This window comes from Ictidomys tridecemlineatus, chromosome 9 (assembly GCF_052094955.1).
Source record: "Ictidomys tridecemlineatus isolate mIctTri1 chromosome 9, mIctTri1.hap1, whole genome shotgun sequence".
Taxonomy (NCBI): Eukaryota; Metazoa; Chordata; class Mammalia; order Rodentia; family Sciuridae; genus Ictidomys; species Ictidomys tridecemlineatus.
Window position 1 is genome coordinate 90,397,838 of NC_135485.1, and position 121,896 is coordinate 90,519,733.

General features: G+C 35.3%; 1 protein-coding gene and 1 pseudogene across 1 annotated transcript; both read left to right on the forward strand.

Annotated features, from left to right (window-relative positions):
- The first annotated feature begins 37,392 nt into the window (after positions 1–37,392).
- On the forward strand, positions 37,393–114,858 carry Arsj (arylsulfatase family member J). The gene is made up of 2 exons (XM_005330111.5): positions 37,393–39,046; positions 111,658–114,858. The coding sequence occupies exons 1-2, from the start codon at positions 38,616–38,618 to the stop codon at positions 113,054–113,056; spliced, it is 1,830 nt and encodes a 609-aa protein (XP_005330168.2). The 5' UTR covers positions 37,393–38,615; the 3' UTR covers positions 113,057–114,858.
- LOC101969124 (ATP synthase F(1) complex catalytic subunit beta, mitochondrial pseudogene) lies at positions 90,580–92,144 on the forward strand (annotated as a pseudogene).
- Positions 114,859–121,896: the final 7,038 nt, after the last annotated feature.

A 121,896-nucleotide genomic window follows, 5' to 3' on the forward strand; every position in this document is an offset into this window, starting at 1 on the left:
ATGTTCCCAGTGTCTCTCAATGGTATCTAGTAAATGAGAGAAAGTTGTTAAGGTTTGAATAACTGAATGAATGAATGAATGAATGAATTATCTATAAACACTATTTCAAACTATGTGAACTTAATCTTCAAAATATCCAGGACTACCTTTCTTCCCTACACAATCCTGCAGTTATTTCCCATTAAATTTTCAGAAAAAAGGGCTTCTTAAGTATCAGAAATTTATGTTTATTTTTAAACAAGAACAAGCAGAAATATCATTTTTAAAATTTTAAGATGCCATTTAACATAGCACCAAAAATAATGAATACTTAGGAATACATTTACAAAATATGTGAAAGATCTTCAACAAAAATTTTAAATCTAATGGATAATTTTGATTGTAGTTTAAAAGGCTTACATAAATTAAATGCTATGATCATATATTAGAGAAATCAATATTATAAAGAAGTTAATTTTCCTCAAATTTATTTATAAAGTTAATGCAATCCCAATAAAAATTGAAAGAAGATTTTTTTTTTTGGTAAAGATACATTTTTTACTTTTTTTGTGGGACTAGACAAAAATTTTCTAAAATTTGTATGTAAACAAAAAGTGCAAGTGTGGCTATATGATCTGGAAGAAAGATCAATTGAATTTGTTTTATCTTATCATAAAGCTTCAATAATGAAATCAGTATTGTATTAGTGCAAGGACAGAAGAATAAACTAATGTAACAAAATAAAGAGATCATAAGTGTATATATATATTTATTTATTTAAAGTCAAACCAGTCCTACAACACAATGGGGAAAGGATGAACTTTTCCATGAAAGTTGATGGTTTAATTGGCCCATATGAAAAAAAAATTCAACCTTGATTCCTATCTCATAACTCACAGAAAACACAATACTAATCAGAGTGCGATACAAATGCTACGAAGAGCAATTTACAACTTTTTGAAAATACCAGATCGTATATTCACAATTTAGAGTTTAATATTTCTTAAATATGAAGTAAAAAATCCTACCAATATGGGGGAAATGAAAAATTACCACACTTTAATGTGTAGAAGCTCTATCCAACAAAATGATGGCATGGATTAAGCTAAAAACCAAGTCATGAATGAGAAATAAGCCAACATGTTTGTTATACAAATAATTGAGAGTGAGTTTATGTGCAGGCTAAATAAAACACTCATAGAAGAAAGCAATAAATAAAAGAAAAACCAAAAAGAAAAATGAGCATAAGATGGAAATCTGAATGCCCAAAACAAATAAAAAATGTTCAACAGTACTAGTCATCAGGAAAATTAAATTCCAACCACAATGACATTCTACCACATACCCACAAGTATAACTAAAATCAAAGGACTTTTAGTACCAAGAGATGGCAAGAATGTGAATCAACTGGAATTCTCATACAGCACTGGTTAATGTTTAAATTGCTATGAAGAATTTTAAAACATTGCAATTCCACAGCTAGGATTATCTCCAACAGAACTGCTTGCACATGTATCTCAAGAGACACACAGAAAAATTTTTTATAGAAGCATTATCCCTAAATCAAACACTGGAAATAATCCCAATTTCCATCAACAATGAATTGGATAGATAAATTGTGGAATCTCTAGTGTAACAATAAATAGCAGTGACAGAGAATAAAATACTGCTACTCATAACAATATAGATGAATCTTACAGGCATAATGCAGTAGGAAAGAAGTCAGTCACATAAAAAACATATTTTATGATTCAGTTTATGTGAATTTCAAATTAGGCCAAACTAAACTACAGTGGAGAAGGAAAAAGATAGGAATTGAGAGTGCATAAGATAAGATTTTTTTTCATAGTGCTGGAAATCCTCTATTTCTTGATCTAGAAAGTGGACAATTCACTGATCTCTATCTTCAAATTTTGTATACTTTTTGATAATTTTTTTAATTTAAAAATCATGCCAATTAATAACTTTCAAGAAAAGTTTGATAATTATAAAACATCATTTGGACATTTTTTCGGATTTATTACTTTAAATTTTAGGCATGTCTCTGTATAATAAGAATTGTAATGCATCCCACTGTCATGTATTTTTAAAATAAAATCAATAAAAAAATTAAAAAGAGGCCATACTCAGCTATAAATAAATAAATAAATAAATAAATAAATCTACACGTGTGTTAAAAATAGAATTAATAAGCATATAAATAAAACTATTACTATGGAGAAAAGTATTCGTGGTTTAACAGAGAAAAAAACCTTAAGTCTGACAGTTGAAACTATTTTAATGTTCAAAAACCACTGAAAAGTTCCCACATCAAAGACAAAAAAAATTCTACCAACATGGCTATGAGTTGGGGGAACATTTGTCAAGGATAAGAATTGGCTCAGAACAGGGGAAAAAAATAAAGGAAATGAATAAATTGTACTCTCTGGTTTAAAATACCTAAGAATAAAAGTTAATATAAGAACCTGTGCAATCTGGCATTTTTATAAATAATTTTAATGGGGTAAACAACAGACTCTTTATATTTACTTTGGTTAAGCTTTGATAAAGGGCAAAAGACTGCCTTAATCTTCCCTCATCTTTCCCTTAGAAATATCTCTCTGTATTGCTCTTTTTGTTCATTGTTATGGTTTGGGTATGAGATGTCCCCCCAAAGCTCATGTGTGAGACAATACAAGAATGTTCAGAAGTGAAATGATTATATTATGAGAGGTGTAACATATTCAGTGAATTAATAGAGTAATAACTTGAAGGGACTAATTTTCTGGGTAGTAACTATAGGCAGGTAGGTTTTATTGGAGAAATTAGGTCACTGGGAATGTGGCTTTGGAGTTTGTATTGTCCTTAGTATCTATCTATCTATCTATCCATCTATCTATCTATCTATCTATCTACCTATCTATCTATCTATCTGTTTCTGGGCTGCTCCGAGCACAGGAGCTTTCCTTTGTCACCTCTTGCCATAATGCTCTACTTCATCTCAGGCTCAGAGCAATGGAGTCACAATCACAGACCGAACCTTTGAAACCATGAGCCCCAATACACTTTTCATCCTCTAAGGTTTTCTTGTCAGTTTTCTCGGTCACAGTAATGAAAAGCTGATAAACACATTTATTTACTCATTTGTTCATTTTTTTCCACAAACACAGTAATTGTTGTGTATGGAGATTATGTTGTGTATTGGAATTTCAGTGGTAAGCAAGAAAGAAGATGAGTTTACTGAATTTGGATTTTAAAAGAGAATATAGACAATAACCAAGCAAATAAATAAATAAGATTAATACACACTGTAAAGGCTGAAATTAAGGAAATTAAAATAATGTGGGATATATTAAAATGGTATGGGATAGAGTGTGATGTCATCTGGTATGGAGGTTACTTTAAAAACAGTGGTTAGGAAAGGCCCACATTAGGAGGAGAAGTATCAAATAAAACTTAGGGGCAAAATTTATTCATTTACTTAATTTGGCAAACACATATTGAGTTTCTCCTCTATGACAGATACCATTCTGGATGCTAAAAAATCAACAATGAATAAGAAAAAACAGAGATACAGTCCTATAGCATTGATATTGATGTTTGCAAAACGATGCTTTCATGTTGATGCTACAATGACTGCATTTAACCTGGTTGGGAAAAATCTTGGTGGGGTTGTTAAACATCTGTAAGGATGGGTGCCACAGTGAACAATTGGGAAAAGGGCCTGCAATAGATTTAAAGTGGACAGAGATCCAATTAGGCATGATTCTGTAGGTTATGAAAAGAAATCTGGGGTTTTTTTTCACTATAATTAGAAGCCAATGATGTATTTTAAGCAGAGGAATGTTATAAATAGAAGCCAATAATGTGTTTTAAGCAGAGGAATGGTATAAATAGATTTAATTTTGAGATCAAAATCACACTTGCTGCTTTGTGAAGAATGATTTGAAGAAAAAAGTAGTAGACATAAAGAAACAAGTTAGTAAACTGCATTCCAGGCAAGAAAGTATAGTGATCTGAATGAATTTAGATAGGAAAGTGGAAGTAGAATTGGATTAGGAGAATAAATTGGGGACACAAATAAACAGAACTGACCGATGGATGGGTATGGTAGGTTAAAGGGGAAAAAAAAACATTACCCTTTTACTTCCCAAAGAAACAAGTAAGTGGATGTTAATCCTATATATTAAAGTGGCAAAGATAAAGAGGAGTTCAAAGAGGAATTTAAAACAAAGAATCATGAGTTCATGCTTTCTGGTAGATTATATTAAGAGGTATACAAAGCATACAACTGTGGTGTAAATAGTTTGAAATGCAAGGGCTGGGGATGCAGCACAGTGATAGAGTGCTTGCCTAGTGTGCACAAGGCTCCAGGTTCGAACTCCAGTCCTCAAATACAAACAAACAACAACAACAAAAAAAAAGTTTGAAATGCAAGTCAAGAACTCAGTGGTAAATCTAAACATTTAAGATCAATCAGGATAAATATTGATTGCCTATAAATGAAATCACCTAGAAAAAGTATGTTGATGAAGCAAAGTGGATCTAAGATTGAGAATTCGCCAGTCTAGACATTCCATATCTAATTAAAGAACGCTTATCAGCCAAGTAAATGAAGACACACCATTGGGTTAGAGAAAATCAACAAAGCAAAAGGAGAGTACAGTAGACTAATTACAACAATTTATGATATATTTTAATAACTAGAAGACTCCGAAGGTCCTCAACACATAAACAGGAATAAGGAGGTAGAACTACTATTTACTCAAACTTCTTCATTGCACATTGTATGCATGGGTAGAATTGTCATACTATCCCCCACCAATACTCACAAACATTAAAAATATAATTTTTTTAAAAGTGATGGGGGGAGAATTACCTACTATTTCTTATAATGGTGAGAAGCAGAATGGGCTAGAGTCGTAGCATGTGAATGATGAGCTAGCTAAGAGGATTTTCAGTGGAATGCTGGGTACAGAGGGCTGGGCTCAGAAGACTGGCCTTAGTGTGCTGAGGAGCAAGTGGTAGGGGGAAAAGTGAGAGCACAATGATGAGTCATAATGAGGATAAAGGAGAAGTTATGGATGATTTGAAGAGAGTAGAGAAAGTATGAAACTGTCATCTTGAAAGTGGCAACATGACCCCATTAGAAGAAAACAGCAAGATCGGGCTGGGAATGTGGCTCAGGTGGTAGCGCGCTGTCTGGCATGCGTGGGGCCCAGGTTCGATCCTCAGCACCACATACCAACAAAGATGTTGTGTCTGCGGAGAACTAAAAAATAAATATTAAAAATTCTCTCTCTCTCTTTAAAAAAAAAAGGAAAAGAAAACAGCAAGATCAATGAGTAGTATTGAATACAAGTTTGAGATTTGAGATCAGAGTCCATGAAATGATGATAATTTTAGTAATAATAGAAAAATCCATGAAGGCAATTATTCCAAATTTATAGTAATACTAGAATATTCCATGAAAGACAATTATTCCAAATATTATACAATTTTGAGATTACATGTTTAAAAAAAAATAACCATAGGAAAAAGCATGAAAAAACTAACAAAAACTAAAATAAGCAAGTCAAAAATGTGCTTTACTCAATTACAATTTAGATGTACACATTCTGTAAGTTGAAGCTGTCCCTAGGCATTACTGACTTGCATAACCAAATCTTACAGAGTCGATTTTTGTTAAGGACTCTAGTATTATCACAGTTTGAAGTCAATGGTAAATGAATCTTCTCCATTTGTGCTCTTTTCTCCCAATTAGGTAAGTGAGCCAAGATGTTAGTCAAACAACTGCCTACAAATTAACACCTAACTGGTAATTAAATTTGATCTTTAAAGGAAAAGAGCAACACAGAAAACAACATGTAGCTTGGTCCTTATTTTCTTAGGTATATATAATCCCATCAAATGAATTCCCATTTTAGTGATTTGCTAAGGGTTGATTATTAGATCTTCACCTATGTCCCAAGTTAAAGGGTTTATGATAGAAGATGATGATAGATGATAATTAGATAACAAAAAGCATAGCTTATCTATTTCGTAGTTGACAATGCACACATGCATGCTTATATAACTACACACATACAGAAATCATAACCAACAGAAATTTTGATGGCATTCTTAGAGCATCAAAACACTACTGCTCATTTAATAGTAAATCCTCCATTTTTGCCAGACTACTTTACATTCCAAATTATGATTCAGACTTCCTTTTTGCAAAGAAAGAATAGACTTTTTCAACTTTCTGGAATAGAGAAATTTATGTTAAAATGTGAGAAAGTAAAACTGACTAAAGTTGTTCAGAGGGGAAAAGATGTTAGAGCTTCCAAGTTGGGCTAATACAGAAAATGCCTTAAAAAACACTCAGGAAATTATATCTTCTGTGGAGGGATTTTTATGTCTATTTACTTCATGCTCAAAATATCACAATATTTATAAGAAATTTTTTCATACAGAGAAGGATAAATAAAAATTTAATAAAATATCCAGATTTAATTTGATAAGTAAATTCCATCCAGAACTAAGTCATATAACAAAGATAAACTGTGAAGGAATCTTTCAGTTACTATTGCAGATGGTCTCTCTTTGTTCATATAATAAAAACAGAAATAATAAATTACTAATCCTTTGAGATGTTGAAGGCAAAGGTGTGAGAATCCTCCATTCAGCATCCTCATCCACCCTCTAAATTAAATCAGCAACTGTCTCTAGGAATAATACCAGTTATAAAAATTATAGGATGCTCTCAACCTCTATTAGTCATTGCTTTAATTTTCTAAGGCTGCTATCACAAAATAGCAAAGATGGGCTGCTTAGAATAGGACCCACCCTGACATCTTCAGTGCAATTTTGCACCCCCTAAAGGTTCTATATTCAAAACAGTGGGCTAGAGTTTCAATATATGAATTTTGAAAGTGTGCAACTTAGCTCATAATAGTTATTATTAATATTTTAATCCTGTTTATTAGATTAATTCATTTAAAAATATCATTTTATTTACCTGGGCATGGTGGTAAGCCACCTGTAACCCTAGGGGATCAGGAGGCTGAGGCAGGGCTCAGGCACAAGTTCAAAGACAACCTCAGAAACTCAGTGAACCCCTAAGCAACTTAGCAAGACTCTGTATCAAAATAAAAAGAGTTGGGGATGCGGCTCAGTGGCAAGCACCCCTGTGTTCCCTGGTGTGTATGTGTGTGTGTGTGTGTGTGTGTGTAAAATATATTGTTTGACTTAATCTTTTTAGTTACACTGAAAGGTAGTGTAGGTCGGTGGTGGCTACTTGGTGGCGACTTAGAACAAAGAGGCCCGCACAGGAAAGGAACATCAATCAGGTGCAGCAGAAACACCTGCCAAACAGGGAGATCTCCTGACTAACACCTGTCAATCAGCAGGACCTCTTGGCCAATCCTGGAGTTCAGCCAACTCCTCTGATCAACTCCAAAGGGACAAGGGAACCTAAAAACACCTTTTCCTGTCCTGAGCCCTTCCCTTCCTGCTGTAAGCCCCATAAAAGTCCAGTCTGGTGGAGCTTCTATGCGGTTTCTCCTCAGACCATTCTCCTGTCCACTCTGTGGGTCTGATTGAATTCCGCCCGGAAGTGATATCTCAATAAAGCCCCTTTGGCAGCCCTTTTTAAATCTGCCTCCTTTGGTCACTGCCACCTCGCCTGATCTGACAGGGAGCTACTATTAATCTCCATTTAATAAAAGTTTCTAAGACCTTTAGTGTCTTGATCAAGTTTTAAACAAGAGTTGGAGAAACCAGACTACCTTCCTTGAAATTAAACTTCCTTTGGAAAGTCTGTACCAAGACACATTTTGATGTGGACACACTGTTTCTGTATCTCTACTCTTCCCCATCCTGCTGCTGGGACAGTCCAGCTTGCAGCAAGATAGCATGCTCCCTGCAGGCCGTCACCCACACACAGATCACCACCTTAAATTGTTCATCCAGCAAAATTCCTTCCATTTATAATTGCAAACCATTTTCCCTTTGCTCAAAAGAATTCAAAGCTTCAGTCCTGAGGAGTGGATGAGGACTGTTTTCTATCACAGGACTTCTTCCTTCAGAGTCTGAGCTTTAATGTTTGGGAAAGAAAAGCCACCATCTTGAAAATCACCCAAAGAGCTTCTTTAAGCCCACGGGACTGAAAGAATCATACTTGCTTGGAGTGGAGAGATTTCCGTGGCAACAGCTTTGGAGAAGAACAGCAATGGCTACAGATTTTTAGCTGTTCTGTTTCTCCCCCTGTCCTGCCTCCCTTCTCTCTCTCCAACAGGAGCCAGATCTTCCAAGATATCATAAGCTATTCGATTAAGTTCAACAAATATATTCTGGGACCCACCACTGTGGTCCCTCCATTTGAGAAGGTCTTTATTTTTATTTTGACTAAGCTCTTTTCAAGAGTAATAATACTTTCCCAAATCCATAGGGAGCTCTCTGCAGGTCTGCATATCACATGACTCTGTTAGACCACATAGATGTTTTTATCCCTGCATCTCTTTACGCTCCTTATTTCATTCCTTTCTTTTTTCTCTAAGGAATAAGGCAACTGGAAACAAAATGCTTTTCTGCGCACACTTAGGCAAAAATCTAATGAGTTTTTGTGCTTCAATTTGGAAGAATTTAAATGTAACAAAAACATTGTGAAGGAAATGTATTGAAAGCGATGACTAATATTGTATATATGCCTTCTATAATTTTCATTTGTTGGAGGTTTGATGGTTAGGAATAAAAATATGCTGTAACAATCTCTAATGGTTTAAGATGGATGGATATGTTTGCTTGTTCTTGCAAGTTTAAAAACTGTTAAACGATTTTATTCTTTTATTTTATTCTTTCTTGAAATGCTTTCTTATAGAATAATATTTTTAATTAATCCCTCTCACTGTCTATGTAGATGCCAACTGTTGCATATTTTCTCTATTTTTCCAAATAGGTAACATTTTAGGAGATTTGATCATTTCCTTTTATAACAATGTGACAACACAAAGTGATTACAGAAACAGAAGTACCATTTCAAATAGAAAAAAAAATAAAAATCAGTTCCACTGTATAATAGTAATTTAAGATATTTTTGCCCTTTTGTACTCTCCTCATTATTCTACCATTTTTTAAATTATATCTTTTTATTCAACTATAAAAAGAGAAAAATATTTTAGCCTTTGGCGACTTTCTGATTGCCCTGCGTCACTGGTATGAATGGTACCCACGGCCTTTCATAATAGATTTCCTGTGGACTGTTTTGGTTTTGCACCTCCACCCAAGTAACTTGCAGTTCTCAGGCTCCAAAGTGGTTCAAGGCTTTTCAACACCAACTGACTTTAAACAGTTGATTTGCCAGTTGAAAAGGAAAAGCAGATGAGCTATATGTGGGTTGGGTTTTACTGAGTTCATAAGATATTTTCTTTATACTAGAAAATGCTCAGCAAAGGAAACAGTTAATTCGTAACACTTCTATTGGCAAATCCATGAAATGGCAGATGTTCTTTTCCTACTTAAATTTTGAGTTCAGGGGTGGAATTAAACTCAACGTGCAAAGATATGAACTTTGAGAGTTTTTTTTTTTTTAATACAAAAACCTAAATGCTGACCTTTAATTTTTTTCTTTTGGTCAGAACACAGAAATATCAGCAGTAAATTCTTAAATATTGTGCAATCAATCTATTAGTAATACATTCTCATGATTTCTGCCAACTGGCACTGGCAAAAGAACTTATAATATTAAGCAAAAGTTTGGTAAAATACTTAAGAAAACAACAATAATAATTAATGATGAGGTGTTTGGAATTCAAAGGACAATTCATCTATAAACTACTAAGTAGAAATCACTTGATTGAGTCTAAGGTACAAGGAGATCTAAAAATAGTTAGTTACAAGAGGTCTTCAAGAGTTTTCAGAATATTTCAGGAAAGAAGGTGAATACAAACTATACCATCTCAAGAGACTAACTGGTAAACCCTATTACTTTGAGATACTTAATGAGTCAACAGACATCCTCTCAAATTTTTTGATAATGAGTCTGTAGACATGATTTTTCTGTTAGATTACATGTATAAAACAATCTCCCAAACTATTTTTATAAAAAAAACAAATTTAAAACAATGATAAAGGGAGATGCTAATTATCCTGATTGAATCATATGTATAGGTTATATGCGTGTGTTAAAAAATCACAATGCACTTAATTAATATGTGCAACTAACACATGTTGATAATTAATATGTGCAACTAATACATGTTGTTTAAAAAAAAAGCATTGCATCCTGGGTTTGCCAAAAATTTATGTCTCCAAAAATATTATTGGTGGGCTGGGGTTGTAGCTCAGTGGTAGAGCACTTGCCTCACATGTGTGAGGCACTGGGTTCAATCCTCAGCACTACATAAAAATAAATAAATAAAGATATTGGGTCCATCTACAACTAAAATAAATATTTTTAAAAATATTGGCTCAAAAAATATGAAAAGAAAATTATAAACTGAAATTATAATTAACTGGTCACTAAAAAATACACAGTATACATTATGTCAACTATTCCTCCATAATGAAACTCAGTTTATTTAACTAGATATAAACAATGTTTAATGTGGGATGTGAAAGCATCTTAACATACTTAATATAAGAGAGACCCAGATTCTATGAAGGCTTTTCAATGGTCACATCCCAGCCAAAGTATTCAGAATGATAAAACTTTTGAGTAAGCAACATTAAAATAAGTAGTCCTTGCTTCTATTAAATGACATTGTTATACAACATTCAAACAAATTTATCTTTATGTCTAGTATTTAGACTTAGATGGATTAAAACCATAAGAACAATTTTAATGAAACTCAAGGAAATAGAATGTCAGGCAAAATATCAAAAGAAAAAAGAATTAAAGAGTGTTTTGTTTTAATCCACAATAGTCTTATGATCTGGACTAGATACTAAGATTTCAATAAATGCCACACCTAAATCACTATAGCAACATTTTAATTGTTCTACTTTCAGTCATTAACTCTCCTTCCAATCTACAGGCAACTCAATAGAATAATTTTCTAGCTGAAATGATACTGTCATTCTTGCCTCCAATTCTCAGTTCACTCTTAATTTTTCATTAATTTCACTCTTAATTTTTCATTAATTTCCTCACAGGGAAAGTCTTTGCTTTTTCTCTCAACAGATCTAATACTCTTATCTTTTTAACTTTTGTACTGAGAGAAAAAATCTTCTATGTGAATTAAAACAAAATGTGATGTCATATTTCTGTCATGAAAGATACATCTTTTCTTCAGATTCTTTGCAAATTTGATAAGAATTTCTCGATTGCCTTAGTCTTTTGATTAGTTTCTTCATATCTATAGAATGTGAAAAAATGGAGAGAAATGAGTATCATTTTAGACTCCATGGTCCAGAACTGCCTGTGCTCACCCTGATCTATAATCACATGTTCTAGTTACCGTTACTGTCCCCTATATCTAGGAGGGCTGTTCCAACAATAATTTAGTCCTAGACTGTACACTTGCTGGTGGTGGATCCTCCTTCTCTGAGCTAAGGATCAAGATCAAGATGGTGTCCAGGTTTCCTGTCTTGGTTCTCAATGTAGGGTTCAGGAAATTTCTTCCCTGAGTTCTGGATTTGTGTTCTCTCTGATGTGTTCCCCAACACTACTGGATGACTTGATTCTCTCATGCTTGCCCACTTTAACGTGCACGCATGCCAGGCGAGCATGCTACCGCTTGAGCCACATCCCCACCCCCCATTTTCTTTTCTTAATTTTTATTTTTTTTTTAATTTTTAGTTGTAGATAGACACAATGCTTTATTTTATTTATTTTTATATAATTCTGAGGATCAAACCCAGTGCCTCACACATGCTAGGCAAGCACTCTACCACTGAGCTATAATCCTAGCCCTCTTATTTTTTCTTAACCTTTAACACTCTTCTGAACTCTTCTCTAGACCTACTTGACAAATCCTTTTCTCCTTGTCAAAGTTATTCATCTTACATTTTAACATTCATTATTGATTTCTTAAATGTTATTTTTCTCCAATTTTCTTAAGGTATATTTGACAAATAAAATTATATTTATTACAGTGTACAACTTGAGCTTTATGTATGTGTAAACACATGTAAGATGATTAAAGCAACTTGATTTTTTAAGTAGTGGTTATTCTCTGAGTAAAATTTTTAAGAATTTTTTTTAGTTGTCAATGGACCTTTATTTTATTTATTTATTTATTTATATGGGGTGCTGAGAATCCAACCAAGCATCTCACACATGCTAGGCAAGTGCTACACCACTGAGTCAACACCCAGCCTTGAATAAAAATTTTGATAGGTATTTTTATGTGATTTAGACTAGTCTGGAGGCACTCTTTAAAGCAGGTATTGTTTCACCCTGTTTAATGATAAGAAAAACATGACTTAAAAAATTTAGATCTTGTCCTCTGTGACTTCAGGACTACTCTGGCCATTACAAATGTAGCTTCCATACTAGGAGATTTCCAAAATAGGATTCTCAGGACATATATTAGAAAGTCTGATTCTAAGGATTATAAGGACTATCTGAGGGATTCAAACAGTGAACCAGCTTTGGGACCCATTGTGCTGCACATGTTGCCACTTACCCTATTGTATCCTCTCTTACAAAGGCATCGATCACACTCTTGACATGAAACCAGAATCACTTTACAACTGAAAGGTAGTCTTACAGTTTTGTGATGTACATTTTACTTAGAGGTGTTCCATAAATTAGTTTATTTACATAACTAATATATTAACCATTCTAGATTATGTGTTATCCTCATTCTTTCTCCTGCTCATTCTACCCCAATCTCAATTTGAAAAGCAGTTGTTTAATTAATACCAGTAGCTCAATTTAAATCTCATAATAGGATTTTTTTTCCTTGGGCCTAGCACACTTTCATAAGAATTAAAACCATGACAATGAGACCACAATTATAAGGATGCCTTCAAATTGCCATTGCACATGGGGAAGATATAGTGAGGTGCCAACTCACTCTTTTACAATAACTGACAAAGAAAGAAAGAAAGAAAGAAAGAAAGAAAGAAAGAAAGAAAGAAAGAAAGAAAGAGACAAAGAGAGAAACAGGAGGAAGGGAGGGAGGGAGGGAGAGAAAGAGGAAGGAAAGAGAAAGGGGAAATATATGAAATATATGTAATTGTATTATTCATATAAAGAGATCAAATTTTAACCTAAGCATTCTAAATAAATCTTTCTACCAGAAAATAACCATGAATATTTTTTTTATAACACAAGGAAATACTTTACTGTATCAGTATATTCCAATTAAAACCAAGGTTCAAAAATCATTCATTCTTTCTTCGGAGATTTTGAAGTCCAGTATTAATTTTCTCAATGTAAACTGGGATACAAAGAATGATTATATTTTCTTCTCTTGCTACTTGTACTATTCATATCAGATGTACCATCAAAACATCCAGAAGAAAAAAAAAAAGTCCAGAAGTTTTACAGTAGTGAGAAAATCTTCAGCCTGATGGATTAAAAAGGTAAGAATAGAGCATCTACGATGTTATTTTACCAAACATGTTTGAAACCATGATTTTTCCCACATTTACATAAGGGATGGAATTGAGATATGGAGATAGCTAATGATCCTCTGAGTCAGTGAACAGTTTACTGGAAGATTCAGGGAGAAACCCAGGATGTATATCTGAAAACCCTTCACTGGACATAATAAAGCCTTGTGATTCTGACATCACTGTTCCTACAACACTTTCCCATTGCTATAGAATCTTCTTAATCAACACTTTTTTTTCCTATAAGGCAATAAAATTATTTAGAATTTGACCTTTAATGTTCAAAGTAAAGAAGACCAAAGGAATTAGGTTGCTTCTGCCTGTATTTTCATCTGTGTAGAGCAAAGTAAATGGATTTAAGTAATGATTGGTCAAGATTTCACATAGAAGGTCTGAGTTGAATGTAGTTGATTTTGGAATAAGTCCAAAGAAGGAAGAGAGTACTTCTGAGATGGCAGCCCAAGAAGGCATTATGCCAGGAAAGAGTTGTAAAAGCCAGGAAATGAATTGGGATGGTTGTGAATGGAGAGAGTCAAACACATCACTAAATCAGGAGGGCCAGAAAGATGGGAAACCAGAAAAATGCATCCTGCTTGGGAAATGCTCATTAGAGATGAGATTGAGACTGGATAAATCTATGTGTTACTGATTTATTCATCTGCCTTGTTCTTTTCATCCATAAAACTCGGCGCTGGGGAAATTTCCATAAAGAAAGACATATCTATTGTCTATGAGTTCTTGCATTCTTTTAGTAGAAAAAGTTGTGTTCTCAACTCTGACCTGTTATTTGGTATTATGCCTTTTGTGAACTCCAAAAAAATAGGCTAACAGAAAGATTTTAAGATTTAATGTAAATGGCATCAATTTTCAAGGAAAGATATTTGGCATGTAAGCTATGTTGAATTTCTTACAATTATTCACTCAAATTCAGCTAACTTATCTTTTACTTCAGATAAAGTAGGATGGTGCTAGGAGATAAAGAGAGCATATTACCAAATGGCATCATCCTACCTTATATCTTTCCTTGAAAAGTGTGAATTTAAAAGGAACAAGAAGTTCTCCAGTTTGTCACTTATATTAATATTTCTCAGAGCAAGTTATTAGATATGAATCTAATAGGTAAAAGAAAGACCAATTAGATAGTTTATTTATGCCTTGGAGAGCTAAGAAAAATGAGAATGTATCTAATTTGTTATGTTTGGATGAATTCCCTGAGCTTTATACTTTGTCAAAAGATGGCCCTCTTTGCATAACAACTTAGTAAATGGTTCTATAAATCTTACATCTATAATTTGAAAAGTTGACAAGGCATTTCTAAAAAGTATCTCAAGATTATTGTCAATTAGCTAACAGATCATTAAGTTATACTTAGTGTCTTGCTTAAGATTTCTCTGAAAATCAGTAGTTAGAATCAAATACTTGTTTTACTTAAGCAATACTATTTCCCAACACCATAAAAAATGCCAGTTACAAAAAACACATTGGCTATTTCATCTGTTGTGTTTTCCCAACCACATTTTTATTGGTACTGAGAGAGTGGGGACAGAGGGTGTCCAAGATCTGTTTCATAAAGCATTAGAGAAAGGGGTCTACAGATAGGAAAACATCTATTAAGAAAATTATGAAACCCACATCAAATTATACCCTGGCTCTGGATGGTTTATCACTGTTTCTTTTTGCTTATTGTAAAGTTATACCTTCAAAATAAACTCTGAAGCCACCATTATGTTTACTTTTGTTTCAACATAAAGGCAGAGAAAACTAGAGAGTGATTTTCTTTGTGGGTTTATATGTGTATTTTGAGTGTGTTTAATTTCCTGCTTCTTTAGCCTTCCTTTATAGTTTTATTTCCTTTATAGCTTATTATAATACCATGTAATAAGTTGTTCAGGATAAGAATGTAAACATATTCTTGAAATAGTATATAAATCCTCACAATAACCCTAAGAGGTAATGAATCATGGTCTTTATTTTGTAGATTAAGAAACTGAAACACAAAAATGTGTAAGTAACTTACAATTAGTATTATTACCTTATATTTCTATAATGTCACTGACATTCACTGTCCAAATATCACAAATATTTCTTGAATGATTTTCATGTAATATAATAACAAGAGGAATTTCTCTTCCCAATTATTGATTTTTAAGTTAAAATATTATTTCTATTTTAATCTATTCTGCATCTTTGAGGTTAAACAACTAGATACAATGTTCATATGAGTTTAAGTTCAAACCCAAGATAGTTGCATTCATTAAAACTTAACAGACACAAATGCAAGTTATTATTTGAAATGTTTTCTTCCACCATATATAAATGCAAAAAATTTCTCATGAAGAGAAAAAAAGATACAGGTATCTTTCTTTTTTCTTCTTTTCTCTTTAAACACATAGGATTATTTTTCCAAATGCAAGTGTTTTTTAAACTATTTTCATTGACATTACTTCTATATTAAATCCAAAATGTATCCAATTGGCACCTGTGATACTTATAGAACAGCAATTTCTTGTTGTTTAAAGTGATCATCCTTAATAAGCATTTTATAATAGGGTATGGTCTAAGCAGTACTTTCATTTGTCAGGGTTAAAAGATCACAGTCCTTCTCAAGATGTTAGTAAAACACACACTTCAGCCAAGTGTGAGACAGTGCAATCGTTCCCTCAGAGAGCTTGGTGCCTATTCATTCCAAATGCTTCATTATTTTTTGGAAGTCTTTTCTATTTGCTCCTTCTACAGAGAATTCTATACATCCATAACTTTCAAGGTAGGTCTTTTCACTATTTGCAAGGAAAGAAAGAAAAGAAATCGTGATTTTAAAAAAACTACTGCCAAGAGGTTTAGAATATTTACTCCAAACTGAATGTGAATCACAGGAAACTGTTTTGCAGCCAAACGCTGCTGTCTCTAATGATCTAACTAGGTTAGTAGGTCACTGAATTCCTTACCCTTACTTTAAGCTCATCTTTGTTGAGGGAAAAAAAAATGACATAACCAAGTGTCAGCAAGATCTGCTTTCCATAGTTTTTAAGAACAAGTTGGAAAAAAATTGACAAGTCTGTGAGTTACACTGTAGAGCCTAAAAAGAAGCCACTGTTTTGCTCACCTCTCTTCAGGAGTGCTGCCAATGGTGACTTTATGTGTTCTTTTCATATCCCCTGTGTCCTCCTAACTTGTGTTTTTAACCGAATCAACTTACAACATAAGTCTCCACTTTCATTTTCTCAAATTCCTTAATTTTCTTTTTTGGTGCTTCCATGTCTTCCTGTAGGTTTTCTCTGAAATTTGTATGTGATTAATTTTTCTACTTAAACAATTCCATTTTGGATGGTCTATCTTTTTTTAGACTTCAATTATTCTTCAATTATTACTCACCTCCCATTTTAAAAATGTGTGGTAAAAAACTGTATATTCCTTTCATTTCAATTAAAATTTAAATTTCTTTTATTTAACAAGAGAAATGGCAGCAAAATGTGATAAAACATGCAGTGGACCAAAGTGTAATGTATCTGAGCCTACATCCCAGCTCCTTCTTTCAGACATTCTGCCACAAGTGCTTCCATATCTCAAATTTTGTGCCAGATACTGATATAATATAGTGCACGATATGTTCATTGTTCCTGCTTTCATGACACTGGTGGGAAAAGCAAGTGGTAATCAATTATGCAATAAAAATATAATGACCAAATATGGTGAGTGCATAAGAATGTGGGGGAATTTGACTGTATTAGAATGGTTCAAGAATGTTCCCTGTAGGAGGTGATAACTAACCCAATAGGACCTACAGGTTGGATAAAAGGCACAGGAAAATTTGTTCCAGCAGAAGAGGAAAGATCTTTTAAGGGAAGAGCCAAAGGCAATAGAATAAGCCCCATGGTAAGAGAAAGAGTTCCATATATGACGGGGGGAAGCAAGGGTGCAGATCCTGCTGGATCTAGTAGGACAAATTTGTGATCTTGTTCTCAGTGCCAACAGAAATTGGAAAGAATTAAATTGATGTGATTAGATTTTAATTTCAAAGGAGCAACTGTGCCCAACCTGTTGAGAAAAAACTACACCAAGGCAAGAGCCAAAGAAGGATGGTACCTTTAGAATGTAGACTATGGTCATTTGGACCAAAGAGGTGGTATTAGGAAGAGACAAAAGTACATTGATCTAAGATATCCTCTATTTAAGAAGTACAACTGATAGGACTTCATGAAGGACTGAACAGTGAATGATCTTGTCAACAAGTACTTACACATTGCCATTGACTAGAAAGCAGAATAGGTTTGCAAGAAAAGATCTAGTTTGTTAGACTACATGATGAGTGTGTCTATCTGAAAGAGAGATTGTTTCAGATTTCAGATTTTGCAATTATTGTACATACATAACGAGATATCTCAGAAATAGGACCCAAGTCCAAACATGAAATTAATTTCTTTCATATATGCCTTCTATTCATACCTTGAAGGGAATTTCATACATTATTTTAATTATCATGTTCGTGGAACAAATTTGCCTACATTGAGCCATCAGACTTGTAGTATCATGTCACCACCCAAAATGTCTCAGGTTTTGCATCTTCAAATTAGGGATGCTCAACCTGTGTTAAAGTTTATAATTTCTTTCAAACTAAACTTTGAAACTGGAGCTTTTAGAGATTCACTTTCTGTAATTATAAAGTAAGAGCATGAGTAAATCATCTCTAAGATATTCCTTTCAGTTATCTACTTCGATTTTATTGCCAACTTTAAATCTCATCCATAGGAAAAACTGAGAAATTGAATATCTTTGCTCTAATGAGTTGCCTGTTTATAATCACAGTAGGAAAGGAGAGAATTTACCCTAAATTTGACCAAGTGTATTTTCAAAGTTAGACAAAAAAGATATTTGGGGTTCAAGCTAGTGTTATTGCTCATGACCTTAAACTGAACACAGAAATAAAATCCCTATCCAATTTATTTGCCACTGGTTCTCCAACATTTTTTAGAGGTCTCTTTTCCAAGGGAAGTGGAAAAGGACTCCTACCAATAAGAATGAAATGTTAAAATTAAAATGCCATTAAAATAGCAAAAAGGCAGTGAATTTATAACAATAAGAGGTAAATAAATACACTGTAAGGTTAAATACACTAATGAATATTAAATCCACAAATGTACCTATTTCAGCAAATATATGTCAAAATGAGCTGAAGGCATCCCTACATTTTCAGTGATAACACAGGAACTTTTCTGAAAGTGATAGGAATTTCAGCTACTTACACAAGTAGTTAGAAGGAGAAATTCAGTTGATATGGCTGACAGCCTCTGAGATGGCCCTTTCTGATCCACATCTCCCATCACTTACACCCTTGAAAGAGGGCTGCACCTATGGACTCTCTTCCAATGTAGAGAATATGGGAGAAGTGATGCACTATCATTTTCAGTATTATGTCCTGCAAAGATGGCAACTTCTGTCTTGCAGTCTCTCTCTCTCTCTCTCTCTCTCTCTCTCTCTCTCTCTCTCTCTCTCTCTCTCTCTCTCTCTCTCCCCCTCTCTCTCAGATCATTCCTCCAGAGAAGATGCCATGTCATAATTTGGCCAAGGTATGCCAACAACCTGAGCTTAGAAGCTTAGAAGCAGATCACTCCCAATCTCTACCTCAGATGAGCCTTGGGATAAGACTATAACCTAAAACGACTGTAATTGCTTGAGGCAAGAAGTCAAAGTGTGCCTGAATTTCTTAGAATCATTGTAAGTGAATAAGTAAGTGTTCATTGCTTCAAAACACCAGTTTTGCAGTAATATTTTATATAAGATGGCAACATTAATTAATCACCAGATATCATTAAAAAACACTAAATTAAATTCTTCAGCTGGGGACCATGCCTTAAACACATGAGCCTTTGGGGGATATTGCAGATTCCAATTATAACAAATCCATAGCATGGACAGAACAAGAGAAAGAGGTGACAGTCTCCAAAGTAAAACTCACAGGAAGTCTAACAAATTATTGAGGGTTGAGGATTAGTTATGATGACTGTTTGGAATCTCTGAGTCCCCATAAGAGGCTTGTGAAGCCTCTTCCAGATGCCCAGAAGGAAGATCTGGGAAGGATAGGGAACCTGGGGTAACCCAAGTTCAAAGTACAGACAGCCTTCCCTCAAGTTCCACATCTGCAAATTCTGAAAGTGCTGGCTCCAACAACAATGAAATCGATTTTTTTAAAAAGTTGCATCAGTACTGAACATGTACAGACTCCTTTTGTTGTTGTTTTTCTTGTTCCCTAAAAAATTCCATTTAAAAAAAGTTTATATAGCATTTACAATGTATTAGATATTATAAGTGATCTAAAGATGATTTAAAGTATATGGGGGGACTGAATATGTAGCTAAGAGGTAGAGGATTTGCCTAGCATGTGTGACTCCCTGAGTTTGATGTTCAACACCACAATAAAAAATAAACATGGGAAGATATTTTTAAACTAGATAACTAGATACAAATAAATTTACTTTTATATAAGGAATGTGAGGATGCACAGATTTTGATATCTGCAGGGCCCTGGAGCCAATCAATCCCTTATGGATACCAAGGGGTGATTACATCTACTAAAGACTGAGGAGAAAAACAGGAATACCTAGAGAAACACATACAAATTTCTGGTCCTGCTGCTGGGAGACAGGAACAAACCCACATATGTGCCAGACCTTTCTCAGATGTGAATGAAAAATCCTGGGGGAAGAGCAAGAAACCCATTTATGCCCTGGACCTGACCCTGCTTTAACAAGAGGCCAATGCTCTCTGCTGCAGTTGTATGGTCCTCTCTCTTCCTCAAAATTCCCTTTGAAGGTCTCTTGTAGTCCAGACCAGGTCTTTTCTGGACTGCACCCTAGACCTAACTCTAAGCTAAGCCGGTACCTTGATCTTCCAGGCTTCAGAACTACGAGAAACATATTTCTATTCTTTAGAAATTACCCAGTCTCAGTAATAGCAGTCCAAATTGACTAAGAGACATTTAGACAAGTTAAGCACTGTCTTAGCTCAGGTAGCCATAGCACAATACCACATACTGAGCGGTTTAAACAGCAGAAAAATACTACTCCCAGTTGTGAAGGGTAGAAACGCCAACATCATGATGCCAGTGGACTTACATCTCTGGTAGAGGCTCTCTCTCCCTGGGCTTGCACAGAGAAAGAGAAAGAGGAGGAGAGAGGGAGGGAGAGAGAGAGAGAGGCTGTGACTGCTGGCATCATTCTGGCCTTTCTTCTTCTTATAAGGTCATTAATACCATCATGGAGGCCCCACTCTCATGACATCATCCAACTTACTTATTTCCCAAAAGTCCAACCTCTAAATACGATCAGGGCTACAACAAATGACTTTTGGGAGACAAAGTATTCAAGGTCTTATCTAGCAATTGATAGAGCAAGGCTTGTATATATCTGATTTTGAACTGGACTGTTTCCATCACTATTTCTGCCTCTCAAAGATATGCTTAAAGAAGGCAGTACACAATTGTTCAGGAGGACCCTAGGAGACATACCATTATCAGTTACCTTTAGTCCCTTTTCTTCATGGGGCCACTAGACGATTTACTTGTATCTTCCATTATTAGAGACATTTTCTTCTCTCTTGCTGCTATTGCCAGATTTTTATTTCTTTCACATTATGGAAGTTTTCACATTCTTGTTTTTTTTGTTTGGTTGTTTGGTTGGTTGGATTTTTGTTTTATTTCCCCCCAGAAACTCTTTAGTCTCTAGAGCTATAGGGAATGTGAAGTAATCCTTAAGCCCCTTCTCGAATATGCTCTCTGGTCTGTTTATGATTCTAGTGACTGCCTTCAGCAGGAAGGAGAAGGCTCCCATCCAAACAACTTTCCAGCTTCTCTCCCCATTGTTAGAGTTGACATTCCTAATAGAAAAGTAGTCTCTTGGGGCACAGCAAAGTGTATAAGAGGAAATAAATACATGCACTGGTTTCCATTAAAGCTTATTTGAGCATGGCTTCATTTTAAGTAGGGATGGAGGGGTTGGAGTAATGGGTTTGTTTTGGTTTGTTTTCAATTTGGGTCACATATTCCTACAGAAGAAAGAATATTTTGACCATGTAAAACTGCTCATTAATTTTTCAACCCACATTTCTAGTAAGGTAACACAGTCCTTTTGAGTTGGGGGATCCTTCAAGCAGTGGAAGTGGCCGGTGAGTCAATATGCCTTAGCAGTCTGCTGCAATATTGCCAGTGGTGAAAGGGGACTTGACTAAAGGGTCAAAGTTTTAACTCCCTCTACTCCAATGGTTAGTGGAACATATTTCTTACATATCTGTTGAATACAAAGAGTAATGAATTTAGGAGTTATCTCAGTGTGCCTGCCAAAGGAAACCACAATCATTCTTCAGCCAGATATTTAATGGGGTTTAATAGTAATAACATGAAGGGTTTTCCAATTAAACTTTGGTTTTCAAAGATGGGAGAGGAAAGTATTCAATGAAGTATTTTGAGAAGTCAAGGACACAATATTAAACATCCCAGTACTTTTACATTCCCTGTCAACAGAAGATAATTAGACACAATGTATAAAGGATTCTGTCCCACCCAACATCAGTCTCCATGGTCCTTCATCATTTAGCTACTGATTATTAAGCACTTGCTATGGACAGGTGCTGTAGTAGGCCCTGAGAACAGAATGGCAAACCCAACCTGACCTATTTCCTTCTCTGTTATATGTTGTGAGAAGGCAGGAGCGAATGAATTGCCCACATCACTTTTATACACTGAAATAAACGTTCTAAAGTAAACAGACATGGGGTGCACAGAGGACATAAGAGATAAATGACTGAAGGTGTGAGTTTTTAAAAAATATAATTGCTGAGTATAGAAAATCAATTGGAAAAAAGCCAAAGAATTACTCAATAGGAAATAAAATATTCTGATGTCACTTTGAAAAAGAATCAATTTTTTATATTAGATTAATAAAAATGTATACAGAAAAAATTCATTTTATGTGTACTTGTCTGGAGCTTTATAAAAGAAACTGTATTTTCTACGGGAAACTTGTAAACTGAATAATGTTGGGGTAGTTTCTCTGTGTTCATCGTGCTTTTGATGTTTTGTTGTATATTCTTTTCATGCATGTTTTAACTAGAGTACGGTCTGAGTGGGTGGTAAGCAAATACCCTTTGTTTAAACTTGCTCTAATTATTTGCTTCAAAATACGTTACCAGTGAGAACAGATTCAACTGGTTGTTTACTATTTCTGAGTCAAAGGATTTGGTCAATATGAATTCTTATAAGAAACTGCAATACAAAATTGACTCCTCATATTAGATTTACCTACTAATTTCCAGAAAATAATCTTGGCTGAAGAAATTCAGCTAATAGATAGGACATAGAAATGGTAATATTATAATGGGGAAGGGCTGGGGTAATGCACTCGCCTGACATGCGCAGGGTGCTAGGTTCAATCCTCAGCACCACATAAAAATAAAATAAAGATGTTGTGTTCACCAAAAACTAAAAAATAAATATTAAAAAATTCTCTCTCTCTCTTTAAAAAAAATATTATAATGGGGAAAACATTATAATTTTATTGAAAGCCATTTAAATAAAATTTATTTCATAATCAATAATGATACAAATCTCCCATTTTTGCTTTTACATCTATTTGTATATATTGTCCTTAAATATTCCATTATTATTCCAATACTCCTTTTTTGCTATTTAAACTGGAGTTATCTGAAGCACCACTATATGCTTGCCACTTCTATCCAATCTTAAATTTAGAAGATTTCTAACATTATAAAGACTTTGGGGGGGGAACGGGTAACTGGAAATTGAACTCGGGGTGCTCTACCACTATGATATATCCTTCATTCATTTTGTTTTATTTTATTTCTTTTAGACAGGGTCTCGTTAAATTGCCCAGCTAGCCTGGAATTCACAAATCTCCTGTCTCAGCCTCCAAAGTTCATGGGAATTCACAAATCTCCTGTCTCAGCCTCCAAAGTTCATCTACCACTTCCCCTGCCTAGGATTTTACTTTTCTTTGCATTATGACCTCTTACTACTACTAGTTGTTTTCTCCTTCTCTTTCTCCTTCTCTTTCTCCTTCTCTTTCTCCTTCTCCTTCTTCTTCTTCTTTAAATATTTTTAGTTGTACATGGACAAAGTGTCTTTACTTTATTTATATATGGTATTGAGGATTGAACCCAGCACCTTATATGTGCTAGGCAAGTGCTCTACCACTGAGCTACAACCCCAGCCCCGACCTCTTACTTCTTTACAAGTTGGATGCCTTTATTTTTGGTTGTCAATAGCACAGTAATACAAACTTGGTTGAGTTATTTTAAAAGGGGGGGGGGTTATTTCAGCTCAAAGTTCTAGTGATGCAAGATCAAGGGGCTGCATCTTGTGAGGCCCTTCTGGATGGCAGTGTTCAAAGATGGCACAGGGCATCCCATGACAAGAGAAGGAATCTTGTGTGTCTGGGCTGGTCTCTCTCCCTCTTCTTATAAATACACCAAGATTCAATCATAGGAGCTCTACCCTACTGCCTTTAATCCAAATTACTTCCCAAAGACCCCACTTCTAAACACCATACAGAGGAAAAAGTTTCCACCATTTCAGTCTCACTGTGGGGACCAAATGTCAACACATGACACCTTGGGGAACACACTCAAACCATAACCACACTATAGAAGTGACTACAAGCAAAACATTCTTTGATTTCAAACCTCATCAAAGTTTACAGAAGTGTTGGAAAGCATAATTAACCAAAACCAGAATTATCTTACACTTAATAATTTATGAATTTGAAAAGTTCTCATCACACTAACTTTACATATATAATTGTTGGTCATTTAATGTTGAATTCAAATGCCTGTGAGTTAATTGAATGAGTCCACAAGGACTATGTAAATATATATTTACATTTACTATTTTGGTCAAAATTAATAAAATATCATTATAAAGGAAGCACAGGTTTCTTATATCAATTTATACAAGAAGAAATTTATGAATGTTACAAAACAGTTTTCATATGGCATCAAACTGAAATACAATGCATAAGTACAATTTATTTACAAAAATATTCAATTTATTTCCAGGAGTTTTTAAGGATGCAATCTTTTAATTAAACTTAAGTCAGACTTTATGTCTCAGACTACTCATATACTAAGAGAAACATCTGCAGAAAATCTGTCTTTCTATTTAATGTGGTAATGTGGTAAGAAAACAAAATAATCATGAGGAGAACTATTTCTTATAAAATCTTATTTTTATGAGCCATATCTTTGATTTCAAAAAGAAATTACGCCAACCTCAGTAATATTTAAACTATTGAAGTGTTCAACATATTTTGCATAAGAATATTTCAACATCTGACAAATAATGTTTTAAAATCTGCAGTTTTGTTCTAAAATAATTTTTTAAAAATCTTGTCAAAATTAGCATTTCTCATGTTGTATAAGAAATATGATAAAGTATTTGTATTTTGTGTTGTTTAGTGTTGCCTCATGACAGTTTTATTGCTTCAGCTGACCCAGGAACTTAAAAATCAAATGCTTCTACAAGGCTTGTGGAGGCCAGGGGGAATTTTATTCATCAGGGTCTCCAGTGGAACAGAACCTATAGAGCATATGTGTAATTGTGAGCAGGGATTTGTTAGGTTGGCTTACATGATCCAACATTGGATTTCCCACAGTGGCCATCTGCAGGCTGGAGAACCAAGCAAAGTAGTAACTGCTGAGTTCAAGAAGCCTCCGAAATAGAAGGACCAATGATGGTTCACCAATACAAGGCAGAAGGCTTAGAAGCCCCCTGAAGAGTTGCTGGTGCAAGTAAGTCCACATTCAAGGGCTGAAGAATCTGAAGTCTGATAAACATGGATGATGACAGTAGCAAAAATGCACCTGTTCAAAAAATCATGTTTGCAAAATGGTGCATTTCCTTCCTTCTGCTTCCTGTCCCATTTGGAACCACAGCCTCTTTGTTGGTACTGCCCACATTCAGCGAGGGTCTCCCTCCCCTCATTTCTCTGATTCACATGTCAATCACTTCTGGAAACACCCTCACAGAAACACCCTGAAGTATGCTTTATCAATTTTCTGGGCATCTCTTAATCTAGTCAAGGTTACAACCAAGATTAACCATCAGAAGAGCTGAACAGGGATTCTCCCTAAGATTCCATCATAACACAAAAGCATCAACATTGCCAATTCAATTTATTTCTGAACTAAGTATAAGACCTAACCTCATTAATAATTTACTTATAGAGGACTGTATTTATCAAGAGGAAATAAGACATACACTTTTAAAAAGAGAATAAAAAGGCATGAGGTAATGACAAAAGAAAGCACAGAAGCACAGACCAGAGGCCAGAGGTTGCTTTTATTGCCACTTAAAATGCTGATTTGCTATGTGACCTTGAGAAGGTCAAGTAACAACTCAAGACCTGCCTTTATTTATCTGTAAAGCATCTGCTGATACACAGTAATATTTACCATCTGTTTTCAGGTTTAATGAGCCTGGGTGGGGTCTTCCCAAGATGCATAAATACACTCCAGCTTGGCCTAGCTGAGCCTGTATACTGCCAAAGTACAGCTTCCATCAGAAAAGCCTCAGGCCCACGCCAGACCCCACCCAGATGGTGCCAGGCAGCTCAGGTGAGAGTGCTCAGGGAGTGAGGTTGGCACAAGAGAGAGGTAGGTCCTCTTTTGGTCCCTGCAGAACCAAGAGCAGGGAGGGTAAAAGGGAAAGTTACCAAAAGAAAAATGAGAGGGGGGACCCCAAAATCGCACACTTTAAGCAATTGCTATAAAATGCAGATAGTAATAGTACCTGAGAGAGAAATTAGGGAATTACTTGACTTTTATATGTAAAAACCTAAGCAAAATTTCTGAAATAAAAAGTGCTGAAAAAAAAAGGTGGGGGATAGTTTTCAAAGGTTGAATGTTCTCTCTGATATGTGGATACTAATACACAACAAGGTGGGGGCAGGGGGTGGGATAGAAATTCAGTGGATTCGACAAAGGGGAATGAGGAGAAGGGAGGGGGAAGAATAGAAAAGATGGAATTATTCTGAATTATTCTGACACAAGTTTTCTATGTACACGTATGAATATACCACAGTGAATCTCTATAACATGTACATCCACAAGACCAGGATCCTAATTAGAGTAAGATATACTCCATGTTTGTATAAATATGTCAAAATATATTCTATTGTATGTGTATCAAAAAAGAACAAATAATTTTTTTTAAAAATTGGAAAAATCAGGAAAAAAAACAATGATAATGGTTTTGAGAGAAGCCAGTCTGACTCTGTTCAAATCCCCAGCCCAATATATTAGTTGTGTTACTAATTACTTGGCTTCCCTGTGGTGGCTCAGATTCCTTAATTATAAAGTAGAAGTAAAGAGACTACCTACTCCTAAAGCTGATGTAAGGATTAAATATGTTAATACACACAGTACAAAGAACAATGCCTGGCACCAATGAGCCACTCAATAAGTGTTAAAGCACTTCATATTCAGCCAGGTCTGGTGCATGATGCCTTCTCAGCATCTTTTCTTTCTCCATGACCAACTAATGCGGAGGGGGGGGGATATATTGTAAGTAGAGCTCTCTTGGAGCCGGATATCATGAAGATGATATAAAGTTTATAACCCTAATAAATTTAATATAAAATAATTTCTTTAAAAATGGACAGTTTAGGACAATATGCTATAATAACCTTGAAATATCCTAATGGAAAAACCTTCATTGAATTCATTTCTTTTCCAGGATTAGGAAGCCTAAAGTAAAACCAAACCCAACAGTGCATAAAGTGGAGCCAAGTAGGAGGTTGGGCAATTAAAGAGCTTACTAAGAAGCCCATGTCCTACCCTGTAGAAGCACTCTGTGTTCACCATTCAGCTCTGTCACTTATCCAGTCCTGTTTCTCCCCAAAGGGCAAAACGCCCAGATAATACTTTTTTTTCTAGTTTACACTTTTCAATATCTAGGACCCCCAAGATGACTCTAAAATGATCTTTTACTACATGCAGGTTAGCATTGACAGGTTAACTAGACTATTCCACAAGCACTGGCCTTTGACTTTTCTCAGGAGTCTTCATGCATGAGGAGTTTTTTGAAGCAAGAGAAATGGGCATGCTTCTTCAGGTCTGTCCTCCTGAGGGTGGACCCCACAGCAACTGCATGCTCCCTGAATCACAGAGACAAGCAGAGGAGACTGAGGAAGGTCTGGACAATTTGGACATGTGGTCTAGGGTATCTTACACCCTGTAACCAAGGGCCTTAGTGTGAGGGAGCAGGAATAGAAAGAAAAGAGAAACCACCAACTAATGACATGGAACTCTGGCAAGTCCAGGAATTACCATATTGAGCCAGGCTTCCAGACCATTTTGAAAGTTAAAAAGATCTTCCATATCTCCCAGCTCTTCCATTATGTCTTAGGTTCCATGTGTACTCCTTCTTCTCCCTTGACTCCAAGAGAATGCAAGATTTCCAGGGTAGAAACCACTTACATATTAGTTCAACTGATGAAGTCTGAGAGATTTCACACAGAAACCAACTAGAGGAATTCATTGTAGAAAATAAGGGGAGAAAGCCTAAATTATTGAACAATTTATTCAAATGATTTATAGCTAAATTTTTATTGATAATATAGTCCTCTGTTTCTTAAAATTGGTACCAACCCTGCAATGTTAGGGGCTTAGCCAGGATGTCTACTTTGTAGATTTTTCACTAGAGGTTAGCCTAGGCTGCTTAATTTGACTATTCCACAGCCACTCGCACTTTAGATGAAAACTGTTGCTCATTTTCTGAGTAATCCAATAGAAAAGGAGTTTTCTAAAGTGAGAAAATTGGGGAAAGAATTTATAGGATGCCTTATGGTTACAAAACATTGTAATATATATTACCTCAACTTTATTCTTGGAAAAACCTTATAAAGTAATAGGGAAGATATTATTTTTTGTGTGGGGGCGGGTACTGGGGATTGAACTCAGGGGCACTAAACCACTGAGCCACATCCTCAGCCCTCTTTTGTATTTTATTTAGAGACAGGGTCTCACTGAGTTGCTTAGCACCTTGCTGTTGCTGAGGCTGATTTTGAACTCATGATCCTCCTGCTTCAGCCTCCCTAGCCACTGGGATTGCAGGCTTGCACCACTGCACCTGGCTAGGAAGCTATTCTTTACCCTTTTTACAGTTGAGAAAATTGAAATTCAAAAGAGTTTGAACCTTGATTAATTGTATAAATAGAACTTGAATTTAGTCCTCAACAATCCTTTGATTTTTTTTAATAAGTCATATATTTAGAAATTTTTTTTTAATTTTAAATAAAAGATATGTATAGAGTGAATATAATATATATATGCAAATATATATATATATATGTAATTTAATCATGAGAAGATGGTGTAGTAGCCTTTGAAAAGACATAGCCTCTCTAGTTGCTTTCCTTTTGAATTTTCCCAATTTCATCATTGTAGCTGGGGTCCAACTGACTTTTGCCCTAGAAATCCTGTACTTTCTTTTATTAAAGAGAAAGAAAAAAGAATATAAAAAAGAAACAAAACACATAACTATAGGGCTGGAATTCATCTATCTCTTTATATTTATTTGAGGTCACTGAAGCTCAGAAATGTTAAGTGCATTGTCCTAAATCACAGATGGAAGGAAGAACCAGATGTAGAAATCAGCTTCCTTTTCCTTGTGTCCTGAAAACAGTCTTCTCTCTCTCCAGTTAATTTTTTTCTTTCTTCCTTATTTTCTTAACTTCTCTTCAGTTTAACGTCACCTCTGCCCAATTATTTAAACTCACTCATTTTAAACTATGATACAGTGATATATATGTGCCTATTTCATACAACTATCATATACATATTACAGTTATACAATATATACTTTATATATTATATATTTTTATATATTGCTACAGGTCTAGTATATAAAATATTTCTCATTTTTTCTATATTACATTTTAATATATTCAAATGACCACTTCTAATCATAGCATCACATCATATTGATGATCCATAATGTTTTTATCATTTCCTATTATTTAATATTGTTATTTCCCATTTATTATGTTATTATAGCTGGTATTATCAATGACCACTTTGTAAGTATAGCTCATTTTTATTCTGCTGAATTATTTTCTTATTGTAAATGTCACACAGGGGTCTTACTGAGCTTATGTAGAAGTGTTTGTATTATTTGAAATTATTATTCTATTATTCTTAAGAGAAATATATTAACAAAGCATCTCAGAAAATTACCATTTCACTCCAATCTTACTAATATTACCACTATTTTTGATGTAATAGTTATAAATATCTACCATTTGCTTATTTTATATTCTTTCACTGCTAATAAAATATTGTTATTTTATTTTATCCATTTCTATTTTCATCAATTGTTGCCCAAATTTATAAATTTGTCATTGGTGGATATTTTTCTTATAAATTTGAATAAATTCTCTTTATAAGCACATAGTAACTCTTCGCTGTATTTCTAAAAAAATAATACTTTCCTGGTTATTTTCATTTTTGATTTGACTTTGTAGTTAATTTTCATACAACTAAAAATGTTATGCACAATTAAAACTTTTATATCTGTTATACTGAAGAAGTACAACAAGAACATTAGGCAATTTTTTTTCTTTTTCTTTTTTTTTCCTCAGTGACCCTTTATATTCTGCCTTAACCTGTTGTCTCTGAGACTTCTGAAGTCATTCAACTAACAAATAGTCTTGTGGTTGCTATACATCACAAAACCTGATCTCAATTTAGAAATAGTGTGCCCAATAATGAATAACTATGAAAACTTAAGGTCTGGGGTTCAGTTAAAGCAAACCTTTATCCTTTCTCCAGATCAACACTTGCTCAGTTGGGAAATTTAGAGTATTTCTCTGTTTCCCTGCCTAGTATTTCTACTTCTCCTTCATCAGCTTGTTATTCTCAATTTCTCCAGGATTAGTGGGCAGAGAGGAATAAAAGATAAGGGAGGCAAAGAACTTATTAAATGAACAGTGTTATGCACTCTAGGCCTGACACTTGTTCAAAGATGGCTTTATTTTACATGGGCTCCACCATCAACCTTTGGGGATCCCTTATCTTCTCTTGAAATGGGATCAGGCATCTCCAAACATATTCCTAAGAATCACCTCTGAGTGAAGAGCACAAATACCTTCAATGCTCCTTATAGAGGTCTCTTTGAGTCCATAAGAAGCCCTCGAGAATAGAATCAAAGATAATGGAGAACAGGTTTCTTTCACACATGGCCCACACATGATTACCAGGTAACACTCAAGCATTCTTTGCCCTAACAAAGAGAACTGACCAGTTTCTGTGATCTCTTTTCCTCTGGCTCACCAGTTGTTAATCCTGAGACTTTCTCAGTCAGAAGCCAGGCACCAGACCATCTGATTTTCAGAAAGTCAGCAACTCTCACCTCAAGCAGGGCACATCAAGGGCTTTTAAAAAGATGTCTCTTAACAAATCCTCTCCCATTTCCGCACACTGTGACTCACCCATCCATTACCTTGGTGTAGGTAAGAATTTTAAGAGTTGTCCAACTGGTTTTAAATAATCTTCCTTGAAAACTGGCATCTTTTGACATAGCTCTTTGGAAAAAACCTCAGCTTTGAATCTTGATGCCTCAGTTAAAACTTCTGATCTAATCACCTGATGAATTTATTTCATAATTAATCTTTTGCCATTGAAAATTTCATATCATTTAGTGGTGAAAATAGAGTCATTTCTCCACAATATCTGACAATTAAATCTTCTGCTTGGATTTATTTAATATAAATTATTTTTCCCATTTAGCTCTCCAATTTTAACTAAACATGTTTTTCTTTTGGCCTGTTCTATAAGATACACATCAATTTTTTTTTAGTGTAGAAACATAACTATTTACTGGAAATGTTTATTTAATTATGTTTATCACTGGAAATGCTTGTCCTTTCTTTCATTTTGAAATTATTTCCACATATTGTATTTTTATAGCGACAGATCCATTTTTGGTCTCTTCTTTCTTTCTTAATCAACATTTATTAATGTCTTACTATTATTTTCTATTACATTCTACTATGTAGTAAGTTGGGATATTCTACTTTTCTTTTTGAAACAACTGTACAATGAGTTCTGGATTTTCATTGAATTGAAGTTGTGATTAGAAGGACATTAAAATATAAATTGAGTTGGGAAGAATTATAATGGGAATGACAAATTAAAACAAACATTAGTAGCTCCACAGTACAGCACTTGCCTAGCATGCACAAAGAACTGGGTTCAATCCCCAGTGCCACATTAACAAAATAACAACAACAACAACAACAAAAACCCCAGCAACAACAATAAAACTCATTAATAGTGTCTACAATGGGCCCAGCACTGTTCCACGTGCTTTTCAAATATTAACTCATTTACTTCTCAAAACAACTATGGTGGATTTAATTATCAGCTCCAATTCTTCACCACTTCCTGCATCCACAGATTTGATATGGACACATCCTAGTAGAAATTTATTCTCTACCCTTGGTTTTGGGCTTAGTCATATAATTTGCTTTGCTTAATGGAATGTAAGCAGATGAACTGAGTCTTGCCATAAACTTCCTCAGTTAGGATTTTTTTCTTTTGGGCTCCAACCATTGCAAAGAACAATGTGTCTATCTCGCTGTTTCCAGGAGGACATGGGAAACACTTGGAGCAGAGCTGACCCAATGCTCAGATTTATAAGAACAAAACTGTCATTGCTTTAAAGCACTGAGTTTTGGGATAGTTTTTTAAATAGCATTAATTGGCAATAGCTAACTAATGTGCCACACCATAAACTAGGTATTATTATTACCCCTATTTTGCAGAGGAAAAAAATGAGGCAAATAGTCATTAAGTGATTTATTAGCTAGCAAGTAGACAGCATGGTTCTCACTACTTCTAACAATCTTTATAATATTTAGCCCTGGATTTTGAAAAAATAGTTTAATCAAACACATTTTGATTCCATTTTCTTTATCTCCCACTATCAATGCATGCATTTCTTTATAAAGTCTCTACATATAGCTTATTTAGGTTTTCTAACATTTATATTTGACAATTATTAGTTCTATTTTTATAGATTATGGGATAATAACCCTACTTTTCAACCTTGCCTCATTTGTCCAATGTTCAACAGTTTAGAGCTCTAATTTTTTTTAAAAGAGAGAATGAGAGAATTTTTTTAATATTTATTTTTTAGTTTTCAGTGGACACAACATCTTTGTTGGTATGTGGTGCTGAGGATCGAACCCGGGCCACACGCATGCCAGGCGAGTGCGCTACCGCTTGAGCCACATCCCCAGCCCCATAGAGATCTATTTTTATCAATGTTTGTAACTCACAGATAATAACTGCCCATGGGAAGTATTAGTTTATTAGGAAAAACTAATGATTGTGTCAGTTAACTAAGGGATTATAATGGGTAATCAAATTCAAAAATTGATAGTCTAAACAGAAAATTGCTATATAAATAATAATATAGAATTTAATTTACAATTTAAGCAATAGGAACCGATTTTTTAAATTATAGAAATTATCGGCTTTCCTCATTATAAAAATATTCTTTAAAATTTAACTTTCAGATAAAGATTTTTGTTGAATATAAGAAAGGGCTCTTCGACAGTTCAAATTTTCTGAGTTTCTAATATCAAAAAACTTGCTATTTTGGTTGCTATAGATAGACATGATAGAAACTTTAGTTTCTCCCACATTATCCTTTTCTTTATAAATTACTTGTTTGTATCCAACAGAAACTTCCTCCCAATATGAAAGCAACCAAAATCTAACAATTACTAAATCATTCTACTTGGTCTGATTAAAAAAACTTGTGTTGCCTGTGATTATTTAATAGCTCAAAGCAGCTTGAGTGCCATAACTCCTTAAAGAGTTTAGTAACAGGGAGTCTGTCAGGATGATCTCATTAGGACCAATATCCATTTGAGACTATTTGTGAATTAAGCTAAACGTGGTGACACTCCTTCACTTTTAAATATTTAATGTACTTATAAACCTAATCAAGAAGTAGCTGGATTTTAAATATTTTAATAGTTATAAATCTTTGAGTGATTTCTCTCTTTTTAAAAAAACCTATATTTAAAAATCTACTGTATCTCCTAAGTGTCTGTGACCTGTTAGTTGAAAATAAATACCTCCAGAAGAAAGGGAATTAGTGTAGCAGGCATGATGTCATATAGTAGGCCTCCCTTCAAAAAAGTTTTTTAGGTATATACAATTTGTAAGCAAAAGCAATTCTGCCCATTTATACTGGAGGATTGCGGGAAATGTAATTTTTATGGTGAGATTTAATATGGATGTTTCAAAGAACGATTATTGAATTATGCATTTTACTGCCAGTTTCTACCTTTCTTAGCTTCTCATTCTCCTTACACTCATCTTCCAACCCTGGGCACCAAGTATCCTTGGTCTGTCCCTGGGGGTGCCCCAGGCTACCACATGGTGCCTTTATTCAGATTGTGTCTTTCTGGTGTTGACCATCTCGAAATTTACCCTTCTCTTTTGCTTTTATATTACCTAATCAAACAAGGTCCCGGTTTTGGGTCCCTTACTCTTTCAGGCCCTTAATTGATTCATTCTTTTAAAATTTAATGAATTCTACTCTGTAGTCATATAACACGATCAAAGTATAGTTCTTTAACCCAGGGAATATATTGCTATGCAAATTTTATATATTATGGTCATTCTGTGATTTTTAGCCTTTATTCCTTCAAATCTCTCCTTTAAGTGCCCTGCAATTTCCTCTCTTATCATTATGTCTTGTGGCAATAACATTTTTAAAAAGTCAATAGATTCAGTTCTCTTAGAGTAAAATTACAACTCTTCAAACTCTGATGGATTGAAGCAGTCCATTTCTTACTTACTTATCAGAAACAGGCAGTAAAATGCATAAGTGAATAATATTTCTTTGAAACATCCATGTTAAATCTCACCATAAAAATGACATTTCCTGCAACACTCCAGTATGCCTAACAGAATTGCTTTAGCTTACAAATTACAAATATATACTGGAAAAAAAATTTTTTTTGAAGGGAGACCCCGTAAGACATCATGCCATTTCCCTGTAGGTTCATCCTAGATATATCACTAAAATATTTTATCATGTTATATCCTATGTCCATAAGACATCATTACTTCTAACATCCCTAGAATCAAGTTCCAGCTCTTTATACCTTTACACAGCCCCTCCATATCTGGTATTACTTGAACTTCCTAACATCATTTTCCATACTCCTCCAATCCAATCATGTCTTCAGTCAGCTGTTCTCTTCATTTATTTTACCAAAAATGCACTTTTTTTTAACTTCACCTCCTTCCCAAATGTCAATCCATACATTAGGGGTGTGTTTTGCAATGTGTACATATTCACGCTGAAATAAACCCAAGATAGAATTCTGTGAGAGAAGCTGATGCTAGAACACCAAAATACTTATTCTAAAATCAGAAAAAAATTATCAAGTTGTAAAGGTACTTGAATTTGAGAGACCAGTATGGTAAAACCAGTGTGTAGAGTGCATGAAACTCAGTTCTATAAAGAGAAATGAAAATTTAGGTCCTTAAAATACATATACACACACATACAATAAAGCACAGGGCATTCAACAGCCTCCAATTTCATTCTCTGTTTTCTCAAGGGATGTTAAAATAAGCCTGACCTACAGTAAGTAGGGCCTGCAGTTGACCTCGATTTTCCTCTGAGTCACATTTTATTTGTTCTACCATGGCATGACCCTTCTTGTTTCTTGGCTCTTTTACTTGATAAATAGTTCTTAAGTCTCATTTAGTATTAGTCTTGTTTACTCCAGAAATGGCTTCTTCTATCTCAAGTTTTGCTCTTACATCCTGAGTGAGGATGGAGGGTCTGCACGCCTCATGTGAGGATAGAGTCCCCCATTAGTAGGAAAAGTATCTTTTAAAAAGTAGGGGCTTCAAAGTCAGGAAGATTTCTGTCCAAATTTTCTGCAAAAAGTAGATAACAAAGTAACATTCCCTCTGTGGAAAGGTCACTTCCCTGAACTACCTCACCCACTAACCACACCCAGCCTAAGTCAGCTTTCTTTGTTTTAAAATTTCTTTGAATTTTGTTCTATTTCTCTAGAACACTTATCTCATGCGTAACTATTGGTGTTTTGGGGGTGATAAGTTGATCAGTATATTTCTTCCCTACCATGATGTAGTTTCCATCAAGAGCTGAGTTGTGTCTGGTTTAGTTCACTGTTGTTTCCAGTCTCTAGCATTGGCCCAGCTCCTCAAATACTGTTGAATGGAAGAATAGTCCCTAAGGTTGATGGAGAAGAAAAAGATATATATATCTGTATATAGAGTGCTATGGTTAGCACCTGGTAAATATTCAGTAAATAGTAACTTTATTTTTTGTTCTTGCTGGAAATCTAAACTGGAAATATATTTCTTGCACAGAAGAAATGGATCTTTCTTGCACTATGTCACTTGTTAATGTGTTAGTGAACTCTTCATTGCTGTGACCAAAATACCTAACATAAACAAAGAGGTAAAGATTTTTTTTTGGCTAGTGGTTTCAATCCATGCTGGCTCCATTAGAATGGACCTGAGGCAAGGCAGAACATCATGGTGGAAGAGTATGACAGGGGAAAGATACTTTATCTCCTAGAAATAGGGGAGAGAGAGAAAGACAGACACAGGGGCCTAGGACATGATACAGTCCCCAAGGACCAACTCCCTCCAGTTAGGTTCTACCTCCTACCATCTCTACCACCTCCTAATTGTCCATTCAGATCATAAATTCATCATCAGATTAATTCTTTGAACATTGTTGCTTTGGGTACCAATCACCTGCAAACACTTGAGTCCTACTCCTCAGTACTTTTCAATCCCCTAATACTTATCACTCTCATTACATATTTGGGAATTTAAACTCAGAATTACTAAACATTTCCAAACATGTCTTCTAAAACTAGCATCTCTTCCCAGACCTTGGAATGGCTTCCGAAAAAAAAGCCAAGACTAGCAGAAGGCCTAGAGAATGTTAGCAAAATTAACTTCATGGAGCATCATTGTGTCTTCCAAAGGTAAGTTTCCATTTTATGAAGTTTTGCTATTATAAAGGTCTCAGGAAGAACTTTAATAGAAAAGAATTTAAACTAAATGGCTAAATGAAACCTAGATTTATGCTTTAGTCAATTGAAAGAATCTAACATGAGGCAGGCCCATGGTAGGTGTTCAATAAATAACCATTGAAAAAATTGTGTGTGTGTGGGGGGCATATCTTGGTAACGGTCGGCATTGATTACCTCTTCTATAAAAGAGATACCATAAATCAGTTTCCTGACTTTAATCTTAAAAACTCTATGACTCTAGTAAAAGCAGGACTATCTTCTCAAGGAAGGCAAGCTTTGGTGTTGAGAGAGAGAGAGAGAGAGAGAGAGAGAGAGAGAGAGAGAGAGAGAAAGTAAGAAAGGAAAAAAGAAAACATTTGAAGATCCCCAAATTTCTGCACAGAAAGCTCTGACTTCTTGACTGCAGGAGTGCAGACTGGCCTCGTGGTTCTTGAGGGTGAAACGTTAACTCCTCTTACTCTCCAGGGTTCTTGGCTGGAGATACCCTGCGGGTTAAGTTTGGAGCAAGGAAAAGAGGAGCGGGCAGTTTTAATATTTCACTTAGGAAGAAACTAATGAGTAAGTCAGGCTGTAAAGACCAGCTATTGGAGGAGAAATTCAACTTCAAAAGTTGCAGTTTGTGAGTGTTAAAAAGGGGGCGGGGCGGGGGGAGGTGGGGAGAACAGGAAAAGAAATAATGGAGGGGGGGTGGGGAGAGGTTGCAGGGGTGACAGGGGAGAAAGGGACTGGTCAAAGAAACCCTGAAGTGAAAATAGGAAAAGAATATGCTTTGCAATTTGCTGATTCTCCTGCTCTTCCTCTCTCACTCCCTCCAGAAGTCAGAAAAGTTTTGAAGGCGAGAAAGCTCTTCATTCAACAGACTCCCTAAGAGAAGCGCCTGCTTCATCCTTCCCGACTCCCGCCGAGTCCTTCCCCTTTTCCGGGAGATGGAGCGCAGCAGGCGACCCTCTTGAGAAGCAGCAGCCCTGGCTACCCTCGGAGTCCCTTAAGACTCGGGCAGCACGCAGGTCTCCCGCTAGTAAAGCCTTCCTTCTTTCGTCCATTCTCCTGGAAAAGAAAAAGGAAAGACTGAGCCTCTAAACCGGCCCTTCCCCTTCCCCCTCTTCCTGAGGGACCTAAGGCAGAAAGCACTATTCTGTGATTCACTGGCGAGAAAAGAGGGAGGAGGCAAAAGAACTTCCGAGAGTCCAAACTAAGTAAGTTAGCCCAGAAAACGCCAGCAGGGTGTAGCGCCTCCGCTGGATGCACCAGCCCGCGGAGAACTGGTGGGCCCGGTGGAGAGGGGCGGCAGGGCCGGACCCTGCCTCGCTCCGCACGCGCTCCTGCACCGGGGAGACGGAATCGGCCCCCAAGATCCTGCAAAGAAGTGGGCGGTTAGCGGCAGAGGGTAATCAGGGAACGGCTTTTTTTTCTCACTTCGCCGCCTGGTGAGTGTTGGGAAGATTGGCAAACGCCTAGGAGAATCGGGAAAGATACAGAGCCCTGGGAAAGGAGCCGGTTCGCTCCGGGCAGTTCCTCTTTGCAAGACGCAGCTGCTCCACTCTGCAGTGCTTTCCAGGTGTTGGGACCCCTGGACGTACCGCCAACCTCATCACCCTCTGTGCGTGTGCAGCCTAGGACAGCCTGGTCCCCCAACGTGGCCCTGTTCAGTGTGATTATCAATTCCTTATTTGTTTACTTTTGGCTTCTGAGAACTTTTGAGCGGAAATAGTAACTTTTCTTGTGGAAGCTACTCTAGGGAGAGAGGAAAAGGAAAAAGTGAAATCTGATGGAGAAGAGTGTCCCCCCCGCCCCCCAAAGATTCTGGATGTCCTGATAAACCAGCCCTAATAGAAGATTAAAGTTGTGGGAAGGAGTGACAGCCGAGAAGAGCAGAGGATTACTTGCCAGGTGGAGACCCTTCGCCGTCTATTGGGTCTCCCCTTCTGCGTGCATGTGTGCGCCAGCGGCGGCGCGCGGTGCGGGGTTTTGCGCGTGGAGTCTCAGCTTGGAGCCGACTGAATGGCCCCCAGGGGCCGCGCGGAGCTGCCGCCTCCGCCGCCTCCGCCGCCTCCACCGCCTCCACCGCCTGCGCCTCAACAGGTCTGGCTCTGGCCTGGAAAGATGCTAGCTATGGGTGCTCTGGCAGGCTTCTGGGTCCTCAGCCTCCTCACCTATGGTTACCTGTCCTGGGGCCAGGGTTTAGAGGATGAGGAAGAAGGGTCCCTGCGAGTTCAAGCTGGAGAAAGACCCGAGCCCAGCACAACTGCCACCTCTCAGCCCCATCTCATTTTCATCCTGGCGGATGATCAGGGATTTAGAGATGTGGGTTACCATGGATCTGAGATAAAGACACCCACTCTTGACAAGCTCGCAGCTGAAGGAGTTAAACTGGAGAATTATTACGTCCAGCCCATTTGCACGCCATCCAGGAGTCAGTTCATTACTGGAAAGTAAGTATTATTCTTATATGTACTTCTTGGAGAAATCTTAAGCATTTAATTAAGATCCAGCTCTTAATTTAAGAAAGTAACAGAGTATGGGGAACAACTGAATGGATGAATGAATGAATGAATGATGTATGGTGTTGGGCTATGGCATTAAAATTGATGCCCTGTTAATGAATCTTGGTCATCTAGTCAGTAGTCATCTCGTTTTCCTTAGGACAGAGCCAGCTGGGAGCTTTTGAATGAGGTCAGGACTGTAACACTCCTCCACCAACCAGAGAACTCCAGAAACATTACCAATTCCGAACCTATTCTGACTTTAAAGCATGCTCAGTTTTGCTTTCAGGTGTCACAATAGAATTCACACTGGTTTTCAGTGATAAGAAGGACCGACCAAAATTTTTCTGTAATTCTTGCTTTGTTCTTAAATCTAGAATTGAATGATGAAAGCCGCAGGTCACTTCAAAGACAAAAGAGGTCACAAAAAAATAGATGAAGGTAATGTAAAATCTGATCATTGTGTGTAGGACTCTGGTTGGGTCTTTGATGGTTATTTTTTTTTCTCTTGTGGCGTCATTATGAGGCCATATTTAATGCCAAGGCAGTTTTCAAAATGCAAAGAAGTTCAATGGTCTGCTCAACAGGAGTGGGACTTCTGAAGTTTTCTGCTGCTCCTCACAGGACTGAAAATTTTCTGAGTAATGGCACTTAGATTATTTGGATGTTTAAGTGTTCTTAATATTGCCATCATTTTCCTATTCAAATCTTCCACTTAGGGTTTTCACACATTTTTATTTTTTACTCTATCCTATCAGAATATGGGTTACTGTAACCTATTTCATTGCACCAATTCAGCTTGGAATGAAGAGAAAGCAGGAGAGCTAGCAATCAAACTACTCCTGGATAGAGGTAGAAAAGAAGGCTTAAGAGTTCACTCTATGGGCCTTGTGATTTCCGTTGCAAGACAGGGAACCCTTGCTTCAGTGAAGTTGTTCTTGGAATTGGATCCTATAGGAGTAGCCAGTATCCATTGGAAAAATAAAGACTACAGTATTTTGTAGGAATCTCTGTCTTGCAAAGACTTTTGCTTACAGCATAATTTCCACTACTTAGCAAACTGTCAAAACTTAGCATTACTGCCAGAAAAACAACAAAAAAAGACACCCTTAGGAGTCTCATTGTATGTACTTCAGAATCAACTTAAAGGTTAATTACACAGCATAAAGTCAAGGGCATTTGATATTTACAATGGAAAAGATTGTTGGCTAGAAAACAACAAGTCCATCTGGTGGCCTGGAGGTCAAGTTCTTCACATATAATATCAACCACACTTATATATGGCTCATGAAATAATGTGTCATATAGCCTCACTAGAGCTCTTCTAATTTGTAAAACCAAAATTTGTGCAGATAGCCAATAATACTTGAAAAATATGTAATTGAATTATATGAGTATATTTTTCACAACAAAGTACATGTTCAGAGCTTTTCACCAAACAAGAAAATTTAGTTCTTAAATTTCTTGCACTGATAACATATTGAGGTTTTATCTTTTGATCTTCATATTTACTTAAGATGAAACAGAAATTAAGCTGGAAATAATTCCTAATTTTTCTCTTTGGTCAAAGGTTGACTCTTCTATACTTTCAATGCAATCAAACATTTAATGAGAAGATTTCTTTCCATATTAAAACTGTCTATTGAGTGCAACAAGTTATATTACTGTTCTCTAGACAGAAAGTTCAGATATCTTGAGTTACTTGATTTAAATTTCTATTTGAATTAACAGTTGAAGACATTTCACTTCTAGTTTTCCTTTTAAACAAATTGCTGGAACTTTCCTTTAAATGAACACAGATGTAAAAAAGAAAGTGGTTATAGAAACCTAGCTCCAGGCTTAATAGTAATACTACAGGGCCCAGAGAATACGGTCATTTAACCTCTCTATGAGCACATGTCTAGCCTTTCTGGATCCTCTAAAGTAAAAAAGGAAGCAATAAAATCCCAAATGGATTGAATTATTTTAAAGGGAAAAATAGGTTATGTGAAATGTGAGAGTATTCAGATATCTTCACATGATAAAAGAAGAGTTGAAATGATGGAAGCTGAATTTACTTTTAACACAATTTAACAAAACAGCCCTCCCTTAATATTTTGCTAAGTTCAAAATGTAAAAAAAAAACAAAACCTTTTTTCTGCTGTACAAACCCGTAACAAATTCCAGATTCTTTTAAAAATTTGCCATACCAGTCTGGCAATATTGACTATCAGTAAGCATCAACTGTGTTCAGACCCCTGTATTAGAGCTGTGAGGAGCAAATAAGGAGCAAGCCCTGATCTCTAGATGGTAATCCTCAAATTTGAGTGAGTAAAAAAATCATCAAAATGCTAGTTAAAATACAGATCTCTGCACTTGATCAGTGATTCAGCTTCAATAGGTCTAGGACTGAATCCAGAAATCAGCAGTAATTTAATGAGCACGTCAAGTTATCTTAATGATAATACTCTGATAATAAATTTAAGAGTCTTGGTATTACATGGTGGCATCTACTGATCACTCACTGTGTTCTGGGATAATGTATTTTAAGTACATTATCTCATTTAATCTTATGATAACTCTGTGGTGGTGGTTTTGACTATCACTCCCATTTTATATAGATGTGACAACAGATCCAAGAGGGGTAGTGATGTAGAGGTTCTGGTAACTGGACTTTGAGAAACAGAACTCTAGGTGTTGAAAGTTGGCCTGGTGAGACAAAAGGTTGAATGGGAAAGTGGCTGTGTGTGGGGGGTTTATTTCAAAGTAATTTTCTTCTTTTAAAGTGTTACAAATAACAACATGGAGAAATGGCAGCATTTCTTCTTAAAAGAGAACACAATGAAAGCTTCAGAGTTAAAAATTTTGCAAAATTTAGACATGTGTTTATTGAAGAATACAGAATAGGAGATAGGCAATATGAACTACATTCATATCTTTAACAACAAGTTTGTGATTTTTCTATTCTGTTATTTACTTATTGCGATTGAAATGCCCTGATGATTATTTTAAAAAATTCAAAGGTAACTCAAACAGTATGCTTTTGTAACAGGATAACTTGATAAATTCATTTCACTTAAAATATACCCACCCCCATCCAACTGCTGCCATTTGCCAAGGTTAATCACTCTCTTGACTTCTAACACCTTAGATTAATTTTGTCTATTTTTGAACTTCATATGAATGGAATTACAGTGATAAATATATGGCTTCTTATGTCTGGCTTCTTTTAATATAATATTTATAAAAGTTTTCCACAGTTGTTGTCAATGGATACAATTTGTTCATTTTCAGCATTAGATAGTGTGCCTTTGTATAAGTATACTAAAGTTTATCCATTCTACTGTTTATAGATAAATTTGAGTATTTTCCAGTGTTGGGCTATTATGAATAGTACTGCCATAAACATACTTCTGTGTGGTTTCTGGTAAATATATGTATGCATTTCTCTTGAATACCTATCCAGAAGTGGCATTGCTGTACATCACTGAATGTACATGTTCAGTTTTTGTAGATATTACCTAATAGTTTCCAAAGTGATGCTCCAATTTACATGTCTCTAGCAATTGTATGGGGAGTTCCATTTGCTTTACATCTTTGCCATTACTTGGTATTGTCTTTTTTCATTTTAGTCTTTCTGGATCATTTTGTATTGGTAGTCCATACTGGTTTAAATTTCCCCTTTTCTGATAACTAAAGAAATTGTGTGTCTTCATATATTTTTATGGGCCATTAGGATATCCCTTTTAAGAAGTATTCATTTAAGTCTTTAGCCTGTTTTCCCTTTATGTGATTGTTTTCTCCTTACAGATTTGTGGTAATTCTATTCTATTCTATTCCTTTGTTAGATATTTATATTGCAAATATATTGGGATAATGTGTTTTAAGTACATTATCTCATTTAATCTTATGATAACTCTGTGGTGGTGGTTTTAACTATTACTCCCATTTTATATAGATGTGACAACAGATCCAAGAGGGGTATTGATGTAGAGGTTCTGGTGACTGGACTTTGAAAGTACAGAATAGGAGATTGACACTCTGGCCTGCTTATTCACTCTCAATGTTTTTTTGTTTGCTTTTGTGAATAAGTTTAAATTTTATCATAACACATTTACATTCTTTTTTTTTTTACATCCTTCTTGAGATATTCTTGCCTAACTCATGATCACAATGGGTTTTTTCTCTGAAAAGCCTTATTGCTTTATTTTTATATCTACATCTTCAATTCATTTGTAATTAATTTCAGTATAGTGTAAATCAGAGTTCAAGATGATTTTTTCCACACGTATAGTCTAGCCCGCAGTTAATTAAAATCTAGTCTGTACTGCACTGCCACCTTCTTCATAAAACAGATGTGCACATTTGGTCTGTTTTTGAACCTTATTTTGTCCATGGTCTGTCTTTGTGCCCATATGCCATTCTCTTAACTACTGTAGCTTTATTTTATATGTATATAATCTATGTCTTTCTGTGTCTTCCTGTTCATTCTTCAAAATTGCCCTTGTTATTCTTTACCAATTCATTTATTTTAATAGGAAAGAAGGAGAATGGATGTACAGATACAAATAGGTCAGAAAAATTCAGTTTTGGAAATATGTAGTCTTTATGGATTATTTTGCTAAGTAATATAACAAGTGATGTCATCAGCTGAGAAAATCTAGAGATTTACATAGAGAATTATAAAGTATTCTTCTAGGAGAGTAAGCAAATTGAGTAGGGCAATGTATGAAAAATGCTGGGCACTAATGAAAGATCACTTGAGATCTGGGGTCATAAATTTTTGCAGAGCCCAGCCATCATTTGTTTGCTTTTCTACCATCATGCTTAGTTGCTTTAGTGCAGAGGCAGTGAAGGTGAAGGGGAGGATTGAACTCTATTTGGGGATCTCCCAAATGAATAGAGGGGTGGATCATGGACTCTGAATGTAGCAAGGAGGAGAGGAAATCTCTGGGGAATTTATGTTCTCTAAAAAAGTGCTGGGGTAAATGGATTGCCTGTTCTGAAGCAGGTGAAGTCAGACACTGCAGTAAATTTTGAAAGCTGGAAAGATAGGTTATAGTGTTTGGGAAATTGTATACTCGGGACCAAAATTTTGTAAGCAGTGCAGTTTGTTTTATTTTTTAATGATGTGGGAATGAGTGCTAAAGTGACATGGAGGAAAACATCTTTGGAAGTGAAAAATGAAAGATATTATAAATTGGATGGATAATTCCCATGAATATCTAAGTCATTGATAATTAGCGGTAAAGTCATGGTGCAAAGTACAGTAAGCCCATTTGGGGGATCAGGAAAGAGACCTGAGATTAGTTAAAGAATTCTAACAGGAACAAGAGTGAGTCTATCTATAGTCCCTTGCCTTGTTTTTCAAAGGAGTTGAGCTTATAAAGGGAATCAGAAGCCCAAATTGTCTAGAAGCATCAGTGAGAGAATTATAAGAACTCCTACCCCTTCTCCAGGTTCTGTGATAGTTGGATGCATGTAAAAGCTCAGTCCCAAGTTGAGGGTATAGCCAGCAATCAATCAGAGCAAAAAGGTAGAAAATGTCCACAAAAGAGATAAGGGCAAAGGATACTTTCTAAATAACAGACTTTCAATAACAGGGCTTGTTGGAGAGGGCTAGGAGTTCATATAGAGAGGGGTTGAATCAGAGTAGAGGACGAAGAGACATATAGAGTTCAGGCTCTGAGTGAAAGCTGATATGTTGGGAAGATTAGAGTTATGGTAAAGACTTAAGTAAATGGGGCTGAAAGGTACAGTGAGATGTTTTTCTAGCTCTCTTAAGAAATAGTAAGGGTCTGGTTTTAATTATAGCTTTTCTCTGGAGCTTGAGCTGGGCCTCCTAACTGTCCATCACCAACTATTGCCGCCACAAAACTACAGTCAGGCATGTAACCAGAAGAGCCAGGGGCCTACTTTGGCCCTGGGCGATCTGTAGACCTGTGTACACCTGTCTAGACTGCAGGGGGCTTCAATGACAGAAGTATGAGTCTTCCAGGGGTTTACCAAGGACTGCCTTAAGATGCTAAATTTTCAGTTTACCATTGTGCTGGTGTTAGAAACTCTGAAAAAGTAACTGAATTCTTTTAGTCATTCTTACAGGAGAGAGTCGAGAGGCAGCTTAGGGGAATAGGGTTCAGGTAGTTCATTTTATGGGTTTCCTGTCAGCTTGTATTGTCAATGCCAAGGTCATGGATGCTTCCTTATCCATACAGTTTACTGAAGACCTTGTTTTAAGTAGTATTCTAAAACAGAGAGTAATCAATGAATGCCTACTAAGAAATCACTCATTACCTTTATAAACAGCTGATACTGAAACTTTTTTAAAAATTAAATACTTATGGTTAGGACTTCAGAAGAAATACAGATTTCCTTCAAGTCTTACTTTGACTTTTGAAAATGAATATAGCAGGTGGAGAGAGTGCCTCTCGTGCATTTCATAAAGAGTAGCTCAACGATCAGGGCCATGCTACAGGAGCTGCCAATTCCTATCTGACCCTGTAGTTGTTCTGATAGAATCATGGTCAAGTAAGGTATTGGCTCACCCTGATGATCAAAGCCCCCAGTTTTAAGAGAATCTTTTCTAAAAAGACACCCTTTGAAGTGAATCCCTGTTCAGGTAATACTGTTGAGTTTCCTGATTAGATATTCTGAAAGGTGGAGATTTATCCAGGTGCAGAGGGCTCAGAATATCTAGTTTCATCCATTGACCTTTCTCAGAGATCAAAGATGGGAGCTCTGAAGGACTGGGAGCTCCCGTTTTTAATGTGGGCTCAGTATGAAAGCTGCTTTTATTTTAAAGTTCAGTTTCATTCCATTTTTTTTTCCTGTAGTAATATTCTAGAATTAATTTTGAATTAGTCTTTCTCTGTACTTCATTCTGATCTAATTAGACATGTACTTTTTATCATTCTAAACATTAAATATTCCCAGTAGTGTTACCTACTGATGGAAGCATCTATTTCTCTTATGTGCTCTATTTTGAAAAAGACTTTCTGCCTCCCATCTTTTACTCCCTCTCTTCTAATTCACCCAACTCATCTGCATTGCTAAGACATGATTCTCATTACATTACTACCCTCAGCAAATATTCCTCTGGTTCCCCACTAACTACCAAAGAATAAGAAAAGAAATGAACTTTTACTGAGGGCCTTCCTGTGCCACTTGTTTTTCAGACATCCTGTCATTTGATCTTCACATCTGCCCTGAAGGCAAAATAATTTTATTATTTTGAGAAATATTAATAAAATATTTAACAAATGTCCTCGTTTTATGGATGGCATATAAAAAATTTAGAGGATTGTATAAATAGGTCATATCACAGAGCTTCTAAGCCACAGAGCAAATGTTTGAACCTAAACTTGTGTGACTTCAACAAAACCCTCATTGTTTCTGTCACCCCATTCCACCTTCTACAAAATTGCAAGCTCCCTAGTCTAGTCTTCAAACAAAAATATTAGTCTCTATACCTTCAAACTCTCTGCTCCAGAGAATTGCATGGTTTAGTTTCTCCGGCAAATCTGATACCCTCTTCTTTTGCCGTCTCTGCTCCATGGGATTCATACCCTTCTCTTTGCCCAAATGCTAACCACTCATTAAGACTCAGCTAAAAACCCACATTCCCCATACAGCTTTCCACGTTTCCTTAGCCAGAAATAATTTATCTCAACGATGACCTTTTATACTTCTTTCTAGAACTGTCTTATTAGCCATGATTTTCCACTCTTTCACAGCTGTTACTGAAACTTTTAGCTCCTTTCCTGGTCCCCTGAGAAGAGTAGCTGATTTATAATCTCCATAAATCTCACAGCACCCAGTCCAGTGATTTGTACTAATAGGCACTAAGCAAATGTGTGAAGACTGAACAAATGAATAGATGAGTAACAAGTATTTATTTCCCTCTGACAGGCAACATGATTGAACAGAAATAGCATAGTGAGAAAAATCGAGTCAGAGGGCTGATTCGACTAACAAGCTCCTGACTGTGACCTTGAATAAGTTATTTAATTTTTCTGAGCCCCATTGTTTTCATCTGTAAAATACGAAAATGGATGTCATTTACCTTTCCAACCTCAGAAGTTATTTCACTAACCAAATGAGGTAATGTGAAAGGAATTTGAGAACTTACATATTATGTAATTTTTAAGTAAAAATTATTTTAAACTTAAATTTATGTCTCCATGAATTTTAATCATGTAAACCATAGAAGAACTGGTTATTTATTCTTTTTAAAATATTTCTGTGAGCATATTCAGCTTTCTGTCTTTTCCAATTTCACTGTAAGTTTAAAAATTAAAATTAAACCATCTATTTTAATTTTAGTATAATTTATGAACTATAGGAACTTCATGATTTCGCTCATTAAAATGTTCAGGAAGGTGCTGAGGAGTGGATTTTCTTAAGTTTCTGCACTTTCAGATCATTGTAGTTGTTACTTGTCATGCTTGGCAGAACCTGCTGGAACCCCGCTAAGCCTGTGACAGGCGAGAGCAGCTGTGTACTTCAACAGTGATGTTAAAAGTCTAACACTAAATGAAAAGATTTGCAAACAGGGTAATGGAAAAAACAGTAATTACTTAACATCCCTCAACAATACTTCTAAAACATTTTACTGAAGAGCGTCGATATATCTTATTCAGTTTTGAATGTCAGCTCCCCCAGTAACTACCACCCCACAGGTACACAGAAAATAATTTTTGAATGAATACACTGTGTTCTAGGCTTCAGGACCTTGTGTGTTCTGAGATCATTAATTATTTCAATAGCCTCCTACATTATTACAGTGCCTGAAGCTTCTGATTCTTACTCCACAATAGGACCTGAGTGAAATTTCTATAATACAGTCCAACTCCTGCCACTCCCCTGCTTAAAATTTTTAACAGCTCCTACTTCCTGAAGGTAACTGCCCAATTGCTAAGCATCCCATATAAGGACGTGCAAAATCCAGCCTCTGATAAAGTTATGGTGCAATCTCTCAGTGCTTCCTTGGTTACACTCTTTGGATTATCACTGCCAAGGTACTCCTGCTTTACCATGGGGCTACATCCTTTATTTCCTGTTTCCTTCTGAATAGATTCCTTTGGTAGAATGGTCTTCATTGTCCTCTGGGAAGACACTGCTGCATCCTTTCAGACCTTCCACCACCCTCCTCTCTGCAGTCCTTTTCTGACCATCTTCTCACCCCACACTCTCAAAGTTGAGTACATTTTTTTAGCCTCTTTTGCATATTTCTGTTTCAGTTTTTATAATTGAAATATATTATAATCATTTGCTTATCTCTTTCCTCCCAGTCCCCCACAATTTAGTATACTAAATGATATAAACTCTGTAGAGTCTAATTTTAAAAAACATACAGAAGGAACTATGGTTAAAAGCAAGGAACTTGTGTGACTTGAGTCACATAACTTTATGATTCAAATTCCTGAAAAACAAGTGAGGATGATAATTCTTGTACCTAACTTGTGGAGTTTATTGAGAAGATCAAGTTTGTGTACATCAAGAACTTAGAATAGGGCCAGCTTTGTAGAACCCACATAACCTTAATAATCTTGGTTACCTCCAGGCAGAGAAATTTAAAACTACCCCATTATTAGTCTATGAATATTTATTGATAAATGGACTCTCAAAAAAATAGTCATTAATCACATTGAATCAAGTGAAAATCTCTGAGAAAATCTTAAAATAACTGTTTTAATGATGAATATATTTGAAATTAAGAAATAATTCTTAATTTCAGGAGTTTTCTTAGTTTTATCTACTAGTAATTGCTTTAAAATGTAAAGGAATGTTTTGATTTAAAAATTGTCAACATTTATGTCACCTTTGCTCATCAACCAAGATATGATAATATTTTTGACAGATGTGGATATTGAGATTGGTAACAATTTTTAATAATTGCTCAGATATAATTTTCAACTTTCTCATATTCAGGGAAAGCATATTAGGTGAAAGTTATTCGAGAAGCAGGGGCATGGGATTAAATACCTGGGTCTAAGCAGTATCTCCCCACTTACAGTAAAACTCAAGTTCCTTATGGCTTGTGAGTCTTCTCACCCAATGACAGAAGAGGAACTTCACAGATCATTATTTTCTGGTGTAGTTATCTTAGTAAATAAGATCGGATTGGTAAAAGCCTGGCATGTAATAGATGCTGAATACACTTTAGTTTTAGGTTTAACTGAATTCCTCAGAGGATGTGTTTTGAATAGAAAAACACAAATCATTCCAAAATCTCAACTACTCTTATCATTTTTTCCCACAATGAGTATATGTAGAACCCTAATCAGAAATTATAAGTTTATCTTATATAGATAAGTTTTCTACATCTTTTCATTACTATAATAAGCAGTGGCAGCTAACATAAAGTAAGAGAATTCTTAGAGCTCAAAGAATGTTGCTTATTGTTTTTTCCCTAATTCCTTCATTTTATAACAATGACTTGGAATGTCTCTCCACTAACTGAATAGAATCAATAATAAAATGTCTCTCCCATATCACTAACATCAGATTATCAAACAGCTGGGCCTAATAGGGAGACAATTAAAAAAATAACCATTGTCTCCTTGCTAAAGCAGTACACTGATAAGCCTTCTCTGTAAATCCTTGTCCTCCGGCCTGGTAGAGAGAGTAAAAAAAACAGAGAGGCTGAGAAACTGACTAAACCCTTTTATAGGTACAAGATTGCCCAGTGCCCAAGTAGGCTTGGTAAGCATGTTTGGCAACATTCAGTGCTTAAGAAGGTCCAACCAGCAGGTAGATAGATACAGCAGCAAGGACTTCTGTGACAACTGATACTTGGTGAAATTAAATTTATAGCCACAAATGTAAAATGGGCACTCAGAAATATTCAATGATTTTTTTTATTACCTCTTTCTATTGGGTCCCCTTCCTCAGAATTACTATTTCCAAATTTCTTGTCTCTTCTAACTGCAAATGTTAGCTCATTTCCTTACTTTGAAATTCCATAGGAAGAACAAAAACGATAACAGATTATCTCTTTTGTATTATCAACACCAAATTTATGAACCTACCTGCATTGACCACCATGTTTTCTGCCTTCCTCCTCATAGGCATTGAAGTACATCCCTCCATCGAAGGCACAAACCTCTGAAGCTCTGAGCCCCTTCTTCTGTTCTCTGGGACCTGATTCCTATAATTTCACCCCTTTCTCTCCTTCCTTATTGATTTCTCTCTTTACAAAATCATTTCTATCAGCATGTAAATTATTTTAAATTTCTTCTATCTAAAAACCCAAAATGAATACACTTGATCCAAATTCTTAGCTCTCCGGTACACCTTGTAAAAATTCACAAAAGAGCTATCTGTACTTGCTAACTCAATTCCAGTTATTAGCCTATTTTATGTAAGTCTTAGACTATAAATTTGATGGTATTTCTCTATTATAATATTAATTAATTTCTACTATAGGCAATCTATGTTCCAAGGTTTTAATGAATCTATAATTTACTAGATATTATGGAGAGTTAGTGCTATAATCTTGAACCTGAAGAACTGAAAAATTTTTAAGTAATTTTATCAGATTGTAAAAACTTATCTTTAGGGTTGAACATTTTGCATTATAGTCTTTGAGCAGCAAGTTCTTGCATTAGGTAAGACTGTTATAAATCTACCTGAACTGAGCACTCAGACTTATCAAATTAAATTTCAATTAGATTTAGATTTTTAAAACACATTTGAAAATATAAACTCAAACACTCAATATCAGTGTTTTGCTCTGATCATTTTCCTAACTACAGGATTTAGTTAAAGACAGCTTGTAAGTGATAAGAAATTTATATACATATATATATAAATTTCTAATGTACATCCTCCAATATAGCTATCTCTGAATATATGAGTATATCTACATCTAGATTTCTCTCCATAATATTCTCTAAGCCTCATAACTCTGAAGTAATAATTATTATCTACATTTTACATAAGATAATTAAAGCTCAGAGAAGTAAGTTGTTCTTGGCCAAGGTCCCATGGTAAGTAATGAAGGTAGGATTCAAAATCCAACATGGTGATTTTTCAACTACATTACCTAGATGATCCATAGGATGGGTTTGATAAAACTGTATAACTTATCTTCAGCGTGGAAGTCAATAAATATTCAAGAAAAGCAACAGCAGGCTGAAAAACTATATAATTATTCTAAAATCAGAAATTTATTTTCAAACTGACTTTCTCATAAAATTTTGGGAAATAGAAGTAAGTTTTTCTTCTTTCTTTATTTCATAAATAAATTTAAAATGACAATAATAGTTAATCTGTCACAATTTCTAAGAATATTGAAACTATTAGTCAAACTATACTTTCTCATAATTGAGATGAAATATCTTAACATTTTATTATCATAATTTCTTAAATATTCAACAGTGCAGGTCCCATAAGATATTTAAAGCATAATTCCAGTTCTAGTTACTGTGTTTTGAAGCAATCATTATATAGTTCCTATAAAATACTTTGTTTAAATTTGACTTTGAATACTTTTAATAGTTTTTCCATATATGTTGATTCTAATAACCTCTTAAGTTATTAAAAATTAGACATTTAGAACTGTAAACAGTACATGAAAATAACATGGAGAACTTGTTAAACATTATTCCTCTCATCCCCACCTTAGAAATTTTATTTCAGAAGTCTAGATTCTGCATTTCCAGGAAACTCTCTGGTGATGGTGAAGTTGTTGTTCAGGGATCATGCCTCCTAACACTGCAATACAGTCCTGGTCTTTCATGATCCATGGCCATTTGTTACCATCTTCCTCTCTCAATTTCCCACTGCCATTTATTTAATACCTAGTGTATACATATAGCCATTTAATGTGCATGTTAGTTGACTTGGGGTTTTTTTCCTCAAATGCTTTACAACTGAAAGCTTGTTTCAGATCTCACAGATTCATCTCTTGAAAGAGACATGATCTCTATTAAAGTGCTTCTGCTCTCCCATAAAATTAGTGATAAAAACATTCCTATTTTAGGCAAAGCTATTGGCTCAAGAACAAAGCACAACTAAATTTCTGAAAACTAAATCATGAAATTAAAGGTACTAGGAGATGTAAACATTTGCAATATTACTCTTCTTGAAACTTTCTGCCACAATGCCAACTTGAAAATAAATGGATAATTCACCTGAGTTCTTATAAATAATTAAGCTATGATTTTGATCCAGTTTCATCAGTTTCCAGGTGTATTCATACATAGCATAATATACTATGGAGCTATACCATTTGATTTTGTTGCCATCATTTACCGTTAAAAGAAAATCTGGTCTGAAATTTGCTAAAATAATCTAATGATTTGTTTCTAACAGAATTATTCAGGTCCCTTTTCTGATGTGCTTCTGAATGATTTCAGGTATCTAAAGAACAAAACAAAAAAACATTAGTAAATAAAAATAAAAATAAATATTAATATTATGCATTTTTTCTCATCTTGAACCATAAGGTGGGTGTTATTATTTCTCAGTTTTATAAAGAGACTCCAAAGGTTAAATTCACATCCTTAGAAATTCTAGAATCGAGTAAACTATGCATTACAAATTATGTAAGCCTTTTTGACTTTTGACTTTCCATCGCCAGTTGAATGTTTCCTAAAGTTGCTACCCTTAATTTAATTGGTCTTGTGTTTATTTCTTGAAATTCCTTCATCATTTATTCATTCATTCAATATGGAGCACCTAGTCCTTTTCAGCTACTATTCCAACACATTGGAAAACATCATGTAAGTGTTTGTCCTCATGATATTGAACTTCAAAGCAAGGGGATACACATAAGTAAAATATATAGTATGATAGAGGTTAAAGTACTCTATGACATATAATAAAGCAGTAAAGGGAATGTGGAGTTACAGAGGTTGGGAAGGCAATATTATGCACTGCTCAGGGAAGGCAGCACCAAGAGATGAAGTGAAAGAGGAAGCCTTGTATGTAGCTTCTCTGAGCAGAAATGCATAGGCCCTGGGATAGGAGCACCTCTGGTATGTTCAGGTACTATGAAGAGACTAGCCTAGTAAGAGTGAACCAGAGAGAAGACAGGAGAGGGTAAGAGGAAGTGGTATCAAAGAAGTTAAAGAAGTCAAATCCTTCGGTGTGATGTAGGCTGTGTATTAGCTTTTTGTCACTGTAACAAATACCTGAAAAAAATTAACTTAATGGAAGAAATATTTATTTTAGCTCATGGTTTCAGAGATTCCAACCCATGGTTAACTGGCTCCAAGGCAGAAATACCATGATAGAAGGGTGTAGTGGGGTAAAGCTGCTCACCTCATGGCAATCCAGAAGCAGAAAAAGAGAGATGGGAGGCAGAAGACAAGATACACTCTTCCAGAACACACCACCAGTGATCTCCTTTCTCCAAATAAGCTGCACTCCTAAAATTTCTACCCCCCTCTATAATGTTGCCAGCTTTGAAATCATAAATGGATCAATTCGTTGATGAGATTAATACCCTTATGATAGACTCACTTTCCCAGAGGCCCACCTCTGAGCATTGCAGCATTGGGGATCAAGCCTTCAACCCACGAGTCTTGACACCAGGACAAGGACTTTCCCTCTGAGTGAAATGGGAGCCATTGGAAGGCTTGGACCAGAAGGGTGACATGATCTAACTGGAATTTTAGCACAGTTGCTTTCATGGCTGTGTTGTGGATTGTATTATAGAGGTGAAGTTTGCCCCAGGAAGACCTGTTAAAGAGTTCCTGGCACTGACCTGTGTGAGAGACAGTAGGGTGTAGAAAGGGGTGATGAGAAGGGGTAGATAATGAGTGTACTCCACACTTAAGGAGACAGAAGTTTTTGATGGACTCCAAATGGGATGAGAAAAAAAAGGAGGAGTTGAAGACAACTTCAAGGTCACTCATTCAAATATTAGCAAAAATAAAAGGCAGTATTTGCCCAAGCAGATAGTTCCAACTGGTCACAAGCTGTAGGAATCTGTTTGTCAATTAATCTGTCACTTCAAAGTCCACTTATGAATAATAATAGACTTAATTTCTGCTTCTCCTTTATCCAACTCCCTTAGGTTTTATAGTTTGGACAATTACCATCATAGATACTTTTTTTTTTCATTTAGCCTTATAGTAAGTCAGAAGGTCTGCAGTTGAGTTCTGGCTTAGATACTCACTATATTTCAAAAGAAGACAAAGCAATACAGGTGAATGTGGAGGAGGGATGCTCTCAGGGCAGGAGTGCTTGTAGGCCCCATGCCTGTCCCAGGGTGGCATTCACTGGGTGAATTTACCATTCTCAATCTCTGTCCTGCCTCAGGTTCACAGACACAAACCCTGTGTAGCATTAGCACATCCAGTTGCTCAGATGATTGGTGAGAAAAGGAAACCAACATGGAGATCCTATGTATGAGCTCAACATTTGTATTTCCATCAAAACAAAAATTCTACTAACTTCAAACTATTGGTTATGTTAAATATCCAATGCATGCACACACATACATGAACGCACACACACACACACATGAACGCACACACACACACACACACCAATGTGCACACACACACACATTTCTTCTTTGTCTTGGATTCATGTCATAACAAGAGTTTGGTAGTTATTGGTAGGCTATGAATTTTTAGTGATATTATTTTAGAGGATTTACTTCTAGCAAGATATTTTTAAAAGTTAGGCACACGCTTTATGTTTGAAAATGGCTAACAATATATCCTTTGCTTTTATTTTTAGAAAACAATTTTTATTTTAAACTGTTGCACATGGTCATCTCTTTGTTCTCCAAGAGCAAAGCACTTATTGAGCAGCTTGTGAAGTACCCTGAGTCAATTGTATTACTACCATCTCCTGCTGTTATCATCTAGGCCAGAGAGTTAACAGCTGCTCAGACACTGAGAAAATTTTTATTGAGATGAATATTTGCTTTAATGCATTTTCCTAAGTAACCACACCCTGTTTTGAAATCAGAACATCCAACCTCCATCTGATATCACATGTCAGCCCAAACATTTCCTTTCTTGGATTTTAAAGACGACAACTGTAAGAAATTTCATTCTAATGCAAGAGAAAATTTTCAGTTCTTTGTTTCTTAAAGAAGATCAGTCTAAGAAATCTTTTACAATTTCAAATTCCTCTTCCAAGTCCCTTGATTTTAAATCTCAGTGTGAAACTTTCAGCGAGCATGTCATCTTGTCACATAAGTAAGTGTTCTTTCACTTCCCTAGTGCTAGAAGCATGCAGGACTGAGCAGCCCTTAAGTGTCAGGTCGCCCTGCTGTCTAGGCAAGAACTATACTGTACTTTTCTCCCATTACTTATGTTTGACCTAGAGGAGCTGGCACACATGTTTGTCTGCCATAGGTAAATTGGCTTATTTCCTTGTTGGACTTGAAACTTGTTCTATGATTTGTAAACTCTTTGACGCTGTGGAATGTTTCATTCAAATAACTCCTTTGACAGAAAAACATGGAACAGAAAACAGATGAAAGCAGAACTGCTGGCAGAAGTCTCTAGCCCTAACCCTCTCCTTCCAAGGCAGGCTCAGGGCACTTCTGCTGTACAACCTCCAGGGCTCCCAGGTCATGATTGAAACACTCTGGTTTATTTCATGTACTCCAGGGATGTTTTTCCAACATATCAAGAAAGATAAGTTGCTGACTTAATGCTGCAAATGAGTAACATGTTGATAACTTGATCATGCTCAAAAGAATGACTGTGCAATAAAAGCCACTGATCTTTTAAATGCATCTTTGGTGGAAGGCGGGGTTACCAGGGATTGAACTCAGGAACACTCGACCACTGAGCCACATCCCCAGCCTTAATTTGTATTTTATTTAGCAATAAGGTCTCGCTGAGTTGCTTAACGCCTTGCTTTTTTCTGAGGCTGGGTTTGAACTCGCAATCCTCCTGCCTCAGCCTCCTGAGCTGCTGGGATTACAGGCATGCGCCACTGTAACTGTCTCTTAAGTGTATCTTTTATGAAAGTGCTTTGATTGTATGTTTTACAAAGTATAGCTTCCATTTTGATGCATATGCCCAGAATCAAATACAGCTATGAAGCAGTTCAATAATGATCTTATGGCATCACAATGCTACAGTGGAGGTAGACATCCAAAACAGGGCTCAGGGAGGGATGTGGAAAATAACGATGAAACCAAAGTGTCCCTAAAGTAGAGACAGTTTCTCAGATAATGTCAGACTTTCAAGTTTTTCTTCTTGTCATCAAATGTCTTTTCAATAGCCCAGTAGAGAGAGAGAGAGAGAGTACACGTAAACTATTATTCAAAAACTAAGTTGTAGGTAAGCTTATTACAAGACAGATACAGGGAACGACCACATGAAATTTGTTCTCCATTGATGATATTTTTTGAGATACTACTACAACTCATTATCAATGCCTCATTTTTTTAGTATTTCATCATTATTTTTATCAACATCTCATCATTTCTCTAACTCTACAAAAGGGAAATCAGTAGGGAACTGATGAGAAATAAGAAACTGGAAAAAAACACATAATAATAATAGTAAAAATTGAAAAGCAACCCAAATTTAAAGATAGTCAGTGATAGAAAGAACATTACTTAAAGCTTCAATGAACATAGGCTTGAAATAGGAGAAACTGGAAGACTTCAGAAAATGTTTGGGTGGCTGATAAATCAGCAATATGAACCAAAGTAGACATTCACCAGGATGGAAGGCAGGGGATATTCTGACTTTAAACGGTGCCATTTGGCTTCATATTTTCATTCCAACCAAATGCCCTTTGATAATATGCCACCGTATGAGCACATTCTGTTGAAGCAGTTAATCCCATGTTAGCAGTAGGCGCCAAATGGTCTTTAAAAATCATGTTAAATTAACATAAAATAAAACAGAATGTCTATAAACATTTAATTTAAATGCTACACTTGATCATTATAATCTCTTTAAATAAAAAATGATAGAAGAGTGGTTCTCTTAATAAATGTTGTAAATTCATGAAAGATACATGAAAACCATGAAGTGCTATTTCTTTCTTCCCTGGTGCCTCATAACAGCTAAAAATTCTGTATCCCTTGAGACCATGAAATTGTTCACAGGTTTACATTTGTCCCTAAAGTTCAAATAGCTAAGTGTCTCAGAGAGCTTTATTACACTGACTCATTTTTGGCCGGATGATTCAATATTAGGGAATTGAGTCACCAAGTCAGACCAAAGTCTGTGCATTTGGAACATTAAACAGAAGATTTCTGAAAGGAAATGTCAGGCATATTTAAAAGCAGAGCTGTTTATGAGACAGAACACTGGACTGAGAGTAAACAAATTATCCCCCCACCACACACACACACACAACAGTGTGCTGTTGGATTTTGAGGTTTATGTTCTGTGGGAGTCGTTCAGCAGTGTGGACAGCAATGTGAGGCAGAGTACTTGATTTTACAACATTAGTCTGAAAAGAAATGTTCCCTTACAGTTCTCATTATGAATTTTTTTTCTTGAGTTTAAATTGCTATTTCAAGAAGAAAGTTCATTTTTTTCCCTCTACTCCAGGAACACAAATGGCTTTGATTCTAGAATTCTTGAAAGCATGGTAGAGGAGAAAGGGAGAGAGTGTAACCTGAGGGAGGGGTTTGGACTTGAAGAAAAGGGAAGAGAGAAATACTGTGGTCATTAAAAAAGAAGGATATTTTCAAGATAGACCCATGTTTGAAGGTGTGAGGGAAGAGTAGAATTTGTAGGGGAATTAGAACAAAATCAAAGTTAAAAGATCGGAGAAGTAAATTTGATCCACAGTTGTCCTCTTCTTTGCCTATTTGAAATTTTACTTGTCCTTGAAGATCCAGGCCAATGCCATGTCCTCTCCAAATCCTCCGTGCCCTAAACTATGTGTGTACATACTTTTATATATATAACAACTAAAGATAAAATATGGAAGCTAATATCCATAAAAAAAAATAACCAGTTCATGATGTAGGGAACTAGTATTTATCAAAGCTAAAGGTTTAAAGAGCTTCTTTGATTATCATAGGTGTCTAGTGTGAGGAACAAGGTACAAATAGAAAAATAATGGATTCCTTAATTTACCTACACATAGGTAAACATTTGTCCACATCCTGTCATTAGTTATGACACTGATAATACCATTTGTACTTTTGGTAGTGCACATAATTTTTAGCATTAATTTTCCTTCTGTACCTCTCTTGCCAATTAGACTAGATTTTTATAAGATAAACCTTTATGTACAGAAACATTCAACGGGGTGGCTGATTTTACTAGAGTGTTTCACTGGATTCAAGATGTATCAGGAAAACTGTTGTTCAGCTTTCTTTTCCATGTAAGTCTGGAAGGAGGGACTTGGAGGAAATAGAGGTTCCCCGGCAATGGTAACAGCTGGAAGGCATCTCTAATTATATTCCAGGATAACTTGGACTGCATTTATAATTTTCCGTATGCAGGCTTACCAGTTTCTTTTAAAAAGTTTCCCAGCACAGTATGCAAATTTTAAAAGATTTGCTGCACTTACATATGTCACTCAATATTAAGTTGTTTTTCTTGAGTACCTTAGCATGGAATATTGAGTGGTAATAAGTCTTAACTTAGAAGATGTTCTCCAGACAGGATGTCTTAGATCTGTGTGTCGCCCCATTTGTTATATATTCATAAAATTTTTAAGATTGCCATTAAATCATACAATTAAGAGAGGTATTTAAGCCTTGTAGATGAAATTCTATCACGCTTGTAGGTTGGGTTTTTATGATTTGTTTTTTTTTTCCCCCTCACATAAGCAATTTGTAGTTTTAGAAGCAGAAAAGAAGCAAATCATTGCCTTCATTATGCAAACAAATCAGTCCCATGAAATGTGAAAGCACATGTGGGGCACTTGTAATGGTACTTTTGGTCTCCACACTACAGACAGGGCTTAAAATTGTTGGTTTGTGTTCTTCAGTATTCTATCTTGAAAAGGTTGATTTAAGGTTTTCCTACTCAATGGAACTAAAGACCACATTTGTTGCAGGAGAACAACTTTAAAGACCCATTGCCACTCTCAACTATAGGGTTATTCTACTTATTTTTACATTTTATCTTGCAATAAATTGTATTGTTTATTAGCCTTGCAAACATAAAGGACTTTTTTCTGTTCACGTTTCTCAGCAGACATTTCTAAAATTAACTTTTTAAAAAGAAACCCTTAAGGTTGAAGGATGCTAAAAAATATTTAAATAAAATGCTCAACACCTTTTGGAAAGCGAGAATAAAGGAACTGTCACCATCCTAAGGCATCAGACATCGTGTTGAAGACTTCATTGCTTTTCAGCTCATTTTGAGTCTTCCTGAAGGACCTCCTCTCCAAACCTAGCCTTGTCCGAAAACATTTCATGTTCTGAGCTATCCACAGTTATTAAAGACATTAGCTATTCAAAAGTAAAATGCATCTTGCAGTTTATGACCACATACATAACTCTATAGGTTCATGTTGCCAATAATTGCAGCAGCCTGGAAATGGTCCACTGCCATCAGCCATTGCCTTTTATCCTTTTTCCTCTGTTAAGCCATTGGAATTGCCTTTCTAAATTGCATGTCACGTGGTGCTAGTGTGGGCCTGAAAAGGATAAGTTTGTTGGAGCCTGCAGATTCACAGCACCCCATTTTTGCAGAAGAGTCCCCTCATATACCACCACCTTATTTCTTTTCCACTTCCTTCAACAGCCCATCTTCTACTTGTGATGGTCCTGCCATCATTTCACAAATTAATCTTTTTCTCATACGTCTATGTCTTGGCACTATTGCTATTGCTTTTGAAGTGTCTCTGACCCGTTTATTTGTCCTGTGTGTATCTGATTTATCCCTCAGAATTCAAATCAAATATTATTTCTTCGTGTATTCCTGCAGACAAGAATTGTTCAATTCATTTTATTTACATTTGCCAGTACACAGCACTCATCCTTGTATTCTCCATTGTACTTTGAGATCTTCAATGGCCCTTATAAATTTAAGTTTGCCCCAGTATCTGACATTGCAGGACATAAACTGCCAATAAATATTAGATGAATGTGTGGTCCCAGTGATTTCTAGTATTTAGAAAATATTTCTGTATTTTTCTACTTTAATATCTTAGATCTCCATCTCTTATTCTTTCTAAATGATTAATAATGTACTCTTTGTATTCTGAGATAACAATATTTAAAATACACCCTTTGAGAAGGGGAGGCTCCTTTATTATTATGAATAATCTGAATCCAAATCTGTTCTATCTTAAGTGCATTTTTTATATGGTGGTTTTTATCTTACTTGCTTTCAGAATCACCACAAACTGTTCTCCTCCGTATTATATTTTAGACAAAGAAATTACATGAGATTGTTATTTTTTTTTTAGCTTGGGACTGTAGCTCAACAGATGTTCAACTTCTCCAATGCTGGTTTTCAAAATTGCTGTGTTTCGATACATTTATATTACTTTGTCCCACATACTACTCATCTAGAGTCAGTTAATAGATGGGCCTCAGTGAAGACTTGATTATTTGAGAGTCAAACCAGTTGGAAATATAAAAATAAGAAAAAGGGAAAGGGAAAAAGATAAATTATCTCCAGACTATAAGCCAAACAGCTACGGTTTGTACATAGTTGACATAGAAACATAAAGATAAACTCTTTGTACCACATATTTTACATTCATTTTGGCTTGATTATTATCCTGTAGGAAAACAGTTATATCTCTCATAAATTTCAAATCAAATCTTTTAAAGTCATAAAAATTCTTTTCTCACAGAACCCATTTGGCTAAAACCCATTAATATTACTTATTATAAATGAAAAGAATTTGCATTTGCCACATTTCATTAACACATTAGCATTCTGATTAAAATCAGGGTCTATACACAGGAGTTGAATTATCTACTTTGTCTTCTCATGAGTGACATAGTACATTGTTGTCCTGGAACAATTAGGAAATGAGTTTTCTCTCCTTCTGCAGTCATTTTGGACATGGTCTGTTTCTTTATGTTCAATTGGAGTTACATGAAAGTTAAACAATCCACAAAAGATAATTTTCATTAAAGAAAAAAAGAATCTGGAGAAGAAAATTCCAAAGGCTTCTCTGATGTAAAATTGTTTTCAACCACATAATCAGGAAAGTGCCCCTTCATAACCAATTTTAGATTCCAGTTAGGCTGCTTCTGCCCTCCCTGTACTGAGTGGGATTATATACTCACCAGAAGCTATCATTTTCATACCTTATAAATACTTTAATTCATTCCTCAGTCTCTAGTTCCTTGAACTTTTGTTTTCATGGAGATTTTTCTTTTTTATCACGATTGGATTGGATTACACATATACTAAGAACTCAATGGAAATAAATGCTAGTAAAGCACTGGAGTTTTTAGAACTATATTATGGGTTATGTAGATATATTAAAGTTTACATATAACAAATACATTTTTGTGACACACAAAAAAGAGCATTTTGTGGCAATAGCTACTCTCCTTTTAAAATAAAGAGGATAAAAACAGAATAGATAAAATAGGTAGAATAAGCCAACCCATGTTGCAGTCTTCCTAACAGAAGTGGGCTTACAAGAAAAATTCTCATTTAAAGAAAATATGTCAATGAAGATAAACAAGACGCATGTAAATCATAGGTTATTATTTAAATTCCTGATATTTGGAATTTTGTTAATTATAAAATGATACTTTTGTACCTGAGACTTATGTTAATAAAAATATGATACAATGTCAAGAGGTGGTAAATACAATGGGAAAAAATAAAGCAATTTAAGGAAAAAGAATTGGATTGTTTTGGGTTTCTTTTTCTTTTTCTTTTTTTTTGTTCTGGGAATTAAACCCAGGTGTGCTTTACCACTGAGTTACATCCCTATCCCATTTTATTTTTTTATTTTAGATAGAGTTTCTTTAACTGTCCAGGTTGGGCTCAAACTTAGGATATTCTTGCCTCAGCTTCCCAAGCCCCTGGGATTACAGGCCTGGGCCCGACTCTTAGCACAGGGTCTTAAAAGTGCACTTAGGGAAGGTGACTGTAAAGAGGAGGCATTTGAGACTGAAATGAAATGAAGAACAAAACTACACCAAAATTGAGAGAGCAAAAGTGGCAAAGAGCATGGTAAGGGAGCTGATGTGGCATATTTGAAAACTGGTCAGTAGACTGGTGTGGAATGAGAGGGCCAAGTGTGGTAGAAAATAAGAATTCAACAAAGTCAGAGTCAGACTTCAACTAAATGAGAGCCCATGGTAAGGACTTAGAAACTTAGCCCACATGTAATATCACTGGTAGGTTTTCACCACAGTTGTGATGTGTTCTTATTCCAAGTCATTTTTCTCAATCTTAGTATCTCAGACAAACTGCATGAGAGAGGGCTACTGTCTCACAGAGCAAAAGAAAGCCTGGGTCCCAGGATGAACTAGAATATTCTCTCTCTCTGTTGATAGCCACCTAAGTACCAGGACCAAAGAGTTCATTTTATTTTGCCTGCTGGGCAAGATCAGAATCAATAAAAAGAAACTTGACAATTGTATTCTTAGTTTCTATTAAAATCATGAAACTATCACTTTGCAATGCTTAAAAACTAACTTTCTTCTTAATTTGGCTATGCAGAACTTTATAAACTCTTGCCTATTGCAAATGAATACTTTTATGTTTTGCCCCCAAGCAAGAGGGAACATACTTTCTTGAAAATCTGAGAGATTTTCCTTTAACTTTTCTTGAAAAATTGACACTACAGAAAGATTTCGTGCCTTAAGAAAAATGGGAACAACAATACAAGCTTAAGTGTGCTTAACACGAGATCAGTTATTGAGTTCTCTAAAGACATGGTCATCTGGTTTTCCTTTATATTAATATACATCCTTATCTTTAGTTCAGAAACATTGATCACTGGCACAGCACCTTAGGCAAAGGTGCTCAAGATGAGTGTGCTTTAAAACTTTTCCTTAACACACTTCATTTTCAATCAGTACTCTTTGCTCTGAGGCATTTCACTATGACTTAGAGCCCATTTGTGCAGGGCAAGAGTCAGTAACCATGAGGTCCCTGAAAGGAGGAGGGTCTATTTTTTTTTTTTTTTTTTTATGGCTACAGTGCACCCAAGCTGCAAGCTTCAGCACATGGAAAAATATTTTTATTCACAAGTAGAAACAAATAAAAATGTTTAAATGTATTTCAATAATGTTTTCAAATGTGCAGTTTCCATATTATAAATGGCTCAGAAATATGCATAAAATATTAGCTCACAGCTCCTATGGCTGGAAGATAAAAAAGAGCAACATTTTCTTAAAATTGCATTAAAAGACATAAATCACAACATTATTGTTCCTACTATGTAGACCGTGTTAAAGTGTTTTTGAAGAAGCAATGCAAAATGGTAGAAATAACACTAGATTTGGAATCAGAAAACCTCAGTTGGAGTTGAAAGGTATAGTTTAAAACATAGTTTTTTTTACTAGGTGATCTTCACTAAATCCCTTTACTTCCCTAAGCCTTGATTTCCTGAACTATAAATGAGGATTATAACAGTTACGAACGTTAAACAAAGCAACATGTAGACCGGAAAGCACTCTACAGATGTTAGTCATTATAATTTGCATGGTATTTATTGAGCTCTACCCACATGAATTTGGTGCTTGGAAATACCAGGCTGACAGCATTTTGGTAGTTACTTTTATAACAAAAACTATAGCACAGTCCCTGCAGGATGGCATGAAACCTGGGCTTCCAAGTATGTTGAAGCTTTTTCCTCACTACTTTCTATTTAATAACATAGTCATTAAATCGATCATGAATCCATGTATATTTAAGAACTAAAAGATGTCTGTTAATTGGGTCAGGTTGAATTTTATTGAGTTAGGTTAAAATATTACCTTCATAATATATTAGATCATAGCACATATTAAATATTTAAATAATATCCAGCCTGTCCATTTATCTTGATAGATTTTACTTGGGGGTGAGTAAGCATGGTATATCTGAGGTGACTCAAATGAGATTTATGTGGTGCCACTGGATCTGGCAAAACTCTGAGAAGTGGCTTAAGCTTATCTTGACAATGAGTGTCTGTTTTTGAGTTCTGTCCTTCTGTTATCTTTTGTCTATGCTAAAAGTACCTTGATCTCTTTTTCCTCAGATTTTTTCCAATAATTAATTTTATCCATCTGGCATGGGTTCTCAAACAGATGCTGTGTGCTCACATACGCTAAAGAAAATCGTCAAGAAATTGAAAAGGGGAAAAAAGAACATAGCTCTGTTTACAGAAGGGAAGAGGGACTAAAATAACATGCAACAGATAAAGCACACGAAGAACAGCAAAAAGAAAGGCATTACTGTATTAGAACAGGCTTAAAATCCTTTCTGAGAGGTTCCAGACATCTGGCTCAAGTACAGGTGTTGGATATCTAGGGATAAATTCAGAAACAGCCCCATTTTCAAAAGTAATGACTCTATTTTAATCAAGTAGGACAAGTAAGAGCTGGGTTCATCTGTATTGCTTCTGTGAGATAAAGTCCCACACATTGATAATTCTTGAACATCAGAAAATGCTGTTAACCACTATGGAAATATTTATCCTTGGGACAGTTTGTACAATAAGAGTTAATGCCAATAGATACAGGTTTCTAAAGTACATTTCTGTGGTTAACCCTAAATGAAGAAAGTTTAGTTTTTTGAAAAACAGCTTCCTAGGTATTTTGTTATTTTATGTGCATTTAAAACTTATATCCTCATAAAAAATAAAAACTTAAGACAATAATATTAATAGAGGCCTATATTCCATAAGTCTGGATTATTTTCTATTTTGAGTTCCTTATAAATGATATTGTTTGGGATGAGAGAAAATTGCTTGGAACATTATCCACTAATTCAAGGAAAAAATTTGCATTAATTGCAAGTATTCTTTTATTTATGTATGTTGGGAAAGAGGACAGCAAAGAGGAGAGAGGACATTGTTAATGGTCTTCATACATTAGAACTGTAATGAATGTATTCAGATATTTAATGAGATGTCAGTGACTCTGGAAAACCAAAGGACATCCTTTCAGAAGATCTAAAGTCGATTTTGATGGTACTATATTATTTTAACTACTTCTAGGCTGAGAAAGGTATTAGGAACCCAGAACAGTTAGAACTATCAAGAACCAAACTCATCACATAGTCCTATAGCTTATTCTAGAATGCTTCCACTGTATTTAGAAATATTGTCTTTTTAAATCTCAGATTTCTTAAATAATTTTATTCAAACATATGCATCTTTGACATCAGTAACCTTACTTGTAATCATTTATAATTTTTTTAAATTTCTTTAAATCTTAAATTTAAAGTGGGCTGGTATTTTCTAGCCCACTTTTAAAATCTTTTTATTCAGCTGCCACTGAAAAAGACCCTTGTTACATTTATATTTTATCCTCCAACTCATTTCTCCATCTACCTAATAATCATTTTACAGTGGCTAAACTTGAAATCTATTTTATCCCCTTCTAACATTTATTTCCTTCTTTAATTACTTAGTATGCATTTTTACTAGATCAATCTGGTACCATGTTTTTGTGGGCTCTATTTGAGTCAAAAGGTACAGATTCTATTTTAAATTCAAATTGTCACTGAGAATTTTCACTGAACTAAGTTTGTTAAATATTCAGAATAAAGAAAAAGACCCTTGTTACATTTACAAAATATGTTTGCTTCAAGACTTGAAAGAAAATAGACTATATTAATAGAATGTTTTATTTGTTTCATCCTTAAAACAGAATGAACTTCAAACTATGAAGGACTAATGAGATGTGTTAGTAGCATAAAATAAGGCCAAGATAGGTAAAATGTTTCTATACAAGTTCTAAGAGAAAAAGCCAAATCTTTGAAGCAGATTGCCACAAGCTTTTTACCATGTTCTCTTTCCAGAATTCTCTTTGCTTCTGTTCTTCAGCACAGAGAATAAAGGCTTTGCACTTAGCTTACTCTGTTCACATCCTGCTTCTGCCAATCAAAGTCCTTAAGCCCTGTTTTTCAGTTTCCTGTTTGTGAAGTAAAGATGATATTACTTCTAACAATTTCTCCAACAATGGGAGATATCATCATTGGTCTGTTGCTAGACATAAAGTAGACACTCAATAAACTGTATCTATTACTACTAGTTCTATGCTTTTTTTGATCTTGGCTTTTGAATACAGATTTCAACTATGGCACCAAGACTTCTGGTGTCAAGGTTATTGTCTGGCATTCATATCCAATTTCCTAAAAATGTTCTGTCATTGCTGTGTAATTCAACCAAGGGCTAACTGGCTGATCCTTCTTCATCATGTTCCCATTTTAACCCAGTTCTTCTGTGACTATATCTAAACTAAAATTTTCTGATAAGCCTAACGGATTTGCTTCTCAAATGGAGGGCTGGTATTTTCTAGCCCATAGAGAATGGTCCTATTGGTCCTTCTAACCAAGTCATGCACTTCAACACCTATTTCTCAGCCCTCTATTGCCCTCTAGTGACTGCTTTCAGCACTGCCTCACCCAGGGTTTATTCTTGCAAAGAAACCCTTGGTTACCTAGGTTAATAGGTAGTAAGAACAGTTAGCTGAAATGAGAATCAGAGTGAATTAAATTACGTGTCATACTTTGAACATTAATATGTGTGTAAGAATATTTAAAAGGAGTAATTGAAGACTTGTGAAAATCAAGGATATCAGAATACTGAGGATGGGTCACATCTCAATGTCAGAAAAAGTCTGAGTTTTAGGGAAAAATCAGTTGATTTTGATTAACAAAAAAACTTTACTTGAGTAGTCAGTTGGTTGTTACTGAGCAAATTACCATAGGAATGAGTGATCATTAGAAGCTGCTTTGGGTTGAGAAAACATCAAGCCAAAAAATATAGTTTAAATTTGTTCAAGCATGCTGACATCAGGGATGTTACATGTACATGATATCTCATAAAACAGAGAGTTATAGAATAGACAATCCTTTTAAGTTAAAAGAAAATAGACTAATAAGTAAAAAGTTGTTTACTGTGCCATTCAAAGTGATCTGAGTAGTAATTCAAGATTAACCTAAGGTCAGGTAGCTGGTAATAGTTTATAAGGCCTTGTTCTGGGTAAGTTCTGTTCCCTCAAACTCTTTAATATATGATTCAGAATACATCTATTTACCCAAATTAAGAGAGTATGAATAGCTAGGATACTGTATGTATCTTCTCCACCTTTACGTACCAAGAAGGATGAGAGAAAGCATCAAGAAATGGGAAATTCTCTGTGTGGATTCACAAAATCAACTGCTCTTCTACAAGACACAAGAAATCTGGCTTAAGAACAGCTTAAGTGGGAAGAAAATATCTTGGGTTTTCAGCCTCCTGCAAGCTCACTGTGCAGTGAGCTGCCAAATGAGCTAATATGGGACCTAATAAAGTGTGAACTTCAGGTCAAGGCAGGTAGTAGTCCCATTGAACTTTGCACAGTCGAGACCACATCTGTATTATGTTCAATTCAAAGTGCCAGATTTTAAGATTATACCAACAGACTGAAGTCTATGCTGAGAAGGAGATCTGGCAACCACAGGGTGTAAGGATTGGCTGGAATAACTGAGACGATTCAGAAACATGGTTACTGTCTTCATATATTAGAAGAACTATGATGTAAAAAGAGATTCTGCATTTATTAGGATTCCAGACAAGTAGAGCCTGAATGTATCCAAGTAAGAACCTTCTATTAGTAAATGACTCAGAAATAAAATGAACCATTGATCAATAAAATGAGTCTTGGTGAGACATTGTATTTCCCACCACGGGAAGCATTCTAGAACAAGCTGTAGGACTAGGTGACAAGTATGGCTTTTTATAGCTTTACTGTTCTGGGTTTCTAATGCCTTTCTCATAAATCTGTAACTTTTATGATTCTGCTTCATTTCCCTCTTTACATTTGTTTTTTCAAACATTAAAAAAAAATCTTCAATTACTTTCTTTTACTCCCAATTTTATAGTCTTGTACAGAGTTGGCACTGTTCAGTGCCATTAACAGAATTATAGGATATCATGGCCACATCAGTATGCCAGTGCTTCAACCATATTTCTATCTTGGAACAGACTCCAGAGAAAATAATCCCCATTCTCCTGCCCAGTTATGATCAGGAAACCATAGCCTCTTCATATGAAAACCTTCATAATTGGTGGCTATAAAAACAAAGAGAACACAGTCATTATAGCATAAATCTAAGGAATTTATGTTCAATATTTTGATATTCACATTAAAGACACAAATGGAATTTATATACTTCAACAATTTGCAGGCTTTTCCGTGCAAAATCAGTGTTTAATCCTCTCCTTTCCACCATCCTTCCCTCTCCTCTCCCTACTTTCACTCCCTCTTTTCTTCCCCCTCCTCCCTCTCTCATATGCCCTTCTTCCATTATTCCCTTTTCTCTCTCTTTCAAGATTTATCTCCCAGCTGTTGGATAGTGTTTCTCGATGAAATGCTCAGTGTTCCTTCCTATGTTTACCTGGATCTGTTTCCTTATTACCAAATCAAACCAACAGCCAGTTCCAGGTCACATCTGGCTGGTGCTTCCTACATCTGCTGGGCTTGGAATAGCTTTTCCCTTCACCAACTGGACAGGGAGCAGTGACGAGGGTGCACGAGGAGACACATATTGGGGGAGCATCAAAGGGAATGGGGTTAGGAGAGAACAGAAGTTTCCTTTCTTCTCTCTGATGAATTTCCTTCAGGGCAGTCCCAGACAGCTGACATCACTTCAAAGGAAGGGGAATGGAGATGCTGTTCTTCCAAAAGCAGGTTTCTCCTTTCATACAGCCCAATAGTATTATCCCTGTGTAATCACTTTTCACTACATTTTATTAGAACTTCCTTCTATTTCCTGAGAAACCATATAGTTTGCATCTGTGTAGCATGCATGTCTGTGGACCCCTAGAGCTTGGCTTCTGATTCCCTTCTCAGATTAAAAGTAAGGAAAATCTAGAAGACAGAAAGTCCCCTACACCTTTTTTATTTCCTCTAAAGAGCTTCTTAACTGGAGGAGAGGCAGGAAGTCCTAACAATGATCTTCCACTTCACAGAGGTTTTAGATGGCATAGGAGTTCATAAAACACACTAGGGGTAGAACACAGATTTCAAAAGTGCTTTATCAGTGATGAGATCATCAGTTTCACCTCTTTTTGCCTTTGTTTCTTTATACTTAAGATGATGCTAATTTATCTAGCTCACAAAGAATTGTGGGAAGAAAATAAGGGACGGAAAGTAAATCCCTCAACGCAGGGATTGGCATGGAGTAAATCTCAATCACATTCAGCTACTAACATGATTCCTTTTTGTTTTTAAGGTGGACATTGAGGGAGCCATCAGTAAATACCTATGGAAGGGTGGAAGGCCCTGAATACCAATCTTAGTTCAGTGTGTACAGTTCTTGAGCTTCTTTCAGAAATGGCAAATCCTACTATGTGCTACACCACTTTATCCTTATGCCCCTTTCCTCCTCCTTTGATTGTTATCAAACAAAAATAAAAGAGAGAGCCTCTGGTATTCACCATATCTTCAAGTCTAGCCTGAAGAAAATGTTACCAGAGAGGTAGCACATATCTTGCATTTGGATCTGAAGAAGCTCTTGTTGCAATGAAGACATAAAGAAAATCCTAAGAACAAAGCCAGATACAACCCAAAAAAGCCTAAAAGAGCTTAGAAATGTCTACAGATAGCTGCACTGTGGCACAGAGATACATTTTTCTTTGAGCTCCTGCAGCAATGTTAGGTTTTCTAATACCTGCTTTGGAATTTGATTCTAAAATATGATTGCCTGAACATATTGGTGAAGCATAATAGATAATTTACGCCTCTAAGGATAACATTAAAATGTAGTTGGGGAAAAAAAATCTACAATACTACATTCTTGCAGCTATTATCAAAGCATAATCAAGTACAATAAAGTACAAGTATTTGGTTTTATAATAAATAAGACTACTTAGATACTGTAAAATGTGTCATTTAATAATACATTTAGAGTTCGAGGGAATGGTCAACTCTTTGTTAATTATAAGAAAGTTTTTGAAGAAGAGAATAAAATAGATTTTCCTGACTCCAAATTCTTGGTGATGTCTATCCCTTAGATTTATTGGTCCATAGTTATGATAGAATGTAGATTTCAACAAGTAATTCCCTCTTCAAGTTTACATAAACAAGATAGTACAGTGAAGCTCTAAATTACTCATAAGCCCATTACTTCATAATACAATAAGTAAAACCCTATACATTAATATATTTTATTAAATAGAAAATTTAGAGATTTACTTTCCAAAAATTCTATAATTAAAAACATACTCTATATTCAGATAGATTTGTTAATGTTTTGCCATATTGCACCTACTGAAGAATGTAAATAAGTGCAAACTAAGTAAGGAAAAGGTAAAATGTATTAAGTAACTCATATAGTCCATATCCTTTATTTAATTGTTCAGTGAATTTATTCCCTACTGAATAAAGAAAAAGGTATTTTTTCCTATTTTAAATCACTATTATAGTACTAAATATCATAACTTGAAATATTCAAATATATATTAATATTGTTTAAAATACTTTATGGACAAATCTTAAACCTTATGTTTCCCAGAGAGTTCATGGAATTAATGGGAGGTGATATTCATAATTTTTTAAAATGAATAATCAATTATTAAATCACTTCATTTTGCTGCTTCTTCACCCCCTAATAGATGAAGGTTTTAATATATTGTCTTTTAAGTGTTATTAAAATATTCATAAACTTTGTATAATTGAAAAAGTAAATACATCTAGAAAAAGAGAACCAGAAACCACTGTATCAGAAAACAGAAGAACTATAATTCAGATAACCAAAATAATTTTAATACTGCATTTGTTTCCTCATGGGATACCTACTGAGCTCAACTATAATACTGTGTGTGAAAATGTGTGATTTATGCAAATGTAAAGAATAATGGATGCATTATTATTATTGAGGTCAAGGAGAAATGTAGATTTATGTAAATTAGAATGCAATTAGAATTTTGCATATTAAATATATAAATCATATTTACTGTCATGTGTGTATACATATATACTGTGTATGTATAATACTACCTTTATACTATGTAGAAATGTTTTTTATTAGTGCATTTTAATTATACAGAATAATAAATTTCATTGTAGCATATTTGTACTTGCACATAGAATACTCAAGAAATCTCTTAACCAAGTATTTTAAAATCTTAATATTAGAATATGAAAGCCATAGATACACTTAAAAAATTGAGATGTAAGTTACACAGAGAAAACTCACTCATTTTAGTTCACAGTACTCTTTTGATAATTTATATAGTCATATGTCTATCACCACAATCAAAATATAGAATAATTCCATTATCTACAAAATTCCTTGTATTCCTTTGATGTCAGCCCTTCTCCATCTTCTACTTTCTGGCAACTACTAATCTGTTTCCTGTTCCTATAGTTTTGCCTTTTCCAGAATGTCACTGTTGTAGTCAGCTTTTGAGTTACTGTGACCAAAAGACCTGACCAGAGCAACTTAGAGAAGGAGAAGTTTATTTGGGGCTCCTAGTTTTCCCATTGCTCTGGCCCTAGATGAGGCAGAACTTCATAGTAGAAGGGCATGGTAGAGGAGCACTGCTTCACTCATGGAGCCAGAAACAGGGAGAGAGACAAAGAAGGTAGGAAAGGGGCCACAAAGCAGAAGAACCCTTCTAGGGTTCACCTTCATTGACCCATCTACTCCAGCAATTAACTACCTACCCACAGTTACCATCCAGTCAGTTCACTCAAACTGGAATGGATCGGTTGGTTAGGTTACAACTCTCACAATGCGATTATTTCACCTCTGAACATTCCTGGTATTAACACAGAGCACCATCTTCTCTCTCTCTCTCTCTCTCTCTCTCTCTCTCTCTCTCTCTCTCTCTCTCTCTCTCTCTCTCTTTTTCTGTGTGTGTGTGTGTGTGTGTGTGTGTGTGTGTGTTTACTCTAAATTGTTTTGTAGAAACCATGTGCAAATTTGGGATGCTAGTTCACTGTGAAATGTGACATATTTAAATTATCTCAATATCTTAACCTCCTCTTTCAAGAGCAACTGCTTATGCTCTTAAAATTTTCACTTGATATATAAGACTCTTTTTGGTGTGAAACTTCTGTTTAGGACCTCATTGTATTTATACATAGTGATTTGCAAGTGATTCAAAGATGCAGGTTACATTTAGGATTTTTATTCACTGAAAGTTTGGAAAGCAAACAGAATCCCTGTGGTTTCCAGTTCAAGGAAAGCATAAAGGAGAAAGATAATAAAGCAGAGCAAAAGACACTTAGGAAAGAGTAAAGAAGTAAATTCTGGCTTGTTTTTTACTTTCTGCTGCTCAACCAGACGAAAATGTCCTACACCTCCTTTAAGTTAATCATTTCAAACCACAAAGCAAATTATTTTGGTGACAAGGGGGAAAAGTAAGTTGGAAGCACACGCAAAAATTTAAAGAGTAGAAGAAATGTGTTTTATGAGAAATTGGTTTCCTGCACCACTCTTCTAGAAACTATGAACAGATTGATATTTTTTAAGCACCTGGGGATCCTGTTGACTACCAAGATTGTTGGTTCAATTTGGAGAAGATCCTGTGTGGGAGAGATTCTTTTCATCAGGAAGAAAGTAAGAAAAAATCAAAGAACAGACAAATGCAATTATATGGAGTAATTCTGAACAATGGTATTTATAACTGGTTCTATAAATACGTGTGTGTGTGTGTGTGTGTGTGTGTATGCGTATACACAAAAGTAAACTGCATTAAGGGTCTTAGAGTGTAAATTGAATAATAGAATTTATAGCAATTAAACTAGTTTTCTCATGGTTATTTATCATGCCTTTTTGCAAAACTGACTCACTTTCCCCTAAATTTTTTTTTCTTATGATTGTGGGTATCTTAGGATCAAATTCACATATACTCAATCATAGGAATAATATTACTGAAATTCTACTGGTCAATTATGGTCCCAACTCTTAAAAGTTCATTTACTTCTGTCTTCTCTTGTCTCATTGTTGGGAATGAGCATTTAAAGAGAAACCAGCAAAGAACTAATTACAGCATGTAAGTTACTATTTAGACTTCAAAACTGATTCTTGATTTTTAATGTACTATTGTTGTTTTTATTAACATACATTTTGAGAGCTAAAAAATATTATTCTCATTCAATTTAGAATTAAAAAAATGTCCAAGATTTTATTAGTCACTAATTAATGAGAGTATGATTGAAATGCCATTACTATTTCAAATGAGAATTTGAAGTAGATATAGATTCAATCTGGAATGTTGAGATGAATTTGTTAATAAGCATAAAACTGGCTAATATTCATAAACTATAAATATAATGTTTGAAGTCATCTTTCCTATAGGGCAGAAATCAATTGTATTGCTAATAACCAAGATTCATTTACATTGCTATGAGCAAAAATTATTTGTGTTACTCTCAGTTTTCTATCCCTTATGAGTTGTCAATCACAAGACATGCTCCTCTAGAATTGATGTCCCCACAGGATCTGCTAGACACCAACCTACCAGCATTTCCCAGAAAGGACGCCTAGTATGTTAGTCAGATTGTCATCACTGTGACAAAATACCTTACAAAAACAATCTAGAGGAGGAAAATTTTATCTTTAGTTCACAGTTTTAGGGGTTCCATTAATGATGGGCCAACCTCATTGCTCTGCATCCCAAAGTGAGGCAGAAAATCATGGCCAAAGGACTTGTTAGAGGAGTTCTTCTCTGTTTATGATGGCCAGGAAGCAGAGAGCAGAAAGGGAAGGGGTCACTGAGAAGATGAACCCTTCCGGGGCACACACCCCTCTTCTAGCCATGCTTCACCTGTCTACAGTTAGCACCCAACTAATCCATTCAAACTAGGATAGACTAATTAGGTTACAGTTCTCATAATCTAATCTTTTCACCTCTGAATATTGTTACATCAGCGGAGGAGCTTTTGGAGGGCACTTGCTATCCAAACCATAACATTTCACCTCTGGCCCCCAAAAGCTCATGTTCACTCAATGCAAAATGCATTTTGTCCATTTCCAAGGATTCCCATAGTCTTAACAGTCCCAGCACTGCCCCCAAAGTGCAAGTCTAAAGTCTCGTCTGAGATTCTTGGCTGTGAGCCCATGTAAAAATCAAAAGGAAGTTACATATATCCAAAATGCAATGGCACAGCATAAACATCCCCATATCAAAAGGGAGGGATAGGAGCATACAATTGAAGGAATAGGGACATACAAAGAAATAATGTAGACAGAAGGAAGACTGAAACCCAGCCTGGCAAACATTTCCTGTAGTTCCACCTCCAGTATGTGGGGCACATGGGGATGAGAAAGAGGATCTACCCAAAAGTGTTGGGCAGTTCTGCCCCTTTGCCTTTGCCAGCTGCAGTTCTCTTAGTGGCGCTCTTATCCTGATTCTCTTCACAAGTAGCAGTTCCACATAATTGACATCTCTTAATTTGGGGGCTCCATTCCAGCTTTCGCTTCACTATTACAGTTTCATGCACTGCCCTCTTCAGGAGATGCCCCTGCTACATTTTGTCTGTCCTCCTGGGCCTTCCTTTGAAATCTCAGTGGAATCCTCCTATGACATCCTAACTATGGACTTCTGCATTCTTGAAGAACCAGAAGCACAGGTCTGCCACAAATTTGAAAAGTGGTTTACCATCCTGAGACTATGGCTATAGTGGCTTCTGAGTGCCTGGGTGACTGAGAATGGTGAAACAATTTTCTAGAATTTGCTATGCAAGCAAGTGCCCCCACAGTCTCTCTCAAAAGAATTTTTACTTTTAGACCCTTGATGGGTCTGATCTTCCCAATTCCTGGGATGCCCTCAGAACATCTTTCCTATTGTCTGTGTGCAAAGTATTTAGCATCGCTTTGTTATAATTGCTTCAACAATCACATCTTCTTTTACATGTACTTTTCTGGCCAAATTGCAAGTTTTAAAAATCCTTCTTTGCTTTCTGCTCCTAATTCTCACAGTAAACCTGGCTAAAATCCACCAACAACATTCAATCTCCTGAATGCTGTGCTACTTTGAAATTTTCTCTTTCAGATTAATTATTCCATAACCTTTAAATCAAGCCTCACAGAAAGTTTCAGAACATAAGAAAAATGTAGACAACTCCTTTGGCATAATATAACACAAATGGCCTCTAGTTCAATTTCTTGTAGAGTTCCACATTCCTCTCTAAAAGCTCACGAGCATCATCTTTACTCTCTGTGGTCCTATTGGCTTTCTGGTCTTATGAACTCCCACCAGAATCGCCCATTAAGCTTCACTTACAACATTTTTGGACTTCTCATTGCCAAACTTTTCCAAACTCCTGCAAGCCAGTTCCAAAGGCTTCACAAACACATGGTCAGGTTAGTCACAGCAACAACCCTACTTCTTGATAGCAATTTCTGTGTTAATCAGATTTTTGTCACTATGATTCAAATACCCGACAAGAGTGACTTACAGGATGAAAAGTTTAACTGGGATCATGGATTCAGAGGTTCAGTCCATAGATAGTCTACTCTTTTGCTCTGGGCCTGAGGTGAAGTGGGGCCTCATAACTGCAGAACATGATGGAAAAAATGTACTGAGCTCATGGCAGCCAGAAGCAGAAGAGAAAGAGAGAAAGAGAGGGTGGTGAGGGAAGGGGTCAAAAGGAAGATGAATCCTTCTAGGGTACACCCGCACCTTCTTATAGTTACTACCCAATAAATCCATTCAAACTAGGATGAACTGATTAAGTTACAGGTCTAGTAATCTAATAATTTCACCTCTAAATATTCCTGCATTAACACAGAAGCTTTAGGGGGATACCGCATATCCAAACCATAACACTCAGTCTTCTTTTGCCTGTTTACAGGTCATAGACAGTATCTCTTTGACACTGTATATAATTTTATTGGACATGTTAGTTTCAATTTTTTTTTTCTAAGTTAGTGGATCCCTTTTGGTGGCTAGATGACACCAAAATTATGCAACCATTTTTCTTGTGAAAATCTTAGACATCTGCCTACTGTTAATCATCTCAAACTTTTAAGACAGAGTTATTGATATTCTTTTATCCACATCATTATAAGAGTTGCTTAAAAGCATCCCTTAGGAATCATCCTGGCTTCTACTTATCCATTTCCCTTGAAAACACTTGAAAAAAACTTGAAAACATAGATACATATATACACCTATGTTTCTTGTCTTGACTTTTCAAACTGACCTGCAAATCATTTCCTAAATATCACTCTCAACATCTCCTGGGTTCAAGCCACAAATAACAGTTCCTGGATGAATAAAGCAGCACTCATTATTTTCTGTTCACCACCCAAAATCCATTCTCACATGTCAGCGAGAGAGATTTTGAAAAGCTTAGATCATATTACTACCCTGCTTAAAACTTTTTGTCATTTTAATTAGAATAAAAGCCTAATTCCATGGCATGGCCTACAAGATATAACATATTCTGACCCCTACCTACCGCCCTGGCCTTGTTTCCTATCATCCTCTCCAACAGTGTCTATTTCATTCTCTGTCTATAAATACATCTATCTGATTCCCCAGTTTAGGGCCCAGGCATTAATCATGCTTCTTGCTGGGTTGACTTCCCCCATGTCTTCCCTTAACTTGCTCCATCTCATTACTTGATGTCAGCTCAAAAATCACATCCTTGAGTTTGAAAGTGGATCCTATGGCAGATGGTGACCCTTCTCTGTCAACTTTTAAAAGACGTCTGAACAGCTTTTGAGTCCAAAGTGATGAATTTTGACCACAAGGTTAGTAGTCTCCAGTTTAACCCTGATTCTGCTTGGGCTTGAGATGTATTGGAATCTACCAAAGAGTTTCAAAATTCACATTTATGAATGAATATCTTATGATTCCTAATAGAAAGATGCTCTACACTCTTACTGTTTTAATATCTAGATAAATTTCTGACTCAAAAGATTTTTTTTTCCCCCACATTCATCTATTAACTACACCAAAGAGATAAATCACTATTTCTATGCTATGATGGAATACATACATTTTGGGGGTTGCCGCTTAGTAATTTAAAAGAAACATGGTACATTTTCAGATTTTTATGACTTTTTCATTTTAAGAAGCTCTGAAATTCTATCAGCATTGCCTTTTGTGTATATGCCAAAATAAAATGAAAATCTGAAAAGGTCACTGTCTCCACTGCTTGCTAAAAATCTAACACTTCCTAGTGGTTGCTGATTGCATTCTGTCTTGTGCTTAAGGGAGCAGGGAAAGTGCATGACAGAGGTGGCCTTTGAAATGGGCCTTTTATCTGGACATGGTTTTATAACAAGGATTTATTTCAAGTTATAGGAGTGGTGTTGTTTGAGGGATTTTTAGGACAGTGAAGGATGGGTCCCTTGTGATTTGGGTTCCTGAAAGGTTATGTGAAAGGTTGTGGCCATAATTTCAGGGGTCTAGTCCTCTGAAACGTCTATACTTAGTGTATTTTATAGCTAACTGTGTGTTTAGCCACAGGATTATATCATGAGGCTTCACTTTTACAATATTGATCTGGAAACTGATCAATTAATCTGGGCAGAAAGACATAGGAAACAAGTAGTGGAAACAAATTCAGAGGCTGTTATCATAGCTTATGTTTTCATGTCCTCCCTTGATCTGACCTTTACTTACCTTTCTAACATTTCCATGTTACATTCATCAAACTGGGCTTCTTGCACTCCCGGGTTCATTAAGTCCAACACATTGACCTAATGAGGTCCCTTGCAACTGGAATCTCATCCTCCTTTCTCAGTGTCTCAACGGTCTCATCAAACTTCAAGGAGCTCAAGACCTTGATCCTTTATTTATTCTGCTCTGACCACTATTCCTGCAGCTCTGCTTCCAGAAAATACTTTTTAATACAGTTCTTACCTCCCTAAACCCCTCATTTTGAATCTGTAAGAACAATAGTATCTTCCTCAAAAATGTACAAAAGTAGATAATGAATGAAAATAATTTTGAGCATTCTTATTTTTGTTTCAGTTTAACTTGACAATATAAATTTAGCATTTTATCTTGCTGCTGGTAATTTAAATACATAGATTATCGATTCCTCTAGATAATTGGATGTCAAAATGGTCTATTTATATTTACTTCCACCATAGAGTTTGCATCAGCTTTACACATTAGACATTTAATTAATATTTTTAAATTTAATTAAGTGACATATTTTTTTCACAGCACATCTGTCTTGAATTATGATCATTTGGGGGCTTTTTGGCAAAACACCAGTACCAGATGCAAGTTATTTAAAGGCATTTAGGCCCTCTCATCTTTGTACTATCTCATTAAACTCCTGGTAGATTTTCTTCCATATGGTAGGAACCAAATAAACATTTGCTAAACCAAAGCATGCATAAGAGAAAGCAAATGCTATGTCCTTTAAAATTCTCTGGGGTGCCAAAGGCCTACACTTTGGCTTACACAGATATTGTACAAACAAGAAGAGGACAAGTAAATCAGTTTTGTGAAAGGTCCATGAGACCTTCACCCCCAGAATCACCTTGCCTTAAAATATGCACCCAAATTCAAGAAATATGCCTGCTGCCTGTCAAAATATTTGGATCTACTGTGATTTTTTTCTCATTTTAAATTTTAATTTATTTAAAATTTACTCTTTAACTCTTAAAGCCAGCTCTAGGCAGTTTTAAAGTGGAAGAAATCTGTCTCTGGTCATTTCACCTTTTTCATTGGGTCTTTTCTAGGTATTGAGGGCTTTCCTAATGCTTGGTTTTGTCTGGCAAGACTATATTCTAGCTAAGGTTTTCATGTCCTTTTGTGTCACTAGAAGATTATTGTCATGATTTGAATGATTACAGACAGACAAGATATAACAGTAAGAATGCCTGTGTGAATATTCAAAATCTCTCACCTTTTCATAGAGCAGATATTAGAAGAAATGGGTCTTCTGGTGCCACCAAATCACAACTAGAATATGCTGATAATCAGTTAATATTACTTATTAACTGTACATAGTTATTTGTTAATAATGGCATACACATTTTTATTTTGGTTAATTTTCTTCAAAAATCATTTTGTGTGTCTGTTGAATTTTTCAAGATAATGTGTTTAGATGTAGTCGTGTTCTTATCCTCACAGAACTCAATGTAACATAGCTGAAAGTGGAGATTTAAACATAAAACAGAAGATGGAAAAGACATTAATATTTTATCTAAAAAATAACAAAATGATTATTTTATTGAGAGGCATTTTTAAAAAAATTTTGCTTCATTATTCTGCTTATGATACCTGCAACATAAAAATGGCTTGGTATTCACACCAAAATAAAATATTTTCACCTTTATGATTAATGACTGTGTGTTTCCAATTATTGTTAGATTAAGGAAAGCGTACAGTGAATCTGATTCTGATTCCAAAAGAATACATGCTAGCTTTCTAAATTTTGGAGAAATTATTTTGTGATTATATTATTTCCGTGCAGTATAAAAAGTAGAAAGCAACTTATTTTTTTCTGTAAAATGAGTCCACTATTTTAAAAATTAAATATTTTTCTTCAACAAGACCAACTGCAACATCATCTAATCAATTCAAAATGTTTAATAAAAATTGTCTTTTTCTGCATTAGTGGGTTATATTGGAGAAGACCGCATTAACTATCATCATTTCATAAAGATGAATTAAAAACAAAAATCTATAATTTTTTATATACCTAAATTGGTTTTTAGTGTATAGATCCTAGGTGGCATCCTGCGCAATGCCATATACATAATGAATATTCAATAAATGAGTCCATTTTTCAAGGCAACTTTTCTCATTTATAAAGGTTACCTTTATTACCTTCTCCCCTCAGGCTGGTCTGTGCATTAATATACTCCTGCTGCACTATTTCAGGCTGCAAGCACCGTGCCATACACCAGCAATTCTGTGCTGAAGAAGTCAGAAAAGGCCTTGGCTGCATTGAACTTATATTCTACTGAGCAGCCAACGAGGAACAAAGAACAACCCTATCAGTAAGATTAATTCAGTTTTAGGATGAGAAAATACATTGATTTGATAGAGACTACTATTAAGCATTCAATATTGACTTATGCATATGGATATCCAGCTTGTTTATTTTTAAAGTAAAATTTCTGGTATACCAGAATTACAAACCCAACTCCTTGTATGTGCAATGCATGAAGTAGCTAACTAATATAAGGAGTAGATGTTTTTTCAAATGTTTTTCCCTAGTTTTTGGCCTACCGCTGGCTACCACTACATGCAGATGTCCTATTTTCAGGTGACACATTCATTATTTTTCTTTTGAATTGCCAGTCTGATTCTAGAAAATACATATACCTAAACAAATGCATTCATTTATTCACTCATTCATTCGATAATCTCAAAAGTGGCAATCATCCTTCAGAGCTTGTATGAAGTAGAAAACCAAAATGGTAAGATGCAGACTACTTTCCACTGATGATAACCCCCTCACCCTTGGCACCTTTCTGTCCACACAGCCAGAAGTAATTTTCTCCTCCTTGGAACACTGAAGAATTTTTTGTCTTGCATTCATTTCTGTGTCTTACCCTCCTCACTTAGCTCTTTAGGTATTTCTTTTATATATTGTGGCATTCCTCATAACCTCCTAAACTGAAAAAAACCCACAGAAGTTGCTCAGTACATTTTTATTGCATGAATGAGGAAAAGACCAAGCTAAAAAAGAAACATTGCTCATTTGATATCATCATTTCTTATAGGTTTTAATATCATATTTTTCACTGAATATTATGGAAAGGATATAATGGACATTACATTCTTTAATGTAATGATATGATTTTATTTGACATTTTATTCCCTCAGTAAATATACTTAATTAATTAGTTAAGTTTAGGAAAATGTTTAAAATACATGTTAAACTTTCATAAAGACCAACTTTCACACAAAGTAATATGAAATCTACATACTGTTAATTTTTATCTTAGGGAAAGTTTGAGAATCATGATATATACTTAGAATAAATGGGAAAGTAGAGGAATAGATGACCAAGCAATCGGAATAGCAAAACCAATATTAATCCTTTTGTAGTTTGATGTAATTGCATTTGTCTATTTTTAGTTTTGTTGCCTATATTTTGAGGTCTTATGAATATAAAAAAATTATTGCTCAGATTGGTGTCATGAAGCATTTCCCCTATTTTCTTCTAGTAGTTTCATGGTTTCTGGTCTTACAGTTGCACCTTTTATCCATTTGAGTTGATATCAAGTCTATATCTCTTCTGCGTATGGATATCCAGTTTCCCCAAAACAGTTTATTGAAAAGACTTGTTATTTCCTCAATGTTTGTTCTTGGTTCTTATCCAAAATTAGTTGGCTAATAATGAGTGAAACAATTCATCTATCTATCTATCTATACACACACACACACACACACACAAATATATATACACACACATATATATACATATATATACACATACAATGGTATATTTTTATCCATAAACTATATCCATAAAATATTTTGTCCATAAAATAATACTATTTATCCATAGAAAAAAATGAGTTCCTGCCATTTGTGACAACTTGATGAAGCTGGACAACATTATGTTAAGTGAATGAATCAAACAGATAGACAAATCCATATGATCTCACTCTTGCTGAATTTTAAAACATTGACTGACTCAGACAAGTGCTACATGTTCTTTTTCATAAGTAGGAAGTAAAAAAAAAGTCAACCTGAATATAAAATAATAATTAATAAATGTTGGGAAAGATGGGGCTTGGGAGAAGATGATGGAAAAGAGGGAAGATGAATTTAATCAGTGCATGCTATATGTCTATGTTGAACTATCACACTGAACTCCATTAATATGCATGATTCATACATGTTAATCAAAAATAAAATAATTTTTAAAAGTTTATCTCCTACAAATAGAGTGTAAAATACTTACCAGAAATTAAGATGGTTATGGATTGGGGTAGGATGGGTAGATATTGGTCAAAGGATACATAATTCCATTTATATAGAAGGGATACTCTTCAAGAAATCTATTGTACAGCAAGATGATTATAGTCAATGACAATATAACCTATTCTCAACAATTTCATACAGTGGCTATTATGTATTATCACCACAAAATTATAACTGTGTAAAGTAATACATGTTAATTTCTCAGGTTTAAACATTCCACAGCATATATGTAATTCATAATAGCATATTGTATAAGATAAAAACATATAATCTTATAATAAGGTAAGGTAAATAAATAACCAAAAAGGAAGTATAAAATTCTTAATTCAGGTTTGCACTGGAAAATTTGTTTTGTTTGCTCTTAACTCAGACCAGTTCATATTCTAGCATGGTAAAAGATAAACTCCAAATTTAGAATACACAATATTAAATTATTTATTGTTTTAAATTATTTATGTCTTTCAAGAAGGGAAGTAAATAGTTTGGTTTTAGCCTTATAGACCATATTAGATGTTAAAGTGGAGTTGTCAGGTAACCAATTCAATACAAGAAACTGGTATTTAGAAGAGAGATTCTAAAATACAATCAAAGAAATTAGAAGATACAAATGAAAGAATTAGAAGCCACAAGATGGTCTGGTATGCAAAGATGAACCCTAACCACCCAGAGTTCAGTGTCTAATGGATAAAAGAGGATCAAAAGGATGCTGAATAGAAGCAGCTATTGAGGTTAGTCAAGAAAGTGTTTCAAAGCCAAGGGAAGAGAGTGAACAAAGGAGGAGCAAATGATCAACTTTACCAAAAGCTACTCGAGGATCAAGGAAGACAAGGACTGCAAATTGACCAATGGATTTAATGGCATGGAGGCAACTGGTGATCTTTTAATGGAATTATAGATATAAAAATCTATTAGAATATGATCAAAAGACAATGGGGAAATTAGGTGCATACAAATACTTCAAGGCATTTTGTTAGAAAACTGAAGAGATAAATAGAACAGCACATGTAAAGGATTATAGAGATAAGAGAAGGTATTTTGCAAATTGTGATAACAACATATGTGTAAGTTTTTCAGAATAGTTCAGTAGAGAGACAAAATTTGCTGATGCCAGAATCACTGGATAAATGTTCTTAAATAGGTAGGAGAGGACGGGATCTAATGCACAGCCAAGAGCTGCCTTAGCCAAGAACATGGGAAGAAAGGAAGAATGCAGGAGCTGATGCAGAGAAACAATAGATTGGGGGGGGCTACTTACAGAAATTAGAATAGAATCTGAGTAATTCTGCTTCCTTTGCAAAACAAGGAGAAAATTTACCACTGAAAGTAAGAATGAGACAGGGACTGTGGGTTTATTTTTTTAATAAATGACAGTGGAATGCATTACAATTCTTATAATACATATAGAGCACAATTTTTCATATCTCTGGTTGTATATAAAGTATGTTCACACCAATTCGTGTCTTCATACATGTACTTTGGATAATGATGTCCATCACATTCCATCATCCTTGCTAATCCTCTGCCCCCATCTAGAGTTTGTCTTTTCCTCCCATGCTCCCCTTCCCTACCCACCTATAAGTCAGTCACCTTATATAAGAGAAAATATTCAGCATTTGTTCTTTTGAGATTGGCTAACTTCACTTATCTTTTCCAACTCAATCTATTTGCCTGCAGATGCCATAGTTTTATTCTCTTTTATTGATGAGTAATATTCCATTGTGTATATATGCCACATTTTTTAATCCATTCATCTACCGAAGGGCATTTAGGTTGGTTCCATAGTTTAGCTATTATGAATTGTGCTGCTATAAATATTGATGTGGCTGTGTCCCTGTAGTATGCTGTCTTTAAGTCCTTTAGGTATAGACCGAGGAGAGGGATAGCTGAGTCAAATGGCAATTCCATTCCAAGTTTTCCAAGGGATCTCCATACTGCTTTCCATATTGGCTGCACCAATTTGCAGTCCCACCAGCAGTGAATGAGTGAACCTTTTTCCTCACATCCTCGCCAACACTTATTGTTGTTTGTCTTCATAATAGCTGCCATTCTGACAGGAGTGAAATGAAATTTTAGAGTAGTTTTGATTTAAATTTCTCTAATTGCTAGAGATAATGAACATTTTTCCATATTTTTTTGATTGATTGTATATCCTCTTCTGAGAAGTGTCTGCTCAGGTCCTTGGCCCATTTATTGATTGGGTTATTTGTGGGTTTTTTTTGGTGCTTAGCTTTTTGAGTTCTTTATGTACCTAGAGATTAGTGCTGTATCTAATGTGTGAGGGGTAAAGATTTGCTCCAAGGATGTAGGCTCTCTATTAACCTCATCGATTGTTTCTTTTGCTGAGAAAAAACTTTTTAGTTTGAGTCCATCTCATTTATTGATTCTTGATTTTAATTCTTGCACTATAAGAGTCTTATTAAGGAAGTTGGGACCTAATCCAACATAATGAAGATTAGGGCCTACTTTTTCTTCTATTAGACACAGAATCTCTGGTTTAATTCCTAAGTCCTTGATCCATTTTGAGTTGACTTTTGTGCATGATGAGAGATAGGGGCTTAATTTTATTTTGTTGCATATGGATTTCCAGTTTTCCCAGCACCATTTGTTGAAGAGGCTATCTTTTCTCCAATGTATGTTTTTGGCAGCTTTGTCTAATATAAGATAATTGTAATTCTGTGGTTTTGTCTCTATGTCCTCTATTCTGTACCACTGGTCTACCAGACTGTTTTGGTGCCAGTACCATGCTGTTTTTGTTACTATTGTTCTGTAGTATAGTTTAAGGTCTGGTATAGTGATGTCACCTGTTTCATTCTTCCTGCTAAGGATTGCTTTAGCTATTCTGGGGTTCTTATTTTTCCAGATGAATTTCATGATTGCTTTTGCTATTTCTGTGAGGAATGCCATTGGGATTTTGATAAGAATTGCATTAAATCTGTACAGTTTGATAGTATGGTCATTTTGATAATGTTAATTCTGCCTATCCAAGAACAAAGTAGATCTTTCCATCTTCTAAGGTCTTCTTTGATTTCTTTCCTTAGGGCTTTTTAGTTTTCATTGTATAGTTCTTTTACCTCTTTTATTAAATTGATCCCAAGTATTTTATTTTATTTTATTTTATTTAGGCTATTGTAAAAGGCGTAGTTTTCCTTGTTTCCCTTTCTGAGAAGTTGTCACTGACATACAGAAATGCCTTTGATTTATGGGTGTTGCTTTTATATCCTGCTACTTTGCTGAATTCATGTACTAGTTCTAGAAGTTTTCTGGTGGAACTTTTTGGATCTTCTAGGTATAGAATCAGATCACTAGCAAATAGTGCTAATTTAAGTTCTTCTTTTCCTATCTGTATCCCTTTAATTTCTTTGGTCTAATCATTCTGGCCAGTGTTTCCAGAACTATGTTAAATAGAAGTGGTGAAAGAGGGCATCCCTTTCTTGTTCCAGTTTTTAGAGGGAATGCTTTCAATTTTGCTCCATTTAGAATGACGTTGGCCTGGAGCTTAACATAGATAGTCTTTACGATGTTGAGATATGTTCCTGTTATTTCTAGTTTTTCTAGTGTTTTGAACATGAAGGTTGCTGTATTTTGTCAAATGCTTTTTCCGTGTCTATTGAGATGATCAAGAATTGCGTTTTAGTCACCTTTTTCATTGCTGTGGCTTAAAGACCCGACCCAAACAATTGTAGAAGAGGAAAAGTTTATTTGAGGTCTCATGGTGTCAAGAGGTCTTAATGCATAGAAGGCTGGCTCCATTCCTTGGGGTCAAGGTGAGGCAGAACATCATGTCGGAAGAGTCTGACAGAGAGAAGCAGCTCGTATTGTGATCAGAAATCAGAGAAAGGCTCTCCACTGTCCAGATACAAAATATACACTCCATAGCCCCCTTTCCTAATGAACTACTTCCTCCAGCCACTCTGCACTTGCCTCCAGTCACCACTCAATTAATCCAACAGGAATTAATTCACTGACTAGACTAAAGCTATAACTAATCATTTCTCCCCAAACCTTGCACTATCTCATATGCGAGCTTTTAGAGGACACCACATCTAAAGTATAACAAATTATTAGAGATCTGAGAGGAAGAGTGTGTTATGAAATATTTATTTAGGAAAACGAGTGAAGCAATAAATGAGTGAAATTGAGCAGGACTCGTGGCCAGCATGAAAGGTCTACTTCAGGTTAGTGGCTGTGACTTCAAAGTGAGACCAGTATACCAGTCCATTTGGGCTCCTAACAAAATACCTTATAATTTATAAATGACAGAAATTTATTTCTTAAAGTTCTAGAAGCTGGGACTTCCAAGATCCATTCAGGAGACTCATGTCTGATGAGAACTTGCTCTCTGCTGGAAACATGTCACCATCTTGCTAAATCCTCACATGGAAGAAGGGGCAAGGACACTCCATCTGATTGCTTTTAATAAGAGGATCTACCCTCATGAGCTCATCACCTCCTAAGGCCCTATCTCTAATACTGTCATATTGGTGATTGAGTTTCAATATTTTGAGGGGATACATTCAGAACATAGCAAACAGTATGCATCAGTTTAGATTTTTCTCTGGAATGGTTGCAGCCACAGGGTAGATTAGGCAGAATTAGAGTTTCACCAAGAGACTATGATAAAGTGAGAGGGAAGAAATAGAATTGCACAAATGTGCAAGGAGTAATGACCATGATGGAACATGGAATTTAGACAAAAAGCCATGGAATAAGGGACAGCAAAAAGATAACAGAATAAATGAAACTGTTGTCTCAATAAGAATTATTAGAAATTACGTGCTTAAAACTGTGATTTATGCCTTTCTGTTAATGGTAATGATTAGATCTTCTAGGTCATGATCCTTCATGTCACTGGAAATACAAGATCATAAGAAAAGAAGAACTCAAGAAACCAAGAGTCCAAGGCATTGAAAGAATCTTCCATGTGGATATTGAAGTAGAACTGAATAGTGTCTGACAATAGGCCAAACACTAAACAAGAGCAGTAGAGTCTATATTCTGATAACACGGGTTTAAGGATTAGGGTTTCTAGAGAAGAGAGATTGTTTGGAAGTAGTAATGAAATGCAAATGGGGTATCTACCCATTTCCAGGCCTGGTAATATGAAAGGTATAGAATAGGACCACCCCAAAAGAGAGCCACAGGGACTGGAGTGTCTTCAGAGAGCCAGTTTTCTGTGGCACCAAGAAGATGCAGGTTATTTTCACTAAGAGATTGAGACAAAAGAAACTGTTTCTGACTACCTGAGGGTTGCAGAGGGCACATTCTGCTGGGGAGGAGTCAGGGATGGGAGCAGAAAGGAATGTTCAGAACCAGAGAAGAATTAGAGTCTAAAACAAGAGGAGACCCAGATTTCATCTGATGCATGACTTAAACAGTAATAAAGGATAAAATGGAATTGGAGCTGAGCCAGAGAGAAACGGGGAACTCAGTCTCATCAGGGCGGGTCTTGCCAGTAGACAGTAAAAAAAAAAAAAAAAAAAAAGTTCTTAAATGAGAGTGTTTTGAGATTCCTGAGTTGAAAGGTAGAATATGAGTAAAAATGGGGTCTTTAACTCTTGCTAGAGAATTCCATTTTGGATCACTTAAAAATTAATAGTCTGTATAAATTTAGCCTAAGTTAACTCAGCTTATGAAAGGAAAAAAAAACTTGTTTAGGGAATGGTTTTTATGAGTTTTGTCAGATCTAGGCTATGGTTCCAGATATTCATAATGCTTTGTCATCTACTTCTTGAGTAAATCTGTAGCTTCACATAACTTCCTATCTCCCATATTCCCCTTCAGTTCCCCAGAATCTAACCTTCACTAAAAATATTTTGCTTTATCATGGTTATGGCAGGGCTTAGTACTCTAGTAAACCAAATTTCTGGTCTATGAATGAGCTTTAATTATTTAAAAATACGTTTTTAGCCAAATTGAGTGTTTAGCAACAATCTTTTTGAATAAAAATTAGATAATTACCAATTGTCTGATATCAAATTATTTAAAACTCTAAACTATTTCCTCTCTCCAATTTCTTGCATCTTTTCCCTGTCTCCTGGTCTTCTAATGGTTTCTCCTCACTTCTACTTTTCCAAACAATTCAGTTCCAGTGTACAAGAATAGATTCCAAGTTGCTATGAGAGGCAAACAGATCCAGAATTGCAGAGTGCAGTTTTTTGAGGACTTATTGATGGAAGCATGGTGCTAAGCAACAGAAAGACCAGTTGAAGCCCTGCAATTTGAGTCTGAAGGAGAGGCTAATATATTGGTTGAGACAAAAGTGACTTCATCCATGTTAGAATGTAACTGATTTATCTTAAGCTAACACCAGAGTCAAGTACACTCCTGGCACCACTATCTCACATTAAAACTCCATAGACTACTCTAATGGTTTTATCTGTTTTTAGTATGCTGGGAAACCATGGGAGAAAAACTTACTAGGTTTTCTCTGAGGCAATCAGTGATCAAGGTGGCTACAGTCATGTGAAGCTGAATCTACAGAGCCATTTTTGAGACTATGATGCTGAGCTCTAGTCTATTGTCAATTTATTATGAATTCTCATCATTCTTTCCTGATGGGTATTAACAATTTCATTTACCTTCATTTACTTTTCAGTTTGTTTTGATACAGAAATTAAAATTACACTTTAATGTCTCCTGGATCAAGATATTTCCTGTGTTTCAATTCTATTTATTATTTTTTTTTCTTATAAATATTCTTGACATGAGTTCTTGATTGTGTGTAAAGATTCCTCACAGGAAAAAAATATTTAACCTCTCCTCATTCCAAAATCACCCAAAAATTATTTTTAATCATAACGAGGTAAAATTACTTTCTTAGAGACATTTACTTTCAACAAATCTTGGTAACATCATGAAATGAGGCATGGAGCATTGGGAGAGTACATCTCTTCTTTCTTGAATCTCTTCGAAGCTTTGATCTCTTCTAAGCAAGTGAAAACAACAGCTATTCGTTTCAAACTCCTTTTATTCAGTTTGCCTCCTAAACTCTACCCTTTTTTGCTTTAGTTATCTCATAAATTCTCCCCCCCCCTTTTTTTCCACTTAATCTTGGATTATGATAGATCCAAGAGAAGAGTAAGGTTGTTAATAAAGAGGGAAAATCCATTCTGTTCCTTTCTTCCTTGCTTAACATGCTGAATTTGGATTAAAGTAAAAGGAGGCTGAGTCATATTTATTTTTTTTATTATTTTTACTTTTATTGACTGAATATTTTCCTACACTTAATAGAATCAGAAACATGTGTAGACCATATTGAAAAATAAGATTAAAAAGCCTGACTTAATTGTTATACTTAATTGGGTGATATTTTACTTTTAAGTTTCCATGGTTCAGGGTCCAATATTTGAATTTTCAGGCATTGCAGTGAAAATGGGTTCTTTTCTTTAGAAAGAAATGCTGAGTAGCCAGCTCAAGATAAATACATACATACCAGGTTACATATTTATTAACCTAAAATACAAATTGTCATATTGTTTAAAATGCTATTATGGTGGCACAAATATTGTGTTCATTCTCTCCATGAATGGAAATCGAATTATAAGCAAAAACAGGTGAATGAGTTTAGAACTGGTAGTAATATTTATGATTCAAATGTTTTGATTCAAATTAATTCTAATTTTAATCACATCTTTGAATGAAAATATTAGCAATTATCCCTAACAAATGTGTATTTTTAAATCATGCATTAAATATACAAATAATATACAATATAAAAATATAATATTCCCAGCCAGGCAGGATGGGACACACCTGTAATCCCAGTGGCTCAGGAGGCTGAGGCAGAAGGCTCAAAAATTCAAAGCCAGCCTCAGCAACTCAGTGAGGCCCTAAGCAACTTAGCAAGACCCTGTCTCAAAGTGAAAAATAAACAGGGCTGGGATGATGCTCAGTGGTAAAGAACCCCTGGGTTCAACCCCTGGAAAGAAAGAAAGAGGTGGGTAGGGGAGAGGGAGGGAGGAAAGAAGGAAGGGGAAAGGGAAAGGGAAAAGGAAAGAAAAGAGAGAGAGAGAAAATTCCAAGATAGAAATTTTAAAGGATGATAATTAAAAATAGTGCTTCTAATCTGTTTTTTTTGTTGTTGTTGTTGTTGTTGTTGTTGTTGTTGTTTTGTTTTTGGTTTTTGGTTTGTTTTGCCTTCTAGTACCTACTGAGGTAGGTACTAGATCTCTGTACCCAGTGATTTTGACATTTACCCAAATTCTTCCCTCACATAATTACTGTTGAGGATTAGTTCTCACAGGCTACACCCTTTTCTCTGTTCTGTGTTTATGAGGCTGCTTCTCTTATAGGGACTCTCATGGCTGTTCACACTTATTTCCTTCTTGTGATGCTTTTAATTGTTTGATATGTAAATTTGATAAATGCATCACTTCTAGAACATTTTATATTTTAGTGATTATAAAATGCAATTAATAGTATAGAATCCAACATATTAAATAAAACCACCCACAATATGTAAGTTGATTATGAAATACTTAATAATATTGAATTAAGTTATGAAAAATGTCTATTTTAGAATTGAATACTAAGGTAATATTTACTAATGGTGAGGGTTAACAATTATTAAATGCTTACAAAATGCCAAGTGCTTGAGTCTCTACCTGGACTCTGCCATGTTGAGTCTTGTAGGTCGTGTGGCTGCTGCGTTGGCCTCTGGAGCCTTGCAGGGACTCAGCCCTTCAGCATCGTTACCCCAAGCCCAGCTTTTACTTCAGGCTACCCCAGCAGTGGTCCAGACTGTTAGAGACTACGCAGCACAAAGGCAGGCCCAGCCACCTGGTGCATCATGGCAATCATTGATGCAGTAGTGGATGTCCAGTTTGATGAGAGATTACCACTTATCCTAAATGCCCTGGAAGTGCAAGGCACAGAGACCAGGCTGGTTTTGGAAGCAGCCCAGCATTTGGGTGAGAGCACAATAAGAACTATTGCTATGGATAGGACAGAAGGCTTGGTTAGAGGTCAGAAAGTCTTAGATTCTGGTGCACCAATCAAAATTCTTGTTGGTACTGAGACCTTGGGCAGAATCATGAATGTCAGTGCAGAACGTATTGATGAGAGAAGTCCAATCAAAAACAAACAATTTTCTCCTATTCATGGTGAGACTTCTGAGTTCATTGAAATGAGTGTTGAGCAAGAAATTCTGGTGACTGGTATTTAGGTTATGGATCTGCTAGCTCCTATGCCAAGGGTGGCAAAATTGGGCTCTTTGGTGGTGCTGGAGTTGGCAAGACAGTGCTGATCATAGAGTTAAATAACAATTTTGCCAAATCCCATGGTGGTTACTCTATATTTGCTGGCGTTGTTTAGAGGACCCCTTAGGGCAATGACTTATACCATGAAATGATTGAATCTGGTGTTATCAATTTAAAAGATGCTACCTCCAAGGTAATGCCAGTGTATGGTCAAATGAATGAACCACCTGATGCTCATGCCTGGTCAGAGCTACTGGACTGACTGTGGCCGAATACTTCAGAGACCAAGAAGGTCAAGATGTACTGCTGTTTATTGATAACATCTTTGGCTTCACCCAGGCTGGTTCAGAGATATCTGCCTTATTGGCCAGAATCCTTCTGCTATAGGCTATCAGCCCACCTTGGCCACTGACATGGGTACTATGCAGGAAAGAATCACCACTACCAAGAAGGGATCTATGTGCCTGCTGATGACCTGACTGACCCTGCCCCTGCCACTACCTTTGCCCATTTGGATGCTATCACTGTGCTGTCCTGTGAGCTTGCTGAGTTGGGCATCTACCCAGTTGTGGATCCTCTAGACTCCACCTCTCGTATCATGGATCCCAACATTGTTGGCAGTGAGCATTATGATGGTGCCTCTGAAGTCAAAAGATCCTGCAGGACTACAAATCCCTCCAGGATATCATTTCCATCCTGGGTATGGACAAATTTTCCAAGGAAGATAAGTTGACTGTGTCCCGTGCATGGAAAATACAGCGTTTCTTGTCTCAGTCATTCCACGTTGCTGAGGTCTTCATGGGTCATAGGGAGAAGATGGTACCCCTGAAGGAGATCATCAAAGGATTCCAGAAGATTTTGATAGGTGAATATGACCATCTCCCAGAACAAGCCTTCTATATGGTGGGACCCATTGAAGAATGTGCGGCAAAAGCTGATAAACTGGCTGAAGAGCATTCATCGTGAGAGGTTCTCTTGCCAAACTTAAGCACTCACCCAGTGTATTTGCCCTCTCCTTGCCTTTAATCCTAAAAACCACAGTTTTCTGTGTAGGCCACATAAGAACCTGATCGAAGACATTATGTTCTGTTTGAAGATTATTTAAAGTTTCCAATAAAATATACACCACTCAAAAAAAAATGCCAAGTGCTTTACATATACTACAACTTTTAATTCTCAAAACAACTCAAGGTAGTAAATTCTTCCATTATCATTTACATATGAGAAATCTAAAGCATAGAGAGGTCAAGTTCACACTGCTAATAAGTCTGGAACTAAAATTTGAACCTATACAGTCTTATACTAGAGATGGGCCAATAGAATTTTATTTAGCCAAAGAGACATAAAATTATCCATTGCATGGGTCATTTGACCTTTTTAAATGTAAAACATGTTGCACTGTTCCATGTAAGGCACTGGAAAGGAATATGAATATTACTACAGCAAATTGCTTTCATGTAATCAAACAAAACTGATGTGTTTGAAAATTCACCAGCTAGAACCTTCTAAAGTAATGTCACATTGATTCATGATATTCTATAACTCCTTGATGCCAGTTATGACCAAATAGTATTTTCTTGTCTTCTTTAATATGTGAGTAAAATTATAAAGACAACTCTAAATATTAGTATTTCCCAATTGTGAGAATATAACAATGACTGATTAGAGTTGAATCTATCATTCTTCTAATGAATAACTACTGAACATGTCTAGTATATTTGGAAAAAATAAAAGCATACCAATAGACTGGATGTGACAATATTGTGTTACCCACAACACAATTAAACATGGGACAATAGCTAATCACGAAGGAACGATTCAAGTATTTGTCATCCTCCTATTTACATTTCAAGTATAAAAATTAAGTGTTCAAATACATTTCCTCATTGATTACAAACTCTTACCAATTAAAACTATTTAAAATTGAATAATGATATTCAGATTTGGGCTGGTTTATAATTTCACACCAAGGATTTCAACTCAGTGTACTCCCAACATAACCTCTTTGACAAAGGTATAAGGTTTTACTTAATGTGACAGTGGCCCTTAGGAAATTAGAGATATAAATATTTCCTGGGATTTTTCATTGTCCTATCATGTAGGACAAACCTCCGTGTCAATGAATTGGAGACGGACCACAAAGGGGAAATACCTACCCCATCCATGTCATCAAACACATTGGCTGTTATTTGAATTATTCTTATGACTACTTGAGAATTCCTTGTATTTGTCCATTTTTGCTAAAGTTTTCATCAAAGTGACCCACTCAGTGGTGGTTGTGCACCAGGTTGTTAGCAAATGGCTACATTAAAAGATGAAATTTTATCGTATATTTGGATTAGAAATTGCCAGGTGCAGCCTTTATTTCAGTAGTTTGCAAAAGAGAAAGCTGGATACACCATGCTTGCAGCTTCACGATTAAGAAGAAAAGCTAGGCTATGTGCTAGTTTAATTAACACAAGGCTGAGGAGATTATTCCTAGAATGATGGGTTAATATTCACTAAGCTGCTGGCTTCATTACAGTCTAAATGAACAAAATTCCCCATAACAATTGTGTTTAATCCGCTTTGTAGTGTCTGGAGCCCTGAATCTCTTGGTTAAAAGTTATATCCCTGGTAAATTAAACAAATTTTGTAGATTCAGGTGAGTAACTCGGAAAGCCTCTTGCCCCTTCTCAGTAAACAAACAAAGGAGCAATCATCCAAGATAATAACAAAAAGAACATGCACAAATTAAAAGAATTTTTACTTTACCAACACATACCCCACTCCCAGTCTCCTAACAGTCCTGTTCTTTGTACCCTTCCTTCTATTACTGAAATGAGCAATGTTCTACACATTTTGAGAAAGTTGCAGACCACTAATGTCACCTAGACCTCCTTTCTCTCTAGGCTTGTCACAAAATACCTTTGTGTTCTATTGTTTGTTTTAACCAAAGATGACCCAAAGTCTGAAGCTTCTAAATTTTATTTCTATTCTCCAGTTTCCCAGTGAGTATCACATTTACAGTTATTTTAAAATGTGTGTGTGTGTGTGTGTGTGTGTGTGTGTGTGTGTGTGTCTGTGTTTCAGAGAATTTCAAACAACATCATGCTCTCTCTGGTGAACTTAACCAGCTCCATACTGTATCTGTGCAGTGCAGCCATCCCATGTAGTAGGCCTAGCTTTAATGTTGCAGTGTAACATTACAAGTGCCTCTGCTCTTTATTTCATGATTTTTAAGGCTTGTCGGCCCAGATCAAATTGTTCAAGAATATGAATATGACATTTGTGGTTTCCTGGGCCACATTGCTATTTAGAAATTCAAAATCTTCCTTTATATTCTAAAATATGACAATGTACATATGATTTATCTTCTTAGACAAAGTTCTCATTTTAGGAGAGACAACTTTCATCTTTTAATTGATAATAAACCTACCATTTTACATTAAGTTAGAATCAAACAACCACGGGAGTTCTCTAATTCCAGAATCCTTATTTTCTAAGAGAAAGTTTGTTAATTTTTGAAGAGGTTTCCTGATGTTGACTAGTGTATTTTTTTAGGTGTATCACTAATAGTTTTTCAGTTTCATTTCTGCAAATATATAAAGAACCCTCAATGTGCAGGGATATTGGAAAGTATTCTTGATAAAATTTATGTTTATGGTTGTGTTTTAAGCATGTTCACTTGAACCTAATAGAAACTGAGTGCTTTCCTAGAGAATATTTTATGATATTTGAACATTCATGAAGACATGAATTTCCATGGAAACCTTTTCATCCTCACTGAAACTATCTTGACCTGGAGAAAAACTATATCTTTGGCAGAATGGTGGTTTTTGTTCTCTCATAAACTAGATGTTAGCTATAAGGTTCTACTCCAACAAATATGCAAAGGAATCTCAAACTGCCCCTTCTCCTATTAACATTTGAAGGGGAATGGAACAATACAATACATATAATACACAGAAGGAAATGCTTTCCTTTACAAACTTAGTTGGTTTCTAGTTCCTTCTAGAAATCCTCAATAAAATTTGACCACACTCATCCTACAGAGCATGATTTTTGTTACATACAGAACTATTTGACTCTCATCATTTCTTTGCTTTTCTCAGTTGCACTTCTGCATCTATCAATCTTTTACTTTCCTCCCCTTGTCATGCTCAGGCCACTCACGAACCTCAGCTCCTCCATAAAATTCCCCTTGCATTTTTGAAACATTACTAGTTTTCCAAAGATGTGGATTTATGCAACATAGCAGTGGGTTTCTGTCATTTCTCTGGCTCCCCAACTGACACACTTTCATGTCCCAAATCCCACAATCATCATGCATGTCTGTCCTACCACAAACAGATGGGGAAAATTAGGTTTCGAAGGGACAAGAAAAGAAGCCAGATGATGAAGCATGGCCTGAAAATCCTATGCTCTGGTTGAAGATCCAGGGCTTCATTGGCTACTTTAACAAAATCAACAATAACCATTTGTGCATTATTGTTTACACATACATTTTCTTCACATTAACACATATAGTTGTTGAATAACCCTGTGATGTGATTATTATTTTCCCACTTTGCAGAAGCTTATGCAGAAACATCAAGAAAAGACTTCTCTAATGCTTTGTTGTCACATGGATTTACGTTTTCATTTGAGATCTGATTATGTAAAATTGATTTCAATTCCTAGTGGTCTGGTAGTCTTTTGAGGATTTCTGTTAATTACTAGGGGTTCACAGCCTCACAGTCAACTCTTTCTATAGCTGAGTCCTTGGTCTCAGCTAAATCTTATCCTCTAGTCCAGGACAACATATCTCTCAGATCCAGTGCAACCCAGACCTGAGAACTGGTCATTTTTTTGCTTATTTGTTTTTAACTCTTTGTAAAAAATGAAAGCAAACTCCTCTAGAAGTTGAAAAAAGAAACGTAGAAGTCTTCCCCATTAACACGAATAGTATTAAAATCTGCATGTCATTTTGTCTTTAAAAATAAATTTTTCAACCAAATGGAAATTAAAATGATTTTTTAAAAATATGTATTCACTTAAAAATCATAACTATTTACCTGATATATTAGAATTTATATATATATGTATATATATATATATATTCTTAAAAACAAAAAAATGAGTAAAGATTATCATTACTTGTCTTTTTTTTTTTTTTTGCTAGTCTCTTTAACATTTATCTTAATTGAAAGTAACTGGATTTCTCATTGTTATTTGTTGTTTCTATTGAAGCATATGAATAAAAATCAGCCTCATAGAGGTATATAGTTGGGAAACGGAGATTTAGTTGAGTTGTTTTTTCGGGTAATGATGGGGTTTTTGTTTTGTTTTGTTTTGTTTTTGTTTTTGTTTTTGTTTTTGTTTTGGTACTGCACCAACAGTTGACAAGTGGTGGTGTTTTGCAGAATCTTATTTACTATTGTTAAGACCAGACAACAACCTATGGGCCAGAAAGAGTATTAGATCTGCCAATGATAATACTCAACTCTGAAATTGCTGTGTTTTCACATGCTAGGCACTATCCTAAGCACTTCACATATATTAACCCCTTCTGTCCTCACAGTTACTCAATGGGAAAGTTGCTATTATAAACCCCATTTTATGCAAATGAGGAAACAGAGGCATAGAAATTCTTTTAATAAATTTGTCACTTTAATCCAAAGTTTTTCCCAGGGCAGTAATTTCAAAGTAAAATAAACCCAATGAAATGGATGTGAAATAGAATTGCGGAGTTATTGGTAACCATATATCAATCATATTAGACACCCTAATAATACACTGGTAAGTTATAAAGGGAATAACATTCATCTTTAGCAGGTCCAAACACTTATTTTTCCCTTAGTATCCTTTCAACTATATTGTCATGAATTGATCTATTTTGTTAATGTGTGTTTCTAAATCTTCTAAATATGACAATTTAAGAAATTTATTAATACAGCTTCTGAATATAATTTTTAGTTAATTGTGCTTTTATGAGCATTTTTATTACTATTATAAAATATTACTAACTGATTTTCAGACTCTTTGTCTTGTATCCTAGTAGCAAGACAGCTAAGACAGCATTTTACCTTTCAGGATTGTAAAAGCTCTTGGTGGGGGGGGTGACAGTTTTTAATGTTATAATACAAATCTTAAGAGCAGGTGGCAAGCAAGGCATAGCAGAAGGGTACACGTTTCCTCTTGGTACAAGCAAAGGGGCAACTTGCAGGCACTAGAAGCAGCACTGTAAAGGAAATATTTACTGTAAGGAATCTTAAAGGCATCTTTTAGGGGCATCCCATGATATGAAATCTATGGTCAATCATGGGTATGGTTTCCCAGGTCAGAGATGCAGTGCTTTTGCAATATTTTCATATTTATAATATGAGTAAAGAACAAGCAAAAAAATGGGTAGAATATCCCACCTGAGTTTTATCCGTCAAATTTTTCTTCTGGAAAGAGAAATAAACATTATTTTTTATTTAATAATAAAAAAATAATAATATTAATATTTAATAATATTAAAGCACTCCAAAGAGAATTTTGGAAAAAAAAAATTCTTTACTTTCAGAATATATCAAGATGTACATATTAAATTAATAATGGAAAGTCTAACTCAAGCAACTAATAGAACAGTTGGGTTTTGTCTATATGTAATTGTAAGTCAGTCAGCATACCGTAAATATTCCTAAAGATTCTATACCTATACTCCTTTTTACAAACCGTCCCCATTCTGAATATTTGTTGTTTTGAAAAAAATAAACCTGAATAATTGGCAAGTAACTTGGGTTTCCCTATAGAGGAATGTGAAGTATTTCTTCACAGTCCTTCATAAATATTTTTTAAAAAAAAATTGCCACATTGGTCAAAGAAAAATAAAGAGCAACTCCGTGGACTAAACCTTAGTTTAGTTTGACATTTGGTAATTCCAGTCTGACTACTAGGAGACAGAAAGAAATACTGTTTCACCTCACCCGAAAAATGGTATTATGTTTTGTTTTGGTTTGGTTTTGGTTTCTTCACTTGCACACAGTAGAGCAGGAGGAGGAAGAGGACATGGAATTGAAGGATGATGAACAAGAAGGGCAAAAGAGTATGTGGGAACAATTAATTATAACTAGCATCTACAAAAAGTTTTACAGTTTACAATACAATTTATGTTTTATTTTATTTAATCCTACACCTCTCCTTCAAAATAATACTGTGGAGTTGATATAACACTATTATTGATATCTTCTTTTCTTTATGAATATAGTCTTTACAAATGAAGAGACTGAGCTTCCGATTGACTTGCTCAAAGTTACATAGGAACAGAATTCAAAATCCAGGAATTTTGATTCTTAATGTTGGTGGCTTTTCTTAACACAATACGTGCTGAAAAAAAATTCCTACAATGTCAAGGCACAGTATCCAGAGTACAGCCTCTACCAATCCCTCCACTGACCTGACTTTTAACAGATATATTTCCTTTCCCACACGCACCCAGAAAATGAATGGTTACCTCCAAGGACATCCTGGGCTGTGGATCCAACCCGTAGTGCAGGGACAAACTTATTGCAAAAGACAAAACAGAACTGCCAGAGAACCTGTGAGATAACCAACATGGATCTTTCCAGTTAGTGCTCTTTCCACCCTGCAAGCCGTGATCTCCCCGTAAAGGGAAATGATCTACCTGCTCAGTGATTCCTTTTCATTTTTCTAGTACTTTGGGATTATCATTCCCAGAGAAAAAATATATGATCACTGTTAGAAAATGCTGACCATGGGCTCTTCATGCTCAGCGATGACTAAGAAAAAGATGCTCTTTAACTTCAGCAACAGAGGTACAGGAAATTGTGATAAAGATGTTCAGATAGTGAGCAAGTGGGAGCAGTTCACCCCAGGGGTGTGTTTCCAGACAGTAGGTTTCATCTATTAGAAATATTCAGAATGTGTTTGTTTTCCTATTTTTCTTTTTGGTTTTGAAAATCATTATCATCACTATAAATATTTCCAGTCCAGAGAACAATATAGCAAATACTCTGAGTACTTTTCTACATAATAGAGAATGCTAAATGAAAAGAATTACTATATGAAATTTATGCATGCTACTGTACATGTGATAAAGGAGGAAATATGACTTATAATAAATATTAGGGTAATAAATACACTTAACTTGCTAATTTTCTATTAAATAAAGCTATTCACAGAGTTCAACACTTCAGAATATAAAATATCAATTTTATAGCCTTACCTGCCAGCACTAGTCACATAATAATACTATCATTTTATTAATAAATCCTAAGCTATTCAAAATAGCTCAGTATTGGCATTCAAGACAGAGTCAGTAGTCATCACTCTTAGAATTTAGAAAATACAATAATGTAAGGGCAAAGTCATAGATAGATTAAAGTTCATGAATTTATTTTTTAAATACTTAATACCTGTTAATCAGTGTCTATATCATATTTCTAATAGGATACCTATATGAATTTCACTAGCCTTAAGAATCTGATCATACCAATTATGAAGTTTTACTCATTCAATAATTTCTTTCTCTTTAGCTGAAACTTCTTTGTAGCATACAATTATAAACATCCTTTAAAAATAATAAATGAGAGTAGTCATCACTGTTAGAATTTAGAAAATACAATAATGTAAGGGGAAAATCACAGATAGTTTAAAGTTCATTAATTTATTTTTTTTAAATACTGAATACCTGTTAATCAGTGTCTATATCATATATGAATTTCACTAGCTTTAAGAATATGATCATACCAATTATGCAGTTTTACTCATTCAATAATTTCTTTCTCTTTAGCTGAAACTTCTTTATAGCATACAATTATAAACATCCTTTAAAAATAATAAATGAGAGTATAATAAGCCCAACTGTCGTAAGAAATAAACAAATACATTATCAGCTTTCTCTAAGTCATAAAAATTATTCTCTACTTGTGATACTTAATAAATCACAACATTTCCCACAGAATTATTTGTCATACTATCTCACTGTCCTTTAGGCCTTTCCCCAATCACAGTACAGCGCTGGCATGTGTGGGTACTTAATAAATTTGGTTTTTATCAAATTGAATTTGTGTTTTTTGTCTGGGGATTGCTTCATTTTCTGTATTAAGTAAATCGTCTTTAATTTCAGTTTGTTTTCACAGGGCTTATAGCTGAGACACTGATAAGTTCCACATGAGTCTGACGTGAAATACTTTCTCACTGTGTGCATAATTTCAGGTGCAAAGATACTCAATTGCTTGACAGATACTTCCTAGTCATGTCTAAGAGGAAATAATTTTGCTTAAAAAAAATAGAACTTTTTTTTGAGCTAATTTCTAAAGAAGACACCTGGTGATGATAAGTGTCAAACTCCTCATAATTTTTCTTTTTTCAAAGTCAGAAATACAAAGAAAGTGTTGAATTTCTTGTATATAGCAGTCCCATCTCTAGAGGAATAACTAAATCTTGATGAACCAACATATATAAAAGAAAGTGAGAGATTATAATTTTAAAATAATGGAAAGGATTTTAAATTTTTGTTAGGACATCTAGATCTTACTTTGAAAATCCAAGTTGAGTACACCGGTACATGCCTCTAATTCCAGTGGCTCAGGAGACTGAGGCAGGAGGAATACAAGTTCAAAGCTAGCCTCGACAATGTAGCTAGTTCCTAAGCAACTTACTAGTAGAATGTTAGTTAAGGATATTTTCCTTAATACAGCCTGTTTCTAGGTCAAAGTTGGTAGCATCATGCATGGTTTAATATTTAAGTATCTCCCTGGTTTATACCTTTAAGTGAATTTTCTTATTAGAATAAAAGATATTAAAACTTATAAGTATTCTGCAATTATATTGACAATGGCAAAAGAATATAAACTTTATATTGTCAATATGGATATACTTTGTTTTATGGAATATGTGTATTCTTAAAATAATCTCCCTAAATGAAATAATTTTATATGCATCTGCAAAGTTGCTTCTTAAGTTTTATTCTGTACGTAATTTTACAAATGAAGAATCCATTAATTACATAAGCAAATATTCATTTTGACAGATGGTAGGTAGTCTGGTAGTTTGTAAATTATATATTAAATCTTATTTTTTGAATAATGGGTCTTTGAAAAACAATTCTGGAAGTAAGGAAGGGAGGAAGGGGGAGAGAGAAAAGAAGGAGGAGGAGAAGAAGGAAAGTATGAAGGGAAAAAAGGAAGAAAGGGAGGGAGGGAGGGAGGGAGGGGGGAAAAAGAAAAGAATATGGAAGAAAAGAATCAGAGAGAAGACCCTCTAGTGGGAAAGAAACTTAATTTGGGATGGAAACTACTTCCAGAAAGGAACCACTTAACATGTGATTTGCAGCCAAGTTTCCATGGAGACCAGGAAAACTGTAATCAGTGTAGATAAGGCTTTGATATCATAAATGTTAGCGTATTGTGGATGAGAAGGACATTTGGAAGGACAAACAACAGGTTCTGATGAGGAGGAAAACTTATCCAAAGACAGAATTTTGAAGTTGACAAGTTATCTTCATTTTCTTGTTCAGAATAAGGAACGTTTTCTCTGGCTTTGAGGGAATAACTAAATAATTTATTCAGCTCATGTCATCCCTTTCTTGTGGTCTCAAGGGAGTCTCCTGAGAAGATTTCAATACAGGAATAACATTCCTTGATGAGATGAATGAGTGTTCCCATTCAACTGGCATTTAGATTTAGTCTTTTTACTTTAATTCATTGCCTTGATAAAATTAGTCTCATATTAATCTGAGTAGAATATAAGCTAAATTTTTTGGAACTCAGTCATCATCTAAGTTTAATTTATGTATAAATTCATAAAACAAAGTAAAAATTTCTCTCCTAGAATTAATATCTCCCTGGAAACAATCACATTTAATAGCCTGATATACCTCCTTACATATTTTTCTTTCTCTAGCAACACACAGACTCTCAATCGTTCATTCAGTATTTATAGATGTCCTATTATGACCCAGGAATTGTTCTAGGTGAAATGAATATAACAGTGAGGAAAGTCCTGTCCTCATGAAATTTAGGAATTTTTTATTGTAAAAGCACAGTAATGCGATGGACATTCCACCATGGCCAAGTGGAAAGAACTCCACTATGCAGCATGAACACTTTTCCACATCAGCACTTGTAGTCCCATCTCTTGAAATAGTCTATGTTCCCCATCTGTACTGCTTCACTTCTCATTCGTTTCTCAACTCATTAGCTTCTGAGTTTCTTCACACTTTTATTTTACTGACATGTGTCTGTAAAGTTATGCATGCTTATTGCCAAATACAGTCAATGCTTTTCAGTGCTCACCTATTCCTGCTTCTCTATGGTGTGTGATGCTGTCAGGTCTCTAAAACTCTCTTCCACTACTTTAGCTCACACGATAGTTGTTTTATATCAAACTTTTCTTAGCACTTCTTGCTAAATGATGGTATCTTCTGGGCTCTGTCTTTAGCCCTTAGTCTCCATTCTATCTTTTTTCTAATTGTGTTTTTATTGGTGCATTGTATCTTTAAGTAATAGTAGAATTCCTTGTGACATATTCATACATGTATATAATTTGCTCCATTTCATTTCTCAGTATTTCCCTTTCCCTCCTCTCCTTACCCCTCCTTCCTTACTCTTCCTCCCTTCTATTTACTTTTTAAATTAATGCATTATATTTATACACAAAATGGGATATGCTGTAATATATTCATACATGCAGATAGCATAATTTAGTCCATTTAATTCCTCAGTACCTACTACCCTTCCATCCCCTCCTTAGTCTCTCTTTTAATTCCTTTTTTTCTCTCTAAGTTCTTTATAAGGTCTCATGAATTTACCCCCAGCATACATACCTATAAGATGATGAGTCTCAAACTTTTATTTTGCTTGGTCCATATATTTTAAGGTGACTATCTTCCAGGTACTTTTAGCTAAGCAGAGCAAACCTCATTATCTTCCCCTTATTCCTGTCCCTCCTTCTGGGTTTCAAGGAAACTGCTCTTGCCCAGCCATTCAGACCAGACATGATGGCCTAGTGTTAATATTTCTTCTCCCATGTTCCCCACATAGTTTGCAGCCCTATAAATGTCCCTCTTTAAATATCTGATCTCCTTATCTCATCTTCACTGTAACTAATCTTGACTATCATCCTCTATCTCTTGGATTCAGGTAAATCTCCTTGCCCATGTCTTATTTCATTCCAATCGATTCTTCACACAACCACAATGAATTTTCGAATGCAAGGCTTCTATTATATCATTCTTTTCTCTATCTTTTGTTTTTTGATGGGCACATAGCTACTCCATTCACCATAGAACTTATTAAACAGTTATCATGTATATATCTACGCGCTGAATTCTGTGGTCGGTACAAGGATGAATATCATGAGAAATGAAGCAATAAATATAATCTGGTAACTCTCATACAAGTTAAACATGATAAAGGCAAATACACTGTTGTGATCACACGTACAGAGAATGCTATGCAGGAAAAAGTTCACATTGCTAAAAGGGAGCCTGAAGCTCAAGTTGGGAGCTCACAGGAGGAAATTCATTTCATTCCCCCTGCTTTCCTTAGGGAAGACACCTCTATTTTCTACATCCTGCATTGCTGACCACCTTTAATTCCCCATTTCTACTGCCTAATTGATATCTGTCCCCTTTCTTGGGAAAACCATCCTCACATAATGCTCATGCCACCTGAATGGTCTCTCTCCTCACTCTGCTCCCCACACCTATATTATATATTTTGTGAATTGGCTCTTGCCTCGGTCTCCCTTTCCACTCCAGGTGTTGTCAGCTACCTCAAGTACTTCAGACATTTGCATGGCCACCTATTTTCAAGCTTCTCTAATGACCTTCATTTCCCTTCTCAGCCATGCAGGCCAAGGCCAGATACCTAAATAGTACAATTGCTCAGAAGTGCCTCATATATCTGAAATCTCAAGTCAGTAAAATGCGTTTCACCTTTACCTGAGTCTTTCAATGTCCTGATTACCTTGATGATACAATTTCTGCTCTTTAAATTCACCACAATCTTTAGTTTTTAGGTCCCCTACTTTTAATATCATCCTCATCTGTTCTAGACTTCCTGATGCCTCACCTCAGCTATGGTTTGGCCAGGGCATTCACATCTCTTCTTCATTTCACCATGTTCTGTGTGGTTCTCAGAAGTTTAACTAGAATTTCCCCTTCAAGGAAAACCTTCAGTAGATGCATCTACAATCCTTAGAGACACTGCATTATTTAACATGATGATGTTTCCTATCCTCCAGATTTTTTCTTCCACAGATTTTTTCCTGCTCATATCCCTTTTTTTTTTTTTTTTTTTTTTTTTTTTTTTTGGCAGGGAGGCTACCAGGGATTGAAATCAGAGGCCCTTGACCACTGAGCTACATCCCCAGCCCTATTTTGTATTTTATTTAGAGACAGGGTCTCACTGAGTCGCTTAGCGCTTCGCCATCGCTGAGGCTGGCTTTGAACTTGTGATCCTCTTGCCTCAGCCTCCCAAGCTGGTGGGAATATCATTCTGTTTACAAAAGTACTTCTGTTCCTTCCTATGACCTTGACATTAAATACAGCTCCATACTGTCATACAGCTCTCTGTCACTTAGCTTATACCTCTTTCCATAGACTAATCTCCCATCAGGCAGAGTCTGAATCTCTGCTGTCATATTCTAAACTCTTGATTAGTAGAGGGCCACAACCTTGTGCATTTTAGATTTGAGCATTGTGCTCCTCTTACTGAAACACAATTTTTGTCCTCCTTTCAGCCCTTCATGATGATTGCTCTTCCTCCTGCAAGTTTGGAACCTTAGATGTGTTTTGTGTTTCTTGTCCATGTTCTTTCAGTTGGTTTACCTTTGTTCTGCATTCACCCAGACACTCCTCTGAATGCACTAAAACTCTACCCATTAGGAGAGAGTTCTCAACCCTGATATGAGCTCTTATAAAAGTCTGCAGTTGTCTACTGATAGCACTTTCAGCTGTCATGACAATCCTCTAATTGTTTATCTGTCTGTCCCTAGAGGAACTAAGTTCCTTGAGAGCAGAGACCATCTTAATCATCTCTGTGACCCTCAAAGTTAGTATACTCTATGGCACATAGTAGGCAAATTAGTGTTAAATGAGTAATTCATTCAATCCACTCATTCATGAGATCAAAAACTAGGTATAGTCTCGTTGTAACACCCCTCCCCCAGCACCACCCATCTTCAGAAGATACAATTAACTGAAAGATGAAATTAATCCCTGTAAATAGAATTTGTCTTTGAGACAAGAGAAAGGAAGTGATAAATTAATCTTTTAGAATATATAATAATAGTTATATTTTCTCACTTATGAATACCTGATACTTTATTTGCAAATCAAAGTTTTCTAACTTATGAATTATCTGATTGACATTTAATTTGTAAGCTGCAATCTTATGCCTTTGCATCCTTCAAAAAATTAATTTACACTCCACTATTGGCTTATTTTATACTCTCTAACCATCTTGCAATTCAGAATCTGCATGGAGGTATGAGGATTCATATTTCATTCCACTTATAATTGTACATTAAATATGTAATTAGTTTAAAACAATAGGTTTGTACTAAATATTCTTAGATAAAGGAAAATCATGAATTATAATATCTAGCTCCCAGGGATATAAATTAATAAAAAACTGATTAGAAACTTTTTATATATTTTTATGCCAAGTTGAAAGACCCTCTTAGCATTTTTCTTTTTAATTGGCAGGAAAGTGAGAATGATGACTGTTACTCTTAACACATTTGGCATCATCACTATCATTTATATGCAATTTTCTTCACATGGTAGCCAGATGGTGACAAAAAGTCCACTAAATTTCAAAACTATTTTCTTTATATTTTAGCCTAGGTGATGTGAACACTCAAAATATGTTACTTGAGAAAAAAATCTTATTTTAAAACAAATTTTATATTATGTAAAAATAGAAGTTAAATATATACTGATGTATTTTTGGAAACTGCCTTATCAAAGACCTGTAAATGATATTATAAATTTGGTTTTGAAAACTGTTCATAGGGCCTGGGGTTGTAGCTCAGTGGTAGAGCACTTGCCTAGCATGTGTGAGGCACTGGGTTCAATCCTCAGAACCACATAAAAATAAATAAAGATTTTGTGTCCATCTACAGAAAAAATACACACACACACACACAACTGTTCAGAGGTTATATGAAAATTTTTATTTTAACATTGAACTATAGACTTTGACTCATGGATTCTTACAGCCAGAAGGAAACTTAAAGGTCATCTAGAACTTCTTTTCTAATTCTGGAATCTTTTTTTACAGAATCCTTGGTAGCTGACCCTCTAACCTGCTTTACTGTTTGTTCATTTTCTTTTTTGCAAATTCCTTTTTTTTTTTTACCTTAGGTTGTAATCATCCTCTTTGTAATCTTACATTAGTCCTAATTCTATACTCTGGAATAAGAGATGAGTTGGGCCATTCACTAAGTTATAAAAGCTACAGATCTGGAAATCATTCTTTATCATTTCCTTTTTCTCTCACTCCCTCTATCAGCCCCTTACTGGTTTAGTTCTATCAGTTCTAAATTAAAAGAATACATTTGACCCACCCACTTCTTTCCATTTTTACTACCACTAGATGGTAGTCCAAGCCACCATCATCTTTGACCTAATCAACTGTAATAACCTGCTAAACAATTTCTGTGTCTCGGTTCTCAGATCTACAATTCACTTTCATTACCTGTGATGTCAATTTGGAGTACATGCACCCTAAGGCAAAGCAAGATAATTCATTGAGATTTAAGAAGAAATGCTAGAAATTCTACTCATTTATTTTTATCTCATTCTTTTAGGTTTCCATTTTAATATATTTTATAATGTTCACAAATAAGTACCATAGTATGTATGTGCGATTTATAAATAAAAAATGTGTATATATTGGGGTACAGGCTAAGATATTGACTATTTCCCAGATATGCTCTTATTAGTATACCGTAGTATTATTATGTTTAAGAATTTGCACACAGTACTTTGTATAATGTATTCTCTTATTAGCATTTTACCTCTCATTTTTGTCTTTTGCCTTTATTAAATTCATGGTTTGAGGTATCCAACTTCTCAGATCTGTTTACACAGTCTTTTATAACAGGCAAATAATTTATGTTTTTCAATTGAAAGGCCTTCCATTTGTCTTAGTTATATTTGTCTTATAGATTTTTTTATATTTTAAAACAATATCATCTTTATAGAAAAATTGCAAGTAAAACACAAATGATATTTTTTTCTTGAATGATTTTGAAAGTTAATTAGCAACATATCCTCGTATCCCCAATACTTTACTCCATATTTCCTACAAGTAAGGATAGTCTCCTAAAGGTAGCCACAAAACAACCATCAAAATCAGGAAATTAACATTGTTATTCTCTTTTCAACCTGAGACTTCATCTAAGTTTTATCAGTTCTTTAAGAACATCCATTTGAACTCAGAATCACCTATTGCATTTAATTATAATGTCTCCTAGTCTCTTTCAAACTGGAAGAACACCTTGTCCTTTGAACTAGATAAGCTTGGGATTGAATTCAGGTTACACATCTTTGGATTTGACATCACAGAAATAATATTGTGCTTTCTCTGTGCATCATATTTGTTATGATAACATCCTACAAAATTTTGGTTTGTCCCATAACTGATGATGGAAACTTTAATCACTTGATTAAGATGGTGTCTATTAGCATCTCCCTGTAAACTTTCTCTTTTCCCTATGTAATGTTTAAGGAGTTTGAGGAGATACTTTGAGACTATGTCAATATCCCCTTTCATATCAAATTTTTATTACTTATTTATATCAGTATGAGTATATATGAGTCCTCAGGGGTTCCTATTTTACTTAGAGAATACATTTTTTTAATTACCACTATTTATTTTGGTGCTCAAATTGACCCAAATTTGACCACTGAGAGCACCTTCAATCAGGTTTCTGCATCTTTTTAACATACTCTCATCAATTCTTGAACTTCTCCTTATTTTCCATCTATATTTAATTTCCTTTGCTTTAGCAACATTTTAGGTCATTTAGATTACTTGAATCATGATTCTGTCACTTTCAATATAAACTATTCCTCCCAGATAATAAGCATTTCTCGTTGAGATATTTAAGTCATAGATAATAGTATCAATGAGTATGGGCCTAAGAGAGGGTCCTCAATAATTGTTACTACTAAGTGACAGGCCCTAGCCCATCACTCCAGCCAGCTCTTCTCTAGATTTCAACTGTCTCTTTTTGGAAATAAAATGACTTGTTAGCATTCTTAAGGGAAAAAAGAGAAAAACAGAACCAGTAGTTTGTTTTCCACATGATTGACAGCACTATGTCCATCCCCACCTGATCCCAGGGCCCAGATAATTTGTACTTAATAGGCCTTTACTTTCAGCCCACATGGTAATAATGAAGATTTGTAGAGGGAGGAATAACAAAATTAGTCCCTGCCACACATTATGCACTCAGTAATGTTGCTCAACTGAGCAAATTAGCAAATACTTCAGATTAATGCAAATAAATTAATTCAAACTTTAAATGGATCTCGCTGTTTAACTAGCTATTTGTGTACCGTGGAAGAATCTACAAAGTCAAAAACTTGAGTCCAATGTGAACCCTAAGGATTCAAGCTGTGGAACTCAGGCAATCCGCTAAATTATTATTATGAGGATTTTGGGAGATTTTTGTTTGTTTGTTTGTTTTGGTTTTGGTTCAATGGAACATCACTACCTACTTCATAGAACTGTGCAGCCTAAAGAAGATCATGTAAAATAAAATTTTCTGTGCTTCATTAACTGGTATTAAAGTGTAAAATTATCATTCTTGCCTCCAATCTAGATGATTTTACATCATTTTATAAGACGAGTTTCCTGTGAACATTTTCCAAATGCTACATCAGTCCTAAGCCATTTACCTAATGTTGATCCTTTAAAAGAAAAGAAGGAAATGAAGCTCTCCCTGCAGGACTTTTCTCTTGACTCTTGTCTAATTTGTTCTTTTTGAAATGCTCATAAATCGTCTACTTAAAAAATCATTCTCACATTTTTCTATGATCAACACAAGCCTCACAGTCCAGTTTGCAAATTCTTTCTCCTTTTTTGTTGGAAAATTAGAACAGATTTGCTTTTCAAGTTTTCTGGCATCTTCCCTCTGCTCCTTGATTTTTTAGAAAGTTCTAATATTAACTCTTAAAAAAAAATAAGTGTTAGACTTAGCTCTGCTGTTCGGGAATCAGTGTTATAGCTTGGTGAATCAGGTTGAGGGACATAAGGAAAATATACCACAATTTCTCTACCTCTCTATTTTCCCACCTAATAAAATGAACATAAAGAATAAATTAGATTCTTATTATGTTCACATTGCAGGTCAAATGCAATCATGCATATGAAGGAAAGTCTGTAAATTATAAAACTTTATGTAACAAACAATTCTATACTCCAGGCTAATTATAATAAAAGCTACCGTTTATTACATGTACTCTCCTCACTGAGGTCAGTAGTCTCTTCCAGTACCCTCAGCAACCCAAGAAAACTGAGGATCAGAAGGATTAAGAAATGCTTAAAGTCATACTCATAAAAAGCTGTGGAGGAAATTCAAACCCAACTCTGACTTCTTCCAAAATCTATACACTTATCCATACCCCAAAAGGCACTCCTAACTCCCCATTGTGAGGCCTAGGAGTTCAGCATTTAAACAGAAGCTGCTCTGAAAATTTTATACCTTTTAAGAGCTCCTGCCAAACTTTTATGTTGTTGGTTCTAAATTTTCCAATATGAAAACTATTCCACTTTCTGGAGGAGACAGAAACCATGTAGTTGATTAATAGCTCTGAACTCTCATTTATCACCTAACACTATACCATCTTTCGAAAATAGCAAACTTTTCCCCCGCAAACATTTTTTATTTCAAGTTTTTCATAAGCCTAAATTCCTTTTGCCTTTACCACGAGGTGAGGGGGGAAAAAAAAAACCTAGAAAAACCTGAACCAATTATCCTTTCAAGGAATTGAATAGCCATTGAATGTCCAAGTATACTTTCTGCATATGATAGTTATTTAATTATATAACCCATCCCCATAAATCCTTTCCAAAATTTTTACCTCCCTTTTTAATTTTCTCCAAGTTTCCCTTGATAGGTGATACCAATTTGTCATGTGCAAAATCAGTGGTTTCATAAGTGATAGTAACAATGGCTTCTGAATGCCTTCTAATAATGCTTATGAAATGTCTGTATCTTTGGGAGTTTATTACATTTTAAATAACTACAACTATGGTTATTGTGAAACTTTTATGGATAATGATCTGTGGAGTGGACAAAGAGAACATGAATGTGCTTCAGCAGTAGTGACCAGCTATCACTTTAGCTCCCACAAAACATTTTAGTATGTCTATAAATAACACACCAAAAGAACTCATGATTGCATTACACAGTCATTGGAGCAATTTAAAAATAAATTGAATCATTTACCCATTGTGTATATAACATGCTGATATTTCAGGATAACCACTGTGAAAAAAGTTTTATATTTTTACTTCAATGTTACGCTTTGTAATCTGATTCTAAGGATACTTTAATATTTACCCTAGTAATTTTCCACAATCATCATTCTTTTATAATTTCTATATTGACAAATACAAAGGTGCTTTTTTGAACTTCCTAAATAAGTCGCTTTGAAAATGTCATGAACTAACAAACACATCTGAACCCACTTATGGTCCACTTCTACCCAAAAGTCCTCAGAAAAATGTCTGTAAGGAAAATATGATAGAAATTAAAATCCATTTAATTTTACCATATAGGACTGTTCCATATTTTCTTAGACTACATTATAAGTGTTGCCACTGATAAACAACTATTTCCAACTACTAGTGGAGAAACATAACTCTTAGCACTAGCTAAAACATCTACTCTAAAATGGCTTTGCAAAAATAAAGTCCTGTGTAGTCAGAAACCTCTCTTTTCAGAGATCTAACAGGTTAGGGACTAAGTATTGATTATTGTTCAACTATCAGTCAAGAGATTTTTGTATGATTTTTGCCTGTGTCTTTAGTACTTAAAATCTAGTTTGAAATAAATGATCTCAGGAAATCACTTAGAAGCTAATGTGAGGTCCCTAAATTGAAAGCAATGATAATAATACTCCAATTCTGTGTATCCTTTCTCTTGTTAATTTTCATATAATTATGACTAAATTTTATTTTAATTAACACTGTAATTAGTAGAATGACGTTTATTTGAATTAATTATGTTGTAAAGACTTTTATAATAAGACTGTGAAATAAGTGGTGAAATCATTGCTTTGAAAGCATTCATTTAGACTTATGCATTTCAAATGTTAAATCTGAAGCTAATCAGAATAAAACTTTTGAGTCAAGAGTAGAAATGTGGAATTGGTCATATATAGTTTGTATTAAAGCTTATCTTCATAGAAACATTATTTAATTTAGGAATCATTATTTGATTTATGTAGACTCTCTCTTTTATTCTGCCCTAACAAAGTTTTTACTCTTTTTTTTTTTTCTCAAGGTATCAGATACACACAGGACTTCAACATTCTATCATAAGACCTACCCAACCCAACTGTTTACCTCTGGACAATGCAACCTTACCTCAAAAGTTGAAGGAGGTTGGATATTCGACACATATGGTTGGAAAATGGCACTTGGGTTTTTACAAAAAAGAATGCATGCCCACCAAGAGAGGATTTGATACCTTTTTTGGTTCTCTTTTGGGAAGTGGTGATTACTATACACACTACAAATGTGACAGCCCTGGGATGTGTGGCTATGACTTGTATGAAAATGACAATGCTGCCTGGGACTATGACAATGGCATATACTCCACACAGATGTACACACAGAGAGTGCAGCACATCTTAGCTTCCCATAACCCTGCAAAGCCTATATTTTTATATATTGCCTACCAAGCTGTTCACTCACCCCTGCAAGCCCCTGGCAGGTATTTTGAGCACTACCGATCCATTATCAACATAAACAGACGGAGGTATGCTGCCATGCTTTCTTGCTTAGATGAAGCAATCAACAATGTGACTCTGGCCCTAAAGACATATGGTTTCTATAACAACAGCATTATCATTTACTCTTCAGATAATGGCGGCCAGCCAATGGCGGGAGGAAGTAACTGGCCTCTCAGAGGTAGCAAAGGAACATACTGGGAAGGGGGAATCCGGGCTGTTGGATTTGTGCATAGCCCACTTCTGAAAAACAAGGGAACAGTATGTAAAGAACTTGTGCACATCACTGACTGGTACCCCACTCTGATTTCCCTGGCTGAGGGACAGATCGATGAAGACATCCAACTAGATGGTTATGATGTCTGGGAGACCATAAGTGAAGGCCTTCGCTCACCCCGAGTAGATATTTTGCACAACATTGACCCTATTTACACAAAAGCAAAAAATGGCTCCTTGGCAGCAGGTTATGGGATCTGGAATACAGCCATCCAATCAGCCATCAGGGTGCAGCACTGGAAACTGCTCACAGGAAATCCTGGCTACAGTGACTGGGTTCCCCCTCAGTCTTTCAGCAACCTAGGGCCAAACCGGTGGCACAATGAACGGATTACCTTGTCAACTGGCAAAAGTATATGGCTTTTCAACATCACAGCTGACCCATATGAAAGGGTGGACCTATCCAGCAGGTATCCAGGGATTGTGAAGAAGCTCCTACGGAGGCTGTCACAGTTCAACAAGACTGCAGTCCCTGTCAGATACCCTCCCAAAGATCCTAGGAGTAACCCACGGCTCAATGGAGGAGTCTGGGGACCCTGGTATAAAGAGGAAAGCAAGAAAAAGAAGGCAAGCAAAAACAAAGCTGAGAAAAAGAAAAAGAAAAGTAAGACAAAGAAGAAACGGCCCAAAACACGTTCATCTCCAAATTGCTATTCAGGTGTTATTCCTGGATAACTACAAATAGTTCCAGTTTGGTTAAACTTAAAAATTCTTAGTCTTTCACCTGTCTGCTAGGTAAACCAGCAAATTTGGCTCAGAAATATCACTGCCATAAACACAGGGCTCATTTTCATGTTGTACCAGTCCAGAGACTTCTGCCACATGGAAAATTGTCCAGCTCCATGCCAAAGGTACTGACTGCTTCTGCAAGCCACACTTAGAGGCCATGGAGATGTTTATTTCTCTGGATCCTTTATAAAAGGTGGTCAGTCTTGAGTTTAACTGCTGTGCTTCCTTCAGTTGACCAAACACAATGCTTTACATTATAAGTGGGAGCAATGATCAGCAATTGAGGAGCATGCTGATTTGATGGAAATGACAGGGTAGCATGATTTTAAAACTACTTTTGATATAGGTAAAGATTGTGTCACCTCAAAGGCCTCAAGAAGATATTTTCATAGTGAATTTTTGTATCTCTATCATATGACACTTGAGTTTTAACATTAATTCTATTTCATGTATCATTTCCTTGCCTGTGAAAATAAGCTGTTTTTCTTACATGTGAACAGCTTGCACCTCATTTTATCATGCATGAGGAAATGGCAAATAAGAATGTTTGAGCACACTGCCAAAAATGAATGTAACTATTTTCTAAACACTTTAATAGAATAACACTTCAATATAAAGTGCATAATTTATTTTTAAAGTAAAAATATTTTGTTTTCATAAAAGATATGCAAATGGTTTTAATTATTTTATTTTTATTTTCTGCATACCATTAGAATAATTTTATTTCATTTCTTCAAGATTACCAAGCACTGTTATACAACAAATTACTGTAGTACTGTGTAAATACATAGAATATAAAAAGAAAATTTTCAGAAAAAAATTATAATCAATATGTTCAATCATTATTTTGAATGTAATAAGATGAGTATAGTCTTACAAATTATTTGGAAAGTCAATGTGCAGAGCTGATACATCTTTATTGTTTCTACCATAAACTATTTATGTATATTAATTATTAAAATGATTTATTTTATGACATTGGCATATTTAGTGTGGCTTCTCTGACTTAACCTCTAGACTTCTAGATAATATTATTCATCTCAACAAGTAAAATTCTTTACAAATAGGCAAGTGAAGGTATGATTTGGTAACATAATAATATAAAGATTTTGCAAATAAGAGAAGTTTCCACCTGGCTATTGCATTGAAAAAGATGTTCCCTTATTAATAAATAACATTCAAAATGACACTAGCTTTATGCAAAGTAGACAGGAGAAAAAATGGAAATATGAAAGATATGGATCTTGATAGTAGTTAAAAATCTAGTTTGGAACTCATACAAGCAAACATTATGAGGAAGATCAAGGTAATTATCCATAATGATGTTTACCATGAACCATGGATAAGCTTAGATGTGTGTGTGGTCCTGAGGGCCCTGGAGTTTTCTTTGAAGTGTCCTCTTTTAATGCATAGGCCCCTGAGCCACACCTCATGAATCACAGGAAGAACTATCATTTGTGAATTATGACTATGGTAACAGGACATATGTGGTAGAATAGCAGTGTGCTAGTAAGTACCTGTATGTTAGAACTTAAGTGATTGACCACTATAGTTTCTGGGAATCTATAAAACAAATCTGTAAACAAGTACTGAAATTACTATCTACGTGGGAAAATTAATTTACTTTTTGAAATGTTTATATTTTTAGAATATGTAGCTTCATTTTATCATGTAATATTAAGTAGTATTTCCCAAAGTTTAGTCTAAAAGAATATTGTCAATGTTTTTCTTTGTTGATGCCATGATTTATAATAGGTGATATACATTTTTTTAAAAAATAGTTATTTTACACTAAAAAAGACTACTGAAGAGAAATAACTTTCAGATATTTTCTATTAAAGAAAGTTAAAGATGTTTATTGCAAACTTTCTTAGAGTTATTTAAATCTTAGTTGACACTGGAACTCTCTAACAGAAGAAAAATTATATACAGTATTTTCTAATTTATTTCATCATAAAACTCTTCTCTGTAATGCATTACATTGAACTAGGGTTTTGAGGAAAAAACTGTGAAAATTTCCAATGTAAGCATAGAATCTTCTCGATGTGCCTAGCAAAACAAGGAAAAGGAGCAAAGAAGTAAATTAGAAATATGAAAATTAATTTAATTTGGTGTCCCCATGGGCTTTACCTATTATGATGTGATTTTAAGTTCTTTATAAATGACCATAACTTTCTAAATGAAACTAAGTTAACATACACTGAAATGGCTTTAGGGATATTGATCACTGTTTTAAAGAGAGTACCTGCTGGGCTGGGGAGGTGGCTCAAGCAGTAGCGCGCTCGCCTGGCATGCGTGCAGCCCAGGTTCTATCCTCAGCACCACATACAAACAAAGATGTTATGTCCGCCGAGAACTAAAAAATAAATATTAAAAATTCTCTCTCTCTAAAAAAAAAAAAAAAGAGAGAGAGAGTACCTACCCCCTGCACATGGGCTGTGATTTAAAAGTCTATGTCTTGTCCCTAAGAAAACAAAATCTAATATAATAATCATATATAAATCATGAACAAAAATGTTTCCAGATTGCTGTCAACAAGTTGCTAGTTATTTTAAAAAGGCCAGGAAGGAAAGCACCATGCATTTGACTTTTACCCCGTAATCACCAAATGATTACGATGTTACTATCGAGTCTTCATTGTCTTATGTCCTTCTGAAATGGATCTTCAAGAGGCATTTCTAGACTGTCTGTACCTATTTTACACCTCAAATCCTTCTCTTAGGATAACAAAGATAATCCCACTATCTTCGCCAGAAAATTCCTTGTAGGTACAACTCAAATAAAAACAAACAAGGACAGTAGAGTGAATCACACATAACTTTCCTGTTTATACATACATACACGACCATGTAACTCCACATCATGTACAACCACAAAAATGGGAAGTTATACTCCATGTACCTATAATATGTCAAAATACATATTACTATCATGTATAACTAAAAATAACAAATTTTTAAAAATTAACAACAAAAAAAGAGGTGCCTTTCACCCAGTGAAAACATTTACTGTCAAGTCTATCTAAAAATGTGTTTCATTTATCTTTACTTACTCTTTTCTTCTTATTCAAAAAATTGATGACTTATCATAGTTGTGTTAATCAGGACTGTTTTAAAAGTCCTAAATATTTAGGGGAAACTGTGTCATTGATAGTTGAATATCAATATATTAATATATTTTAACAGTTGATGATTTCCCAGTATACCAGAATGTGGCATCAGGATTTGCTTCCTAAGCATTTTATTCATAGCATTATTAAGCACACAAACTGTGAATTTGTCGTTAGCAGTCAGAATGTTTGTTGTTGGCAGAAAAAAAAAATGACTTGCCCAAATCAGAAAGCAAAATTCATATGTCATAAGCTAATAGCTACATTGTTCCCCCTCAAGGAAAAGTATGTCATAAAATTCATTCATTCATTCATTCATTCATTCATTCAAAAACTACTAAATCTTTACTATCTGTTGGGCCATCAATGTTCTAGGTACTTGGGATACCTCAGTGAACAAAAGAGATAAAAATTTCTTAAGCTTGTGCAGGTTACTTTGTAGCTAAGCGGGGAAGATGACCACTAATAAACAAGAAATGCGTTAAATTATATACTAGAAAGTATGATGGGGGGGGGGAAGAATACATCAGATAAAGGAAGGGTTCACTGCAGACCAAGTTCATCCATTGGTTTAGTATTTGTAAGTGCCGATGTGATGACATATACAAGGGTGTGATGACAAGCTGCATCAGGCAGGGTCTCTTTCTTCAGATAGTATACATCTTCCTAAAAGATAAGGCCATCAATCAAAAAACCAAAAATGCCCTCTCCATATCCTTTCATGGCCACTCACCTCTTCCCTGTTTTGTCTTTATTCATAGCACTTCCCACTGTTTACTGTATTTCATATTTTAATGTTTTCTTTGTCTGCCTCATCCTACTATAGTATAAGCTTCTTAAGAAGCTTATTAACATCTATTACATTTACATCTATATTTCTAATATATATAAACCAATGCCTACTGATAGCACTCAACATATATTAATATACACATGTTTGACTGAATAAAGAAAAGCACATATCCACTACATTAGCTTAGATTTTATTTCTTATACAGGGATTTCACTGTTGAAAATAGAATGAGTCATCTTTAATGCCATTCCTCATAATAACAACAATAATATAAAAGGCAGAAATTTCTAGCACTATAAAAACTAACTCTAATAACATAGTTATTGTAGGAACAGAGTGTTACAGCAAAAGCCAAGTAAAAATTACACAAAATTGAGATTAAATTGTATCTATATCATCTTTATTACCTAGCAGGGTAGAACATGTTTATTCTAACACTACTGTGAGTATTACAGGATACATTGATTTAAATGAAATTTTCCAAGAAAGAAATGGCTATTAATTTTTCAAAACTAAGTTGAGAAAGGAAAAATATAATTATCAAATGAACCTCAACGTCTTCATAGAATTATGAAGCCAAATGAACTATGCCTCACCTCCTTTGTGTTTTATTACAAAGCTCTACGATTTGGCAGACTGGGAAATTTCTTTTTTAAAAGGTTTATTTTTCCTGAACATTTTATTGGTTGTAGCCTTGATATGAAATTGATGGACTGTTGGTTGGATATGCTGTTATTTAAAGCATAACAAAATGTTGCCTTAGGGAATCAGACAGACTTGAAGATACCTAAGTTTTTATTTCATGTTTCTAATTCAGAATTTTCTTTCAACAAATAATTATTAACTGGGGAGCACCATTTCTCATGAAGCAAGCAAAAGTAAATTTTCTTTTGGAATAAAAATTCAAAAAAAACAATTCTCAGTGTGATTTACATAATATCAGACCCTCCAGAAACTATGCTTTAAGAAGGAAAGTTATTTCAGCCTTGAGAAAAGTGAATGAGGAAGGCTTTCAACTGACCTTCTAAATCCTAAGCAACTATAAAAAAGAAAAATATATATATAACAAAGTATAAGGTCAAAAGGAAAGTCTTCCCTTTGCCCTCTGAAGTTTTGCTGGAATAGGAGAAAGGATACACAAATTTGTTATCTGCAGGGAAGGGACCACAGAGTGTAATTACCCACTAGCCTGACATGACTCAGAAGGTTATATACCACTTTTCTGTAGGAGAGGAAGAGAATCTAGAATGTAGACAATTCTGAGGAATCCGAAGAGAAAGCAGTTAACTTGGAGAAACATGTAATAGCCAGGGACAAAGTCCGCTGGGCTCCAGAGGAGCAGAAAGTGGATTTTAAATGACTAGATTGGATGGACCATAATAGACAAGACCACAAGAGACAAGAGACTGTCCAGGAATGTGGGCTAACTTAAGTCTTTCTTCTTGCTATATGAATTCAGTTAATGAAAACTCAGGGAAGGGACTGAGTGATTGTTTTCTTCATCAGTGGGTCCAGACTTTAACAGACAAGGAGGTGTCAGGGTAAAACCTCTTCCAGCATCTTCTGCTGTCTAAATTTCTTTCATCTGAAATATAATATCAGAGCACCATATTTGGAACAACAATCCCTGGATTTCTTCACAACATTAAACTACAAACAAAAACAACCTTAATTTCACTTATCGTCTGAAACTGCTATGTTTTTATTTCACTAGCACCAGACTTCCATAGCCTTCCTTCCTATAAAACCTAAAACATAACTCCTCAGTCATAGAGACATGGAGACTCATTCTCTCCAATGCAGATTCTACTAACACTTCTCTATTAATGGCATTTCCTGATTGCAATAATCCCCTTGACCACCTAAGAGGTTGGGAATGATAAGCATTAAAAAAAAACCAACCTAGTCAAGAGCTTTGTAATGTTGTGAACAACCAATAAAAAATAAATTAAAAAAAACAACCTATAATTATTTATAGTGTACAGACTTAATAGAAACAAAAAAGTGTTTTCATTAAACTGTTTTTTTTTTTTTCAGGTTTTGCTCAAAGCAACAGTTAACTTAGTATTTCAGAGACTAAGGTCACAGGTGCAGAGTACCCCTTCTCTCCCAGTGGAAGCAGTGACTTCAGGGCAGGGGGGCAGGCAGGTGAGGGGACAACAAATAAAGCGTTTCCCCTTATTTTGACTTTGATGCGCACTCTACACTTCCCAGCATCCATGTGGTGCTGTGCTCAGACTGTTTCTCTCTCTCCTGTCACATGCAACCATGGCTCATGCCTTTCTGCCACAGAACTAGGGACATAGATGCCTGTGTCCAACAAAAGTATCAGCATTCAAATCTGTCCCCTCCTGGGGCTATCCAACATAAAAGGAGAGGTGTGTAGCATTATTTCTATTCTTTGGTGACAAGAAGATCTGAGGCCCAACCCCTAAACTTTAAAAGAGCAGAGATTAGGAGAAAGAAGAGTGAGGGGTATCGCTGGGGGGTGGGGGTGTCCCCCACTGCAGTGAAATTCATCTCCCTAAAAGTGCCAGTGGGTGTAGCCGCTGGAATGCCCAGAGCCTGCTTCAGTTTGGGGAACTAATGAATGCTTTCTTTTCCTGCCCAGAAAAGAACGAAGTGAACAATATAGTATTTCCTCTTTGGGGCATAACCAAATTACGCCTTTAGGAATTCCTGCTCTTTTTCCTCCTGTACAACCATAACAGAAAAACTGAGATTTCTAAGATTCTTTGGCCACTAGAAGCTCAAGTTTGGGAAATTCCTGAATTCTTCCTTCCTTTTTCCTGGAAGAGAAAGCAAAAACCAAAAGCACTATCCAGAGACTTGTTCCAGCCCTATATCCCAGCCATCAGCCAACAATTGGCACCCAAACCTTTCAGTGTGTCTGCTCCTGGTTCCTGTTGACGTCCCTCAAATCCCGTTAGTCCACATGTGGGACTTTCCTATATCTCTTCCAGAAAACCATGTTAAAACAGGATATCATCCTTGTCAGCAAAAATGGATAAGGCTTTACTATTTGTTATTTATTCATCGTTATCCTGAAGCAATGGAATTCCTAGAGCACAGATTAGAGTCTTTATAGCAATCAGCACACTGCCTTACCACAGGTGACGCTATGAGAGCCACATGTGTAGGATTTCCAGGGCAGGGCTTGTTCCATAGGAGAGAAAAATCTGAAATTAGGTAGCTGGAATTCTATATAGGAACAAGACAGCTATGCTCTCCTCTTCCATTCTTGATAGAAAAATTGTTTTGCTCCTAGTCTTTTGCAATCCTTTGGAATATAAATGAAATCTCTCTAGAAGGTAAATGGGGGAAGTCCCCAGAATATAAGAATTTGGCTCTGGGGAAAGTAATTTTTTACCCTTTGAATGAGAGCAGAAGATTCCAGATCCATCTAACATCCTTGAACTCCCAAGATTTGTCCTTTAGCTCAAGTGCCAGTGACATTTGCCCAGAAAATCCTACCTGCACAGAAACATGAAAATACTCATTATAGTCACTTCCTAACAGGTTAGTGGTTGTTTGCAAATGGAGGTTGGAGCGAAAATAGACTGCAAACAGGTATGAGGGAACCTTTTAAAGAAAGTATTTTATAACTGAAACATAGGAATAATTCACATCCATATAATGTACTAAAAATCACTGAATTGATGTTACTGAATGATCAATGGGTTACAGAAGACATAAAGAAGGAAATTAAAAAATTCTTAGAGATAAATGAAAACACAGACACAACATATCGGAATCTATGGGACACAATGAAAGCAGTTTTAAGAGGGAAATTCATCGCCTGGAGGTCATACCTCAAAAAAAGGAAAAACCAACAAATAAATGAGCTCACACTCCATCTCAAAGCCCTAGAAAAGGAAGAGCAAAACAACAGCAAATGTAGCAGAAGGCAAGAAATAATTAAAATCAGAGCGGAAATCAATGAAATTGAAACAAAAGAAACTATTGAAAAAATTAACAAAACTAAAAGTTGGTTCTTTGAAAAAATAAATAAGATTGACAGACCCCTAGCCATGCTAACGAAGAGAAGAAGAGAGAGAACTCAAATTACTAACATACGGGATGAAAAAGGCAATATTACAACAGACACAACAGAAATACAGAAGACAATTAGAAATTATTTTGAAAACCTATATTCCAATAAAATAGAGGATAGTGAAGACATCGATAAATTCCTTAAGTCATATGATTTGCCCAGACTGAGTCAGGAGGATACCCACAACTTAAACAGACCAATATCAATAGATGAAATAGAAGAAGCAATCAAAAGACTTCCAACCAAGAAAAGCCCAGGACCGGATGGGTATACAGCGGAGTTTTACAAAACCTTTAAAGAAGAATTAATACCAATACTTTTCAAGTTATTTCAGGAAATAGAAAAAGAGGGAGCTCTGCCAAATTCATTCTATGAGGCCAACATCACCCTGATTCCGAAACCAGACAAAGACACCTCAAAGAAAGAAAACTACAGACCAATATCCCTGATGAACTTAGATGCAAAAATCCTCAATAAAATTCTGGCGAATCGGATACAAAGGCACATCAAAAAAATTGTACACCATGATCAAGTAGGATTCATCCCTGGGATGCAAGGATGGTTCAATATACGGAAATCAATAAATGTTATTCACCACATCAATAGACTTAAAGATAAGAATCATATGATCATCTCAATAGACGCAGAAAAAGCTTTCGACAAAGTACAGCATCCCTTTATGTTCAAAACACTAGAAAAACTAGGGATAACAGGATCTTACCTCGACATTGTAAAAGCTATTTATGCCAAGCCTCAGGCTAGCATCATTCTGAATGGAGAAAAATTAGAGGCATTCCCCCTAAAATCTGGAACAAGACAGGGATGCCCTC

Bases quoted from the DNA above. Each gene is read 5' to 3' on its own strand.
- Arsj (XM_005330111.5), top strand. From the start codon at position 38,616: ATGGCCCCCAGGGGCCGCGCGGAGCTGCCGCCTCCGCCGCCTCCGCCG. The intron at 39,047-111,657 runs GTAAGTATTATT...TTTTTTCTCAAG, and splicing joins AGTCAGTTCATTACTGGAAA to GTATCAGATACACACAGGAC.